General features: G+C 41.3%; 1 protein-coding gene and 1 long non-coding RNA gene across 6 annotated transcripts; one reads left to right on the top strand and one right to left on the bottom strand.

Moving 5' to 3' along the window:
• Nucleotides 1-17,281: 17,281 nt before the first annotated feature.
• VPS13C (vacuolar protein sorting 13 homolog C) lies at nucleotides 17,282-117,811 on the top strand. Of its 5 annotated transcripts, none has more exons than XM_079953084.1 (85): nucleotides 17,282-17,434; nucleotides 22,227-22,270; nucleotides 24,000-24,042; nucleotides 25,889-25,984; nucleotides 27,795-27,896; nucleotides 29,199-29,258; nucleotides 31,173-31,220; nucleotides 34,523-34,632; nucleotides 35,322-35,381; nucleotides 36,381-36,440; nucleotides 37,328-37,408; nucleotides 42,772-42,829; nucleotides 43,009-43,136; nucleotides 44,583-44,689; nucleotides 45,720-45,891; nucleotides 47,555-47,617; nucleotides 48,282-48,417; nucleotides 48,770-48,864; nucleotides 50,252-50,394; nucleotides 51,354-51,546; nucleotides 51,663-51,777; nucleotides 51,948-52,084; nucleotides 52,442-52,565; nucleotides 54,269-54,386; nucleotides 54,632-54,761; nucleotides 54,952-55,030; nucleotides 55,562-55,704; nucleotides 56,963-57,116; nucleotides 58,716-58,792; nucleotides 58,911-58,970; nucleotides 59,761-59,914; nucleotides 60,003-60,119; nucleotides 60,377-60,480; nucleotides 61,287-61,454; nucleotides 62,350-62,654; nucleotides 62,767-62,914; nucleotides 63,887-63,986; nucleotides 64,825-64,961; nucleotides 65,553-65,709; nucleotides 67,031-67,110; nucleotides 67,670-67,729; nucleotides 68,794-68,950; nucleotides 70,402-70,518; nucleotides 71,133-71,236; nucleotides 72,039-72,206; nucleotides 72,639-72,943; nucleotides 74,518-74,662; nucleotides 75,311-75,467; nucleotides 75,658-75,782; nucleotides 77,096-77,265; nucleotides 77,740-77,978; nucleotides 79,319-79,548; nucleotides 80,038-80,130; nucleotides 81,768-82,133; nucleotides 82,365-82,454; nucleotides 83,296-83,451; nucleotides 84,242-84,506; nucleotides 85,118-85,278; nucleotides 85,612-85,733; nucleotides 85,839-86,133; nucleotides 86,903-87,292; nucleotides 88,312-88,416; nucleotides 89,102-89,266; nucleotides 93,061-93,189; nucleotides 94,113-94,246; nucleotides 94,379-94,505; nucleotides 94,889-95,124; nucleotides 95,355-95,505; nucleotides 97,279-97,419; nucleotides 98,610-98,691; nucleotides 98,777-98,846; nucleotides 99,916-100,027; nucleotides 102,696-102,809; nucleotides 105,063-105,202; nucleotides 105,628-105,709; nucleotides 106,090-106,203; nucleotides 106,771-106,846; nucleotides 107,073-107,236; nucleotides 108,931-108,976; nucleotides 109,299-109,422; nucleotides 109,888-110,002; nucleotides 114,573-114,664; nucleotides 115,721-115,844; nucleotides 116,576-116,665; nucleotides 117,688-117,811. In XM_079953084.1, the coding sequence occupies exons 1-85, from the start codon at nucleotides 17,335-17,337 to the stop codon at nucleotides 117,787-117,789; spliced, it is 11,256 nt and encodes a 3,751-aa protein (XP_079809210.1). In that variant the 5' UTR covers nucleotides 17,282-17,334; the 3' UTR covers nucleotides 117,790-117,811. The 5 variants fall into 5 exon arrangements, with proteins under 5 accessions (XP_079809210.1, XP_079809208.1, XP_079809212.1 ...); XM_079953082.1 differs by having other exon boundaries at nucleotides 31,173-31,238; XM_079953083.1 differs by having other exon boundaries at nucleotides 17,283-17,434; nucleotides 31,173-31,238; nucleotides 64,828-64,961.
• LOC307203022 lies at nucleotides 117,745-120,427 on the bottom strand. The gene is made up of 2 exons (XR_013833069.1): nucleotides 119,278-120,427; nucleotides 117,745-119,247 (listed from the first exon to the last, which is right to left on the bottom strand). It is a non-coding gene; the product is annotated as an uncharacterized lncRNA (long non-coding RNA).
• Between the last annotated feature and the right edge of the window lie 6,951 nt (nucleotides 120,428-127,378).

Below are 127,378 nucleotides of genomic sequence, written 5' to 3'. Positions count from 1 at the left end.
GACACCCTTGGTCCATCAAGCTGAGTATTGTCTGCTCTGGCTGGCAGTGGCTTCATGGGTTTGGGGGCAGCTGTCTCTCCCAGCCCTACCCAGAGATGTTGATACTAGTGCTGATATCAGGTGAAGGTCACTGGACATTGTGGTATCCTTCGGATATGTGACTTTATTCACACATATAGACAAGCTGAGCATAGGGCAGAGGGACTCACAAGCATTAATATCCCAAAAGGTTTTGCTTCCCCAGAAGGTTTCCAGGGAAGCCAGGACAGAGTAAGCCAGGTCTGTGGGCTCATCTAGACTTCCTTTGGTGCCATGTTTCCAGTGGCCTAGCGTGGGAGGTGCAGGGGGGGCCAGCCGCACCGGGCGCAACATCTTGGGGGGGGCGCGCTCGCCGCCTCCGGAGTCACCGAAGAGCCTTGGGCGCAGGCTGTAGCAGAGCCCCATGTCTCGCGGAACCGACGAGTTGTGCGCGCGTCCGGGCTGAAGGCGTCCGGCAGGCCGCGGCTCTCAGCGCTCGCCACGGTCCCCGCGCGTCAGGGCCGCAGAGGGCACACCGGGCACACCAGGCAGCCCCTCCTCACAGCCCCCCCCCCCGCCGCCGCCGCCGCCGCCGCTGCAGCTGCTGGGCCATGTTGCATTTTCCTCGCCTCTCTGCCCTCCTCCTCCTCCGGGGAAGCGGCGTCGTTTGGGCGGCAGCGCCAGCGGCAACTCGCCTCAGATCACCTGACACGGACCCGCTGCCGCCGCTGTGGCTACCTTACCATAAATACCCCAGCCCAGGCAGCAGCAAGAAGAAGCTGGCAGCGGCGGCAGGTTAGGGGTTAGGGGCGCAAATTACTTGCCTTGCCCCGGGTTAGGGGGCGCAAAAAACTTGCCTTGCCCCGGGTGCTGACAACCCACGCTACGCCGCTGCATGTTTCTAAGCCCAGGTTTGGGCTTTAAAGCTCCATGTTTGAAATGATTTATTTATTTATTTTGTCCTGGTGCTTTCCCCACAATTCACTGCTGAATCAGAGCAAACAGCAACCCGGTTTTCCATGGACTGCCATCTGCTCTGATTCAGCAATACAACACAGGTTTTCTCAGAGGAAGTGCCAGGACAAAAATTAAACCAACCACCTTAACAAAGTAACTGTCTTGGCTGGTTTCCACTCATAGATTTGAACCTCACATACACAGGATCACAGGTTTGGAAGGGACCCACAGGCACCATCAAGACTGACCCCCTGACTCATATCACTATTTCACAGGGTTGGTGGTGGCTGCTGAAGATCCCTCAATGTGCAGGGGGACTTGGGAGAAGGAGAAGCAGAGCAGACTTCTGTGGGGGGAGGGGAGGAGAAAGGGGTGCATGACGTAGAGCTGCCATTTGAGGGGGGCAACCTTCTGTTGTTTGTAACATGTGGCCCTGCCCTGGAACTTCGTGACAAGGGAAGAAGAAGGGAGGGGAATGTTGAACTGCAGGCATGTTTCAGGCAGTATTCAGCAGTCATATCCTCTACCAGGAGGCTGAGTGAGGCAAGCAACAGCAGCCAGAGGACAGAGCCGTGTGTGCCCATCACCTGGCCTGCCCACTGCACCCACCAAGCAAGCCTGCTGCTCTCAGCAGTTGCAGATGATGCAGTCCAGTTGCATCCAACATTCAGGTTGCCGTTTGCTTGGCTTTTGTGCATTGCCTGGAGCGGGGTGGGCAAGATCTTGCCCTTGGCTTCAGGCAGCAAAATGTTTGGGGGCAGCCCTCCCCAGGTGAGACTAGAGATTGCCCTAAGTCCCCTTTGATGGTGACAGGAGCAGGCTGTCCCGCTTTCCAGAGTTTCCTGGGGAAATCCTCATGTCTGTCACTCACCCTTTCAACCTTGGAGTCCTCATTAGATTTCAGGAAGCAGAGGAGGAAGAGAGGCAGTCTCTCCAGATGTGTACATTTGCATTTCCCAGCAATGGCACACTGTCACAGAACAAATATTTTAAATAAATGGAAAACCCCACAGATAAGATGCATGTGTGTGTGTGGGGGGGGGGGGAAGGCTCGGATGCACGCAAACGGCCCGGCAGATGCCTAATCTAACTTGATTCTTTGTGTTTCCACCTAATGTAATTATAACAGGCAATGTTGCTCTAGTTGGTTGAGAGCCCGGCAGCCTGTACACTGAGATAAGACAGGGTTTTTTTTGCATTCGTGTAAACATTGAAGAAGGTTGCTTTGGCATATGCTAATCCCTCACGTATCCTCTGCCCTAATTTAATTACTATAGCTTGCATGACCTACCAGCGACATAACTGAGTTCAACATGGAGGAGTTACAGTGGTTGGGCTGATTGGCTCAGCAGCAGCAGTGAAGGGCTAAGAGCACCAGCCCTGATATTCTGAAGTTTTCCATTTCCCTACAGTCTAAACTGGCCACACCAGTCTTTCCCAAAGTGGGTGATACCACCCCCAGGGGGGCACTGGAATGATCCAGGGGGCGGTAGTAGCCTCAGGTGCAATTGGGGGGGGCATTGAATAAAAATAAGGGGGCAGTGGAAGCACAAAAAAAGAAGAGAAGAGAAGAAATTTTTGAAAAACGCTTTCTACATGTTTCATCTTTGTGTAATGACACTTACCACCAAGTCGGGTGCTGTTGCGGGATGGTGACAACGCCTCCCCTTGATCCAGCAGTCCTACTGGAGGCGAGGGTTTTCCCAGGCTTGGGTGAAGCAGGTTGCAGCTTGTCTGCCTATTTGGCCAAGGGCAGGCAGGCTGCGCCACCCACACTACCCCCAAGGCGGATCGGACTGAACTGGCAAGCTTCCCTCTGCCTCTTCCCTTGAGTTTCTGATCCCAGGGCCAAGTCCACCTCCTTGTCCACTTTTGAAAAACCATTCGTATATGTTTTATCTGTTGTGTAATGACTATGTTGTAGGACATAGGCAGAAATATAGATACATAAAAGAACTGCATATTTCTGTTTGTTTGCTTAAAGAAGGTAAATTTCCAGGGGCGCACTGAGTAATTTTTTCTGAAGTGGGGGGTAGGCCAAATAATTTTGGGAACCTGTGGGCTACACTATCAAGCTAGGAACATGAGAGTAAGTTTTGCCAAAGGCACTGATTTGATGGGCAGGGTGCCACCCCTCTGAATTTATTTACTCATTAATTCTATTTCTAGCCTACCCTTCAATCCCAGGGTGATTAACAACAAAATAACATCTGTGCCATCAACACAACCCATTAAATTACACGTGTACCAATTAAAACCTGAGTTAAAAATATAGAGTCTGGAAAATACAGCTGACGGACACCCATCACTTTGCAAGCTGGCCACATCAACTCAGCCCCTGACAAAGGCCTGAGAAAGGAGGCATGTCTTCAGCTAGTACTGGAAAGAATCCCCAAGGGAAGGCTGAGGTACCACACAGCAAACTTAATCAATGGCAGGACATTGAGAAGGGCCTCCCTTGCAGAACTCAGTACATGGTCTGGCTGGCAGAGCTGGGAGCTGGAGTCCAGCACCACTGGTTCTCTCTGCCCGCCCAGGCTACTGGATTTTCCAGAGCCCTCCTTGTTGTGTTCCTGCAGCCTTGGTGTTCTTCAGTTCTGGTTTGCTGCGTCCCAGCGGTTCAGCATCCATTCCTGACTTGCTCTTCAGCCCTCCTGACTGCTTTGTTTTGTGCTGAGGCTCCTGGTTCCTAGTTCGTCTTTGCCAGCTGCTGCTGGGGCCGCCACCCAGGCCTAGCAGTCTGAGGGGTGAGTGCTGCTTCCTCTCCTCCTAATCATCCAACCCTCCCTGCAGTCCAGCCTTAGTAATCTGCAGGGAAAAAATGCTCAGGGACAGCCATGGCCAAAGTCGATAAGGGGCAAATCTAATAATGGTGCATTAAGCACACAGAACTCCAGCTAATCTCTCCTATTCATATTTCCACTTAATGTTCATGGCATAAACAAATATTACTTTAAGGTAGACTACCTGACAGCACGTGTTGTAGGTGGCTGAAATATTTATTTTTTTTTGTTATCCCTGGTTCCTGATTGAAAGGTGTTTTGAATGTTCTGGCTATCAACTGTTTGGACTCCAGTCTTCCTAAAAATGGAAAGTCTGCAAGTTGCTATTTGCACTATAGTACTTTATCTTGCCTAATCAGAATTCGCTCTAAGTCTCCAAACACAAGGGAGATTTTGATGGACACACTTTTCTCACATGACGCTGCCCCTGGACAGCAATGTTTTTTAGGAAGTCTTAACACATCCACGATAGTACAACATTATGCACAATGTTGGGAAGCCTCCAAAAATGTTCAGACTGTCTCCTTGGTCCAAGTCAATACCATGTGGCTGGATCAGGTCATAAAAGCCTGAATGGAAAATAGGTCTGATATGAAACTGTGGGCTGATGTGGAATGCAAGCACACTGTTTAGTTGCTGATTGGGAATGGGAGGTCAGGTACTGGTACAACCTTCCTCCTCTTCAAGGTCACAAGAGAGGAAGGTCAGCTTGCTCCCTCCATTGGCACCTAAATCATTGGAAGAGATTTAGGACCTTTAACTAAACTCTCAGCACCTGCAGCTGGGACCTGTCAAGTCTGCCAGAACTTATTGTTTACAGCCAATTCCCATTTCTATATAAATCACAAAACAAAATATATACGAACAAGGAAATACCGTACATCCAGGAGGAAGGTAATCTGCATTTTCAAAAATGCAAATAATCAAAACTTAAAATGGTAATATTCTCCTGATCAATTAAATTAAATTGAAAAACAACAATAGCATTAGAAGGCAGCACCAGTAGCACATACAAAGTTCTGCTATAGGTGGGGCCTAGTATGGCAAGCTACCTGGGACCAGGCCATTTGTTTTCCTCAAAGGGAAGCATTCAAACATGCAACCCCATCTTAGCCACAGTGGCTATGCCACATTCAGGGTCAGTTCATATCAGATCGTAGAAATAGAGAATCACGCAGTGGCAGAGTTTAAAAGAGCCCCAAGCCAAGGTCATTTAGTCCAACCACCTGCAATGCCGGAATCCCAGTCCTAGATACTGGGAGAGGATTATTGCCTTCCTGTCCTGCTTGTGGCATCCTAGATGATCACAGTGGGAAACAGGATGCTGGACTAGGTGGGTGTTGGGTCTGATCCAGCAGCCAGGTTCTGCTTACATTCTTAGTACCTGCCTCTATACTGGTCTTTAGATCCCCTAACTCACTTGCAGAAAAGCTGATGCATGCCCAAAACATGGATCCATTGGATGCAATGAACTGTAGGATATCAGTTGTGTTTATTGGCCATAGTCGTTCGTTCATTCATTCATTACTTCAATGGATCACTGCAATGTGCTTTATGTGAGGCGTCCTTGGGGCTTAACTGAGAAGCTGCAGCTCATGGATAATGAAGCAGCGCAATTGCTGACAGGAATGAGACACTGTCAGCATAAAACACTGCTCAGAGATGTGCACTGGTTGCCAATTTGCTACCAGGTCAAGTTCAAGGTGTTACTATTAGTATGTAAAGCCTGTTGGGACCATTTCACCTGCAAGATCACCTTAATCCATACCTGCCCACTCAATCGCTTTGATCTATTATAGGCGCCCCATAACACCATTTTCACATTTGCAATAAATTGGCTTTTCAGTGTGGCAGCAGCTGCACTTTGCATTAAAATAATGTCTGCAAACATGACATGAAGGCTGGCAACATTAATCCCACTGTGTAGGAATCCCTTGCAGACGACCACAGTGCCTGGAGACAATCAGTCAGGCTGTGTATCCACAGCAGCGACCAGAGGAAAAATGACCACTGGGAAGAGCGTAGAGAGGAGAAATGCCATGGTGCACCTGGTGCAACAGGACACCTTCATGGTGCACCTGCACAACCAGACGCCTTCATCTTCCCCAGCTGCAACAAAACATGCCTCTCCTGTATCAGCCTCCACAGCCACAGCAGGCTCTGTAACGCTCCAATGAATTGACTTCACCTCTGAAGGCACGCTCTTCCATTGTCTCCTGAGACAGACGGGTGCCCACAAAAATAAACATATGTACACTTTGGAACTCTCTGCTTATTGACATCAGGCAGGTGGCTTTCCTGTAATCTTTTCAGTGCCTGCTAAAAAATATTTTTGTTTAGGCAAGCCTACCTGAATACACTGTGCCGCTTGGGCTTGCAGATCGAAAAGGTCAGCGGTTCAAATCCCCGTGACGGGGTGAGCTCCCGTTGCTCGGTCCCAGCTCCTGCCAGCCTAGCAGTTTGAAAGCACGTCAAAGTGCAAGTAGATAAATAGGTACCGCTCTGGTGGGAAGCTAAACAGCATTTCCGTGCGCTGCTCCGGTTTTGCCAGTCATGCTGGTCACATGACCCGGAAAAACTGTCTGTGGACGAAATGCCGGCTCCTTCTGCCTTTAAAGCGAGATGAGCGCTGCAACCCCAGAGTCGTTCGCGACTGGACTTAATTGTCAGGGGTCCCTTTACCTTTACCTGAATATGTAGAATGTTGATATATATTTTAATTGGTTTTTGCATATTGTTGATTTTAATTATTTTTGAATGTTTTAAAAAGCTGCTTTTAACTTTTAACTTACTATTTTAGTGCCTTTATTATGTTTGTAAACCACTTGGACATTTTATTTTGTTTTTTACAGTCAATACACATCTTATGAAACAGAGAAAATGAAACTGATTGATTTTATTTACCTTTGGACGCTGGCCATTATACCACTGCAAGGTACGTCAGTAGCTCTAGAGGGCACATCTCATATAATATGGAAAAGCCCTTAAAAATACCCCTGGGCATGTCCCTCCCCCACCAAAGCAGCAAGTCTCTCCTCACCTGTGCCAAGCCCTGTTCCATGGGGGCATGCGGACCTGGGGAATATTGCTTGATTTGGTTGGCACAAGCAAAGCATTAAAATAAAGGATGTTATCTACCCCTCTGAAAAGGAAATAACCAGGATATGCCCCAGGCCACCCAAATGACCCAATTCTGAGAGAGCTGCTAAAAGCCATACAACAGCCAGCTTGTGAGATGAGCGTTTCCTGCAAAGGATTTGAATTGAAACCAGCCTTTGGGAAACAACAACTGCCTTGTTTCATCTGATAAATCGTCATTGTGAAACAATGTCTAGGCCTCTCTGGCCACTGTTACAGCCCACACGCCTCTGTGAAAGGCACACACCAGCATCAGGTGCAGCTGTAGAATGACAACAACGTGCACCATGAAAGCAACTCACCTGCCGCTATGGATACTGGATATCATATATCAATGTTCTAGTGCCCTTATTCAAATCTATGGCATGACCGCATTTGAAATACTGTGTACCGTTCTGGTTGCCTCACTTCAAAAGAGATAATTCAAAATGGTCAGAAAAGGGCAGCCAATATGATTGACGTGGTGGAGTGTCTCCCACAAATAAAAGTTGCAACATCCGGGGCTTTTTAGTTTAGAGGAAGGGCAAGAAAGAGGAGACATGCCAGAAATGTATGAAATTATACACAGCATGGAGAAAGTGAATAGAGAAATCTCTCTCTCGACTCAGGTGATATAAAATGAATTACTTCTTCACACAGCACATGGTTAAAATAGAATTTCCTTCCACAGGTAGTAGTGATGGCCACTCAAAGACTTTAAAAGAGCATTTGGGCAATGTCACGGAGGATAAGGCTACTAACCCTGATGGCTCGGTTCTGCCTCCATGACTGAAGTCAGTAGTCCTCTGAATGCCAGTTGCTGGCAATCACAAATGGGAGGAGAGAGGTTGCCCTCAGGTCCCGCTGGTGGGATTCCCATAGGCATCTGGTTGGCCTCCATGAGCACAGGAGCTAAACTAGGTGGGCGCTTGGTCTGATCCACCAGGCTTTTCTTATGTTCTTACAGAGGTGGACAACCTTGCCCAGAAGACTGCCACAGGAAGGACCAGTCATTCTTGCCAGCAGCACGCATTAATTGCTTGCAGAAGGCTTTTGAGATTAGGCTGGGAGCTGCATAAAACTAGCCTGTGGGCTTCATACAGCTCTATGGCCACCTGTTTAGTCCAACTATTAAAACAGAAACCATGATGCATGCATTATTAAAAAGTCAGTAAAGTCCCCCACAAGACTGGTGTGCAATATAGATTGGAATGATCATTCTGTGATGAAACAAAAAACATCTGAAAATAATAACTGGCTATGAGGTCTGTTCCATTGGGGGGGGGGCTTGGCTCAGTGGTAGGACCCATGATTTGCTGCAGAAGGTTCCAGGTTCAGTCCTCAACATCTCCAGCCAGAAGAATTACAGGTAGCAGATGAAGACTGGCCAGTCAGAGGAGGCAACACATAACAACTACACCACGGTGGCTCTCACTTGTAAGCTCACACAGATCTCATGTATAGCTCTTTTGCACAAATAGTGAAATGCATTTTGTGTTCAATGGTTCTGATGATCCATTCTGTCATGGTGCATCAACAAGTCTATGGAACCAGATATGCTTTTGCACCTGAACTTTGGATAAGGTGCTGGAAAGGAAGATGAGACATGCCTACTAATCACAAGAGGTGCCAAAGAGGTGCTGACCAAGGTCCTGAGGCTGGATTAGGTTGTCTGAAAGACTAACTGGGCAAGTGAGCACAACCTGAGCTCCACTGCGAGAGAAGGGGACGGCTCATACACACACACATCCCACACTCAGTACAGTTCAAGCGAGTGAGTTAGAGGTGATGAGAGGGATCCTTTTCTGCCCGAGACCCTGAAGAGCCACTGTCAGTCAACAGAGACGATACTGGGCCCTATGGGCAAGAAATCTGGCCTGCAGGAGGTCTGATTCCAAAGTTCCACATTCAGACTTCACACAGACGGCTAGAAAATGAATATAAAAGCAACTTCTTTTAAAAGGAAAAAGAGAAATAAGCACCAAGTGAAGTGAGGCAGATGGCTGCCAAAGGGAGAGCTTTTTTGGGGGTGCTACCTTGGCTATACAACAGCTTCCCTACATACATAAGAAACTACATAACTACAACATAACAAAAGTAGTCACAAAATTACAAAAACATACCCAAACTAAACAATTTCCACATAAATCACCACAAGATCTATAATAGATACTGAAAACCAGTAGCAACCACCACCCATAATCCCCCCCCCAAAAAACCACCCCTGTTCAGCAGCTTTTGTGCTGGAGTTAGACGGGGCCCAGGCCAAGTGGAAAAGGTCTGCATGGCAGGGAGCAGGGCCTCTGCAACTCACAGCCAAGATGGTCTTTGGCCTCCAACGGCCTCAGCTTTTGCAGCTTTTGGAGTGTGTGTGTGTTTGGTCTCTTCTAATGTTTTTAGCTGCTGATTTTCACTGCAATAGTCTGTGTTTTTCACATTGTTTTAGCAGGGAACATTTATTTATGGGTGACCATAAACAAATAAATAAGGTGGTTAAGCAAACTTTCTGTGAGCAGAATTGATGTGCGATTGAAAAAGCCCAGGCCCCGTCCTGGTTTGTAGACAGATCTGATGGTGGCAGTGTATTTGTGCCATTTAGCTTTTGAACATTTGGCCTTTCTTGTATTTGTTTCTTTGCAGACTCCATGGCTACAGGCATATAACTTTATCGGTGCCTGTCCAATCAACCAGAAAAGGTAAACAGAGCTTGCTTCTAGGATGTCCCCAAATCAATAATGGCTAGAAAGAAACATTTGGGTTGGGATCCTCTCTGCATCTTTGCAAACTACCAATGGTGATTCTGTGGGTGGCTTGAGACAACAAATGATCTTTTCTCCTTTCCGAGTCCTGCTATAGCTTCTATTATATATCAATAATCATATTTCATTAAGTCTGTTTCTGGGCTCAGATCAATACTAATGACAAAGCACAAAACTTTAAAATGACCCCCCCCCCAAGCCCTGGTGAACAAAGTCCTGCTCTAGTGAGCAGGCAAAAGTGGAAGAATGAGAATCATGTATTTATCCCAAGACTCAGAGGCTTCTTCAGAGGAAGCTGCCATATACCTACTCAGGCCATTGGTCCCTCAAGTGCAGTATTGCCTACGCTGACTGGTAGTGGCAGGAGGCACATGGAGACACCAGGAATTGAAGCTGGGACCTTTGTATGCAAAGGAGGTGCTCTACCTGCTTGCCAAGCATGGGGGGTTAATGTTACTAGGATTTCCTTCCACTGAGGCCTTTACACACACTCAGCGCCAGGCTCTTTGTCCAGCAGCTGGTGTCTCTGATAAAATCTGAACTGTCAGAGAAAGGCTTCACATAACCTCTTAGAATCATAGAATTGTAGAGTTGGAAGGGACCCTGAGGCTCATCTAGTCCAGCGCCCTGGGATGCAGGAACTTCAACTCTTGATGTATCTGTGCTTATCCCTAATCAGCATATGTTGGTGCTGAGAAAATAGAGGTGCTCTGCTCATGGTCTTTGTAGCCTGCAGCGCTCCTAAGGGAGTTAGAGCTAGAAATATTTCCCCGCTAATCCAGCCTGCTTTGTCAAATATTGATATAATGCACCCTCTCCCCTTAGCAACCTCTGCTGTCTAAACAGAAAGCCATGATCAACATAGGTAGGATATGAAAAATGATGACGTGGGCCTAACGGGAAATACGTGATTTTTAAGAAAACAAGCTCAGCCATACAGCTGGTCTCCCCCCCCCCCCCATCTCCATCCAAAAAAGCTAATAACTTCCAGACTGAACTCTGTGTTCCAAGTCTCTTGTTTACCTCTTCTACACCTCTCACAGAAAGGCAGGAACACTTGTGGTGAATAGTCTTATGATGCAACTAATCTATCTCAGAGAACGGAAAGGGTATTTATCACTTTTTGGGGTTGTCAATAGCTCCTCTTGGGTGTGAAGAGAAATCTTAGCCCAACCTAGGTGTATTCTTAAGGCCAATTTTTGCTTAATAATAATAATGGAACATGAGTATATGGAATCAAAGACTGTGCTTTCATAAGATAAGTAAATAGTGATTGAATACAATAAGTTAGAATTTAATTTTGTGACTTGATAAAGAGTTACTTAATCTGGGATTTCGGTGTTAATGCAATTCTCTTTTTGGTTCAGTTTTACTGAATTAATACTATAAATACTTGGTTATATTTGATTTATATTTGAAAATATTTGAATCAACAATGGTCATCATCACTAGCTGGTGAAGCTGAATTGCAGGAATGCAAGCCTTCCATAGGGAAACCCATTGCTCATGTTGACCACTATTCAAACCCCTAATTTATTTTCCAGGTGGAAGCAGCAGCAAGGGGGTCATCTATCTTGGACCTTGTCCTCAGGGAGGAACTGATTGATGAACTGGAATTACTGGGAACCTCGGGAGGAAGTAATCATGTCTTCTTGGATTTCTTTATACAAAGGCAAAGGGAAGATGAGTGTAGTCGGACATGCACTCTGGACTTTAAGAAGACTGGTTTCAGATAGTTAATGAACTACTGGGTTCAGAAATACAAAAAGAGAAAGGAGTCCAAGATGGATGGGAGTTTCTTAAAAGGGAAATATTGAAGGCCCAAATGCAGACAATTCCAACAAGAAAGAAAAGTGGGAGACATCCAAGGAAACAGCTGTGGCTGCATAAAGAAGGAGCTTACAGAGAAGCTGAGAGCAAGAAGGGCATGTATAAGAAATGGAGGAAAGGAGAAATCACGAAGGAAAAGTATACATGAGTAGCCAACAGTTGCAGGGAGAAGGTCAGGCTGGCTAAAGCTCAGGATGAGCTCAGGCTGGCAAGAGAGGTTAAACATATTTTTAAAAGTTTCTTCAGCTGTGTTCAAAGCAAGAGAAAGAACAAGCAAATAGTAGGTCTTCTGTGTGCAGAAGATGGGGAAATGCTATTGGATGACAGAGAGAAGGTGGAACTGCTCAACACCTACTTTGCCTCTGTTGTTGTTGTTTAGTCGTTTAGTTGTGTCCGACTCTTCGTGACCCCATGGACCAGAGCACGCCAGGCACTCCTGTCTTCCACTGCCTCCCGCAGTTTAGTTAAACTCATGCTGGTAGCTTCGAGAACACTGTCCAACCATCTCGTCCTCTGTCGTCCCCTTCTCCTTGGGCCCTCCATCTTTCCCAACATCAGGGTCTTTTCCAGGGAGTCTTCTCTTCCTATGAGGTGGCCAAAGTATTGGAGCCTCAGCTTCACGATCTGTCCTTCCAATGAGCACTCAGGGCTGATTTCCTTCAGAATGGATCGGTTTGATCTTCTTGCAGTCCATGGGACTCTCAAGAGTCTCCTCCAGCACCATAACTCAAAAGCATCAACTTTGCCTCTGTCTTTACCTAAAAGAAAAGCTGTGCCTAACCTGGTGATAACAGAATAAGCTATGCAAGGAGGGAGCTGCAGCCCAACATAAGAAGTGGTCCCTAGCTACTTTAAATGAATTCATATCTGCTGGGCCTGATGAGCTGCATCCAAGGGTACTAAATGAGCTTGTGGATGTAATCTCAGAGCCTCAGTCTAATATCTGAGAATTATTGGAGAACAGGTGAGGTCCATGCAGACTGGAGGCAGGCAAAAGTTGTACCCATCTTCAAAAGGGGGGGGGGGGAGAAGACCCAGGTAACTATCAACTGGTCAGCTTGACATCAATACCAGGAAAGGTCCTAGAACAGATAATTCAACTGTTGGTCTGTGATTACTAAGACCCAGCAGGATTTTCTCAAAAACAAGTCATGCTAGACAAATAACATTCTTTTCTTTATACAGAATTACCAAACTTTTTGGTAGAGTTTGATAGAGTTATCTGAGCTTGGTGGATCAGGGGAATGCTAGACGCAGTGTATATATATTTCTGTAAGGCTTTTGACAAAGTCTCTCATGATATTCTTGAGAGGAAGCTGACAAAATGTGGGTTGAATGTTGGTGGACTTATAGCTGGTTGACTGACCGAACCCAAAGAGTACTCATTAATGGTTCCCCATCATCCTGGAAATAAGCGACAAGTGGGGTCCCACAGGGTTCTGTCCTGGGCCAATTGTTGTTCAACATCATTATAAATGCCTTGGATAAAGGAATTGGGGGGTTGCTCATCAAAACTGCAGATGACACCAAACTGGGAGGGGGAGCAAGTGCTGCAGAAGAAAGAACTGGGATTCAGTATGATCTTAACATATTGGAGAACAGGGCCAAAGATAACAAAATGAATTTCAAGAGAGACAAGTGTAAGGTTCTGCACTTAGGCAGGAAAAATCAATTGCCCAAATATAAAATGGGGACACCTGGATTATCATCTGTCATGTGTGCTTTAGTTGAGATTCCTGCATTTCAAGACTAGAAGACCCTTCTAACTCTACAGTTCTATGATTCTATGATTTACCTGTTAAAAAGATAGCTGCATTTGCCTTGGGTAAAACCCCCTACACAGAAAGGCTTTTAAGGATTGGCTAGAGGCACTTAGAGGCCACTTTCCTATGATTATCAGCTTCAAATGGATCATCATGGTATTTATTCTCTTCTTGTAAACAAGCACATTCAGCTTTGGTTTGCTTTACGGTTCCCATTCTGCAGTTTTGTAGGGGGAAACCTGAGAGATTTTCACCGCAAACAAGCTTCTCTTGAGGGTTGTTTACCATACAGGGCAGCCCCTTCAAAACATGCATGTTTAAACAGATGGTTCCCATTGACTATTAAAGCAATTCCTGCAAGAGAGTCAAATCTAAAGGAGAACAGATGGAGCAAAATTCTGTTGACATCCAGGGTTGATCTTTTGCATATTCATCACCTGGATGTTCATATTCAGACCTGTGATTCTGACCATATTGAAATGCCACCTAAGATAAATTATGGTGTAACTTAGGTTAGATAAACTAGCGGACATTTAATGAGCTTGTTTTCAACCATTCACTGCAGGCTACCAAGGGATGGGATATTATGATGTCCATGGCAGCCACAAGTCATAGAAGTACCATCATCTTTCCCAGACTTTTAATTGTAAATATCCTTTTAACTGGTGATGCTGGAAACTGAACTTAGGAATGTCGCTGCTGCCTAAATTCTTTCAACATTAGGGGACTGAGCCTGGGGCTTCTGCATGTACACCCTACAGTTGATTGCAGTAGCTCTAAGGAACATGGGAAGCTTCTGTAGACCAGGCATGCTATTCATCTAGCCAAATACTTCCCACTTTGACTGGCAGGGTCTCTTCGCCATCTCATGCAGAGGTTTTTCCACGTCATTTGCTACCCATTCCCTTTTAGCACAGCAGGGAAAGGCTTCAGGGACAAGGGAATGGAAGAGGCATGCTCTCCACTTTTATCCTCCCCCCCCCCTCTGGGAACTCCCCTCACAAGAACATGGGAATGTTCCTGTAGAGACTTACTGGAGCTCCAAACAGGAGCACACCTCTTAGGGATGGGGCTACACTGCAACTTTTTACTGAAGCTTTTACTTGTATATACTATGCTTGGCTGCCTAGTACCATGTACAGGATAATGCACCTTCCATTCATTTCAAATAGATCATGCAATTTTATTCATAATTGTTTGTGACTTGCAATGAAAATAGCTACAAATAGTCTTAGGGGAAGGTGCATTTTAATTACCTGAATTATATCACATTTCAGCCTAGTTCTGCTGTTCAGTGAATCACTGCTTTTTTTCTGGGAAGCTTTGATAAGCTTTCTGAGAACTAAAAACATTTTTGTTTATCCTAGACTAGTGGCAGCCAGGAATGCAGTGCAACTGATACCTCAGTTGGCAGAGCAGGAGGCTCTTAATCTCAGGGTCATGGATTTGAGTCCCAGGTTGGGCAGAAGACTCATGCATTGCAGAGGGTTGGATAGATGACCCTCCTGGTCCCTCTCAACACCATAATTCTATGATTCATGTTAATCACAGATGAATCAGTTGATTGCATGTGCCTTGGATAAAATGACTTAACCCACAATTCAGCTGCCAGTCAGCAACCAAGAAAACTAAACACGCAGAATGCTTTAGACGATGTCAGCAGGAGAAATGTGGAAATGGCCATAACAGCCACGAGTTTGGTTGGCTTTAAAAGAGGATTGGTCAGATTCATGAAGAATAAAGCCGTGATTGCTATGCTCTGCCTTCATGGTCAGAGGCAGAAAAAAATAATAATTTATATGCCGCCCATTTGACTAGGTCGCCCCAGCCACTCTGGGTGGCTTCCATCAAATTAAAACATCAAACACAGTAAAATGTTTCTGAATAGCAGTAGCTGTTAACCACAAGAGCGGAGGTAGCTCTTGCGCTTGAATCCTGGTTGCTGGATTTTTTTTTAAAGCAACTCTATGGCGCTGTGGGTTAAAGCCTCAGCGCCTAGGGCTTGCCGATCGAAAGGTCGGCGGTTCGAATCCCCGCGGCGGGGTGCGCTCCCGCTGCTCGGTCCCAGCGCCTGCCAACCTAGCAGTTCGAAAGCACCTCCGGGTGCAAGTAGATAAATAGGGACCGCTTACCAGCGGGAAGGTAAACGGCGTTTCCGTGTGCGGCTCTGGCTCGCCAGAGCAGCGATGTCACGCTGGCCACGTGACCCGGAAGTGTCTCCGGACAGCGCTGGCCCCTGGCCTCTTGAGTGAGATGGGCGCACAACCCCAGAGTCTGTCAAGACTGGCCCGTACGGGCAGGGGTACCTTTACCTTTACCTATGTACCCTTGATCCTAGCTCAAACATTTTTGAGAGATGGATTTGATAAGTAGCGTGGTAGATGAGGTGCAGAGAAAGAGTCCAATTATTTTAGTGGCTGTGCTAGAAAAGTGATTTCAGCCCATCGTGGACCTTCCATGAGCCTCATGGTTGAAACAGGAGCTCTTCCTCCTTTGGATGTAACTTGATTGCCTCCCGCAGGACAAAGTGTTATAGCTGAAATTAGTGTTCAGGAAGCGCCATCCTTTGCCGGGTGACCCACTTAGCAGGTATCGCTGCTGTGGCTGCATATTGCTGCATTTGTAACTACCGTAGTTCAAAAAGAAGACTGTAGTCTGTATAATCCAGGCATGGGGGCTGTGAACTGAGGGTAAAGGTTGCTCCACATTAACATAAAGGATTGGTTTATCTCAAGCTTATCTGTATTTCTGAACACCCGTTCCATGGGCTGCAATGAATAGTACTGTGAGTTCCTCTTCCTGTGATACTAGGCAGATCATTATCAAATGTCCATTGAATTGCAGGCTTCTGAACTCCAGGGAATATGTGGCGGTAGATGTGGCCTGCATAGGATGTGGTTCTGCATAGGATGTTTCAACCTTCTTCAATAGCAACCATCCTCCCTAGGCATGCCTGATGGCAACAGAAAAGGCTCTCTCCATTGCCCCAGCCTGCTACACCACACTTGATAATTTGTGGACTATGTCTGCTTGCATGTGCCGTTTGTATTTGGTTGCCAAATCCCATCCCTTCCCACCAGCCATCCTGCAGACTGCTGTGGAACGGCAGGATGGGGCTGGCAAAATCCCCTTCAATCCAATCCTTACTGATGGGTTTGGAGAATCCTGAACAGCATAAGTACCTGCCTTGGTACATCACAGGTGCTCCTTTGCAGCTGCGGGGGACTGAGAAGAAAGACATGAAACCGTAAGAAAAATAATGGAATCAAAGAATCTTAAAGAGTTGGAAAGGACCCCAAGGGTCATCTAGTCCATCCCCTGCAAGGCAGGAATCTCAGCTAAAGGACCCATTACCTTTTTGGGAGTGTGTGTGTCATATTTAATATAATGAGCTGGGGTGAGTGATCATGCACAATTTATTATTATTATTTATTAAATTTATTGGTCACTTTCTACAAACGCACACCTACATACTGTTTTAAACCAGCGTTTAAAAAAGCAACAACATCTAAAAGCCGATTGTTTTTTAATAATAAAAAATTGATTTAAACATTCCACCCACCCCAAAAGGCCAGAGATAACCAAATCCCCAAGTCCTGATGAAAAATGAATGTTTTTGGCTTGGTGCCTAAAGACACGTAATGGTACCAGAGAAGCCTCTCTCAGGGAAGAGCCACATTTATTTATTCACTTCAGTTAAAAAGCAACAACTTCAAAATAAATAAAAAATGAGGAAGAGACGAAGAACGAGGACGAGGAGGCCGGGGAAAGGCAAGCGCCCTCCTCCTCCTCCTCCTCCGTTTTATTATTGCCTCAGCCAAGAAGGCGAGTTGGCAGGCGGGCAAGAGCACGCGAGGAAAAGCAGGAGGAGAGGGAGAAGGAAAAAGAAGCGCCCGCCGAGGGGCGTGGCGGGTCACGCGCGCAGCGGCCTATCGGAGGCGGCGGCCAGGGTCACGCGGCGGGCGGCGGCGCCTGCTCCTTCCCCCTCCCCTCCCCTCCCCTCCGCTCGGCGTGAGGCGAGAGCGAAGCTGGGGACTGAGGGAAGGCCGGAGGGAGGGAGAGAGGAGGTCTTCGCTGCTGCCGCCGCCCCCCCTTTCCGCCGCCGCCATGGTGCTGGAGTCGGTGGTGGCCGACCTGCTGAACCGCTTCCTGGGCGGCTACGTGGAGAACCTGGACAAGTCGCAGCTCAAGCTGGGCATCTGGGGGGGTAAGGACGGAGGGGGGGGCCGAGGGGAAGCGAGGCTCCTCCTTACCTGCGGGGGGGGGGGAGGGGACGCACCTGTCTCTGCATCCAAGGGGGGGGGGGGCGAGCAGAGAGAGCGAGGAGGAGAATTGGAGGCGGGTCTCTCACCCCTCCTGGCCTGCTCCACCCCCCTTTGAGGCCCCCCCCCTCTCCCACTGGGCTTCCCACACCCTCAGATATGGGTGCTGCGCCCCTTCCTCCTCCTGCCAGCCCCATGTGCTCCTCTGACAGGTCCTTCCCCCTCCTCTTCAAGCGAGGTGCAGTGGGGGGGAGGGGTCTCATCGCTATCAGAGCAGGCTCCTCTTGCACCCCCTTATTCCCTCCATCAGTTTAGCTTCTTCCGCTTTGTCTCTCATGCCAATTTTATGTCCCTTCTCATCTTTAGATGGGTGGCATCTGGTCTGTAGACTAGGTCCCTCTCCAATTGGGCTTATGCATGCACCCCCTCTCTGATTCAAGGGTTGCACTCCCCAAACCAATTTTGTGCTCTTACTCCTGTTTCTGGCAGAGCATTTGACAAATGGGGAGCCACCACTGAAAAGGCCCATTCTTGTGTTGCCACCCTCTTGGCCTCCTGAGGTAGGGGCACATATAGAAGGGCCTCAGGTGACAATTGGAAAGTCTGGGTCGGTCCTTGATTTATCGGAGTCTTGAGCCACATAAGGCTTTATAGGTCAATACCAGCAAGTCTTCTGTTGCATGATTTTGAGAGTTCATGCTGAGTCCAGGTAGCCCCTTAAGCCCAGGGATGGGGAACAGTGACTCCAGACGATGTTTGACTCCAGCTTCTCTTGGCCTCAGCCAGCATTTCCAGTGCTTAGAGATGATGGGAGTTGTAGTCTTAACAACATAAGGAGGGCCAGAACTTCCCCATCATTGCATTAAGTTGTGTTGTTATATCTAGGAAATATACCAGATTGTGAAATATTCCTGTTTTGTTAAGTAGGCAGTCAAAGGTTATAATGCCTCAAGAACTGGAAACTGTTTGCAATGTTATGCCAAATATGTTCACACCTATTTCGCAAAGAGCCACGTTTCCTTAAAGTATAACTTGGTTTTCTTCTTTAATGATCAAATTGGTGACATCTGAGGTTTTGATATGCTAAGTTGCACCCCACCATGTCAAGTCATAATAATAAATATAGCACATGATCTATTACAGTTTATTTATAATGCTTTCAGGCACCAGGAAGGCATTTTTGTTTGGCTTTATTTATAGTAGAGCAGGCTAACTCAGAGTGTTGGATTAGAGGGTCATGGATTCAGTTTTGAGTTTAAAATTGTGCACTTTAAATTTATGATACTTTTAAAATATGTTACCAAGACCCCCAATGTTTTTAAATAAATTTATTTTTATTCACCAGCTCATAATTCCTTTACAAGGGAATTTTTTGTTTTCATTGTATGGGAAGAAAACTGAGGCTGATGTCTTGGCTAGGTTGCAGGTTGAATTTGGGGGCCTCCATCCATTTCTCCCAGTTAAAATTGGAGTAATGTTGCCACAATATTTAACTATTGTGGTTCCTCATCTTGAGAATATCTGTGTTGGACACATCCAAGCCAGTGTGAATCCCATTTCATGATCCCTTTTCAGCCCAAGGGCAAGCAAGGGGCATTATTGAAGTACAAGGCAGAAGCACCTGAAGAAGACTGTGGAGTGATCTATAGGCTGGATTAGAGAGGACTGGGGGGCCCCATTCACAGTCAGGCCTGAGGTTCCCCATCCATGACATAGCAACAGCGTACATGTTTAAGGTAGAGCTCATAGGAGCCAACTCTTAGGAGTCGAGGTCCCTTCGTCCCACCCAATAAAATATCTGAGGGGGCCAGCCCCCCCGTTAATAGGTATTGCCATTAAAATGCGGTGGGTGGGTACAGCATCATGTGAGTAATTATGTGGGGCAGGGCTTACCTGGAACCCCTACTCCCTAGTAGAGATCCGGGTGTTCCAGAAAGCCTAAAATGAAACCACTAACTTTATTGCTTTTATTTCTACTTCCTTCATCAAATTAAGCTGAAGGACTTTGAAGCTTCCTTGTAAAAAATATCCTTCCTTCTGCAGTGGCTTTAGCTGGGATCATGTTGTTTACTTTGTCGGGCTGGCTTGAAGCAAGAGAACTGGGGTGGGGTGGGGTGTGGAGAAAGCGAGAGATTGGAAGGGTAAGAAAGCATCACATATTGCCTTGAAAATCACCCATCATGTGATGACTAAGAGGAACTATGTGTGTTCTTTTGGAAGAAGAAACAGTTCGTAGATTATGTGAGTTATGGCCTTGAGTGGGGTGTTTGTTGCACACCAAAGGTTTTTTTTTTTTTGCTTTTTGTTTTCTTGGCTAGACTGTTATCAGGGTTGGCTCAAGGCTTTTTGTAGGGTTGCCGTGCTTAGTCAATTGATCAATTTAGATTAAAAAGTTTTTTTCCTTTTAGGAAGCAGTTCTTAAACACTGAGTTGCTTTTATTACAAAATAGTGGTTTTTCAGAAGTGTTGGTTTATTTGAAAATAAATTTATTCCTAGGACAGCGGGTAGGATTCCTTCCAGCTTGCCAGTCTGAATCATACTTTGTTTCCCCACCCCACCCCCTGTGATGCAATTTTGGCGTGTGAGAGATGGAGAGAGGAGAAGGGGAAAGTCCTAGTTTATAAGCAGAAGTCTTTGCACAGGAGGCCAGTTTGGTGAATTCTGTGCAACACTCCTGCCCAATCATATTGGTGAAGTGTTATAGATTTGGTTGCAAAATGACAATGCAAAGCACATTTAGAATGAGCACAAGAAACATTTTTCTTCCTCCTGGGTGCCCAGGAAAGAGCTGCAAAGTGAACAATTGCCTCTGTTGCAGCCCTTTGTAGAAGTAGTTGAAAGTGCAGTGCATTTACATGGAGTAGGAATGTTTAAAAATGTGCCCTCTGTTTTGGCTTTGTATTACTTTCAACCAGTGGTTTTCAACCAGTGTGCCGTGGCACCCTGGGGAGCCTTGAATGCTGGTCCGGGCTGCCGCGGGCAACACTGGCCTCTTTTCCTCTGATGCCCTCTCTTCTCTGCCTCCCAAAGCTTGCACAGCTGTTTGTTGCAGCAGCTCTGGCTACAAGCTCCCCAGGTGAACAATGCCTCTGGGGCTGGCCAGGGGTGCTTCCAGGGCCCCTGTGGGGCAGTGTGAGGAGGCACCTCTCTTTGGGGAAGGGGATGCAGCTCAGAGATTAGGGGCGGCAACTGTGGCTGTCCAGAGAACTCCCAAGGAGAGGGAATAAGAGGAGGCTGAGGGAACCCTCCACAAGAGAGGGGCTGCCAGGTCTACAGGCAAGGGGTGACATAACTGGGCTTCTGAGCCCCACAGAGGTAGCACAGAATGAAAGTAGTTGATCAAGGGAGCCGTGGAACCATAAAAGGTTGAAAACCTCTGCTTTAAACAATTACAAAAGAAAGCAAATGTCCATATTTAAATGATTTTTAATAATTGTTTGTAATGCTGTAACCTACATGGGACGTTAGGGTGAAAGGTGGGTAATAAGTAAATTAATAAAAATAATTTTAGACATGCTGTTGGCATCCTTCTGTCTTGAGAGAAGATGGAGTGTGCCTCTGGGGGTGAAGTCAAACTGCTGTGTTAGCAGTACTGTGGGGTCCCCCCACAGTGTGGGGCAGTGTGTGTGGTTGCCCAGAGGACAAGACCCTCCCTCTCAGCCTTGCTGATGTGGTCCAAAGGAAACCCAAGCAATATGTTTGACACTAGTTTGGCTGCAGACGTTGCTGGAAGGAGGTGTACAAGGGGCTAGCCAACCGTCTGGGCTCCATTCTGGATTTGTTGAGGTTTAACTCCTTAGCCTTTTCTTTAGGATCAGAGTTTTCCTTGTTCTAGATGGGCTACCTTCCTAGGTTGACTAGCTCCACCTGCCCTCTACAGTATGTGTAGCTATTTGATTATCCTTGGTAAATGAAAGTACACTACTTTAAAAGCAATCAAAACATGAACTGTAAGAATCTTGAACTCCATAGTGTGTTTCTGGAGATTGGCACTGTGATGAATATCACAGTAAACGAAAGTGAAAGACTTCAGTAGAGACTTCTTTCTTGACCAGATTCAACCAGCTCTTTATAGTATGAAAACATGTTCTATCCATTATGTAGTTAACTTGTTCTCTACAAAACTGGGTACATTTAAGAGATTCGAATTAAGCTGCTATTGAACTACAAGAATGACTAATTAAAGCTAGCATGGCTTTTCTTATGGATCAGTGAAATGTTTAGCATCTTCTTCCTTATGATATCTTTATAAATCTTTACATACTGTTGCTGTGCAGTACGATTGTACATACATTTTGAAACTGGAAAAGATTTCAAAACCATTAAAACAAGTTTCTCTTTTTGCAATTCTAGAATAGAACAAGTGATACCTAAAACAAAATGTTCTAGCGTGCTGTGTTGATGTGCACTACCCTCACTAAGAATATTCCATTCTTCCCCCCTTTTCCATCCAGTCCCTGGTTAGTTAGCATTCTGAGCCCACTGAGCATGCGTGATCCTCAATGGGCTGGTTTTTTTGGGGTCTCCCTGATGGTTTAATTTTCTTCTTTTGTACTTTCGCAAATCCTGAGGTTGCCCCAAGCCTGTGGATAGCTGCCTCTTTTATGTGAATGGTTCCCTTTTGTTTCCATAAGCGTTGGTTACTGGAAGAATTCAAATCTCTATTAGTATGTGTTTGTATACATAGTTCATAGAAAATAAAGAGATCTTGATATCTGATTTCTTTTACTATATAGGTAATGTGGCACTTGACAACTTGAGGATAAAGGAGAACGCCCTGGTAAGCCATCTGTCATCTAGGAAATTGCTTGGGTTTGCTTTTTTAAACTGTGCAGGTCAAGCTTGAACAGTAGCTGTAGCTGATGCATTTTTTTTAGCGACTTAAGAGAATTTGATTTTTTAAAATTCATTAATTTTTATTGAGGCATTGGAATAATACTGTATATTTCATGTTGAGAAAATATGAGTGATCAGACCAGTGCAGTCTCTCAAGAGAAGGGGTTATGTTGATCCCTATGTAAAAGATCACATATTGAAAAGCAAAGTCTCATTTTTTATCTTCATTTTTATACACTAGTGTAATTTTGTCTTTTTTCCAACAGGTGAATAAGAGGTAGTGGTGAGGAGCAATCAGGAATAGTCTGGTTGAGCTCTCCCTCCCTCCACAATGTTGTCCTGAGCCAGGGTTCGAAACTCCCTTTGTTCTGGGCGCATTTTGCAGCAGGGAATTTCATTAATGTGAGCAGTTTCTGAGCTCTTGGGTGTCATACCGAGCCTAAGATTTCAGATTAAAACTGCCACTGCGGAAAGAAAAGGAGGACCTTTTTCTGCCTCCCCACTTCCAGCCACTGTCTGAAGACTGGAAAAGGGACTCTCATAAGCATATTAAGGGGTGGGCAGGGGCTTTGTTTTTTGCAGTCTTGAGATTAGGACTAGACCATGTGAAAAATGAGCATAAGATTTTAACTGCAGTTCATTCATTTTCAGCTTTGTATTCTTGTTATTAAAAAGGCATGCCTGGACACTCCATTGTGGTGCCCATAACTTAGCTTTAAGGTGCCATTTAGCTCCTAGCTTTCATATCTCAATTTCTGACACTGTCTGGAGCCACTTCTCACCATCCCTACCTTGCCATCTCATGTCTTCTTCTAAGCTTTAAAGAAGATGCTGGGATAGCCAGTCACAGACCCCTGTATCATATATAATTTGGGTCCTGCTCTGATTTGTTTATTAAAGTCAGTGGAACTATTGTTGCTTAAGTACATCAGTAAACAAATTGTGAACCAGAGTGCCTAAATACTCTTAGGTCCAATACTTAATTGAATGCTTATTTCAGTTTTACTTGGGAAGAAGAGGTAGCTTAGCTGGAGGTCTCTCTGCTCCATGTTAGCATGTCATTAGGTGCATGTAGTATACAGTGGTGCCTCGCAAGATGAATGCCTCGCAAGACGAAAAACCCGCTAGACAAAAGGGTTTTCCGTTTTGGAGGCGCTTCGCAAAACAAATTTCCCTATGGGCTTGCTTCGCAAGACAAAATGTCTTGCGAGTTTTTCCGACTTTTTTTCCCTCCCCCCCCTTTTTTCTAAGCCGCTAAGCCGCTTATCCGCTAAGCAGATAAGCCGCTAAAAGCCGCTAAGCCGCTAATAGCGCTAATCCGCTAAGCCGTCTATGGGCTTGCTTCGCAAGACGAAAAACCGCTAGACGAAGAGAATCGCGGAACGGATTCTTTTCGTCTTGCGAGGCACCACTGTACTGTCTTTTCCCCCAGTGATGATTTGCAGCCTTGGCCCAAACTTTAGTAAACATACTAGTGGGGGAAGATAGCATTTGCCATGGGTTTTGGGTGCTTGATGAATCTTTTTGTTACTTTGCTCTAATTCTTAAACTCAACAACTTTAAACAGGTTTTAAAACTATAAAGCAAAGCTAGTGGTAAGAGCCCTCTGATATGTAATGAGTATGTTATTTTCCTCTTCTCTACCGCCTCCCCCCCCCCCCCCCATTTCTCAGAGTGAGCTGGATGTACCTTTTAGAGTAAAGGCTGGACAAATAGGTAAGTAGATGGTTCTCATTTGCATTTTGATTTGGAGACTGAAAAGCTGGAAGTTAGTAGCATCTTGGTAGTTTGTATATTAGTGTACAATAGCTAAGAACCTGCAGCTGGTTTTTTCAAGGAAATTGGGCAAAGTACACAACAATTACTTGGCCAACTTATAAGGCTTAGAACAATGTTTTCTGCATTTTAAATTAGAATACCATTTGTGGGGAAACAGTTGTAATTCAGATATTTTCTACTTTGCAGGATGGGAAACACTTCAGTTTCATTCCCTCTGCTTCCTGGTTATGTTTTCCTTTTATTTTCCACTCTGCTGCTATCCATAACAGATGCCCTGGATCTGAATGTTTGTTGGAGTTTTATGGGCTTTTATTCTAGCTGACTCTGTCCTATGGACTGCTGTTATTAATACTCATTTAAGTTTTAAGAGTAACTTGCAGTTTGGTGATACAAAGAAAACAAACAAGCTTCTGTCAGATGCTTTTCTGTAAATCATATGATGAACCATAACTGCTCATTATTTTTTATCACTTAGCAAATAATTGAAGTAGAATATATGACTTCATACTTAAAATGCATGAATCCAGCAGTGGAAAGCCTAGAACAGCCTTGTATTTCTGTGCCACCTATTATAAAATGTGCAATAAAGTATAATATTTATTTTTCAAATTGGTATATATAAGCGCCCCCTCCCCCAGTTTCCAGTCTTCTAACTGCCACTTTGCATCTAAATGTCCTGCTCTGGACTGACTTCTTGAAGTAGCAGTTGTTAAGCCCCTCACAGGTCAGGGCTTCTGCCCTTAGCTGCTGCTGCTGGCTCTCACAGCTTCTCGCTTAGGTGGCAGCTGTAGGAAGTAATAGAGGAGCAAACCACCCCACCCAAATTGAAAACAGCCACAGATAACAAGGAATTGCGTGCATGCAAGTGAGCAGGCTGTCAAAGAAGAGATGGAGTGCTTGGTGTCTCCTCTGTACCCAGCATAGAAACCTAGCAGGCTGCTTGCGGAGGGAAATCCTCTCCTTCACATTCTACATAGAAATATGGTCAGCTGCTGGAGGAGCTGGAGCTCCTTGCCTATTTTCTATTTGTTCTCAGAAGACTAGTAGCTTTTATGGGCTTATTTATAAAGCTGGGAAATGTTTGTCTTGCTCTCAGGTTCAGTTTTGTTTCCTCTTCAAAGTGTTTCTTATAAAACCACCAAAAGCAAATGCATAATTAAAATGCCAACCTTTTGCTTGGCTGCATTTCTTAATTTTGTGTAATTTGAATGGGAACACAGGAAGAGTAAGCTTACTTTTGAGGAAGGGTAGATTTTCCTGCATTATTTACCTTGGGTGTGTTACGGGTATAATGAAAGAAGTCCAAGATTAAGATTGCAATCCTGTGCCAAGGCATGTGCTTAACTTTCAATGCCCTGTAATATAGTTCTTCTGTAGAGCTACAAGTACTGTGTTTCCCATGTGAAAATGAAACGAATGATACCCCCTTGTTCATGTACAGTTCGTTATTTTTAATCTGAAAATTGTAAATATTTGCGTTTCATCCCAACAGATTTATGATGCAACAAATCCTGGCACCTTTGGGGATCAGAAACTAAACAGTTACTCCTCTTATCTGTTTTTTATTCATTAGCATACACAGTTTTGATAGAACAACAGATCTGATGGCCTTTTTCACCTGTGAAGCATCTGGAGCCTTGGGATCAGCCTAATAGAAATATCACTTGGCAAAAACTCTTACGTTGTAAACAAGGCAAACAATATTTTTTCCAAACAGACTTCACCTGCATGATTCAGTCTTTGCTCATTCACCGAAATATAAAATGTTTTGATTTTTTTTTAGATAAGCTTACTTTGAAGATTCCTTGGAAGAATTTATATGGTGACGCAGTAGTTGCAACTCTAGAAGGCTTATATCTTCTTGTTGTTCCAGGGGCAAGTAAGTGGTTGATGGATAATCTGAAATGCAATATGTAGTTAGAATGTATTGCCAGTGCCTTACACAGAATTTGAAGACAAGAAAGATTCCTTTAGAACAGGCTGTCGTGGGTCATTGGATTAAGCACATAGCTTAATCTGTGTTTACAGAAATTTGTCCCACTATGTTCCATGGTGCTTATTCACAAGAAAGTGTATAAAATACATGTTATTGTTGTTTCCTTTTTTGTAATATGTAAAAATTTCCTTTCTGTGTTATATTAGATATTGCAAACTCATGTTATTTAGGCATTAGTGCAGTGATCCTTACTGAAGAAGGCACTTGCTGTGGAGCCCTTTCTTTCTGCTTATGTGAAAATTTCCTATACCATTTCATAATTTTCTGCATTTATAATTTAGTGTTGCATCTGTATTGAGGATGAGCAAAACCCTGGTTTGTAAATACACTTCAAGCCATTGTTTTGAGGCATTCCATGGTTTAGAGATCAGGAGGATTATACTTGAACTGGACAGTTGTGTAGCTGGTGCCCCAGAATTACTTCCTCCCATCCATCTCTCTTGTTGGCATTATCAGTCCATTTTGCTAAATATGAAAAAGGAGGCTTTTTTGGTTATTTTTTTGAGTTTTGCCTCTTACATTCATCCAAAAGAAAAAATAATCCAACATTCAAACCAAAAACAAAGCTGAACAAAAACATACAAACACGTATTAACTAAGTAAAAATTTTTCCTCCACCATTTACCAATAATTAATATTCTAAATTAATATTCTAAATTAACATTCTAATCTTTTGAGGTGACTTCCAGCCACTTCAATATGAGTCATACTTTTCCTTTATTAGTTGCCTTCTTTTGATGTTTCTCATTTCTTGGTGTTATACGATTTATTTATAGTAACTGTTTTGTATTTTGCAAAATTCGTCAAAGCATAATAAAGGTTTTACTTGAGAACATTTTTTTTAAAAAAATAGATTCTATAACACTCCCATTCCTTGCTGAACTTTTGGTTTGTTTGATTCCTAATTATTTCTGTCATTTTCGTAAGCTCAATATATCAAATAATTTTATCTGCCTCTCTTCTTTTGTTGGGCTCTCCTCTCCCCTCTCCCTCTTTCTTGCTTCTGTTGTGGCGTATAAAAATATCCTCATTTTTCTAGTTCTTCATAGTAATAATAATAATAATAATTTATTTATACCCCGCCCATCTAGCTGGGTTTCCCCATAGATACTATCCCAAATAGTTTATGGTTTTCTTACATTCCCACCACATATGAAACATTGTTCCTTCTGCCTGCTTACACCTCCAGCATTTATTTCAGTTTGTTTTATACAGCTTTGCTAATTTGCTAGGTGTCAGATACCACCTATAAAATATCTTCGTTTTCCAAGGCATCCATTTGTATTTTATGCCCAAAATATTTTGCCCATTTAATCATAACATCTTTCAATTCTTCATCTTTTACTTCCCAATCAAGTAATAGTCTATACATTTTAGATAAAAATTTGCTTCTGTTTTGTATAGATTCTTTTTCCAGCCCTGAAATTTCTGTTGCAAACCCATTTTTCTTTTTTGATTTAAATGTTTCATTTAATTGATAATATTGCAGCCAGTCTGTAACATAATGCCTGATTTCTTCATATATTTTTTAAACTTCAATTGATTTGCCTCCTCTTCCATCAGTTCTTTATAAGTTACCAACGGTGATAGCCACCAGCTTGGTCAGGAGGTGGCACTAAACTAGAGCCATCAGGGATACCTTGCCTCTTTATTGGCTTGCTGTTTTGACTAGATCATGAACTCTTTCTCCTAGGCATTAAATATGATGCAGAAAAAGAAGAAAAATATCTACAGGATAACAAGCAAAAGGAGTTATCAAGAATCGAAGAAGCCCTGCGATTAGCAGCAGAAAAAGGTATTGTATGGTTATTCTTGAGGGTTCTAAGATGATACTTTTGAAGAACTCGGAAGGGGCATGTTAACCAAACACTGTCTTGAAGTAGGTCATGGCTAGAGTTGCCTGGGTGTTTATTAACCTGATACTAGAGTCTAGGAGTTTGAAATCTGTTTTCAGTTTGAAATCTGTTTTAGTTTTCTTCATAAATTTCATTCTCAACACACTGTATTGTAGGGTGGTTCTTGTTTTTGTCCTTCACATTGCCGTCATTTGGAAGCTTTTACTATTACAGTATTTTTAAAAAATTAAAAAGTAGTATATGGAGTTGTAATAATTAGTGTTTGAAGTGTGAAAGCTACATGTGTTATTTCGGGGTGTGTGTGTGTGTGTGTGTATACGCACGCGCGCGCACACACACACACACACACACACACACACACATCTATCTCTGATGGACATTGACTCCTGCATTGCAAAAGACCATTGCATATTCTTCTTCTGACTAATTGGGGAAAGTCAGGAAAGCAGGTCTACCAACTTAACCAGACAATGGATTTTTAACCAGACTCCATACATGTATGTGTTGTAGATTCCCTAAGTTGTTTATATAGAAGAAATTGATAGTTGTCATTGGTAGCTGGACTAGAAGTAATGATGCAACTTATTTATGATACTTATTCCTTAAACCTTCAAAACATTTTGCTTCATGCAAATGGTAATGTCAGTTACTTCTAACTCTGGCTATCTAATCAAGGATAAAGCAAAATATATTTGTTTTCATTAGTTCAGCTCACATGTGCTAAACCATGGTTGATGTGCATAAGCAGGAAGGAGTTGCTGCAAGCCTTGGGTTTGTACAAAGGACTGGGAGGAGGACTTCATTGTTTACTTTCAGCTTTAATTAACCATGGTTTGTTTTGAAAGTAACTAGAGTTAGTTATAAACTAAGATCTCTGGTTCACTTGCAAGAACAAACCCTGGTTAGTTTAAAACTGAAAGTAAACACTGCTGGTTTCATTCTCTTGGGTGTATGAGAGGGGAAGGGGGAACAAGCCAAGGGCTTGTTCCTACTTTTGCACATGGTTTAGCATGATGTGTGAACACAACCAGTGTGTGAAGCTTGTGATGTTGTAGATTGTTGTAATGTACAATGATAAATAAGAGGCTGTTGGTGAAAGTGGAATAGTTTTTCTAAGTATTTTAAAACTAGTTCTCTCTCTTTGAATGTTTAAAAACCCTGTATTAGTGGTTTAGATTGAAAAGTAGATTCTATTGTTTTAAAATATGTGCATTTTGGTTACTGCTGTCATATGGATGAAGGAGCTCATTCAGATTTCATATGTGGACTGGAGGACATTGTGTATAAGGATGTCAAGTCTGGTGGGTATGCATGCTTAATGATTACATTAAAGGGTATTTGAAAAGGGAAACTGAATGCCTGTTGGTCTGCTAGATCAAGCTACTTCTTGTGACAGGAACTAGGTTAATGCTAAACTACTCTCTCAATGGTAACTTTAGGGAAGCTCTGAACACCTATTCAGGTACTTTGAGAAACAATCATGCCTCAGAGACTCTGAAAGCCAATTTATCAAAGGAACACTGATTGAAATATTTTGTAATTATTTCAATCATTGTTTCTTGATAAATTGGCTGTAAAATCATACATATAAAGGCTGTGATTCTTGCATTTTCAACAGGAGTTTATGTTATTGCAAATATAATGGGTTTGATTCAGAGAAGATTCTGTGAAACTCACTTATCCAGCATGGCTTCCCTGGGTCCTATGCCCTCCTACAGCTGCCTGTACCACATAAAGTGCTGCTCCCAAGGGTTGGTGCATCCTCTGGAATGCCATGAGATGAGTATGATGCAGGATGGGGAAATTAGACAAATTTGTTGGGGCTTGCTTTCACAAACAGAAGTGTTTTTCCACTTGTGTAAGACATCTCTGGGTGTAAGCCATTATTCTCATTGCTGAGGTGAAGCATTCTTTTTTCGTAAGAAAAGTATTCCATTGATTAGCATGTCAGTCTTAGTCATGTCTCCTTGGAATGGGTTCTGTGAATGAAACATGTAGATGATGGCATTGTTTGGTTGTAAATTAATCCAGTAGTGGAGTCATATGCTCTTCTAAAGCCATGACTTCAGAGTATCCATTTTTAAAAATGTTTTTTTCTTGCCTTATGTAAAAGCCTCTCACCCAGCTAGTAAGCAAATTTAAAAAGAGAAAGAGGAGAGACTTGGCTATAAATAGACTGTGAATGCTGTTTTCCTGTCTCTTCCCTTCTCTACAAGTATGGCTGCAGGGATTCTGCATATTCATCTTTTTTCAGAGCACATGTGCAGGCAGTCTTAGCCCTGGCAGTTTACCCTTCTCTCTTCAGTTTTGCTCACAAAGAGAGTTAAGTCCAGCAATAGTCTTCTCTGCTTCCAGATCTCAGTATTTTGGGTTGTAGACTTGATGGAACTACCAGCCTCCTACAACCCCAGAGCTAGGCCTAGAAGAGACCCATGTATTTAGAAAACTTTGCTTACTTTCTGAAATTGTCTAGGGAGCCCCATTGTGGTTGTTTTTTTAGCACCCTTGCTCTACTTAGTCTGATTAATTTTTCCTCCTTTCATACACAGACTATTGGGAAGTGGAGCACTGGGGTTGTTGTTGTTTTTTTGCAGGCAGCTAGGGATGATTAGGGAACATGGACTGTTTTAAGGATGGAGTGAGATATCCAACTAAGTTCACTCTGAGTAGACCCATTGAAACCAATGAATTTAATTTACTCAAGTCCACTGATTTCAGTGAGTCTATTTTGAGTATGACTAATGCTGGGTGTCTGCCAGAATCTCGTCCCATAGTGAACTCACTGCTTCTCAGTGGCAGATACAGCAATTGTTATAAAACTTTGTCTTTAAATTATAGAAGTTTTGCTGAAGGAAGGTGTATCTCAAAATGTCTTCCTTGTTTGTAGTAGCTTAGAGTAGACCTATTAACATCATCTATTAGCCATGTAAATTTCAGTAGGTCTACTCTGAGTAGGCCCAGGGCTGTAGTCCCTCTTTAGTTTCATAATTTTGCTGTAAATCCATTTTCTATAGTCTCATTTGGAAAAAAAGAATAGTATTAAATAGTGAAATGGTTTTATACTGGAGCTGCAAACTAACTCTATGCTTCTATACTCCAAATGTCTTGCCTAAATAATCTTATTTTTTGTTTTCCTTTATTTTCATTGCTTCCTTTAATGATGCCTGCCTAACTGTAATTTATCCTCTTTCTGTAAAATTGCTTACATTGAGAAGGACGTAAGTCTAAAAAGACTAAAAAGCGTTTTAAGAAATCATTTAAAGGTAATGGTCACTCAAAAGGTGGGTATAACTAGCACAGTGTGTTGAATATTCCTTTTCCGTTGCTTTTCTTTTTATAAGCTAACAAAAAAAAATGCAGTAATATGTGCAACCTTCTTTTAGGCCAGCAAGTAAGTTAGTGAGACTTTGACTTTACTGGATATAAACAAACTACATTGATTTTAAATTAATTATAATTACAATAATAATGTCTGTTAAAGCAGAAATTGGGTAGTTCCTGCTCAAATTAGTGCTTGAATTGTTTGGCCTTCAAACCTCAGTTGGGCACAATCCAGCAATAGCTGTTCAGATTTGATTTTGCAAGAGGATTAAGGGCTCTTTCCCCTGAATGAATTCCAGTGAACACAGTAGTGAAAGGTTTAACACAGCTAGTTTTATTTTTAAATGATGCATTTGTTACAGAAAGAAGTCTGTAGTAGGTTCATACTTAAGTGTACTCGTTCGCATTATCATTCCAGATGGTTGACACATTTGGACTACCTTCTCAGTTGTAACTCCCTCTTTTATCATCCAAGTATTTCCTTTCCACAGGCCTAAACCATTCTGAAGTCCATGCCCAATAGAACATCACTCAGATTAATCCTCTCCCTAACCTCTGTTTGTCACTTGTTTTAGTTTACCTGATACCCCCTTCAGAAATAAATGTACTTTTTCCTTTCTGTCGAGCTTCTCCATAAGATGTTCCAGTGCTAATGAAAAGGTGTTCAGATGTTTTAAAAAGAACGTCCCCTTCTTTTATTGACATTCTGTTCTCTCATTCCATTCATTTGTGACCTTTTAATCTTACGCTGAGCTGTTTATATTTCTCAGTGATCAAAGCAATACTTTTGATTAATTAAAGAATGTTATGGTTTTGGATATTCGTACACAGTCCTGCTGAGCTTTTGCCTTTCAGCAGTTATGGCAATGCTGAAAGCATTGTTTGATAGTTCTTGGTTAATATTCACTGAAACTGACCAAACAGCCTGTTTTCTGCCCTATTTCTTGCAAAGATCAGCAGTCCTTAGCAAAACAGCTCTTGCTTGGAACTCTCTGGCTGTATACTTCAATAAGAATGTGTGAGACTTACTGCCTTCTGCCTTTTAAGGATCTGATGTTAAGATATTTTACAGTTTTTAGACTGCCTTTCCATCTCACTATTCAAGATGGTAAATAGGCTAAATATTACAAGTTGTTTGTTGGAGTCATTCCTAAAATGGGTATTGGCATAGGCTTCCAGGTTTGTGTGAAATAGTTCTTGAGTGAAATTCATATGCCTTAGTCATGTTCTCCAGGTGTGCTCCCAGTACTTTAGGTGCCTGGAGAAATCAGGTGAAAGCTTGCCCTGTTCATGCAACCTGTAATGCTAGTTAGGTGCTTTTATAATTAATACTTTTATAATTTATAATCTCCCTCTCCCACCTTGTTATTAATTATTCTTGGCTGCATGCAGTGCTTTTTTCAGGCGGTACTCAAGGCTATGCAGTACCGTCACCTCTTTTTTTGTTTGCTTGTTAAAAAGTGTGGCACTTACTGTAACAACTTCATGATGGGTACCAGCACCTCTTTTTTGTTGTTAAAAATGTGACATTCACTGTAACAACTTCATGGTGAGTACCAGCACCTATTTTTCTGGAAAAAAGCACTGGCTTGCATGTATTTTTATTCTTGTTTTTATCAAACACTTTAGTGTTTTTTAAACATTTTAATTGTTTTGTTAATTGCCTTGAGACTTTGGCATTAAGGGTAGGCTCATATTTAGAAAATAAAAATAATCAACATTCAGCACTCATTGACGATTATTCAGGGTCTTGGGCCAGGTAAGGTAAGTCTGAAGCTGCCTTAATACAGTTATAAAACAGTAAGTAGAATTTTAGCATAATAGAAACCAGCAGGTATATTATGGCATAAGCTTTTGTGGACTTCGTTCAAGTACATCAAATGCAGTGGATTCCAGCCTATGGAGACATAAATAAATTTGTTGGTTTCTAAGGTGGAACAAGACTTCATGTTGTTTTTGCTGCAAAACAGTTTAGTTACTGCTGTAGAAGTCAGTACAGATGTGTGGTTTTGATCTGTAAAGTGCTGATAAGGATATGGGGAAACAACATAAAATGTAGGGTGAAGAAATTTCTGAGAAAAAATGTGTAGTTTTGTGCAAGACAGAGTAAGTCTGGGAAATATTTGTTGTGTTTGACTGTTAATTTGGAGGTAAACAATTGTACAGTGCCTTTATGTAGGGGGAAAACCCTATTTTAACTGAATCTGAAATGTGTTGAAAGTAGATCAAAAGAACCTCTGCCTGGTTTAGAGGCTTCTGACAAATTTCTGTTTAACTTGGGGGAATGCTGGATACTGTGAATGAAACGCTCACTGACCTGGTTTGGATGTAATGCTGAGCTATGGTTTAACATTACCTGTCTGAGTCTTAGATGTAGGTACTTCCTTTCCCCCTTTCTAGCACGGCTACAGTGAGCAGATTGGAATTTCTTGCTTCAATTTTTAAGTAACTGGTTTAATGTTATGTGTGAACTTTGAAGCACTGTACTTGGTCTTCACTGTGGTTTATGGAAACAAGGCAACTTTATAGAGCTAATGTTCAGACATGTTAAACAAAAGTGAAAGTTTACAGTCTCCTTGTGGCTGCACTGGAGATGGGGAGAGGAAGCATACCTTCCTGAAACTAGTTCATGTAACATTAAACCTGTGTGTGGAGTGTGTCTTAATGGTGGCCTGTTGCTGAGAACTGGCCTGCCGAACCAATTCCCGTGGCCCGCCAGCCTCCTACAGATGGCAATAAACTTGGGGAGATATAATAGCAACTTGAAATCTGTACTGTGTAGAATGTGATTCAATTTAAGTAAAAACAACAGCACTTTGGGGGCCCTTTCCATGAATGAATTCTTGTCTGTGTTTTACTGAGAGCAGGCATAGGCAAACTTGGCCCTCCAGATGTTTTGGGACTAAAACTCCCATCATCCCTGACCACTGGTCCTGTTAGCTAGTGATGATGGGAGTTGTAGTCCCAAAACATCTGGAGGGCCAAGTTTGCCTATGCCTGACTTGAGAGCATTGACCTTCTATCAAGTTTATTCCCTTCCTTGCCTTCAAATATAAATATAAATTGGCCCATGTAGAGAAGATGGAACTTAAACAGAATCCCCCCCCTTTATCCGGAATCTTAGAAAGCAAAGGTATTCACTCTCACTGTTGCTTTATTAAATGTTGCTTAGTGTCATAGTTTGAATCTTTAATGAAATGAAAGTTTTGCAGTTGGGGCTGACTTGCACTTTTTATGTTTTTAGATAAACCAAAAGAAGAGAAGAAAGATACATTTTTGGAAAAGCTTGCAACACAAGTTATAAAAAATGTACAAGTCAAAATCACAAGCATCCATATAAAGTATGAGGATGATGTAAGTAGTGTGAATTCCTTTTAGTGGTGGCAAACAAAGTTAATTCTACTGTATTCCTTTGCACTGTTCACCCCATAACATTTAATAAAGCATATAATCAAGTTGGTTTACAAAACTCAAGAAATATCAAAATAAAATAGTAAATTACAACATCACTAGAATAATCCAGGTTAACCATAATCTAAAATAGCAGTTGGAAGTTGCAGTGTCCAGCACGAGGCTGCTGAACTAAGAAGGGTTTTGCTCCTTGCAGGAAGATGAGTCTCCCTATGAACCTAATTCTGGGTGCCACCACTGGGCAGGCCCTGTCCCGTGCCCACCTGCCACACATTTGGAGGTGGGGGAGAGGCTCTGAGAAGGGTCTCTGAAGCAGACCATAGTTTATGGCAAGGATTGTATGGCGGTGACGGGGGAAGTGATTCTTAAACACTGGATGCCTCCAGTGCCCATTGATGCCTCCAAATTGTCTTCAAAGGTGGAAAGTACATTATAGTAATCTAGACAAGACCCATGGCAATCAACAGACTTAAGTCCATTAATTTCATTGGTTCTACACGGCGTATTACTTGGCTGGATATCACCCAAATACTTCTTTTTTTACACTTGTAAGTAAGGCTTTCAAAAACAAAAAGTGTTCTAAGATGTTTCATATGGCATATAATAATAATTCCTACTTTTTTGGTTTTTAGATCACAGATCCTAGCCGACCAATTTCCTTAGGAGTGACATTGGGGGAGCTTAGCTTACTGGTAATGCTTACTGTTTTCTGGTAGAATTCAAGTAAATTTGGGAGGGGGGACCAAGAAAGCATATTTCCATGCTTTTGATTAAATAAAGAGGAAATTAGTTTGAGAATTGTAATTTACTTAGGAATGTGTACTTGTATTTAAAGGTAAATGGAAATGTTGATATAATTATTATGAGCTTTTCATATAATACAGCCTGGAAATAAGGTTGCTGTGTGATCAAAGACAAACCATGGATTTCAGCTTTATTGTATGAAAAAATGAAATATTACTAGTTGCTCAGTAGCCTCAGGGAAAAATGGAAGAGGTCAAGGCCACCTAGAAAATATTTTTCTAGATTGTTGGCTGAGAAGGAATCGTCTAGAAAATAACTCTTTCCTCAGTGCTGATGCAAATGAAAACCGCTGTCATCTGTGAAAATCATATGTCATTTGTATTTTTTCTGGAGCAAAGAAGTAGGGTTATATGGGGGGAAATGGAGCCAAGGGAAGGAAATATTCATATGTGAAATCAGCAGAGTTTAAACTCAGAGGAAGGGGACAGTAATTGCTTCCAGTGGAAGCCCCATTCCTCATGTGGTCCTTGCTCTGGAGGGCCTCAAAACTTGTGGGTACGTATAGGACACTGCTGTTGGAAAAGGGAAGATTAGAACAACAACTTGGCAAGCAGATTAGCTACTGCACTCTGGATTCCACCCATAGTGCTTTAGCTTTCTGTTTGCTCTCTATGCCCTGAAATTTTAGAGCTTGTTTATGTGGGAATTATTTTATTGAAAATATTTTTAAATTTTTTATACTACTTACCTGATCTTTAAAAATGGATTCTTACAAAATACTGTTTGGTCAAAACATGGGAAAGAAGTTGGATCATACCAAATAACCTTTTTCGTCCTGAGATTATTTGGGAAATGCCTGGAATCCACTACCTGGGGTGGGTAGTATAGCGTACAAAGCGTTTGAAATAAAACAAACATAAGTTAAATTCAATTATTTCTATTCCCAGACTACTAATGAAAACTGGACTCCTTGCATTTTAAATGAGACTGCAAAAATCATTTACAAGGTACAGTCAGAGCCTCTGATACAAAGTTTAAGAGCAGAAATTTTATTTCTTAGTTAACCAGTTACCAGGATTCAAAGCTATTTTTGTTACACCTGTGGTATTTTTGTCCCTACCCCTACTTGAACAGTAGAGGCTGCTTCTCTCTTGTGAGTACTGCAGTCTAATTGTGAAAATCTGCTTTTCAGCAAAACTTGGCTTTATCTGAACATTACTGAAATATACTCAGAGTCCTGTAGTGATTTCATGCTCTTTATTGCAGCTTGTAAAACAGTGATTGAATTGCCCCCCAAACCTCAGGCTTTTATATACATTATTTACACAATGAGTCCCGTCTGATTGGCTGATTCTCCTTCCCTCTTGGAGCCTGATTGGTCTTTTCCTGCAGGCCAATCAGTTGTTGCATTCTACGATCCTACCAGCCTAACAGGCTGATTAACTTCCTCCTGGAGCCTGATTGGTCTTTTCCTGCAAGCCAATCAGTTGTTGTATTCTAGGATCCTACTTGCCTTTTGTTCTAGGATCCAAGCTTAGTACATAACAATTACAATTCACCATGCTTGCTGGCTTAATTAACAAATACCCTAGCAAATAGGAATTAACAAATACCCTAGCATGGAAACATTTCATACTGCTTCACTGTTTCTCTCTACCTTCTTTATGCTTTAGCTATACAGTATTCTTCAAGTTTAGGATTTAGGATAAAGTGTGCAAAATACCTAGTGAATGGCTACTCCACTGAATTCACTGTAATTTCTAATGTAAAGTTTGCTTTTGGATGCTTGGACTGAATTGCACTCTTACTTTTAAAATAAGTAAGATGTTCCTATTTGGTGAAAGATTTTATATTGTACATTTTAACAGCTGATGAGATGCGTTTGTTCTTTCAGCTTCTGCGTCTTGATTCTCTCAGTGCCTACTGGAATGTGCAAAGTGAAATGTATTATCATGCTTCCAGGGAAGAAATACTGGTAAGTTAAAGCCCCTCTGTGTGTGTGTGTGGGGGGGGGATTGCCACCCTTGTTGTGTTGCTGGCTGACCCCTCCCCTACTTAAAGCCTCTACCCACCCACCCGCTCCCCCTCCTGCCTGTAAACCTCACCCCAAACCTTCCCATCCCTTATAGCAGGGGTGCCTTTAATATTTCATTAAAAGGTTGTGTTTATTTGTGGTTTCTGTCTCTGATGTATATTTAAATCATGTATTTTATTTTGTTAGCCCCCCCTGAAGGTGGTATAGGAACTTCTGTTTAAATAAAGAAGCAAGCTCTTTTGCAGTTGTTAAGAGTTGCCCTGCAAGGGATAAAGTATTGTCTTTTTGATTGAAAATTATTGAATGCTAATTTAATATTAAATGTCTTGCTGTTGAATAGACTCATTTTATTTTTTAAAGAACTATGTTTGCCTGAAACAGTATATGCCCTCCCCATTCCCTTGTTGAGGTGGCTTTGGTTGCCAAAACACTCTTTTAGCTGTTAAGCAGATTAAGTTGTCAGGCTTCTTCAGTAATGTGATTACTTGAAAATGAGCTAACACATTTAATGGCCAACAGATGGTTCTTGCTAATATTTAGTACGTTATTGTTACATATGTTGTGATTTTCATATTTTATGTTGCCATAAATATTAAATAGCAACTAATTATGATGTGGCTGAAGTTTCAAAATTATTTATTATCATTTGAAGCAGCTTTTTATTATTATTTGCATTTTCAAAAACAGGAACTGAGAGCATATTTAACCCCCTCCCCCCTTTCCTCCCTCTGTCCCGCTTACAACTTCATACCAAATACAGCACGTATACATACACCATATGACTTCCCTTCCACCCTTTTCCTAGTTCCTTTGCTTTTCTACTACTCTGCGTAATCCACGTCTTTTTAATCCTCCAATTTGTTATCTATTAAAAACTCGTGTCTATTTCAACTCTGCTGGATTGTTTACACAAGACCTGCTAAGCTATGTATTCGTTTATACAGGTTCTTAAAATATTCAGTAAACATTGTCCATTCCTCCTTGTATTCCTTATCTTCATTTTCTCTTATCCGGTTCGTCATACCAGTCAGTTCAGCATATCTGAACATTTTATACTGCCATTCTTCCTTAGTGGGTACTAGACTTGTTCTCCACCTTTGTGTCAATAAGGTTCTAGCTGTGGCAGTGGCATATAGTAGTAAGCTCTTTTGGTTTTTTGGGGACCGCCGTTGTTACTATCCCCAAGAGTTTTTTTAAGTATCGTTTTTAATTCATCATATATAGTTTCCCAATATGCCTTAATGATTTTACAGGACCACTACATGTGAATAAAAGATCCCTCAATTTCATTACACTTTCAACATGCAGCTTTTTCCTTTTTTAGACATTTTTGTCAATCTGGTGGGTGTTAAATACCATCTGTGGGCCATTTTCATAATATTTTCTTTTATCATGCCATAAAATTCAAATTTATTTTCCACAGCTTTCCCCATAATTCATAATCAATATTGTGACCCACATCTTGTGCCCACTCAGTCATGCTTGATTTCACAAATTCCTCTTTAGTTTCCCCCACATTTGATGCTGCTTTATACTGACTTGGATTACCTGCTACAGTCTACTCTCCAAAACCATAAGCAGAGACCTTTCCTAGCCTTGTAACCCTATGACTGATGCCATGAATTTAACCTGGGATTTTGTGCATGGAAAGCATGTGCTCTACCACTGAACTTCAGCCCTTATTTACTTTTATCCAGATTTATATTCTGCATTCTATAAATTTCCCCCTTACATTTGTATCCTGCCTTTCTTCTGTCATGGAACTGAAGGTGATTTACTTGAAATTCCTAGGCAGACAGCTATCCAGGTATTGCCTAGACGCAGACCTCCTTAGCTTCAGCAGTGTCTACCTCATGTGTCTTTAGACCATATCCCACCCCAAGTCTTGGGCATTTGTGGCTGTGTTGCTTTTCTGGAACTGTCAGGCATACATTTAGCCTTTCTACATGCTTCCCAGAAGAAGAAGAAAACATTTGATTTGCATTCTTTTTCTAGTTAGCATTAATTGATTGTTCCAGGTGTGCATTGCTTATGGTTGCCATCTTTGTGAGACTGCCATTGAAGTGGCATTCTTCGCTCAAAGCACTAGACTGCTCCGGTGTTGTGTGTGTGTGTGTGCGCTTTGTATGCAGCTGTTTCCAGATTCAGTACCTGGATTCTCCAGTTTAGGGATCTAGAATCTACATCTCCTCAAGCATGGTTAGGAAAGATTAATGCCTGAGATCTGAGAGAGCAGTAAGTTGGACCTATGGTGTATAAGTCCACATACTTACTTTTAATATGCTGAGTTGGGATGGATATTCAAACTGCTGGTCTGTAGAAGTTTCATTTTTGTCTAAGACAATAGAAAGGAACTATTTCAATGAAGCGATTCTATCTATAATCTAGATAGGGAGCTTTCTCTTGGTCAGCACAAGATCCAACTGTAGCCTAGGGCATTGTGCCTAATAGCTTAAAATAATGTATTCACTTACATTGGAAGAGGATTTAATTTTCCTGATAACAGATATGCTTTGTGGTATAGACTTAATAGCATGTATGAAGAAATGGCAAGTTTCTTCTTCAGCATGAGTAATGCAGTGGGACAATAGCTATCTGATAGATAATCAGTCCTAGCAAATAGAATTTGAGAAGAATAAAAATCAAGTCAACAGCACAAAATAATGATCATCAATACCTAGTAAGGAAAAGCAGAACTACTCATTTTGATTCTGTGACCAGGAACAGTTAGTGCATTCATAGTTTCCATTAACCAAATGGCATAAAGTCTGGCTCCAAATCCTTAATACAGGTTGTAGAAACAATGCTGTCTAAATCTTTGGAACATAAATATTTGACAAATATATAAAGTAATCAGTTTGCAGAGATGGTGCATATGAACAACAATTGCATACGTACAGCTTCTGCTTCATTTTGAATGTTTCTGCCATATGGCTCTGGTCATGAGATCCTACTATCTAAACAGGAAGTTGGGGATTCAATGATAAGAACACTTTATCTAACAGTGAGCAGAACCTGTTACAGTTTATAATTTAGATTCATGATTGTTTGCAATTCCTTAATTAAAAAACGTCTGTATATAAACTCTAGTGTGTCTCAGTAACAAGAGTATCAGTCTGTTTTGGAAACTGGTTTTTGAATCGCTAATATCCTCATTCCAAAGAGTGTTAACGACACAGTTATGAGACAAGAGCTAAATCACAACACAAATAGCATGATGGAAACAACCTCTTTCCTTTATTGCATTATTTTATTTATTCATTTCTTTTATTGCATTATTTTATAAGTAACAGGGAAGTGAGAACATTCATAAATTTATGGCCACCTTTTCCTGGTTGAAATACTAATATGGCTTAATTTTGTGTTTCTCTTTCACATCTGCAGAATTATTTCTTGGTACTGCAGTAATCTACCAGCTTTGCAATATATTTTCTTATAGAGGAAGGAAAATAGGGAAAATCTCGTGTCATTTAGCTTGAGTTATCATACTTCAGTTCTTAATGTGCTTACTTGCGAGTTAAATCCTCATATTTATTTCTGTTGTGTTGTGTCAAATGAAACATTTGTTTTCCTCTGTTTCCCACACCTTGATTCCCATGCAACTTGTTTCCCACATCCTCCTCCAATGTTTTCCTTTGTGGTTGTCTACTTTAGGTGGTCAGCCTACATGTTTTACATACAGCCTTTCAAAGCAGTAGGTGAAAAATTTAGACCAAATAGGTATGGTTACACGCAAGTTCTGTTCATTGGGATTACTTTGAAAAACACAGGAATACTATTTTAGATAGTCTTCAGCACAAGAGATACAATCTATGAAAGTGTAATACTGTTTTGGAGAAAAAGCTGTGGAACAGTTTCTGTAAATATTTTTATTATATGCAAGCTATACGTATGAATTGGAACTCAGAAGTCGTGAGACAATTATGTCAGAATTGAGCTTCACCAAAGCGATCCCACCCCCCATGTCAGGGAAGAGTTAGAGTTAGAAGTTTCCAGTTTCTTAGGGGGAGAAAGCTTTCCCCAAGGGGGGAAGGAGAGCAGTGAAGCTAACAGAAGAGAGCAACAAGAACAACAGGGAGGGACAGGATGTTCCCAGGAAAGGCAAGGGTTCAGTTCTAGCTCAGATTCGGAGGAGGGGAGATACAAGCCAGCTCTAGCGGGAAAGCAAAAGGAGTGGCGCCTTCGCCATTTTGAGAGTGGCTGATCACGGAGAAGCAGAGCTCAGAAGGTAGCTGAAATAAGTGACTCTGAGGAAGAATAGTTAAGAACCGTTTATAAGATTGTTTTGTTAATACACAATAAAAAGTTATAAAAGAACAAGAAGCGTTTGTGTGGTGATCTGAAGAGGACAATGACCAATCCTGACACCCCAGTTCAGCATTCGAAACTAACCAGGCAGCAGGCGTGTTTTGCAACAAGGGGTGGGCCAGTTGTGAACAATTTCAGAAGTCTAGTTGCTGTCTCTGGTACCTGAGACTCCGGATTAAAATTGCTGCTGTCCTCCCTAAAAAGCTCTGGGAAACGGGTGTGTGTGTGTGCGCGCCGGAGGGAGCTTTGCACCATGCAGCGGATATGCTTAAGACAGCCCTGGTCATCAGCCTTCCTCAAGTGAGCACCAATGGGGCGCCAGGGCGAGTACAACATACAGACCCCCTTGGTCTGCTTGGGTCTCCTTGGCATTCCAAGGTAGGGGACTGAGGAGAAGGGACAGAAGTGGTGGGTGGCATGGCAGGCTTGTTGGATGTCTTGTGCAGAAGGGAGAGTCATTTGGAACTGCACAGGGGAAGGCGATGCCTCCGAGTCCATGCAAGATGCCTTTGCGGAAAGGAACACTGCAGCAGCCTGGCTGAAAGTGACACCAAAGGTGGGGAAATAGTAGTGGGTGGGGACCTTTCACTTCCTTGTGAGGGGCACACTGAAAGAAAGAAGAATATCATCGTGCCCATCATGGGTTTGCAGTTATTTAGCTTAAGGCACATCCTTTCAGAAACTGAGCATCTGGTAGTCCTGGGAAGAGGGCAGGCGTTAGTTCTTGAAGGCTGTGGTGGTGGTGGTGGGGGAGACGTTAAACGAAAAGCCTGAGCGTATCGGCTCCGTAGCCTGTGGCAAGCTTGCAGCCCAAAAATAAATAAAAAGTGTTGCTGATTTTAAAAAAAAATGCAATTAGACATTCTGTGTTGGCGACCACAACCCAAGTTCCAGGAGTCATGTGGTGAATAGCTTTTCCATCCCAGTTTCTAACTGTGCCCCAGTTTGAATATGCATGTTTCAGATGTTTAAAGGTTTATTTTTGTTATTTACAGGAGCAGTTGAAAAGGGGAGTCCCTTCACCTTTCCAAGAGCCTCCAAATGATCAGTATAGTAAGTATGAAGGACAGAATTTGGGTTTGTGGCTACACAATTCTTGCCTCTGCTGGTAGTGAGGGGCAGCAACTCTTTACTTCAGTATATTGTATAGTGCAACACTGCTTTTAACTTATTTTCATAGTATTATGCTAATTCTGATTTAAGGACTTGTTTCTCTCCCCCCCTCATTAAAGTATTTAAACCAGTATCAGCATCTGCAAAGCTGTATATTAACCCTCATGCAGAACTTGAACTACAAACTCCTAAGATTGTTGGGAGCATGGAAGTCCAGAGCATTTCAGTTGAACTGACCAAGCCACAGGTAAGATGGCTTGCAACTTTATGATCTTCTTTTAGTTTTGTGCCATTAACTTCATTCACCTGTGTAGGGCTTGCTCTTAGTTACTTGCTCATGTTGTTACTTCACAAACTATACTGGAAGAATGTGTATGAGGACAAATACCTTATAAATACGTTATAAAACTACATGTTTAACTAGTGAAATGTGATAGAGCCTGTTTTCTTGAGCATTTTTAGAGTAAGGAACATGTATTTCTCCCAGTCTGGTGAAAGACAGGGGTGGAAAACCTGTTTGGTCTGATGGGCCATATCATTTTCTCCCCACACCCTGCAGGCCAACTTTTACAGGTGGGTTGTTACATGTCAATCAGCATCATGACCGACATAACTGACAGTTGATCCATGAAGCGTGTGTGTCTAGTTCCTGCTTCTTCAGCATTTTCCTATGGAGAATGTGTTGGTGAAGCAGCACTCAACAGGTTAGAACTCTTTTCCCAATCTGCTGACACTGCCCAGTAACACCAGCTGTTGGATAGGTGGGTGTGGCATGACGTAAATGACCTCCCAGTCCAAATTTTACCCTCCGGCGAGACAGGATTGGCCCACAGGGCAGAGGTTCACATCCCTGGTGTAAGGAATGTATTTCTCTCAATAGAGGTTTGCTGTACAGTGGTACCTTGTGTTACATACGCTTCAGGTTACAGACTCCGCTAACCCAGAAATAGTACCTCGGGTTAAGAACTTTGCATCAGGATGAGAACAGAAATCGCGCGGTGGCAGTGCGGCAGCAGCGCGGCAGCAGCAGGAGGCCCCATTACCTAAACTGGTGCTTCAGGTTAAGAACAGTTTCAGGTTAAGAACGGACCTCTGAAACTAATTAAGTACGTAACCAGAGGTTCCACTGTATTGTGATCAGCATTAATTTGCCTTAAGTTCTGAAGAAAGTTTCATGTTCTTAGTACAGTGGAACCTCATGTTGTGTACCGTCCTCCTTACGAGCTTCGGGTTACGAGCTCTGCTAACCCGGAAGTAGATGCTTCCGGTTGCGAACTCTGCCCCGGGATGTGAGCGGAAGTCACGCACCGGCAGCGCGGCAGCAGCAGGAGGCGCCATTAGCAAAATAACGGTTTCGGGTTACAAACAGACCTCCGGAGCGAATTAAGTTTGTGACTGGAGGGGTACCATTGTATATGGTTTGAATTGAGTCTGTTAAGAAAGATCTGTTGGCTAAAAATTAGGACTTCTGTATTCTGACACAACATACCTCTGTGCCAGGGACAACTACTGAGTGATGGCTATTCCTTTCTTTCTTTATAAGAAAAGGATACTTGTATGTCCAATACAGTTATTTAAACTAAATAGACCTTTGTCTTGTCTCTAGTATGGCAATCTTTAGTCTCATAGCTGAATGCTTTAAATACTGTGATTTCCTGGTGGTAAGATACCATGTCCCCCTTCATTTGTTTAGTACCTTAGTATGATCGACCTTCTGGAGTCCATAGACTATATGGTTCGAAATTTCCCATACAGAAAGTACAGACCAGAGGTACCACTGCATAAGAATGCCAAACAGTGGTAAGTTGTAGACCTTTCTGTATTTGTTGTTCTTGCTTTTTAATCTTCTTACATGCTTATGGCAAGATAGCTAATTATTCTCATAACTCAGGACAGCTAACAGCATTCCTAAAGTGTTCTTCACATGGATGGTCAAACAGAACTCCTGTATGTGCTGTAAGTGTCCACCACCATGCATACACGGTGATCTGTGAGAAAGTAGGATGTGTTCATAAGAAATATCAGGTCTCTCTTGGTCTTTTCCCATTTTTTCTAAAGCAAGCTTTAAGAAATTGAAATCCTTCTCTACTGCTACTACCCCTTTTGTTATCTTGCCCTGTTTTTGAGGCTGTTGGTTGGCTTATATTATTGAAACAAATTGACACATAGGTAGCAACTGTTTTATAAGAATATTAAACAGTTTTGTGCTTAATTTGGAAACTAGAGTGATTTCCCACCCTCTAGCCCCATGTTCTTCAATCTTGAGTCAATGGATGTTTTTGTACTGCAACTCTCATCATCCCTGACATGACTAAGCTGGTCAACTCTAAATGCTCCCCTACGCGGTATAGCCCATATCCTATACGTGTCAAATGTCAGTTGTAGTCTGTTCTTACGGGGGGAATTCTTATTTTTCCTGTGAGGAGTTGTGGCTTCTTCCCAGTTTGCAAAGCCCATGACTGGACTCTCAGCAGCCAACTCTCAAACATTTTGAGTATGTACAATGGATGTATCTTCTCAGATTTTTGGAAATTAAATGGCAAACAAAAAAGTTTGTATTCCATGGCATCTTTGGAAATAATGCAACCTGAACTGGACTGTCATTTGTTTCACACACCACTCCAGGTTTCCCTCCAAGCTCTCTTTGCTTCAGTAGCCCACTTTAAAGAAAAGTAATTTACTTGCTGCTCCTGTGAAACCTCTGAAACTTGAGATCCCTTGCCCCATCTATTGCATTCTTCTGCCAGTCTCTGTTCTGTAGTATTATTCCAGGTTGCAACAATTTCTCGTCATTCGTATTGAAAATGTAATTGGGTTTTTTTTTTTGCAGGTGGAAATATGCAGGAAATAGCATCCTTGAAGTCCATATCAGACGATACAGCTGCATGTGGTCGTGGAGTAACATAAGGCATCATCGGCAGCTTCTGAAAAGTTACAAAAATGTTTATAAAAGCAAACTGACACAAACCAAAGTATCAGAAGAAACACAGAGACAGTTGCAGGTATTTGATGTGATTCTAGAGTGTGTGGTGTTGTAAATGCAATGCATTGCTATAAACTGGGGAAGGGGTGACACCTCCACAAATACAAAAACTTCTCAATTTCTTTCTACTCTGGCAATTTTTAAATCCATATGTAATATTACCTTGTGAAATCATTTTGTAGATATATTTTCTAATACGGACTTCAGCAATAAGAGCTGACTTATTTTGTTGGAATGAAACTGAGAGTTTACTTATGGTAGGTGCTAAGCAACATTGGATACTATTAGCAGGATATAAATACATAGCATGTTATTATGTTATGGTGGCAATATGATGTCACACCTTGACCACAGCTTTAGCAGAGTAGTAGTCCAGCAGAGCATCAGTGTCTTCTTGCCCTCCACTTGTCAGCCTTTCCAGAGTTGATGGTTAAAAATCTCCTTGACCACACAGTTCAGTGTAAAGTTTTTATTGTCTTAAAACACAAAACACGTCCAACACACTAACTACATAAATGTAAGAGATGCAAGTGCATCATGAAGTGTTCTACTAAGTACAGTTCTCTGTTTTAGATGTAGAGATCCAAATATCCAGAGAGATTCAACTCAGTTCTATCCATAGTTCTACTAGTAATAGTAATGGTATTGCAAGAGGAATAATAAGTTTGGACCTAAAACACTGCTGACCGCAGCACTGACTTTATACCTATCAATGCATGTACACACATTCCTTAGAGAAAGGGAGGATGGATGATCCCCCATCCAGTGGCCCCCAACCTTGAACTGTTTGTAACAACGCACTGCAGCTGGTATGCCAACCCTGAACAGAATTCAGACACTGGGAAAGGGCAGCTTGAGATGCAGACCAAGCAGTTAGTGCAATTTCACCCTTATCCCCAAATTACACCAACATAGCAGAAGAGGCTAAGGCTGTATGCCAGTGGAGGGGATTTTTTTCTGCTTGGCAGAAAATGGGCCAAATTTGACAAGCGGGTGGGGTTGCCAATCATCTGACATCATTATGACACACGGCAACTTTGTGTGTTTAGGGCCCAGTTTCTGGAACTTCAGAATGCTGTTTTTTGAACCTCCAACAAACAAAAGTTCAAGAAGCAGCACAGGACTGTTTTCAAAAGAGAGACCGACCACTCCCCCAATCTAGAGCAAGGCATGCCGTCACCACCCATCAGCACCTTTCTTCAGCAAAGGAACAATTGGGAGCTCACTTTAAGCTCCTGATTGTTCATTTGAAGCCACAGTGGTATCTGCACCACACCTGATGTCCCATGATGTCAGGTGTGTGGCCATGGTTTGTGGGAAATCTCCTCATGGGCCAAATTATGACCCTTGGTGGGCTAGGTTTTGCCCATGGGCTGAAGGTTCCCTGTCCTTGCTCTTCTTCATATTGTTGAGTGCATCGACATAACTAATGAGGATGAGTACCATGCACAGCTTTGTGAAATGACTGCAAAGCAAGTTTGCTGTGAAGTAAAAGAGGGGAAAAAAAGTGGCTTAATTGAATTAATTAAATGAGACTTGTCATCCAGGTAACATCCTTTGAAGGCATCGGATGGCACATGACTGGTTCTAATACACACTGATTGATGAGATTTGCTGAAATAACTGCTAACTGCCCTGTTAAAATGTTACATTAAAGTTGTTTTTATGCATTTGTTCCACAGGATTTAGAAAAAGCTCTAGATGTGTTCAATATTGTTTTAGCAAGACAGCAAGCACAAACTGAGGTAAGCTCTACTTTATCTTTTTTCATTGCATTGTAGTTATTAAGAAATGACTACGATGAATGTAGGCAGCTGTCCACTTGCGTCCGATCTGTCTGCCTGTCAGTTGTTAGGCGGGGAAGCAGAGCAGCCTCAAGAAAGGCCTGCTGCACCTCTGGCTCGTGAGGAGACCCTCCCTGTCCTCTCTGGGGAGGGTCCCCTTGCAAGCTGGGAAGACTCTCCAGGGTGCTCCCCACTTACCCAATTTTTATCTTTACCAGATTTTTTTTTTAAAAATAAACCTGTTCCATTATGCTTTCTGGCTAAAGTGGTGTAACACTTTAGGGAACATCTAGGGAAAGGCTGAAATTGGCTCCCATCAACACAACTAGGATTCTATAGTAAGATGTTCACCTTTGTTCTTCTTGCAGACTCCTATTACATAGTGCCTATTTATTAGTAAAACATCTCCATTCTATCCTTTGCCAAAAATTGTCTTCTGGAAGCGAGAGGAAGGCCACTTAAACATGCAATGCTTAAAAAATAAAAACTAGTCTGCCATTCAACACTCATTTTTCAGTTTTTCCTTAGGAGTGATCTATTGTGCATCCTTTGCTTATTGGCGGTTGCAATGCCACAGTATATCTAATTTTTCTTTCATGCATTTTTTAAACTTTCCGATTTATAGGTTATAAGGTCAGGACAAAGGCTGTTGAGAAAGAAATCAACTGATGGAGAGAAGAAAGGTGGTGGATGGTTTAGTGGATTGTGGGGGAAGAAGGAATCTAAGAAAAAAGATGAAGAAGAACTTTCAGTTCCTGAAAGTAGGTTTGCATCTACAAGTAACTGGGGCACTAGATACTTAGCTTATGTGGATTGCCTGCATTGCACAAATTTTCATATTACTGGCTATAGTGGCTCCTATATTTTCCTTAAATTTGTGGCATCATTTCAGTGATAAAATAATATCAGAGTTCATCAGTAAAAATGGAACAAGAGACACCCACACTTCATGTCTATTTGTAAAGCAATTCAGGGTTTCTATTCAATAAAATCTCACTAGAAGTTTTAGTGGAATCTTTTCTTCAAATACTGTAAGTGATGTGAAAATATTGTAAAAATAAGCAAGCACTTGAAATGAGTAGCTAATGACAATATCTCAAACCTTTTGTTCAGCTATTGATGATCTCATGACACAAGAAGAGAAGGCGAAGCTTTTCACTGCCATCGGCTATAGTGACAGTTCTCACAATTTATCTTTACCCAAGAAGGTATTTGTACCTTTTAATAAATGTAGGAATAGTGTGTGTGTGTGTGTGTGTGTGTGTGTGTCAGTTGTTTTTCTCCAAATTATTATTTTCTTCTAAGGGCTTTTTTATTTTTTACATTGGATGAAAATGGATCCAAGAGAAATTGTTGGGTCAAATTAGTCATATTGATTTGTTTGCTGTTGGTGGGTTCTTGTTGTTTCATTGGGCTGTGTATAAAGGAGAGTCATACTGGTGTGAAGGCGTCCTCTTCTATTTGTCCCCATGTCAGTCTCCCCACCTCTTCTTCCCCAGCCTTATACTGTATACCATACTAATATCTCACATCAAATGTAATTGATCTGTAGAAAAGACTCTGAAACCTGAAAAAGAGACAATGTACTTTTGTAAATCAAGAAAATCTTTAATAACAATTATTTTTTAAAAATGAATGCAAGAGAGGCTGAGCACTCCTAAGGTTACTAGATAAATTTATTGAACCATCATTAACTTTTAAAGTAGTTTGAAGCCTGGGTGCTTTGTCACTGGCAAATGGTGCAGGGCCACTGAATGGAAAGTAGGCTAATAGAGTTGAGAGGGACCTTGGGAACTATCTAGTCCACCCCCTTTCTCAGTGAAACTGCAGCATCCTAGACAGATGGCCTTTCATTTGGCCTTTGTTTAAATACCTCCAGTGAAGGGAGAGCTCATTACTTCCTGAAGTATTCTGTTACACTGTCAAAGAGTTCATACTCTCAGCAAATTTTTCCTAATGCTTTACTCAAATCTGCTTCCCTGCAATCGGTTTTAGTCCTTGCCTCCTGGAGCAACATGTTCTGCCTAACTGCTCTGAAGGCATTTCAAGACCACAATCATGTCTTCTCCTTTCTATGCTGAGTATGCCTACCTCCTTCAGCCTGTTTTCATAAGACTTTCCAGACGCCTCACCATTCTGGTCACAATCCATACATAGTTAGGCAAAGGCTAGGCCAGATGCTAGAGGCCTAGGCTTAAGCTAAATGTTCTGGGAGAATAATGTAATGGATATTGGTTTCTAAAATGGAGTATTCACCAATGATAATTGGTTAGTCCTATGCTGATATTTTGAGACATGTGCTTGGGGAAAGACTGGAGTCTTCCCACCTTGCAATTTGGTTCATCCCTGACCTAAACTACACATGCATTAGAAGAGTTAGCGCAGTTTGCCATCAATAAAGTCTTGCTGCATCTTGGAACTTAGCCATTGGAGAAAACTTTGGAGTAATTAATATTTTTCAAGAATCCTTTAAATACTAGTTTTGTCTTATCATTATACTTTGCTGTATATATGTTTATTAAGTAGACATTGATGAGTACAGTGGACAATGAAATGTATGGCTAACCTTCTTTACTGCTTATATCTTCTGTTTAGTATGTTGCCCATGTGGTATCCCTGAAACTCTTAAGCACTTCCTTTACAATTAAAGAAGACAGAAATGTTCCAGACACTCTTAAAATCCAGATAATTGATTTAAGCACTAAAATATCACAGAGACCAGGAGCACAAGCCCTTAAGTAAGTTTCTGTTGTGGTAGTGGTATGTGGTTGATGGCACATAGTAAAAACTAATTCAGTCCTTTGGTTGTAAATTGTTTTAACTGATTTTAGTATTGCATTTTTACATTGCTGTGTAACCCGACCTTGAACCTTGTGGTGAAGGGTGATTAGAAATTAAATTAAATTATCTGTTTCATGTTCTTTTTTTAAACTAGTGATTTTTTTTGGACAGTTCTTATTAGAGACATGAAACTTTTCAAGTCTAGTATCTGCCATTAAATGAGTGGTGTGAGGGGTGCTGAAACCCATCTATAACTTGTTAGGATATATCAGGATGACACTATGATGAAACCTAAAAATGGATTCTGTCTCAGATTATATCTATTCTTTTCAAAGCAGAGACAGATATATGTGCCATAAATTTTGATTCACAGTTAAGTGCATAGGCGTGCTATCCCTCCTGCTTCAGATGGGCTGTGCATTTTTTCTTTACCTTTTAAAAGGGTTAGATATGTATATGCTCCTCGTTATGTGTATTCTCCTCATTCTATTTTAAAAAAACAAAAGGAAACAGGACAACCTCTTAAGTTATTTGGCGCACAGGTGTGCAGGCTCATTGACATCACAAATTTCAGCCAATTAGTGCTGTGCACAGCTGGCTGTAACTGTTAAGCAAAATTAGCTTCTTTTGAGCTCAGCCCAGAAGAGCAATTCTATGTCTAAATAAGGCATGGTGGACTAACTGAAAGCGAATCATTCATATTCTGTTCATCTATACATACCGTTACCTTATTCCTTAAACTGATGCTACTTACAGACACACACATTCAGAAAAGTGGTGCTCTGCCAAATTCTTTTCCGATTTTGTTCTGCCTTACACCTGATTTGGTATGACCAAGTCTAGTCCCTGTAATATTGATTAATATTTAACTGCATGTGTAAGTTCTGCATTCAGATTGTCAACTTTTAACTTGCAGGGTAGAAGCAAAGCTTGAACACTGGTATGTAACTGGTCTGAGACAGCAGAACATTGTTCCTTCACTCGTGACTTCCATTGGGGACACACGATCATCTCTGCTTAAAATAGAATTTGAGAATAATCCAGAAGACAGTACTGCAGATCAGAGATTCTTTGTTGAATCACAGCCTGTGGAAATTATATATGATGCAGTGAGTATTGTTCAGTAATGATTAACAGTGTTTCTTTCTCTTGAAGTCCTGTATTTTTTATTCATGGATTTGCAATTCCATTACGAAAACTGCATAAACAAAATTTTCTTTTGCAGAAAACAATAAACGCAATGGTGGAATTCTTCCAGACAAGCAAGGGCATGGACCTTGAACGCTTAACAACGGCCACTCTTTCCAAGTTAGAAGAAATTAAAGAGAGGACTGCCACAGGTATCTTTCCAGAAACATGTGTTCGCTTGATTACATAGAGGGATTACAGAAGACTGACCAAATGACCTTTTGAATGCTGTTTAACATCTATTTGTTTTAAAGCCTGCACCATTTTCTACACTGCACGCTCAAGATTTTTAAAAATATCCTCATTTTGTTTTGTGTTTTAGGGCTTGCACATATTATTGAAACTCGCAAAGTCCTTGACTTGAGGATTAATCTGAAACCTTCTTATCTTCTGATACCACAGACAGGTTTCCACCATGAAAAATCCAACCTTCTTATTCTGGACTTTGGTACTTTTCAGGTATATAATCCTTAGGTTTCTAAAGATCAAAGCTTAAAAGGTCTCTTCATTTAAATAGTTTAGAAATGGAGGAGTGGGTGTTGTTAGTGAATGACCTACGTGACCTGAGTCTGGGGGTTTGTGCTCTGTGTCCCTTCCTTTAGAGTTCTATCATTTTTGGTGAACTCTGATAATTGACTAACCCTGAAGACTATTTCACTGGTCATTTGTAGTATTTTAAGTTAATGAACCTATATATTTTTAAAAATCATTCCATAAATCAGTCTGCTGATTAATCTTGCTGCTATGAAAGATGAATATGTGAAAATGAGGTGTCTAATATGTTCTAAACAATAATGAAAAGTGATTATTCAATAGTTGAACAGCATCAATCAAGGCAACCACCATACCTCAAGTACATCACTGGAAGAGATCATGGATAAAGCATATGACAAGTTTGATGTAGAAATCAAGAATGTGCAACTGCTGTTTGGCTTATCAGGTATTCAGTCTGTAAGGAAATAAAAGTTACATGTAAACAGAGTCTTGATTACTGGCTGGTGTTTGGAGCTGAAAGCAATGCTTTGAGAATCAAATCCCAAGACAAAATAATTTGTATACTGGTGTTAGGAGGAAGAGGTGGCAACTGGTGCCTGTTTCTGCAGAACCTTGCAACTGGCCTGGCCAGAAGTAAACACGGCTGGGCTGGATGTCTTGCAGTGGTAGCTCTGCAGCCTCCATTGTGGCTATATAAAGTGTGTCTGACAGAGCAGGTGAACAGAGATTGGCAGAGAAGCAGGAACCACAGAGTCTCATTCACAGACAAGGGAACAACCTGTGCTTTGAGGTACCTGGGTATAAATATGCAGTGGCAAGCCAGAAGGGGAAAGAAAACATTCAGGGAGATCTGGGAAGTAGGTGTGTGTGAGGAAGCCTGTAGAATGGGGAAGAAAGCAGGTGCTTGGAAGTCATTAGCTACCGTATTTGAAACTCCAGGGATGAATAGAGCAACCAAACATGCTTAGGAGTAAAGGACTTGTCATATCCTTTCTGAAGTAAGAAGTAGGTGTGGGGCTCTGGGGATTTTAAACTCGGTAAAGCACAGTTCTGTCCCGATCCCACCATGGGGGATATCTGACAATTTGTATTGTAGTAGGACTTGCCGATCGAAAGGTCGGCGGTTCGAATCCCTGCGGCGGGGTGCGCTCCCGCTGCTCGGTCCCAGCGCCTGCCAACCTAGCAGTTCGAAAGCACCTCCGGGTGCAAGTAGATAAATAGGGACCGCTTACCAGCGGGAAGGTAAACGGCGTTTCCGTGTGCGGCTCTGGCTCGCCAGAGCAGCAATGTCACGCTGGCCACGTGACCCGGAAGTGTCTCCGGACAGCGCTGGCCCCTGGCCTCTTAAGTGAGATGGGCGCACAACCCCAGAGTCTGTCAAGACTGGCCCGTACGGGCAGGGGTACCTTTACCTTTACCTTTTATCCATTTTTTGCCTGTTGCTCTGTACCTCCAGATTCCATTTCGTACTGTGTTGATTTAGTGCTGAGACATTTCAGTTCAGCCAGAATTTGCACAGAAGTCCAAGACTGGGTGAGAGTAACCTGTTCCCATCCCTGTTGTTGCGCATAAGGGAGTCTAGGTGGGGAGGTAGAAGTGCCATGTTAAATAGAGACTTTATTTTAAAAGTGTGTGTGTGTGTATAATGCATGTATAAATAAGAATAGAATAGGTTACAGCATCACTAAAATAACAATACATTTTAAAGTTCTGAGAAAATAAGCATCTTCAGCTGATGGTGAATGATAGTAATCTTGACGTAGGCAGAATGTCATTGGCTTCAGTTATGCATCCCAGATTTAACTTGAGTTTGGTGCTTCTTAATAGCAACTGTGATGTTACAGTTATAGAGAAGTAGCCATGTTAGTCTGTTGCAGTAGAAACAAAGTATTGTGGTCCCTTAAAGATTAGCAAATACTCTGTAAGGGGGTAACAAGATGGTTATGGTAGAATTGTTGAACTTTTCATAGATAGTGCATCTAGTGTATTGGGTTTTCTGCAATTGATCAGTTGCTTAAGACTAGTGCTTCTTTCTACCAGGGTTATCTCTGGAATTACATGTTTAAGAACATAACTTTTGAATTAGAAATGTATATTTTCTCTCATGCTACAGTTACTAAGACATGCAAATTATTAATTGTTCTTCAGGAGAAGATTGGAAAAAGGCTCGATTTGAACATCCCTCACCTCTGCACATATTGCATCCCATGGACATACACATACAGCTTGCCAAATCAATGGTGGAGAAGGATGCCAGAATGGCTAAGTAATGTATCACAATTTAATTGGTTGTAATTATGGATTTCATGTGTTTCTTGGAAAAATGAACTGTAGAAAGCATTTTTTTCTGAAATTCACTTGTTTGGTATTTCAGTACTTTCTTTTTCCTCTGTAGATTTCACTTTTGTATCAGTTGGTTAATAAAATTGATTGTTGGTAGTCTGGTTTTGTTACATGCCTTGTATGTAACATCAAACACTTTTAATGCCATCCTTTTAAAAATATCCTTAGGTTCAAAGTATCAGGAGAGCTTCCCCTGCTTCACTTGAGGATTTCTGATCAGAAGATCAAACGTGTCTTTGAACTCATTGATAGCATTACGCTCCCACAGAAGCCAGCTGCTTCAGCTTCGAGTGCAAAAGTAAATACACAATATTCATCATATGGGGAGAGATCAAAAACACATGCTACAGATTGAAAATGTGATTGATATGAAGACAAGTAAAAACTCTTATTCGGAATAGAGTTTTCTAAAATGAGGGCATTTTAGAAAAATGCAAACAACAAAATTAGAAGCACAGCTCATTCTCTGTATCTTGCAATCTTCTTAGGTATCCACCATTCCTGCTATTGCTGATAGACAAAAAGATTTTCTTGGCACATCCCTATTGCTGGAAGGAGTAGGATCAGGTAAAAAATGAAATATGATGCTGATTGTAACTGAATAGATCACCAACATGTAGTGATCTTATTGCCTCTTAATTTGGCTCTCTCATGCTGTTACTGACGGGATGATCCATGATGATTTAAATCATAATGAGATGCTAACAGTTTAACAGGTTAAGGGAATAATGGCAGTTTTTCCATGAATGCCGTAACTTGTGGAGTCAGGTTTACAATACGTAAATGAAAGATACATTTATCAATGTAGTAGAATGATAGGGAAGCCTAGGTGAGCCATGCTTTGAATTTGAGCATACTCAGAATAATTAAAAGGTGATTCCTTTGACTTGGATAATGTATTAGGACTTTTAGTTAACATCCTTAAAAATATGAAACAGGTTAGAAGCAGAGAGCTCTTGGTAACAAAAATAAAAGTGATCAGGTTGTTTCTGTTTACTGATATATTTGAGGCTGATCAGTCCACCATTGGGGCAATGTTTTTATGTAGTCTATTTCTACTCAGATAACTTTTTTTAAAAAATCTCATTTGTTCCTTAGAATCTGATGATGAGTATTTTGATGCTGATGACTCTATTATATCTGGAGAAAGAACTTTCCCCAAGAGAAAGGAACTAAAGACTGAGCTTGTGACTGTTCAGGAAGAGCTCACAAATCTTCAACTGAAGTTTGAAATTAGGGAGGCAAGTGTCCCCCCCCCAAAGAATATTCAAATGATAAAAGTTGAATAATATATTTCCAAAACAAACGGGCTGCTGCAGTTGGCATTGACATCTCTTGTTGAAATGGAGCATGGGCATTGTGCTGTAACCAACCTGACTTCATCTAATATTGGTGGGGAGTTGGCAGTGGTACACAGCCTGATCAATTAAAGCAGAATTGCTGCATCAGCTGCAGGCTTCCCTTCAGGGCGTAACTCTCCTTAGTGTTCCTTTTCAACTGAAAAAGTTAAACTGGGAAGCAGGTAGAAAGTTGTTTCCTCCCCACTCCTGTTTTGATGTATCATTTAAACCTGATTGGCACATACACAGTCGGCTCTGCTCATATACCCAGTCAATAGCTATCAGCTACACTTTATCAAGTGTTTGATCATAGGTTCTGAATGCATATGAACAATTTAAGGTTAGCATCAAAAGTATAGTGAGTGTGCTGGGTGGGTCTAAAAGCAGCACAATTCCACTAGGTATCTTAGTTTTGTTGTGGTGGTGGTGGTGTTTTTCTATTTTTTATTTTAAACTGCCCTGGAATATGTAGCATGATGAACAATTGGTAAATTTCCTAAATAAATAAAATAGTTTGTTCAGTTCATTGAATGTATGAATAGTCTCTTACAGTGCTGTAATAACCTAATCTGTTGGGCTAGTATCAAAGATGCTTTTCAACACTGTAATTGCCACTCAGTTAAAGATGAAGGGCCATAGCTCTGTCTTGCATGTGGAAGGTCCTAAATCCAATCCCCAGCATCTCCAGGTAGGGCTGAGAGAAACCCTTGCCTGAAGCCTTGGAGAGCTGCTGCCAGTCCGTGTAGACAATACTGAGCAAGATCGACAAGTGATCTGAATTGGTATAAGGCAGCTTCCTATGTTCCTATGACTCAGCATAATATTGAGCATGCCTCCTCAAAGTCCTATTGAATTCAGTGGGACCTGCTCACAGGTAAAGTAGGGTTAGGATTCTAGCCTTGGTGAATTTATTATATCAACTTGGCAGATGAATAAAAACATCCCCCCAATTACTTTTTAAAAAATGAGGTGTTTACACGCACCATGTTAGAAGAGGCATTCTTCCTAGTTTCATGTACATCCTCTTCTAGGATGGCACCAGTCACTTGTCATTGTAAGTAGTTGTTTTCTCCCCTTGTATGGTATTGAAGAAATGTAGGTAGGGACAACACTGGGTTTGAAAGAAGTTATATAATACTTATCCTGATGCTTTACTTAGGTGGTTTTGGAGCTCACTAAGCAACTACAGAGAGAAGAAACAATTCTTGTATTTAATGTGAAGCAGCTTGGAATGGAAGCAACTGACAAAACTTATCACTTGAGAGCTGTATCTTATTTGAGGAAAATTAGCCTGGATTATCATGAAATTCAAGGTAGTTTAATAGATAAAATAAGGATGCGTGTATTTGTGTGATAGAACGTACTGATTTATTGCTATTATTGTCCTAATTGCTTATAATGTTTTTAATTGTTTTTAGCTGCTCTTTAACTTGTGGTTTTTTAAAACTTGTGGTTTTCGTTATTTTTTAATTCAAGGGATGTAAGATGTGCCTGGGATGAGAGGAGTTGGGGAGAAAAGGGGTGGCTCCAATTGCACCCCTTCTAAGACAAGGTTCTTGAGCAGGTAGTTGCAGACCAGATCCAGGCACTTTTTAGAATAAATTGATTTTCCAGATCCATTTCAGTCAGGGCTTAAGCAGTGGTGTTGGCACAGAAACTGCTTTGGCCACCCTGTCAGGAGAGAGACAAGGGAAATATGCCCCTTTTAATTCTCCTCAGCCTCTCAGTAGCTTTTGATACCATGAACCATAGTGTCCTTCTGGAGCAGCTGTCTGAGTTGGCGATGGGTGGCACTGCTTTTACAGGGGTTCTGGCCCTACTTGGATGGACGTTTCTAGAGGGTGTTACTTGAGGAGCATCCTTCAGCCCAGTAGAACCTTCAGTGTGCGGTTCCCTACCTAACATATACATGAAACCACTGAGTGAGATTATTCAGAGCATGTTGTCAGCAGTATGCCAATGACAGCTCTACTTCTGCTTTACATCTGCAAGTTTGGCAGCGGATGTGCTGGACCGTTGTCTTGCCTCGGTAATGGACTGAAAGAGATACAACAAAAGTAGCTCAGTCCAGCATGTACATAAACTGGGGGTACTTCTGGATCCTTTGCTGTTGCTTGAGGCTCTGGTGGCCTTGGTGGTTCAGAGTGCCTTCCATCAACTTTGGCTGGTGGCCCAGCTGCTCCCTTATCTGGACAGGGATAGCCTAAGGTCTGTTGTCTACTACAACACGTTATACATAGGGCTGCCTCTGAAGATGGTTCGGAAACTTTGGTGGCTAGGTAGCTCTCTGGGGCAAGCCAGTTTGAGCATACTACACCAATCCTGGCCCAACCTCAGTGGCTACTAATTAGTTTCCAGGCCCAATTCAAAGTGACCTATAAAGCCTTAAATGGCTCAGGACCGCGATACCTCAAGGACCATAGCCTCCCCCCCCCATATGGACCGACCTGGACCTGGACCCTGTAATCACCATCTGGGGCTCTTTGCGTGTCTCATGCACAAGATGTATGGAAGGTGGCAGCATGAGAATGAGCCTTTTTTGTGGCTCCCTGCTTGTGGAATGCTCTCCCCAGGGAGGCTTGCCTAGCACCTTATCTTACATATCTTTAGGTGCCAGGCGAAAACTTTTCTCCATAACCAGTCCTTTGGCTGATTAGCAATTTATTCCTGGTGTCATGCAGGCACTGGGGTGGCTTATTCCTGCATGATACCCTCATAAATCTACACTCCAAGTAAGTACCAATCGTACTTTCTACTTGCAATTTGAATTTCTTTGTCTTTTGTGACTCCTATTTAAAGGTGTTTGGACCATAGTTCTAGAAAATGCTGTGTCCGATACCTGGTGTAGATTTTAAAGCTGATGCCAATTTTTGTGAATAACTCTTAAATGAAGTTCTATGTTGTATTTGCAGGTAAAAAACAGCAACTTCATTTAATTAGCTCTTCAGATAAACCCGGGTTAGATCTCCTGAAAGTAGAATACATCAAGGTAAGGGTTTTTTAATAACTATTTTTTTAAAGCTGAGTAAATATAAAATTGGAACTTGCGTGTATGTGGATGGCATTTAGTTTAGTCTCTTAACTTTCACATTTGGTATTTCCTTTAGGCCAATCAAAATGGTCCAGGATTTCAGACAGTTTTTGATAACACTGAACAAACAGTTCGGGTAAGCAACATCTAGGACAAAATCTAGTACTGGCCTGAATCATGATTCTTTTGGTTGCTCTGTAGCATATCACTTTGCAGGTAGCAGGGGCAGGTGTGAGGGAAATGGTATGGATAGGAGTTTGATTGTTGCATTTCTTAAATTTGTAATATTGTCACTTTTGTCTCATTCTCCCTCTGGGTTGCTTCCTCCTAGCTTTATGATATATATTTTTTAATATAAATCCTGTTACAGTTTCATTAGCTTGCTAGGATGAGCTGTCTGCCTAGAGCTAACTTTGAAATTAGGATGGGACCCATGGTTGTTCATGCCCCACATATGTCTGCATCTGAAGATGAGGCTGCCCTATCTCATGTGGCAATGCATGGTGTGTCTTTCCAAAACAGTGTGCCCAAATAAGAAATTAAAGTAATGAGACTGAAGGCCAAAGGGCTTTCTTTCTTTTTCTAGACATTTTTCCACATATAAAGGCTTCTAATTTTTAGAGGTCCACGGTTTACCCTTCTGGCCAATCAGGGTTCTGGACTGGAGATTAGCACAGGTAATTCATATGCCCATCACTAACCAAGATGTACTTCATGGTACTGCTGTTACTGTTTGGCTTGCATTTCCCCCAAATATTTCCAACTAGTTAACTGGAAAGAACACCCTAAACATATTAATGACTTCTTTATTCATATAAGGTTTCCGTATTTTCTCCCAAGTGACAGAATGCAATCTATTATAGTAAACACATACTATGTGAATAAGAAACTCCCACTGTCTGTGACTCTTCTCCCTCCCCAACTAGGTGTCCTTCTCTTCATTAAACTTGCTGCTGCACACGCAGGCCCTTCTCTCGTCTCTCAATTACCTCATGGCTGTTGTCCCGTCAAGGGGTCAGAGTACAGGGTCATTGCAGATACAGGAAGGCAGACAGAACAAAGAGGCTAATTTGAAGAAAGGTATGGTGAATTTCTCATTTCAGCGTAGCTTATCTGAAAATATTCAGTGAATTGGCTCACATCTCAGCAAAAAATATCTTCCTTACAGTGACAAAACCACACAAAGAAAAGGATGTGTTTGATTTCAAAGTGTTTGCCAAATTGGATGCCTTCTGTTTAAACATTTGTGATGCAAAGAACAGTATTGCTGAAATCAAAATTCAAGGTAAGGGGTGTGTGTGTGGGGGGGGGGGACCTTTTAAGAACTTGTTTCCAAAACTTGTATCAAAACTTGTAATATAGCTGAAGACCTTGATTTAATTTCTTTGAGGATTCATGGCTGATTTCTTGTGTTCATATTTTTGGTTCACTGTGTCGTCAAGGTTCACAATGTGTAATAAATAAATGCACAACTTTAAGAAGTTGGAAAGAAAGATAATTTTGAAAGGTTTGAAATTGCATGTACCAATTCTTCTCTCCCAGGTCTTGATTCATCTTTGTTTCTTCAGTCCAGTCAAACCATTCTCTTTGCACGGCTGAAAGATATAATTGTTACTGATGTTGATTCAAGGACAATTCATAAAAAGGTATAATATACTAAAATTGAATGTTGTTATAGAATTCATATAATGGTGTTTCACTAGGACTATTTTTTTTAAAAAAAAAGATTCAGTGAGCTGAATTACAAGCTGTAAAACTGGATAGAAAAAAATTCTTAGGTTCCAGTGGACAGGTTTGCAGAATAAATGGCTACTTGGTTAGGAATCAGTGTCCACCCATGGGAGCTGTTAGGAAGGAACTGAGCACTTCTTTTGACTTCTTAGTGGCTCACATGATGAATGCAAATGTGGTTTGTGAGGCTGGCTGCAGAGGAGGAAGCATTCCATGCCCTGCATTGTGACTGAAAGCTGTTGGGCAGGGGGAGACTAAAGCAAGATTTTCTTCTTCCTATGGAAGCCAGTTTTACAAATTGTCTTTGTAGGATTGATAAGGCAAGAGGCACCATGGATGTTTTCTATGTCCTGAAGCATCTCAAATGTTTGGGAAGACAGGAATAACCATTGTCTAGTGCAAAGGATGGGGAATGAATAAATAACCACCTAACAATAAATAATAACAGCGGCTGGTGGGATATGACATCTTCATTGGGTTAGCTAAAAAGCTTCCTTGCTTTGAAAATATTTTATGAGACAATCACATACAGGGAATTCTGTCTCTGAAATGGGCTGAATAGACTGACCTGTAAATCCATTCTGAGCTGATAAATCTACTCATTGGAGATAAAACTCACATGCACCTAAGATAATTTGAACTGCTCAAATACCTGTGTGTGTTTACACTGATCTAGAAACTGAAAACTATATGTACTTTCTGCTCCCCCTTCCCATTTTAGGCTGTTTCTATTGTTGGTGATGAAGTCTTCAGTTTCAATTTGGCATTGTATCCAGAAGCTACTGAGGGAGAAGCCTACAGAGATATGTCCAAAGTGGATGGGATAATGTCTCTCAAAGTGGGCTGCATTCAGATTATATACCTACATAAATTCCTCATGTCTCTCCTGGTAAGACCCAACAATCAAGTGAATCTGCATTATAATGCCATGTATAGAATTAATAGGAAACCTTTACATTACCATGCCAGATGATACAGTTTGGTAATTGTATGAGAGTTTTGGAAATATACTTTTGGGAATTTATTTAGGTTTTCTTTCCTCTTCCAAATAAAATAGGCTCTCATATTCATTGGATTCGGCCTGATTCAGTCCCCTAGAGAAGCAAAAGTTCCATATGAAATTATATAAACTTCTTACAGATTTGAAGCTCTTAGTTCCATTTTACCAGACTAGTTGCCTCTTGCTGGGCAAGGAAATCAGACTTTGATTTGGATTAATTTGTTGCTTGGCCATCAGCTACTGCTCCTGCTTTGTCATGATCTTGTCTTGCTAAAGTCATCGCTGTGCCATCTTTCATGATGAAGGATGGACCTACATTTTAAGTAAAGAACTGGGTCTGAGAATCTGAAATCTTTCCTGAACAGCTGCAACTGTTACAGTGGTACCTCGCAAGACGAATTCCTCGCAAGACGAAAAACGCGCAAGACGAAAGAGTTTTCCGTTTTTTGAGTCGTTCCGCAAGACGAATTTCCCTATGGGCTTGCTTCGCAAGACGAAACCTCTTGCGAGTTCTTGCGAGTTTGTTTCCTTTTTCTTAAAGCCACTAAGCTGTTAATAGCTGCTAAGCTGCTAAGCCGTTAATAGCCGCTAAGCTGCTAAGCCGCTAATAGCCGTGCTTCGCAAGACGAAAAAACCGCAAGACGAAGAGACTCGCGGAACGGATTAATTTCGTCTTGCGAGGCACCACTGTATAGGGGAAAGTTTATGATGTATTAATACAAGGGATATTAAATAAAATGAAAGTGCCACTGAAGAAATCATCACTGCTTTTTTCCTCTTGCAGAATTTTCTGAACAACTTCCAAATTGCCAAAGAAGCCTTGAGTGCTGCTACGGTGCAGGCTGCAGAGAAGGCTGCCACAAGTGTGAGGGGTTTGGCTCAGAGGAGCTTTCGTCTTTCCATGGATATTAATCTAAAGGCTCCAGTTATACTCATCCCTCAGTCTTCAGTTTCATCTAATGCTATAGTGATAGACCTGGGATTGATCAAGATACAAAACAAATTCAATTTGGTGCTGGCTGAGGACTGTTCACTCCCCCCGGTCATGGATAAAATGAATGTATTATTGACACAACTTAAGTTGTCAAGGTGAATTAAACTTTTCTTATCCATGTGCTGTTGAATCAGGATAGTCAGAATGCTGTTTGGGGCTGGTCCTTCATGTTATTCCAAAACAGTCATGTTGTTTGTTGTTACTTAGGACAATCCTGCAACCAGGTTTCTCTCAAACTGACATCCAAATTCTACATCCTATTAATCTGAACCTTTCTGTGAATCGCAACCTGGCTGGAGAATGGTATCACAAAATACCAATGGTGGAAATCAAAGGGCATCTAGATGCAATGAATGTAAGTTAATTTTTGTTTTCAAAGGCATGCTTGCATAGTTCTTTTTATTATGACAGATATCTTCAGAGAATGTTAAGACTAACGCAATGATGCAGAGAAACATGCAAAAACATTTAAAATGTGGCAGGACTTCAACTATGTGATCTTTCTCCTGCTTTTCTTAGCCAAGTACTACCACCACATTTTTAAAAAATCAGTTTTTGTTATAGGTGTCTCCCCAGTTACATGTGATCAACTCGCACGTAGCTGTGTATATGCTCACTGCTAGGGAATGAATGAATGAATGGATGGATAAATAAATAAATAAATAGAGTCAAACCAGGGAATGGCAGGAGAGAGTTGCTCAGCCTCCCTGCTTAGCAGCTGACATGCATGGTAGTACAGCAGCAGCAGCAGCAGCAGCCGCCACTACAGTGGTGCCCCGCAAGACGAATGCCTCGCAAGATGAAAAACTCGCTAGATGAAAGGGTTTTCCGTCTTTTGAGGTGCTTCACAAGACGAATTTCCCTATGGGCTTGCTTCGCAAGACGAAACGTCTTGCGAGTTCTTGCGAGTTTTTTTCCTTTCCCCCCCTTTTTCTAAGCCGCTAATAGCCGCTAAGCCGCTAATAGCGCTAATCCGCTAAGCCGCTAATAGCCGTGCTTTGCAAGACGAAAAAACCGCAAGAAAGAAAGCATTATAGCTGTGGTGACTTTAGCTTTGAAGCATTGCTGGAAGGCAGGTTGTGCTGAGGAATTGGAACCACATGATTAAACTGCAGTGGATGCAAGAATGAATCCAATACTGCAGGTCTCTTTGGCTTGTCAGATACTTGCTGCCTATTACCCACAATATGATGGGCAATAGGCAGCAAGTATCTGCCTGTAATTGGTCAATATAAGAAAGATCCCTGGCATTTACCAGCAGTTGAACATTTGATAGAAGCTCTCAAATTCAGAGACAGATAATTTGACTTTATATGCCACTGTTTAGATCATTCTAAGTCAAGAGGATTTGAATGTTCTGCTTAAAGTAGTGACAGAGAACCTTGCTGAAGCAGATCAAACCACAAAGCCACTAGCAAAAACTGAAGGTAAGTCAGTCTTCATTGTAAAATGTGTATGTGTTTTCCCATTCCTTTGTAGATTTTCATTTGGGATGCTTCATATTGCTGAGGCTTGGATAAGTTTTAAAAGTTAGGATCATAGGAGAAGAAGCATTTCTCAGGTTCACCAAACATACTCTTGTCTCTTGAATAAAATATCACAAAAAGAGGACTGGAAGTAATTTTCTTCTTAGGTGTGGGCTTGAGCCTGATTTATTTATGCAGTGCCAAAAAAAAAAAAAATGAGAAACAAGGACTGCTTAAGCTATTGAGCAGGAATTTTTGGTTTTTCCTTTCCCTTGGTAACTATAGCAGATGGTGAAAACTGCTTCCTGCTTAGTTATTATTTTTGGGAGCTGTGTAATCAAAGCATACGTGAAAATTAATGCAGAAAGTAGTTGAAGTCCCTTAAGAAAACTATATTCAAATGGATTATATTGAACAGTGAGTGGCCTTTTCCTATCTTAACTGTTTATTTTTAAAAACCTTGTAAATAGTTTGGTCTTTGAGGTTGCTTCTTTTGGTCTCCCATCCCCCTTTGTTCTCTTTTTCTGAATTTTGTCTGGATCAATCCATGCCAGCCAGTGCGGCTTTTGGAATTAGTATAGGGTTCTGTTTCTTAAGAGGTGATGAACGTATGGCATAGCGGGCAAAGACCTTTCCTGGTTTCCCGTCTTGAAGCATAAGAGGGCAGCAAAACTCACAATGCCACATGTTCAATATCTCTGAGAAACAGTCTCCAGGTGAGAACCATTGTTCCTTTTTGGGGAGGAATAACCATAAAAATGCTGTTTTACAAGTGGAACTAACCTGTCTTTCGTATCAGCAGGAAATGGAAAACAAAAGACAAAAACACTGGTAGCTGAGAAAGAAATTATGTTAGAAGATAACTTACTGGGCACATCAAAAGAAGTCCTGCAGGAGGATATTACCAATATGCTGCTAAACTTTGAAATCAAAGAGGTATGACAGCTTGTTTGTCTCTTTAAGCCTAAATGTTGAAGTTTGTTTTATTTATCTGTGCTAGAGACAATTAATTGACACATGAAAGCCTCTAAGATAGGCCCACAAATCTGTGTTGTTAGCAGTGTAAAATATGCCACTTCTCTCATTTTCTGGTACAGACTAAGGCCTAGCTTCCCATTGCATGAATGAGTTGTGATGAGTCTTGGCTTCTCATGCTAATATCATGTCCCCTCTCCAAGGAAAAGTTTTTGCTTTTAAACAAACCACAGTTCCTTGTTTGTCTGAACTCAGGGAAACTTGGTTTGATTAACCTATGGTTACTGAGAACAAAAGAAGTTTTGATCAAGGCTGCTTCTCAAATCATAGTTTCAATAGCCCACTGAGTTCAAAAGTCGTGGGTAACTAGCAGGTATCTATAGTAAATGCTGAACAGTATTCATGATGATCTGCTCTTTTCACTTGGGAGTTGGAAACTAGTGTTGGCAGAAACCATGTAAGTGGTGTTGATTTCAACTATATATGGTTGACTTTTGAGTCTTCAAATGCATTCTGTTGCAATTTTTGAAATGTCCTGTATTTTTCTTTTAGGTTGTAGTAACATTAATGAAACAGATAGACAAGAAAAGCTGCCCTTTGCACATATTAACAGTGTTGCAGCTTGGAACTGAAAGCAGAATTAAAACACATTCCATGACTGCTACAGCATATCTTAAAAAAATCCACATGAAGTGCCTTGAATTCACTGGTAAGTCAAGGTTAACTTAGAATTTGACAAAATAATGTAATTCAGGTGGTGCAAACAGTTCTTCATGTGGCAATATTAAATTTACAGATTGTTTTCCTACATGTTCAATTTGTGTTCTTTAATGTCTGATTCTGTGTCCATCAATGATTTACATAGAATCATAGAGCTGCAGAGTTGGAACCCCCTGCTTTTGAATGTTAAAGGTAGTTTCTCAAGACCTTCGTTGGCTGCCTCTGTGCCATAAGTTTTACTCAACTTTTTGTTTATTGTAATTGAGTGTTTATGTGTGTTTATAGGTTTTTGAGAAAACCTGTGATGAAAAATAGAAATGTATAAATAGTGTAGTTCTTACACTTGTAAGATTGTAGTTGGTGAGCGGAGGTTTCTCACAGAACTTTAACATTTTAAAATATTTTTTTTCAGATTTTCCTAACGTGGCCAGTCTTCCCTCTCATTTGCAGTGTATCCTGTTAAATGTCACATATTTAATTTAAGGGCTGAACCTGGTACTTGCTACAAATAATTTAAGGAGGAGTCTCTCACACACAATCACACACACACACACACACACACACACACACACACACACTTTTCCAAAGCAGCTTTCTGGTTATAAGGAGGAGGAAAAGGAATGAGTTGCTATGATGAAAATTCAATAGTTGCTGAAATAATTTCTTCCAAGAAGCGAATCTAATGCTGGAAACAAGCACTTTTACATTTGTTTGTAGAAGAGTAACTAATGTCACTTAATAAACCTCTTTACTCATCCTTTGTCTTGTTCTGAGTTGCTTAAATTCCAGCTGGCAGACCAGATCCCTATCTCACCCACCCCCTGTGAGCCAAGTTTGACAGGTGGGCAGGGCCACTCACAGGTCCACCCACTTGCCTATCACCTACATTCATGACCAGCTGATTGTCAGGGCATGCAAACTGCAAGCCCCAATGTTCAGATAGTCGAGGCATCAGAGGGGCTTGCAAAGAGCCATTCATGATGCTATGCAAGCCCTGACATTCAGCTGATTGTTGGGGTTTTGTAGGCACAACCCCCTTTTTGGCCCAGCCTAATATTTGCTTGCCTTACCACTGTTGTCAGAAATGATGTCCATTGTAGGGCGGGTGGGCTTGGCTTCGCCAGAACTGCCTGGTGGACCTAATTAGGCCCACAGGCCAGGGGTTCCCCTCTGCTGCTCTACACCATTTCTTCAAAAAAACAATGTATCATTGAAACATTAACACATTTATTGCATTGATTACTTTACTGTGCAAAATGAATGCTAAATGAATCAGAGCTCTCTAAACATGCTTCTTACTTTACCCACAGATTCCAAAGGAGATCCTCTGAACATCATTAGTTCTTCAGATGAATCTGGCGAGCATCTTTTAAAAATGAAATATATAAAGGTTTGTTTGTTTTTAATTAAAGATCATTGTGGGATCTTATGAGTCAGTGTTGAAGAAACGAAATTAGGACTTTTTATGCTCAGTGATGTGGAACAGCAAAGTGAAATAACTGGGAATTAAATGTTATGGTTACCTTAATTGAACATTGTATTAAGGCTAAGTCCCTTAGCTGATCATCTGGTTGGTCAGTGCTATTCTGGTCTCAATCAGCAAGGTGTAATTTTTGTATGAGTGACAGGTGAGGGGTAGGGGAGATTGAGAGATGGCAGAGACTGGGAAAAATGACTTTAGGTGATGAAGATTGAATAAATATGCAAGGATCTGATTTTCCCTGAAGGCAATTAATTGCCCTCATCTGAGATGAAAGAAACTCTTTCTTCCTTAACCCTTCTTGCCCTGTGGTCTAGGAAGTTGTGAAACACAGCTTAGTCATCTGAGTGACACTTTGGGACAGGGTGGGGCTGCTTTAGGGCAGGCACATGTAGATGTTAGGTCAGAGGAGCCCTCTGGCTGTTGCTTCTATTTATATAATGATCTGAAGCTTCAATTCTTTTCTTAGGCTGATGCAGATGGAGCACATTTTGAAACAATTTACAAAAGTACAAAGCAAGCACTAAATGTAAGTACTGAAATGTGTTGGCAAGTGAGCTGCTGTATAGTATGGTGTATTTTTTTGTAACAATTGTTAACTTAGTCAAAGGGTTTTGGGATCAAGTTTATTGGATCAACATGCTCTTCACAAGCTTGTGTGATAAAAGGTAAAGGTAAAGGTACCCCTGCCCGTATGGGCCAGTCTTGACAGACTCTGGGGTTGTGCGCCCATCTCACTTAAGAGGCCAGGGGCCAGCGCTGTCCGGAGACACTTCCGGGTCACGTGGCCAGCGTGACATCGCTGCTCTGGCGAGCCAGAGCCGCACACGGAAACGCCGTTTACCTTCCCGCTGGTAAGCGGTCCCTATTTATCTACTTGCACCCGGAGGTGCTTTCGAACTGCTAGGTTGGCAGGCGCTGGGACCGAGCAGCGGGAGCGCACCCCGCCGCAGGGATTCGAACCGCCGACCTTTCGATCGGCAAGTCCTAGGCGCTGAGGCTTTAACCCACAGCGCCACCTGCGTCCCTGCTTGTGTGATAAATGAATGCAAACAAGGTTAAATTTTATTTATGATATCCATATACCACGGTTTATAATGTTTATCTCAGGGCAATATACAATGTGACTTAAACAATATGATTTTGCTACCATATAATGTAGTGATGGCTGCCAACTTGGACAGCCTTAAAAGGGGAATGGACAGATTCACAGGGGATAAGGCTATCAAGACACGGAGAGTCTGTTACCTCCAGCATTGGAGGCCCTATGTCTCTGAATACCACTTGCTTGAGAGTGCTCCTTGGCTCATCTCTCACTTGTGGGCTTCCCGTGGCCATCTGTTTGGCCACTAAGAAAACAGGATGCTGGGCTAGGGAGGCTTTTGGTCTGCTCTGGCAAGGCTGTTCTTAAGTTCTTAGCAAAGTAATAAAACAAATGACAACATAATCACAATATACAAATTAAAATGGCATGAGTTCAACTGTTTATACATAAGCTAAAGGGCAGTTTTTTAATAAAATAACCAGACATCCAAGGCCTTGCTCTAAGGCAAGATGCCAGTGATCCTCTGTGACATACCTTCTCTTTCTTAGGTCTCCTTTTCTTCATTGGACATGTTGCTACACACCGAAGCCTTGCTGTCAATCATGAATTTTTTCACATATGCCACAAGTGAGCTTACACCTGCTGATAAGAGAACTGATCGAAAGCTGCTTTCAGAGGAGCCCAAAACTGTTCTTGCAAAACCAGGTATTGTGATGTAGGATATCGCTATATCTCCTTGATAACCAAGGATGGTAGTGGTGTGTTAATTTATATACTACTTTACATTTTGTCAAGTGCTTTATTTGATTAGCATAAGACATGATATGAGGAGGGGACAAAAGAAGAGTAAAAATGGGCATTAATGCTATGAAGGAGACGAAAAGAACAAGCCACAGCATTGCATGAGGAAGAAAGCTAAGTGTGTGAGAGATTGTAGGGAGAGGGAAACAGCAGACAGAACTCTTCCTCTGCAGCAGCTGTTCCCCTTGGCTACTTTTATGCCAGGGAGGCTCACATGGCACCTTCATTACATATCTTTCAGTGCCAGGCACAAACATTCCTCTTTTTCCGGACCTTTGGTTAATTAAACAATCTATGGCATTTTAAACTGTGTATGGAGGAGTTCATTGTTTTTGTTTGTTACTATGTTACATGTTTTTGTGTTTTTATATTGTAAACAGCCCTCTGATCCTCAGATGAAGGGCGGTATAGACATTTAATAAATAAGTACTTTTCACTTCGCTGGGGCTCCTGAGACTTCATTGATAAGGATGTGTAGGTGGAGAATGGTTCAAAATTGGGGTTGTAGGAGGGAAGCAGCGATGAAAAGGGTTAAAGCACAGGGTCATTTTTACCCGGGGATGCAAGGGGTGCTGGGCACTCCGGCGCCGAATTCTGGTAGGCACCAGATGGTTGGTGGGCACGCAGCTCCCCCCCCCCCAAGCCTCTGCAGGGATTGCTCTCCCGCAGCAGCATGGGGGAGAGTTGTGTGCCCCCCAGCCAGATGGCTGGCAGTGCACAGCCCCCCCCCCACTACCTGTGTATAGGACGACCTCATCTATTACACGGAGAAAAATGGTAATTTGGGAGCGCTGGGCAGATCTTTGCACCCTGGCGCCGCATATGCTAAAGACGACCATGATTAAGCATGCCAAATACTGCCTGTCACTTCTCCCATGAAAATGGCTTGCCAGCCCCAGATTGCCCCTTGGCGCATCCTTTGGGGCTGGACTATATTTTGGGGAGGAAAAAAAAAGAATGAATTCCTATGCCCCACAAATAACCCAGAGATGCATTTTAAATAAAAGGACACATTCTACTCATGTAAAAACACGCTGATTCCCGGACCATCCGTGGGCCGGATTTAGAAGGCAATTGGGCCGGATCCGGCCCCTGGGCCTTAGTTGCCTACCCATGCTCCATAGGGAGAGCATTTCACAAATGAGGAGCCACTGCAGAAAAGGCCCCTTCTTGTATCCCCACCCTCCAGACCCCTCATGTAGGGGATCCATGAAGAAGGGCCTCAGATGATTATTGCACAGTCCAGGTCAGTTCATATGCAGGGAGGCATTCCTTAAAACTAGTTTCCCATTAACATCTGAACTGGAAAACTATTGTTTAATAGTTGTTGTTTAATATGTCTTTCTGTGGTGCAGTTTCTGCTCTTGTGACCCACGATGGTGGGTTTGACCTGAAGCTCACTGCCAAATTGAGTGCCTTCAACATTTTAGTCTGTGATCAGAAAGGTGACATTGCTGATATCCGAATACAAGGTAAATGAATTTCTGTAATTTGAAATTGCATAGACATTTTATTATTTTTTTGTAAAATATTATCCATTTTGAGCATATGAAGATGTGTGTGAATCATAGAAATATATCCTTAATTAAATGTAGGGCAACTAACAGTTTGCTTAATAGGGTTTTTTTTACCTGTTGAGTTCAATATATATACATATATATATATATGCTTCTGAATACCAGTTGCTGGAAGCCAAGGGGAGGGGGCAGGAGTGCTGTTGTGCTCAGGTCCTATTGGAAGGTTTCCCACAGGCATCTGATTGGCCACTGTGAGAACAAGATGGGCCACTGGCCAGGTCCATCAGAGCTCCTACTATGTTCTTGTGCCCATAGCATGGAAGCAAGCTCTGGACTCTCTTTCTTTGATGTATTTAGATCGTGGTCTTCTGTAGCAAGTGCAGAGTGGCCTCCATCATCTTCCTATCCAGCCTCAGAGCAGATCCACACCGCTATATCACTGCCATAGGATTTAGTTATTCCATAATACTGATATGAATAACTAACCACTCTTTAAGAAATCCTCTTTTATCCCACTACTGTTTTGAATTGAAAGCTGAACATTTTCCTTTGTTTGTTTTTTCTGCCAGGTATGGAAGCCTCCGTTTTTACAATGACGAAACAGACAGAAATGTTTGCCAGGCTTCGTGACTTCATAATAACAAACGTTGATCCTAACACAGTTCATAAAAAGGTGAATATGAGAAGTGAAGTTGTTAAGCTGGGGGCCATGTGTGCTTCACAGGAAGGTTCAAGAAAATTGATAGGAACAGATTTTCAGACTTGGTCTTGCCTTACGCCTGCCAGTTTTAGAAACTGTGCTGGTAAATGGAATGAGGGCCGAAAAAGTCAAAAGGGTATGCATTTTGAGGCAGTATGGAATGCTTCTTTTGCTGGGTGGTGAGGAAGCAAAGCATTGAGCATGGAAGAAACAGAAGATGATGGGAGTTTTCTCCAATCTCTGACAAATTGAAGAGCAGCACAGTTTGCTTTAAAATGTGAACTTTAGTGACAAAACTGTGCTTTTAGCATGACATACCTTGCTTAAACTAGGAATATGTCCTCTACTGTATGCTAATTTTAAAAACTGGTGCTTGATTCTTTCTCTGGTTAAACAAATAGTTGTAATATGCCTATGATTGCTTTCATTCAATGATCCATGTGTGGTGTACATTATGAATAATGTAGTGAACATTATCATATCTGTTGTGAACACAGTTTGAATGCAGCAAGTGCAGAGAAAAGAGGTACATTAATAAATTTGGCTTAATCAGACAGAGTCCTTATTATACCCATGGATTTAGGGACTTGCTATTTTTCTTTCATAATGTTGTTTGAAACTCCATCGGGGATAAATGCATGTTTTTAAAAAATGTAGCTGTTGTGCTAATTGGATGGAAAAAAATTATTGAAAAATAAACACTGAGAAAGGTGTAAAATGTTCTTATAGAAATCTACAAGAACATGATTGTGCTGAATGAATATTATCTTTGCAGACTGTCTCAATAGTGGGAGATGAAGTCTTTCGGTTTGCAATGTCACTTTATCCAGATGCTACAGAAGAAGAAGCCTATACAGATATGTCCAAGGTAGATGGTAAAATGTCACTGAAAGTGGGCTGCATTCAAATCGTTTATCTGCATAAATTCTTCATGTCACTACTGGTAAGAGATGAACTTATTTTTCATTATTGCATTTTAATTTTAAAGTATTTTTTAAAGATACTTCCGAAACGAACTCCCAGGTGTGCAGAATTTGCACCATTCTGTTGTATCCCAACATGATGGTTGTTCCTAGTCCTGCTTTTTCCATTGGATCATAGTGATGATGATGATGTCATGACTGTGACAAAATCTGGAGTCTGAATTCAGACTTGCTGTTTTGATTCAAGTCACATTAATCCTTGGCCATAAAAAAAACGGAAATAGGGAACAGATTATTACTTTCAACAATTTTCACCATAGTTCTGTTTGCAACACCCTATTGGTTGTGCTGTCCACATCCTGAGTTGATGTGTCTATTCTTATCTTTGTTTATTCGGTTGCTGTTAGCATTATCAACTAGCTATTGTGCTGCATAATTATACCTTTTCACAGAACTTCCTAAATCACTTCCAAACTGCAAAAGATGCCCTGAGTGCTGCCACAGTTCAAGCTGCTGAAATGGCTGCTTTGAGTGTGAAGGATTTTGCTAAAAAGAGCTTCCGACTTTCGATGGACATCAATCTCAAAGCTCCAGTTATAGTAATTCCTCAGTCATCCATCTCTCACAATGTATTGGTAGCAGATCTTGGCTTAATCAGAGTTGAGAATGAATTTAGCCTGGTTCCTGGAGAAGAGTCTTCTAATCCTCCAGTGATTGACAAAATGGATATACAACTAACACATTTAAAGATATCAAGGTATGAATATTCTGCCCCTGCCCCCTATTTAACTCAAGATTAACTCTTGATCATAGGATATCAATTGTGTAAATGCCAACAATAGTTTCTCCTGGTGGGCTGTGAGTTGACAATACATCTAATGAGAAAATATTTCCATATGATAATGTTTTCAAGGATAAAGTCAGTAGGGATCTTGGGCAGTGAGTCAGCTGTTGTGGATGTGTAGAACTGGGGAATGTCACTACTGTGCTGTAAGAGGTAGAGCTTCCTTCATCCCCTTAGCTAAAGAAGGTTGCAGCTCAAGGTGACTGAAGAGCAGTGTTTGCTCACTCTGACAAGGGGATGGGTCAGAAGCGAAGATTGCTACATTTAGGGTTTTAAAGATAACAAGTAACCCTTTAAATTGGGCCTGAAAATAGATTGGAAGCCATCGAAGATGACAAATCACTCGCATAATGTGATTATATTTATCTTCCTTAATAATCTGACCATCGTTCTGGACCAATTGTAGTATCCACAGAGTTTTCAAGCACAGCCCCAAGTGTAATGCATTGCAATAATCTAATAATACAATTACCGGTACTAGAGCATGGATAACATGCCACAAGGCTGTCTTTGTCCAGATAGGGTCATAGTTGATAGATCAGTCAAACTGATAAAAGGCATTCTTTACCACCAAGGCCATCTGAGCCATAGTGCTAGATCTAAGAGCACCTCCACACTGCAAGCCTGTCCCTACAGGAGGAGGGCAACCCAACCCAAAGCAGGTTCAGCATCACCCAACTGGTCAGACAAACCACCCTCCAACTTGGAAGTAATTAACTGTGGTGGTTAATTGGACTGTGGTTTTGCTGAAATCTTCCTGGTGTGACTTTAACATTAGAGATAGAGAGAGAGAAATTTGATTTAAGTGTGCGGGATATTTGATGCAAGTGATACGACTTGTTTCATATACCTGTAGATGCATGGTTTCTCCGCAACGTAAAGCTGGCACAGTTGCACATTAACAGACCTTGAAGAGGAAACAGATGCTTCACTTTGGAGATATATTCCCATCAAGAGTTGGGAACATGTGGCCTTCCAGATACTATTAGACTCCAACTTCCATTAGTCTCTTCTAATGGTCAGGGATGAAGGAGTGTTTTATTCCAGCAGACTCTGGAGCACTGCAGGTTCCCCACCCATTCTGGCTTCTGCATTTGAAGTGTTGTTTCAGGGCTGGGGAAATACTGCCTGAGTTAAACTTGGATAATTGCTGCTAGTCAAGAGTATATGGTACTACACTTGATGGGGCGAAGGCTTCATTCAGTATAATGGAATCTTCATTTCTAATAATTGTAAAATTGGAAGGGAATCCAACTGTCATCTAGTCCAAACCCCTGCAATGCAGGAATCACAACTAAAGAAACCCTGACAGATGGCCAGGTGGTTCTTGTTCTTGACTAGAAACAGTCACAGGACAAGGGCTGCTTTTAGCACACAAGGTGATAGTTCATAGAGCTGACCAAATAATCCATGTGTTCTGTTTCAGCAATGGATGGAGAGACTGCAGATACCTTGTGTGCCCTAACGTTTCAACCTTTGTTTTGTAGGACCACAATAGGCAGTGGTTCTCAGCCAGATATTGAAATTTTGCAGCCAGTAAATCTGTTGTTGTCAGTCCAGAGGAATTTAGCAGCAGCTTGGTACCTACAGATCCCAGGGATTACAGTTAAAGGAGACTTGAAGCCCATGCAGGTAAGGCCATGGGAAGTCTTGATAATTCCATGTTCTAGATGGAGATAAACCTATTGCAAATATTTTGAGATAATAATTATAACTCAGGACTTAATAGTTATTGACCTAATCACTTGCTGCTTTTGCCATGGCAAAAGTTTACTGAGCCCAATAATTTGTTCTGGTAGCTAGGTTTATCTCTACTTAACAGTGAAGGCTGTTTGACATAATACTGTTTGCTAAACATAGAAGTATTCCTGACTTTTCTTTGACATGTTTTTGCATGGGCAAATATTTACAATATGAAGTAGGTGATAACTGATTCAACCAAACAGAATTTTCATGGTTGCTGGGATTCCAGGATTTTCTACTGGATATTATATTGGTTTTTACTTTCATAACATTGTTCATGTGACTAACATTACGGAGAGCAAGTACTGCTTGCATTTTTTATTATAATAGGCTGTGGGGCCACTATGCATGAGTAAAGTCCCCCAATTCTGTTACCTGACAGTTGGCGAGTGTAATGCTCAACTTCAAGAAACTACAGTGCAATCTTGAGTCCAAGACAGGTGTTGATTGAAAATGGGAGTTGCAAGGTATTTTTTAAATACAAAGCTTTTTAAAAGTGGCTTTATTGAGGGGAAAAATGGTTTGATTTATTTACAGATCTCTCTCAGCCAAGATGATTTGACCCTTCTCATGAAAATTTTGCTGGAAAATCTTGGTGAAGCTGCTGCACCTAGCAGGGTTATACAGTCAACATTACCAGAAGCTCAGATGCTCAAACAAAGCAAAAGCCCAACTGATGCTGATCTCCATGAAGGTGATAAGTTGAGCTAAGTTGATTATAGTAATTACGGTAAGATACTGTATTTGGTCTTAAGCAAGGTATTTTGTTTATGGGATCAAAGAAGAGTTGGCAGCTAATTTTTAAATCTTAGCACAGTTGATGTGCATTGATCTCCAAAATGCTGCAGATTCAAGTGTTACTTTTCATCTCTAAAATGTTTCAGGTAGTCTCATCACTTCGGGAGAAGGAGATCTTCATGAAACACAGCCTAAGGAGAGTGTGACCCTTAAGTTTGAATTCAATTTTGAATCGCTTTCCATTGTTCTCTACAATTCTGATGTTGAGCAGGTTTGTTTCACCTCAACATGAAAAATATTTTCCTTTGGAGTAAATATGAATTAAGATAATGTTGGATAAAATCATACCGTTTAAAGAAAAAGAACATTATAAGTTAACATATTGTCTACCATAATTAATGAGCTCAGTGTTAAATACAATCCCATGTTTTGATGCCTCTTACTTCCCTTCCCACAGTGTCCTCCTCCTTCCTCTCTGCCCACTTTCCCTTCCATTTGTCTCCTCTTTGCTGTCAGTTCTGCTCCTCTCCAGCTCCATTCCCTGCCCAGCTTCACAGATTGTTCTCCTCTCTTCCTCATTGTCTTTTAATTTCACTCATTTGTCCGCCCCTTTCCTCTGCTGCATTTCTGCTTTCAATGACACTTCTTGCTCCAGTCTCCTCCATCCTCAGCCTCTGTAGGCTCATCCATACTTCCTTTTGTGCTGTGTTTCTAGGCACAGGTTCAGACTTTAAATCTCTGTGTCCAAGTGGTTCTTTTTTGGCCCTGCTGCTTTTCCTGGGAATATCCACATTTTGCTGCTAAATTGGAGCAAATGGCAATTGAGGTTTCTGCGGATTGCAGTTTGCCCCAATTCAGCTGTAAAACATGAGTTTTCCCGGGGAAAGCACCACAACAAAGAACAAAACTGCTCGAACACTGAGCTTTAAAATGAAGATCTATGCCTGGAAAGTGCAGCGCAAAAGGAAGTCTAGACGAGCCCTTGGACTGTTTCTTTACCTCCCCATAACATCATTCTTCACTTTGAGTCCTTCTCCCAGCACTCTCAGCTAAGATCTTGCATAATGGGTTTACAAAGTCTGCCACAGAAACCCTGGTTCTGACCCCTCTTTTTCATCACATCATACCTGGGTGAAGCAGGCATATGTTGTAAGCATGCACAATTTGTTAGCCTTTGGGGGTAGGGGGGAAGTTGGCCTTCTTTTGTGTTCCCCCCACCATTTTTGTACTTCTGCAAGCCTCTGGGCTCCACCAAGCCTGATGATACTTCTCTTGTGAGCAGGTGGTGGTGTTTTGGCTACACTACTCATCCTGAATATCAGCAGTAGAGGGAATGATATACCCAGCACACTGAATCTAGTTTGCCTATCTCATTTTAGTGTCCTCCATTTGTGGCAAGCTTTGAAATATTAAAATCTTCATATAGATTTTTTTCTCCTTTGCGAACATTTAAATTATTAAAGCATTAATAACAATTGTGTCCTCATGTGCTTCTGTCCTCAAGTAGATTGTAAAAGTATGCACTTTCAGTCTTCTAGGTTCTGCATATAATTCTTTTACCTTGGTTATTTATATGTATTGTAGAAATCTCAGCTTTCACTTCATGATAAGAGCTTGTGTCTTGGAGAACTCAGACTGCATCTTATGACATCATCAGGACAGATATTTTCAAATGGTTCTATGGATATTAATACTAAGTTGAAAACATGTACATTGGATGATCTCAGAGAAGGGATTCAGAAAGCAACCTCAAGGTTAGACTCTGATGTCATTATTAATATTTCTAGAGCTCCTGTAGTAAGTAACTTGGTGTTGCACATGAAATAAAGTGCAAACTCTGCTTTAGGCTTTATAGCTTATTTAAGAGCCACGATGCAAGGGAAGGGAAGTGGTAGCTGAGTTCTCTCTGGGACTGTTGGTGGGTGGGTGGAGAAAGAAAACTCCTTTAGTGTAGTGTTCCTTTTGGCTAATGACTGGGCTAGGTGGCCCTGGGTGAACAAAGAAAGCTGTATTCAAACTAGGAAAATGCTGAAAACTGACAATTGGCTTCAGTTACAATGCAGTCATGTTATAAGTAGCATCTTCTGTTGCAATTGGATGAAAAATACTATTATTGGTTGAATTCATACCCTGCCCTTCCTCCCAAGGAAGCCTACTAAACTATAAATCCTTTCAGGAAAGCAGTTCTTCAGCTTGTTTTCTGGCTTTATTATTTGTTTATTTTTCAGAATGATAGATAAGAAAGATGGCACAGATGATAGTGTCATGATTGACCTCAACTACAAGCAAGATAAAAATGGGAGCGAAATCATATCTGTCTTGGACAAACTGTATTTGTGTGCCAGTGTGGAGTTTCTATTGACGGTAGCAGATTTCTTTGTTAAATCAATGCCAACAGCGTCGATGGAAGGATCTACCCAGATTCAGTTAAAATATACCACTCATGGCAAACCTAAACCAGATAAAGGTCAGCAAAAGAACTCTCTCAGTTGACATAGTTCCACATCTGAAACAATAAAACCAAAACAATGAATACTCATGCAGAGTTGAGCATGCTTAAGCCCACTGATGTCAGTTAAAATTTTAAACAGGGTGTGAATGTGTATTAAGGTAGTAAAAGCTAATCTGAAATATTGGCACTTTTCAACAATGTTTCTGGGCAACTAAACAGTTTGTGTGACAGGGTTATTTTCAGTGGGCTATAGTGGAGAGGAGTAGCTTTGTCCGGGCAGTCTTCTGCTCCCACAGCTTTTGTATCCTACCCAATATGGAGCGGGTGGCGCTGTGGTCTAAACCGCTGAGACTCTTGGACTTGCTGACTGGAAGGTCGGTGGTTTGCATCCATGCAGCGGGGTGAGCTTCCGTTGCTTTGTCCCGGCTCCTGCCAACCTAGCAGCTTGAAAGCATACCAATGTGAGTAGCTAAATAGATACCACTGCGGCGGGAAGGGAAATGGTGTTTCCATGTGTTCTTGTTTACATCATGGTGTCCTGTTGCCCCAGAAGTGGTTTAGTCCTACTGGCCACATGACCTGGAAAGCTGTCTGTGGACAAACGCCAGCTCCCTTGGCCTGAAGTGAGATGAGCACCACACCCCATAGTCAAGTTTGACTGGACTTAACTGTCCAGGGGTCCTTTGCCTTTTATCCACCCATTATATTTAGTTTAAATTTAGAGAAGTATATTCCTATCTTTCTGAAGCAAGCAAGCAAAAAAGAGTTCCTTGTCAACTGTGTCCCTGTTCACCACCAAATGTCATTTGGTCTTAGGTATCTTTTATGAGCACTGCAGTGAACAAACCATTTATTTTGTTTTCCATTGTTTGGAGATAACATTGCTGGCATTTTTTTTCTTTGGGTAGTGAATCAGTGCTTGGTTTAGTTCAACCTAACCAAAATAATCAGACGACGTTTTGAAAAGTAGATGGGTGAATCATGCAAGTATTTCTATTATGCTTTCCTGCATAACTTATATACCTATATAAGTGGATCCCCTATCAACAGAAAATGCATATGTCACATACAGCAGAAACACTAGATTTTTCTATTATGAAATCAGAGAAAAATGACTTGTCCGGATGTTTAAATTGTGAAGTAAAATTTGAAACAGTTATTAGTAGCAAGGAGCACAATATTGCCAACAGTACAGTCACATTTATGCATCCTGGATGCAACTACTAGGGCAAATTTTCTGAAGTACGCTATTGTAAAAATTGTATTTTATGGTGGTGCCGTGGAGGTATATTTTTCATTCTGTTGTGGTGACTGGCTGCTAAATCAAGACTGAACTAAATTTTAAATTTTTCTAGATGGATCACCGCAGCCCAACATGACAGTATTGACACGGATCATAGAACCAGAAATTGTGTTTGTTGCCAACTTAACAAAGGCTGATGCTCCTGCCTTAGTAGCTTCATTCCAATGTGATTTCAGTTTGTCAACTAGCCCTCTTGATCAATGTATGAATGCTCAAGTGCATGACTTGAAAGTGCTGGCCTGCCCTTTCCTCCGAAAGAAAGAAGAGAAGAATATTACAACAGTAAGTTCTGCGCTGTAGTTTATCTTTTATAGCTGGAGAGAATAACTCCTTTCACTCACAAGCTGTGTAGCACTTCTGAGGCATTGCATTTCTGCAACTGGCTGGTTCTGAAATGAAAAAGGTGGTTCTACACAATTGAATATAGTGTTATATTATCTGGGAATAACCTTCTGGATGGCTAAGACCTTTACATATGGTTTTCCTGGCATTTAATTCCATTCAGTAAACATGCTTGCTCCTTATTGCTCCCTGTTCATCACAGTTGTGCTTATACTAATGCATTGTTGCTTTATTACCCAGTTCCTATTCTCCTTGTGGGAGAGTATACTTTTTAGTTACTGGTTTCCTCTCAGTACTCTCTCCCTCTTATTGCAAAATAGGATACTTCAGCAAAGCATTAATGTTTATCTTAATTAGAATGAAATTAAATAACTTTCATGCTGTTTTAAGTTTGAGGGCATTTCTAACAGTATGCTTGTATTCTCTAAGATTGTACAACCTTGCTGTCTGACTATGGAAGCTGTGATGCGTACTTCAGAAATGCAGAGTGTGACAGTGATAGTAGAAGAATTTATTGTAAAGGTTAGTAAATGGTATTGTAATGACAATTTCCCCCTGTATTTCCAGAAAGGCCTAGCACTGGTTTAAAATACATGTCACCTTTTAGAGTGCTGTTTTGTGGTGACTCTGTAGTGTGCCTTTTTCTGATGCCACCCTTGCACTTTACAACACCCTTCCCTCAGTAATATGGGATGGTCCCTTTATTATTTGTTTTAGATGCCAGCCTTTCCACTGAACTTGGTTACTGAACTTAGACCATATATTTTTCTATTCTGATCCTCTATTTTATCTGTTACTGTAATTATTATTATTATTATTATTATTGTATGCTGAGTTCTGGCAGTTCCCTTGCTGCAAGAAGCCAAGTTACAGGGAATCAGGCAGAGGGCCTTCTTGGTAGTGGCACCCGTCCTGTGGAACGCCCTCCCACCAGATGTCAAAGAGAAAAACAACAACCAGACTTTTAGAAGGCATCTGAAGGCAGCCCTGTTTAGGGAAGCTTTTAATGTTTAATTGACTATTGTATTTTCATATTCTGTTAGAAGCCGCCGCCCAGAGCGGCTGGGGAAACCCAGCCAGATGGGCGGGGTATAAATAATAAATTATTATTATTATTATTATTATTATTATTATTATTAATTGCACCATTTAGATTGTTTTTTTATAAAAATTTAAATGGGTAAAATAAATACATTCACCAAGTGGTTCATCCTCAGGGGGCCCAAATGAAAGAGGGACACCTCACCCAGAGTTGTTCTCTCTCCCCTGACTCTACTCCTGTGTTTGGCGGAAAGATCTTTCTCATTGTGGGACATGGGCAACAATGCTGAGACCAGCTGTCAGGGGCCCTCGCAGGACAGCATGAGTGTGCATCTTTATAGTCCATTCCTAAATATGTGCTTCTACCTAGACCAGCAGCTTGCCCCACAATTTTCCACAGGAACAACTGGAAAAATGCATTATTACTAGAATACAATAAGCCTTAATGGACTATTTAGCCAAGGCATCAGGATGGAAGTACAAAGCACAAAAGTAAAAGAATGCAACAGGGCTTATTCCACCACCTCCTTGGAGTCCCCTCCCACAAGAAAACCAAAAAGACAAAAAGAAGAAAAGCAAAAATGCCAAATGTAGACCAGAACAGCAACACTTTTAAAATTTCAGACTCCTCATCTGGTTAATGCTGCTAAGAGAGCATTGTACAGTGTACACCAAGAGACTCTTTCTCTTGTCAGTCATTTTCACCACCACCAGAGACTGTGCCTGTGGTGCCTGTTCTTGTTCAGGAAACTAACCCTGGGATAGAGCAGGATAGGGAAGAAGGGCAGCAGAGTTCAGTGGCTATAAAAGCGAGGACCCCCTTTGGACTTCTTAAGGAGCTGGGTCCTCTGCCATGAATGAAGACTAAAGACTGGCAAGAGAGGAGGTGCCTGCAAAGTAAATTGTAAGTTTCCTGCATGGACTAAACTTGAGAAGTGACAAACCCACTGTGTGCCTCACATATTTTGCCAGAGAAGGCCCCTTTAGGGGAAATGGCCAGTGTTCCATTTAAAAGTCCTTTCCTTGCACAAGGTAGATGTTTTACTGAACACCACTGTGGTGCCATAAAACACACATTGTTACATGTTGTTAATTCAGCTTTTTTTCTCCTTTTAAAGATTTCACCAATAATTCTCAATACTGTAATTACAATCATGGCTGCCATGAAATCAAACCTGAAGGATGAAGGATCTGGTGAGACTGCTTGCAATATGGTGGACCTCTGGGGTATCAAGTCTGTTGACCAGTGTCACTATTGGTTTCTTGGTGTTGACATGGCCACAGAAGCAACCGAAACATTCAGTGCTAACGAGCAGTGTGTGAAGAAGGAGAACCTGGTTGTTGAGGTGAAAGCTGTTCAGATCACTCTGGAGTGTGGTTTGGGGCATTCCACTGTTCCCTTACTGTTAGCAGAATCAACATTTTCAGGATCAGTGAAAAACTGGTCTTCTCTCATGGCGGCCACAGCTGACATGACACTGGAGGTATGTAAATATAAGAAGTGATTGATGCTTTATATTTGAGGCATGGTCTGCCGTTGCTGGGTCTAATGATAATTTGAGTTACATCTGTAAATTATTTTTAGGTACTTGTTCCATGTGCATGTAGAATTTTGTTTCTTAAGTTTTTATTATGCTCAACTTAGGTGTGGTAGATTGAAATGAAGCCTAATGTTAAATAATTTTAGCTCTTATGTTCTCAATATTGTATCCCAGGTTCACTATTACAATGAAACAAATGCAGTTTGGGAACCGCTTATTGAGCGAGTTGATAATGAAAGACGTCAATGGGACTTAAAGTTAGAAGTAAGCAACCTTTTATAAATATAGATATATAAATATAAACACCATTAATTAATGAAAATTCAATCTGTTATTCCTGTCTGGATATTACAGTTTTTTTGCCAGCTGAAAAGCGAAGTGTATTTTGCCATGAATTTTCGGTAACCTTCCTCCAATTAGGGGCCCTCCAGATGTTTTGGACTACAACTCCTATCAGTCCCTGGTAGGTTGGTGGAAGGCTTCATTTAGGGATGCTAGCAGTTGCTTTTCCATAGTCTCATTCTGTCTTTGCTTCAAATTCTAATCAGCCACACAACCCAACAGGCTTTCAGGGCTTCTTACAGCGTAAATGGCAGTAGCACACAACCAAAAGATAATTAAAATCTTACATTGCACAAATTATTAAACTATCATATTTCAAGTTAAAAAAATATTTAGTTCAACTTTCTCTGATTATTCAAATGCTCTGTTGAATATATACCCTTCTGTACTCCATGTTTAGATTCTGAAACATGGACTGTTTATAAGCAGCTTGAATGAGAAGTTTCTAAAAATTAATTTGAAATATAATTCCATGTTTGCCAAGTCTTCCTGTTCCTTACATGTATGAAGTTAATGTTAATCTTCATTTGCATTCATTAAATTCACCATTTAATCTTCTAAGTTATACATACTTAAAAGCTGTCAATATCTTTGTGGAATACTTGTATTATTGTATATTTCCATTGACCAAACAGAAAGATAATTCTTGGTCTAAAGCAAAATTGCAAACCTAAATGTTAGCATAATTTAAAATTGTGCCTCCGCAGTTCAATTTCCAAAGTTTCAAATGGGCAATAATTTAATAATGCTGCATTTATTTTAGATGAAGACTAACCCCTTACAAGATAAAAGTTTGTTGCCGGGAGATGACTTCATAGTTCTACCAGAACCTCAAAGTGTCATCAATATATCTTCAAAGGATACCATGAATGTAACAATATCCAAATGCTGTCTTACTGTCTTTAGCAATCTAGCTAAGGTAATTTCATATGCATTGTGGTGAGGTTATTTGTAATCAAGCCCTTTCAAATGGTAATTTGATTAACTTAAGGGAGAAGATAATTATTGATTACATATTATGGGGTGGCATTTTTCTCTTTCTGTTTCAGTTTAGCTGCTGACTGTTTAAGGGAGCAATGTTTTCTTTTATACTGAACAGGCTGCAAATTGATGTCATGGGGGGGGGAAGGTGGAAGAGAAAGGTGTTGATTCAGATCCTTGGTTAATCGGGAAAACATTATTTTTTTAAGGAGCTCCTGAAAAACGTATTTTTTGCCCAGGCCTTTCCTGGGTTTCTTTTGCTCTATTTTACTGCTTATAACTTCTTTTGCTATATTTTGCTGTTCATATTTTTAATGATGTGTATAATTATTTAGACTATGCTGCTTTTATGTTTTGTTGTATTTTAAAGTTAAAAGGTCTAGAAAATATTTAAATAAATGAAATAATATAGAATAGTTGGGGAAGAAAAGCATTAAAGGTTACAGGCAGGAACAAATGCTTTGATATTAGGATGCTGCTTCCTTGATGCTCTGGGTCGCTTCCTGCCTTCATCAAATTCAGTCTACGAGCGCTTGAGCTCCCTTAAAACTTCTCAATCTAGTTCTGTGTTACCATTCCCCCATCTTTTTCACCTTATTTCTTTCTTATACTTCATTTTCATTCTTCTGCTGTTAATGGTCAACTTTAATCTCTGATAGCTTTGAATATTGAGTAGCCCAAGAACATTTATAGTCCATGTATACTTTAAAATGTTTGCTTCATCTTAGGGATTTTCAGAAGGAACTGCCTCTACGTATGACTATTCATTAAAAGACAAGGCTCCCTTTACTGTGAGAAATGCTCTGGGTCTTCCCCTCAAAGTTCATACATGCAGAAATCTCCAGGTTGTTGGATTAGCTACAAAAGAAGATATTCATGATATAGCAGTTGATCAGAACTTGGAATTTGAATACTCTACAGTGGAGACCCCACACAGAGGAAAGTTATCTGCAATGTATCGCCAGGAAAGTTCTCTATTCACTTTGAGCCTTGGTAAGATGTAAAGAATGCTGTGTGTGTTTAGGAGGGTTAATCTGGGGAGGGAGGGGGACAAGGCAAACAACTCTGGTAGGGAATAAGTTACTCAAGACTAAGTACATGAACTGTTCACTATTCTAGAAATGCCTGTGCTTAAGTTAGAATCAGTTCTGAGTAAGAATAGTTGTAATGAGCAATGTTAGATTGATTTTCAAGTTAAGTGTTTCACATGCATTCAGAAAAAGCACAAGATGCACCCCTCCTTTTACTGAACTACTTCAGAAGTATAAGCAATTAGATGTTTCTGCACATAACAGCCATAAAACAAAACAAATTCCCTCTGCTGCTAGAAAAGAAGCAACTCAGGTTCCCCCTCTGTCTTCTGCATTCCTCCTGGAAAACTTTGCTTTCCAAAGGAAGGAGATATTTGACTGTGTTTTCTGATATCATCGTTGTATGAAGAGATACAATCACAGGAAGAGTAGATTGACACTTGCTGATCCTTTTTAAACTGAATATGTCATGTAACTTGTAAGTCTTCGGGACTGAGATATTACTTCTTGTATATATTTAAATAAAAAGGGTAGGTTTTTTATTTAGTGGTTGTTTTGCTGTTGTAAAAACAGGACCTGAAGGATACACAGAGGTGGCAAATATTCCCATAGCAAAACCAGGAAGAAGACTTCACAATGTAAGAAATCCTCAGAGTGATCACTCGGATTCTGTTGTAGTGCAGATAGATGCAGCAGAAGGAAATAAAGTTATTACCATACGCTCTCCGCTTCAGGTAAATGACCATGTTGTATGTTAAAAGCATGATTATTGTGTTCTAAAATGCTTGTGTTAAATTACTGTGGTTGATTTGAAGGCTGCTTTAGATTTGGGTGGGCGGGCGGAAAAGATGTCCCAAAGAAATATAAATGGCAGATCGCTGCATTTAATTGCAAGGCTAAACTTCGGTCAAAGTTTGGGTAGAGTATTGTCAAATAGTATCTTAGCTTCTAGGAGGGGTACATCAACATTGTTTGCTGGCTCCTTTATTGTTTACAATGCTATCAAATACTGCTTACCACTTTTTTTACACATACTGGTAAAATATGCTGCTGTGTTTTAATTTCAGATTAAGAACCACTTCTCTGTCCCATTTACAATTTACAAATTTGTTAAGAATGTTAAACTGTTGGAGCCTATAGGTGTGTCTAAGCCTGAAGAGGAATTCCATGTTCCATTAGATTCATATAGGTATTTTTTTCATTTGCTTCAGATTTCTTAAGCAGTTTTACTTTTTTAATAAAGAACCCCAAAATTTAACAAGCACCCTCCTTCCCTTCTTGTGCTTGAGCTTAGGTGTCAGCTATTTGTTCAGCCAGCTGGGATCTTAGATGGTCAGTATAATCCTTCCACAACCTACATATCCTGGAGAGAAGAGCTTCATAGGAGCAACGAAGTCAAGTGTATGCTACAGTGTCCATCAACTGAAGTCAATTTTCTGCCTCTAATAGTGAATACTGCTGCTGTGCCTGATGAGTTAAACTTCATTGCATCCCATGGGGAGAACTGGGATCCAGCGTACATTATTCATCTCTATCCAACACTCACTTTGCGGAATCTTCTGCCCTACTCTTTACGATATCTGCTTGAGGTATAGCATCTCAGGACTGGATATAACATAACTTGAAAATGCCAGGGGTGATTTGATCCTTCATAGAGTTGCTTCCTTCTTCTGTAACATATTTTAAGTTTGGTATGCCTTGAAAATCCTTGCTCATAAATCTTAATTCCAATTGCCTGTTGTAATTTTAAAACCACTTTTCATTAAGTGTCTTTTTCTGTGAGATGAACAGCCTTATGATTTTTGCATATGGTTGGATTATTGCATTTCTGAAGACTTGGAGGTATAACTGGCTCATTTTTTTAAAAAAAAACCCCAATTTTGCTACTGCTGCTTCTTGCAGGACCTGGGTGGGTGAACAGAAGGAGGAAGAAGGTTACTGCATGACTTGCAACTATGTCATAGACCAGTGTTTGCCCACATGCTGCCCTCCAGATGTATTGGACTACAACTTCTGCTAGTGCCAGCCATCACAGCTGTGCCAGTAGAAGCAGATGAGAATTGTCCAAAACAGCTGGAGGGTACCAGATTGGGGAAGGTTGTCATAGACTCCTGGGGTCTTACGCTGAGATGATTAGAATACTGTGTGTTTATTGCAATATTCCTAAAGCTGTTTCTTTTCTACATCATTTTCAGTTGTGTTAAAAATGGGTTGTGGCTTATGATGTCCTTGTGCCAGTTTTCTGATCGACATTGCTTATATTTCTTTCTTTATAATAAGAAAGATGTGCCTATGTCCTTGAGTGTAGATACTCTATTTTCCAAAAAATATTCTATAATTTTTGCTGGTTACTTTTAGGGAACAGCAGAGGCCCATGAACTGCCAGAAGGGAGCACTGCTGATGTTCTTCATTCGAGAATCAGTGGTGAAATCATGGAACTAGTCCTGATAAAATATCAAGGTAAAAACTGGAACGGACACTTTCGACTCAGTGACTCGCTGCCAGAGTTCTTTCCTGTGTGCTTCACATCAAATTCTGCAGACACGACAACAGTTGATATATACATTCACATTAGAAAAGTTGGCAGCCGGATGGTTCTGTCTGTGTACAGTCCTTACTGGATCATCAATAAAACCTCCCGTGTTCTACAGTACCGTGCTGAAGATGTGCATGTAAAACACCCAGCGGATTTTAGGGACATTATCTTGTTCTCCTTCAAGAAAAGGAACATTTTCAGTAAAAATAAGGTATGATGCCAAGTTCACATATACTGACCTTTAAGGGGTAGGCTTCTTAACTAGGGTGCTGGCTTTCCTGGCTATTACAAGAGTTGCTGCTACAAGAGGAAATGGAGCCAAGGGGGTGAAGAGGGGTGCTTAGCAAGAGCTGGTAAATTCTATTACCCGCAGCAGCTGGTTGCAGGTTGCTATCATGGCGGGAGCCGGGGTGAGCAGCACACCCTGAAAGTGGCCCTCAGTATCAGCAGTGCCAAGGAAAGTGAGACTGTTGAGGAGCTGCATATGCTACTGGAGTAGATGCAGAGCCCAGCATTAGATGGCAGCAGTGAGGAGGCGGCATCTGAGGTCCTGCCATGGGGCCATTGCCTACTGTTGGGTGATGACCCCTGGGACAACTTCACCCAGGTGGTGAGGGCCTGCAACCCAGACACGCTCTGCGGCCTGATTTGGAGGAATTATGGGCTGGGCACGTGAAAGTGACTGGGCTTAAAGGGGGCGTTTGGAGGAATGAGGGGAGGGAGGAAGGTTAATCTAGGACAGGCAAGAGTGATGATCTGTGTGGTACCCAATCTGGGACTGCTGGAAGGGAGTGGGAATGAGGGGACTTCTTCAAGGGGTGGAGTGGGGGCAAGAGAATTGGTAAAGGGACACATACATGAAGGAAGTGGGTAGCCCCCTATGCATTAGAGGGAGAGAGAGAGTGCTGCTTGAATTGGAAGGGTAGCGAGGATTAAAAGGGGTTCCTTTGAAGGGAGAAGGTGAAAGTTGTCTCTGTGTGAGGCAAGGTCCTGAGTACAAGGGGAAGGGATATATACGTGTTGCAGCTGAGAGGGAGGACTGGGGCAAGTGGGGACAAGGAAGCCAGAAATGAAAGGCTTCCCAAGTGAGTTGTCTCTGCACATGAAGCATGTTTGTTTTCCTGTGATCCCTGGAATAGCCATTAAATCATCACAAAGCCTGTGAAGCAGATGAGTGTCCTCTGATTTTGGCATCTAATAATATGTTTTTTTCCTCTCCTCCTGATGTAGATCCAGTTAAGCATCTCCACTAGCACGTGGTCTAATAGTTTCTCTCTGGATACAGTAGGAAGTTACGGATGTGTAAAGTGCCCAGCTAACCTTATGGATTTTCTGGTAATATCTGGGTTCTGTACTTATACTAATTACTGTTCATGCCAGATGCATAGAACAAAATCCATCTTGAATTTCAATAATAATTTAGGGTGCACGAGGCCATCTTTCTGATACTTCTCTTGCTCTCCTTGGTGTCCTCTGTGCAGTTTGATATATGGAACATAGCACAGACTATGATGCCTGTCTAAAAGCAGAGAGTGATGTTACATCTTTGAAAGGAAGTTGACAGGGATTAAAAGACCACCCAAACTAAGCCTTTATAGACCATGTGGCAGTAGAAGGCCACAGCAATAGTGAACTTTCCTATTCTAGGCTGGTTTATATTACTTATGTGCTAGGAAATGCAGGCAAAAGCCATCACATTCTGATCTTTATAATTTCAGTTTACACATCCACAGTGTGCTTGTGAGGAACAAAGGAGTGTTTCTATGTGTGTGTGCTGTAAGTGAGCTAGAGAGATATTCCTTGCAGTTAAACTCTTGAGTCCTTGAGAACCATCATCAGATTGTTCTCAAACCCAAATGAGCAACTCGATGGCTTCTTCACTTTTTAGATAAGTAATCTACACTTGTTCCTTCAGGTTTCTCATTTAAACCTGAAGAGCTGAGCAGTCAGGGAAGGGAAAAAGTTTTTTAAACACTGTATGGTGCTTATATTAGTATTTTTAATAATATCATTTTTGCAGGTTGGCGTTAGCATTAAAATGAGCAGTTTCAATCTCACTCGGATAGTTACTTTGACTCCATTCTACACCATAGCGAATAAAACATCTTTCGAGTTGGAAGTGGGAGAAGTGGGAGCTGATGGTTCACTTCCTACTAATAAATGGAGTTATTTCTCATCTTCAGAGGTAATTTTTAAAACAATGTTTCTCACTTTCACATCACTGAAAATTTCCGAAGCACATTTTGTTTTTATTTGATATGAATGCTCGAGCCTCTAGACCTAAAAGGAGTCTTGCTGGGACCATAAGAAAATGGCAACAGATAAATGAGCAATAGATCCTACCTACCAGGATTTCACTCTTCTGTTCAGGAATAATAATTTTAACTCTTTGATATAATAAGGTGAACAATTCCTGTCAGTGACAATCTTAATACTGTGCTGTAACATGGAACTATCGTGATCTATTTATGTTGCAAACAGTGTTCAAAACTCCTGTTGCATTTTGTGACATGGAATTTCATTAGCACGGGCTGTTTCTGATCTCTGGGTGCAGTACTGTGTCTAAGATATCAGATTAAAACTGCAGAGTAGAAGGAAAGGAGGACCTTTTTCTCCTTCCACAATTACAGCTACTCTGAAGACCGGAGAAGAGACTTAAGAATATTAGGGGGGTAATAGAGGCACATTTGAAAAACATTGGAGAAACAACGGTTGCGAATTAATTGGTCTAAATAAGAGATTGTGATATTTAACTATGGAAGATGAAAAAGGGAAATTTTTGAAGGAAAAAAGATATAAAATTAAGAAATGTAATAAAGTATTTGGGAATAAATGCAACAAGAACTTTAGAAAATTTAGAACAAGAGAATCTTAACAAATTAAAGAGGGAAATTAAGGAAAAGCTGGAGGAATATAAGAAAATTAAGCTTTCATGATTTGGAAGAATAGCAATAATTAAAATGAAGTTTTTGTTTAGAATTTATTTTTATTTAGAATCTTACCAGTTAAGATATCAGAGACAGATAAAGGGTTGGTAAAGTATGATTAATAAATTTTGTAATGGAGATAAGAAACCTAGAATTAAGAAAAGATGGTGTAAACCCCAGAAAACAGGTGGATTGGGCCTCTCCAACATATATAGCAAATCAGTTAAGATGTATCGTAGACGGGATAACAGAACAAGGAGAGTTAGAATGGTTAGAGAGTGGTACACAGGAAATGAGGGAGAGTTCGTGAATATATTTTTTAGTAAACCAAATAGGCAATGGTGGCAGAATATTGAAAATCCTTTATTAAGAATCATCATTGAGATAATAATAATAATAATAATAATAATAATAATAATAATAATAATAATAATAATTTATTATTTGTACCCCGCCCATCTGGCTGGGTTTCCCCAGCCACTCTGGGCGGCTTCCAACAGAGATGACAAATACACTAAAATGTCACATATTAAAAACTTCCCTGAACAGGGCTGCCTTCAGATGTTTTCTGAATGTCAGGTAGTTGTCCATCGCCTTGACATCCGATGGGAGGGCATTCCACAGGGCGGGCGCCACCACCGAGAAGGCCCTCTGCCTGGTTCCCTGCAACTTGGCCTCTCGCAGTGAGGGAACCACCAGAAGGCCCTCGGAGCTGGACCTCAGTGTCCGGGCAGACCGATGGGGGAGGAGACGCTCCTTCAGATATACTGGACCGAGGCCATTTAGGGCTTTAAAGGTCAGCACCAACACTTTGAATTGTGCTCGGAAACGTACTGGGAGCCAATGTAGGTCTTTCAAGACCGGTGTTATATGGTCTCGGCGGCCGCTCCCAGTCACCAGTCTAGCTGCCGCATTCTGGATTAGTTGTAGTTTCCGGGTCACCTTCAAAGGTAGCCCCACGTAGAGCGCATTGCAGTAGTCCAAGCGGGAGATAACCAGAGCATGTACCACTCTGGCGAGACAGTCTGCAGGCAGATAGGGTCTCAGCCTACGTACCAGATGGAGCTGGTAAACAGCTGCCCTGGATACAGATTTGACCTGTGCCTCCATGGACAGCTGTGAGTCCAAAATGACTCCCAGGCTGCGCACCTGATCCTTCAGGGGCACAGTTACCCCATTCAGGACCAGGGAATCCTCCACACCTGCCCGCCTCCTGTCCCCCAAAAACAGTACTTCTGTCTTGTCAGGATTCAACCTCAATCTGTTAGCCGCCATCCATCCTCCAACCGCTTCCAGACACTCCAACCGCTTCCAGATACTTCCAGACACATAAGGGCAAAATATAAAGAAAATTGATAACCAGTAAATTCTCCACTAACTCCAGTGGTGATGATAGAAGACTTCTCAGTAAATTTCAAAAAGGAAAATTTAAAAAGAAAAAAAAAGGAAAGAGAAGACAATATTTAAAATAAAGGATTGTGTGGAGAAAATGAGAAGCAAATAACAAATAAGAGAAGCTCTAACAGGAAGCAAAATAACTTGGTTTAACCGTATACAACTGGCGCAATGGACAAAGAAGTGGTTTTTTTATAATAGTTTTTATTAGTAAGAAGTGGTTAAGGGAAAAAAAGAAATGCAAAGAATATACAAAATTCAAAAAAATGATTATAAAAAGAGAGATAAAGAAGAAAATATAGTTATAAAAGGGGAAACCAGTGAAATTTATAAAATATTAGTAGAAATGGAGGATCAACAAGATCAATTAAAAGAGGTGCGGGGAAAAAGAGACAACAGGGCAGATAAACAGTCAAAGCTGGGGAGAAATACGGGAGAAACACACTTTGAAAATCTTGTTTATAAGGATAAAATATATTATACGTTAGTATGGTATTTAACACCAGTTAGATTAAATCAAATAAGGAATATTCAGTGTTATGTTGGAGGGGATGCCAGGAACCTGGGACTTATGTTCACATGTGGTGGGGGTGTAAATATGTACAATTTTTTGGCAAACGGTGTTTAAGGAGATAACAGAAATCACTGGGTTAAAGGTGACCGAAAGGTTGCATTCTTCTCAATTTATGATGGGGTGGAAGGTTTGCAGGCTATGAAGAACTTGCTCACAAATTTATTGATAACTACACAAATTATTATAGTTAGGAAGTGGAAGGGGCAAGGTGAATATAAAATGGAAGAATGATATAAAGAGGTGTGGGATTTTGAGCAGATATGGAAGGTATTTGTGGAATTTCTACTGTTAGAATGGAAAGGATAAAATAAATAAATAAATAAATAAATAAATAAATAAATAAATAAATAAATAAATAAATGTACCCCTCCCATTTGGCTGGGTTTCCCCAGCCACTCTGGGCGGCTTCCAACAAAGATTAAAAATACATTAAAATGTCACACATTAAAAGCTTCCCTAAACAGGGCTGCCTTCAGATGTCTTCTAAATGTCAAGTAGTTGTTTATCTCTGACATCTGATGGGAGAGCATTCCACAGGGCGGGCGCCACTACCTGTAACTTGGCTTCTCGCCTTGAGGGAACCACCAGAAGGCCTTCGACGCTGGACCTCAGTGTCTGGGCAGAACAATGGGGGTGGACATGCTCCTTCAGGTATATTGGGCCGAGGCCGTTAAAATGGATAGTTACAATGGAAGGGTCTTGGGGGTGGGGTGCACATTTATTTATTTATTTATTTATTTATTTATTTATTTATTCTACTTTGTTAAAATAAAAGGAAGAATATTAGGGGGTGGGCAGGGGAAGGAGTAGACCATGTGAAAAATAAACATAATATTTTAGCTGCAGTTCATTCATTTTCAGCTTTGTATTTTTGTTATTTAAAAAGTGTGCCTAGACATTCCATTGTTGTGCCCATAACCTGGGTATAAGGTGCCGTTTAGCTTTCATATCTCAGTTTCTAACACTGGTTGCAAATCTCAACACTAATGGTTCCTTTAAAATGGTTGGTGTACTTCTGTTTTAGATGTCTTTTGCTGGACATATTGCCAATTTTAAGCAGAAACTCTTTATTTTGCCCACTAGTGTCTTCCATTCTGGCCAGAGAATTTGTCTGGAAAACTGTGCATCAGAGTGATTGGCTGTGACCGTGTGACCAAACCATTCTTTTTCAGCAGACAGGACAATGGGACTCTGTTGAGTCTAGAAGAACTGGTGAGAATATGGCATTTTTTATTCCCTGTTGTGCTTACTTTAAAACATGGTCATGAACAATATTTGTTTTTAAAAAACCAGACTTGCATATAAATGCACAAAAGCTACTAGCTTGAAACTATTTTTACTAGTCTGCTGGGGATCAGGGTTGGAGTGACAGGAGGCACAGCAGCCCACTGCATTTCTATGCCTGGCCACTCGCCTGCATAAAATTCCTTATCACATGGCTACCACGTGAAGGTTTTAAAATGCAAGGCTGATCTAAATGCTTAAAGATTGCAAAAGTAGTAGATCCTCCCACCTGGTGCTATCTAAACGTTTACAAGAACAGAAATGTTTTCACAAGCGACTTAAAATTGGTACCTTGGTGGGCTTTCCTGCATAACTTGTTTGAAGCTATAATGCTATTACTGAGAAGACCTCACTCTTCATAGCCACACAGTTTAATTTCCTGAAGCTACAAGATCCATGTTCAGGGCCTGTTCTGTAAATCTCAGGTTCCTTTGGATAAAGCAGTCATGATGTTACGGTTAGCTAGTAAAAAGGGAGGTTAAAGTTTATAGCCATTGGTGCTGCCTGGTTTCTGGTTATTCCCAGGAGCAGGAATAATATTGGTTGCTGGATCAAATGTGGTAAATTGGATGCATTTGAAGTGTAGCACCGGCAAGAAGCTGCTAGCAGCTTTGAGAAAGGAAGAGACAGAACTCTCAGACTCCATTCATTTTGGGTTACCATATCTGGACTCTCGTGTGAGCCCCATTGTAAGAGCCAGAGTTGTCTGGTTGACCAGCAGCTGTTTGTTGCTACTGTGAACTGCTTGCTAGAAGTATAAACTCTAAAAGGTATGGTGAAGCTTGAATTAGGCTATGTGGATATCAAGCCGTAGCTTTTAGTACCGTATCCATATATTTTATTTTCAACAGAGCTCAGGGATCCTGGTAGACGTGAACGTGTCTGATCATTCTACAGTTATTAACTTCTCAGATTATCACGAGGGAGCGGCACCTGCTTTGATCATAAATCATACTCCATGGGCTTCTCTTAAATACAAACAGAGGTATGTGAAAGAGCTTTCTTCCATCTTTTGAGAGAGGTGCTTTGCTATAGGATGTATAATATTTTTAATCTGAATTCAGTTGCACTTTTGTTCATCCATAACTAACTTTGTGTTTCTATTTTTTCCATGCAGTGGTTTACAGGAAGAGATGGAACTGAAGCCAAGGGGAATGAGGCTGTTTGCCTGGGCAGATCCCACTGGAATAAGAAAATTAACTTGGGTGTATGCACAAAACTCCGGAGAACATGATCTTCTTAAGGTATTTGGTGTCGAAAGAAAAATCGGTCAAGCCTGAACTCTGTGGGAAACCATTTCTATAACAATCTATAATGCCCCTCAACTCAAATCTGTTTCTGCCCTTCTATGCATCGTTGGTACCTTTCAATATATTACGACAATTCTGTTTCTTCTTTAACTTTGACATTTTAAAGTCAATGTAATTATGTAGACAACCCCAGCTTGTATAAGGCTTGCATTTCACATACCATTCATAACAGTGTTCATTTTGTTTGCATTGCTTGCACTTGCTACAAGCTAATACAAATTAATTTTGCTTTAAAAATGACAAAAGTGTTCCCAGTGTTACATGAGTAGGTTCATTTTGTGTTACACAGCCTCTTCTTTTCCTTCCTGCCAACCCAGGATGAGTGTGGTCAGTTTCCTTACAACTCCAATACCCAGATCCATTGGGTCTCCTTCTTGGATGGACGCCAAAGGGTGCTGCTTTTCACAGATGATGTTGCATTGGTTTCTAAAGCCCGGCAAGCAGAGGAGATGGAGCAGCCGGATCAAGAAATAAATGTTGCTCTTCACAGTGTTGGGCTTTCACTAGTCAACAACGAAAACAAACAGGAAATTTCTTACATAGGAATCACCAGGTACTGTTCATAAATAATATCTGGCTGCCTGTTAATTCACAGAAGTCCTGTTTTGAAAATCAGAGCAAAATCGGTTCTCATTTTCCTAAAACAAATATTTGTCTAAGCACTGCTCCTTCAACCATGTAAAGCTTAAGAAATATGGATTAGTTAAAATACAGTGCTGTGGATTGTTTCTACTTTTTTAAAAATAAAGGTTTAACTTAATCACCAATGTATTTATTTTTCAGTTCAGGCATTGTCTGGGAATTAAAACCAAAGCAGAGGTGGAAGCCATTTAACCAAAAGCAAATACGCCTCTTGGAACAGGCATATCAGAAACATATTTCTGTGCGAGGTGTGGAAGCTTCTGATTGGATTAAAATAGACAACAATTTTGAGGTATGCTGCGGTATCACGTACATGTTGCATTTATGCTACTGAGCACAATAAGACATTTTGCAAAAGTCTTCTGTTCGTAAATGTTAGTTGCCTTATATGGGTGGAGAATATCAAGGCTCTGAACAACTCAACAGAAAGCTGATCTCTGAATCCCTGTCAGATAATTTTGAGAATGCAGACTGGCATCATTGTGCCTTACTTTCTTGTAGATAGACCTAGGAAGCCATAATGCTTAAGAACTATCCTGCATGTGTATGCAGAGAAACACAAGGTATCTGAGCATGGCAAAATAGAGGAGATACAGTCAGGGGAGTAGGAAGGGGGGTGCGGGGGGAGCAGTACGCCCCGGGTGCCATCCCAGGGGGGGAGACAAAATCCTCCCTGGGTGGATTGGCCGCCGCGCCGCAATCCACCCCCACCTGGAAGATCACGCCACCATCACGCTGCGATCGGCCCCTGCCAGGAGGATCGCGCTGCCATGCTGTGATTGGCCCTGCCGGGAGGATTGCACCACTGCGCTGTGATCGGCCCCCGCTGGGAGGATCGCACCGCTGCACCGCGATTAGGAACCCCCCCCCCCCAAGGATTGCGTCGATCACCCTGCCACTCTGGCTGCTGTAACGGCTTCCTCCACCACTGGATACAGTATGGACAAGCAAGCAAAGGCAGATGTAACACTGTTCAGCATAGCGTAGCCAAGTGACTCTAGTTATGGGAAAAGCATGAGACAAACAGACTTAATGGGCAAAACAAGGGGCGTCTCCTTGAGAGCCTCCTGTTGAGGTAGAAAGGCAGCTGCCACTGTCCTGTCAGTGTTACCCAGCTCCTTGGTAGCTGAACCAACGTCTTGCTCCATCCACTGTCACTTTCCCATTTGGTGAGTCAAGTGTGTAACAAAAGTTTCTTGCCATATCTTTTTTTAATCACCCAGAAGGCATTCCAGAAACTTCTAATGGAATATCTGCAGTGTCCTCTGGGAGCTGCTGCCCTCCATGCTCCTCTGCCACCCAGGTCTTCCCTCATGTCGGCTTGGGTTAAGTAGATCATGAAGCTGGGAAAGATTGCAGGGGAGATCCAGAGATATTTCCTCTGTCACCTCAGTGGTCTGCACTCCTCAGGGCAGCCCCTAATGGCTGCTGCCCACCCTTGCTGTTCTTGCCTGAATAGGTTTGCCAGGAGCAACTTAGAGGAGTTGGAGTTTGGTGCTCAGCCAAGTCTGGAAGTCTTCCATGCTTCCACTTGACTAGCCTCCCTAGGCAAAAATGGCAGCAACTGACAACAGTTTTTAGTGGTCCAACTACATGATATTTCTTTGCTTGAGCTGGGTTTACTGCCAAAGAGAGGAGATAGAGAGGGGTGAGATTAATAGCAGCTGCTGCCAAGGCAGGCTATTAAGTTTGAACGTGTAAGCCCCAGGCCTGGGTGAAAGCTGCACAGTTGGGCTTGGGGAGGGGAATGAGAAACAACTTAGGAACTAGCATGTTTGCTACTAACCTGCTGATGACAGTTTTGAAAGCTGCCAAGCACCTTGAACGTGACAACAGTCCTTGCCTACCCCAAACAATTTGGTGGTCTGTAAGGTCACTGAAATAATGTTCTGCTCTTCCCTGCTTAAGGGTATGGAAGCACTCTGCTGTTCAAAGGGGCTCTTACTGGGCCAAACCCATCCCAAAAAGGCGTCTAGGATCCTAGACGAAATACCTCTCCATCCCAACAGCGTGAAATTGAGGGGTTGTAAAGAACAGAGGTTAAATATATATGCGTGTTTTTCAGGTTAACTTCAACAAGATGCCGATGGAAATGCGCCTTCCAATCAAATGTAGCATAAAGCGAGATTTCTTATCTGGCATACAGATTGAATTCAAACAGTCACCCCACCAACAAAGCTTACGGGCCCAGTTATACTGGCTTCAGGTACATATCTCTGATTATTTTTATTTTTTTTAGAAAACCTTGGTGTTATGAGGGATAGCAGTAACTCTGGACAAGGAAACTGGAATCTTAAAGATGGTAGTCATGGACTGTATAACGGTTCTCTGGAACCACATTTGTTCTTGGAAAGACTGTGGGTCACTAAATGATTTGTCATTTAGTTAGTTATTCACGAGAATTTAAAACTATACTTCGTTTAAGCACAAAACATTCTGTACATTTTGTAAAAATTAAGAGCCAAAACCCTGCAAAAATAATCTTATTTCTTAATTTTTTTTTATTTAGCAAAGATAAGATTTTGTAGATGCTGACTTTGCTTTATTTTGTGTAGCTAAGCTAAAGGAGCTTGAAAGTGAAATCCTGTTGCCCACTTACCTGGGAGTAAGCCCCATTGAACTTAATGGGGCACATTTCTGAGTAGACTTTGTATGATTACAGATAGATTGCATTTTATGTTGATTTGACTTACACGATTGCAGCGTCATGTGGATCGTCAGAAAATAAATAAATGCAGAGTGGGGAGAAAAAATGGTGTGGGAGAGCAGGAAAGAATGACAGACAATCACACCAGCCATTGGAAGAGTATTAGAGTGTGTTTGGAGAGGTGGAGAGAGTGGAGAGAGTGGAGGAGGTTGCAGAGAGGTTTTTTTTTTTTAAAAAGCTATGTTTCTAAAAGCTTGAAAAAATAAGAAAAAACAATATACCTAAGTCAGCTTCAAATATCAAGCATTTTTAATATAAAAACTAAAAGTAAATTAAGAAAAAGAAAAGACTTCCTATTTTCTATTAGTTTTAAAAATTTATGCCAAATTTTATTCCGCAAAAACACACAACTTTTTTACTTTCTACAAACCAAACTTTTTTCTGTCTACAAACTCAGATATCACAACCTTTTCCTTCTTGTGCAAAAATCCATAAGGGATTTCCAAGAGGTTGGAAAGAGATCAGAGGAGGCCGGAGAGAGTTGTGGAGGAAGTTGGAAGGATTTGCTGATTTTTGTGTGTTTCTTTACAGTTTTCTAGGGGGTGCTCTGGCTTTACATGATTTTACTTAGATGTGCAGTAGCCAGGAATATAACCCCCACATCTGTCTGTACTCTGCTAAAATAATAGTCTTGATTAATGCTTATCATATATTGGCTTCTTATATATTGGTTTGTTACTCCCTTGAAGGTCGATAACCAGTTGCCTGGTTCAATGTTCCCTGTTGTATTTCATCCTGTAGCTCCTCCAAAATCCATCGCATTGGATTCAGGTAATAATATTTTTAACATTCTAGATACAGCAAGAATCAGCCACTTACTAAACAGGTATTCATTTCACCTCTCATTTTTCCTTAGAACCACGGCCATTCATTGATGTTAGTATCATCATTAGATTTAATGAGTACAGTAAAGTGTTGCAGTTCAAGTAAGTAAAATATACTTAAAGGTTTTTGAAACACAAGCCATGTGAATCTTACTCCTAAAGAAATTCTTAATTCTTAAGGATCGGAAAAAGGACCAAATGAAACTAGAGCAGGGGTTGGAAACCTCTGGCCCACGGTCTTAATTAGGTCCGGCTTGGCCTGCAAGACCTTTTCCCCCAAACCATGCCCACCTGCTTCACACCTGATGTCACATCTGAAGGTCAGGTCTGGGGCAGGAAGAGATGCAACTGCCCATGCAAAACTGGGAGCCTGAAAGCATGCTTCCTATTGTTCATTGGCAGTGGAGGTTTGCTGTCACTACTGGTTAGCTGATTGGCAGCGAGAGCAAGCCTGTTGGGATCCTCTGTGCTACAAAATTATCAATGGGGAACTCAAAGCTGGGTTCCAAGTCCCTGCCTATCAGCTGATGAGCAGTAAATTCAAGTCTCACATGGCTTGGATTGGCTGTGCTATAAAGGAAAAATGGATCACCTGTTGTCATAGTGATGCCAGGTGACTGACAGGCCCACGAGGATAGGAGGAGCCCAGGATTAGGCCAGCTGGCCACAGCTAGTTCCCCACCTCTGAACTAGAGTGATTTCATGTTTCAAAAAATATATTTCCCACATGCAAAATTTCCTCTAGAGGACTAGAGCGGCCCAAAACATTTAGCTTTAAATGAGGGTAGAAGCTTTCTGCATATACAGTCAAACCCACAGATCATTTAAACTGGAATTGCTTAATAAAATATTTTAGTTTGTCCATCTTCATTGGGACTGTGAAATGGTTTCAATAAAAGTACTTTGAATGAAATGCATGGACCATCTGTGGGTTTGGGCCAAATCTGTTGAGAGGAGCTAATCACAAGCCTCTGGAATTACCCACAAGTTTTCCACCACTTTATTGTTTAGTCTTCAAGGAACTCTGGCATTGCAGGTGCATCACAGGTAGCTGCATAAGCAGAAAAGGTCCAATATTTCACTTGCTTTAAAATTAAATATTAACCACAAAATGGGCAGTTGGCCTCACGGAAGCTGTGTTGTCAGTTACTTGTATTTTCCTTTTCCTCAGGTATTTCATGGTTCTAATCCAGGAAATGGCTTTGAAAATAGATCAGGGATTCTTAGGAGCTGTTATTGGACTCTTCACTCCATCTACAGACCCAGAAGCTGAAAAACAAAGGGTACGGTCTGCTTGGGACATCTCATATGTTGAGCTGAAATTCTGTTTTTTAAAACATGCCAGTCTATGAAAGCACAGAAGAATACTAATGCTAGATCTGACCATAGAAATGACTAGAGAAAATTATTTATTTTGAAGACAATAATTAGCAACATGGGGGGAATATAACTAAACAAGATGTGGACAACTGTGTAATATTTCTAACAATTTCTGGAAACTCTGTTTTGTGTATAGTGTTAGTACACAAAACAAGTTTGGGATGAGTTTACTAGCCATCAGATTTCCAAAAGTTGCCTGTGGCTTTTAAGTGCTGTCCCAGAAAAATGTTCTTACAAGCCGATCTTGGTGTGTCATGGATTTGGCATATGGGTGGACTGTTGCTGTGATAATGTGACAAACAGTCCTGAAAGTTCTGGTCACAGTAAACGGTTAACTGTTGTTTATCATGATGCCATCCTGGGCTCCTTAGGGCAGTGTTCCCCAACCTTGGGCCTCCAGCTGTTTTTGGACTACAATTCCCATCATCCTTGACCACTGGTCTTGCTAGCGAGGGATGATGGGAGTTGTAGTCCAAAAACAGCTGGAGGCCCAAGGCTGGGGAACACTGCCTTAGGGTATAGAGAATGCTTCCATAGAATCATAGAGTTGGAAGGGATTCTGAGGATCATCTAGTCCAGCCCCCGGCAATGCAGGACTATGCAGCTGTCCCTTACGGAGATTGAACCTGCAACCCTGGCATTATCAGCACCAGGCTCTAACCAACTGAGCTGTCCAGCAGATGGGCAGGCCATCAACTTAATAAATATTAATAGTAATAATGATGTTTGAACAGGGCTGCAATTTTTAAATTATTGCGGAGAGTTGAGCTTCCACTTGCTGAATTTTCATTGAAATAATATTTTCAAACCAGTGTATTGAAAAATGCCTAGAAGGCAGTTTTTAAAGGAGGTAATTGGAACAAATACTGTAATTTCCTGTGATAGGTAATGTTACTTGAAATGAGATCAAATTGTATCAAGGCAAGCATAATATAATATAATATAATATAATATAATATAATATAATATAATATAATATAATATAATGGGACGCAGGTGGTGCTGTGGGTTAAAGCCTCAGCGCCTAGGACTTGCCGATCGAAAGGTTGGCGGTTCGAATCCCTGCGGCGGGGTGCGCTCCCACTGCTCGGTCCCAGCGCCTGCCAACCTAGCGGTTCGAAAGCACCTCCGGGTGCAAGTAGATAAATAGGGACCACTTACCAGCGGGAAGGTGAACGGCGTTTCCGTGTGCGGCTCTGGCTCGCCAGAGCAGCGATGTCACGCTGGCCACGTGACCCGGAAGTGTCTCCGGACAGCGCTGGCCCCTGGCCTCTTAAGTGAGATGGGCGCACAACCCCAGAGTCTGTCAAGACTGGCCCGTACGGGCAGGGGTACCTTTACCTTTTAATATAATATAATATAATATAATATAATATAATATAATATAATATAATATAATATAATATAATATAATATAATATAATATAATATAATATAATATAATATAATATAATATAATATAATATAATATAATATAATATAATATAATATAACATGCTGCGCATCTGACTGGGTTACCCCAGCCACTCTGGCCAGCTTCCAGCAAATTAAAACACAATACAGCAACAAACATTAAAAACTTCCCTGAACAGGACTGCCTTCAGATGCCTTGTAAAAGTAAGATAGTTGATTATTTCCTTGACATCTGATGGGCGGGAACAACAACTGCAAAGGGCCTCTCCTTGCTTTCCTTGTAATGACACTTCTTTCAGTGAGGGAACCACCAGAAGGCCCTTGGAGCTAGATCTCAGTGTCTGGGCTGAATGATGGGGATGGAGACGCTCCTTCAGTATACAGGGCCAAGGCCATTTAGGGCTTTAAAGGTCAGCACCAGCACTTTGAATTGTGCTTGGAAACGTACTGAGAGCCAATGTAGGTCTTTCAGGACTGGTGTTACATAGTCTGGCAGCTGCGTTCTGGGTTAGTTGTAGTTTCCAAGTCAACTTCAAAGGTAGCCCCACGTAGAGCGCATTGCAGTAGTCCAAGCAGGAGATAACTAGAGCATACACCACTCTGGTGAGACAGTCCGCAGGCAGGTAGGGTCTCAGCTTACGTACCAGATGAAGCTGGTAGGCAGCTGCCCTGGACACAGAAGTGACCTGTGCCTCCATGGACTGTTGTGAGTCCAAAATGACTCCCAGGCTGTGCACCTGGTCCTTTAGGGGCACAGTTACCCCATTCAGGACCAGGGAATTCCCTCACCCCTGCCCACCCCCTGTTCCCCTAAAACAGTACTTCTCTCTTGTTGGATTCAATCTCAGTCCATTAGCCACCATCCACCCCCAACCACCTCCAGACAGAACCACTCACACGGGACATTCTCTACCTTCACTGGTTCCGATTTAAACACGAGGTAGAGCTGGGCATCAGCCACATATTGGTGAACACCCAGCTCAAACCCCCTGATTCATACCTCCCAGTAGTTTCATACAGATGTTGAAAAGCATGGGGGACAGGACAGAATCTCGAGGCACCCCAAACATAGAAATGTTTCATCAGTTTATGTAGCACCTACTGTTCAAGTCTGAACCTAATTGAGGATTTCAATTAAAATTATTGCTCTTTTAACAGACAAAGTTGATACAAAAGGATATTGATGCTCTTAACACACAGTTGATGGAGTCATCCTTGACTGATATATCCACCCTCAGCTTCTTTGAGCACTTCCATATTTCTCCTCTGAAGGTATGTTTGAAAGGACTGGTTATATTTAATTATGTAATATTAGAGTAACGTTAAGAATAAAATGGTATTGGATAAAATGATACTGCAATATGTACTCAAGTCACATGACCACGATATTGTTACATTTGCTGACTAACTGTAGTGTAAATATTCTGTTCAATGGGCACTGCCTGACAGAACAGTCCTCACTGAAGCTTGTGCTTATTATCGCCATTCTCATTTCACAGATTTGCAGCCTCACAGCTTGCTCAGTAGGGAGAGGACGGCACAGCATCTTGGGTGCAGTCTTGCTGTGTTTCCATCTGTGACAAATTTTAATTTCTCTCTTCATTAACTAGCTAAGTAGATGGAAAAAAATTCTCTTGGGTTCCTTCAAAGTAATATGTGGAACCTGCCTTAAGTGATAGTGATGTTTTTGGATTTATTTATTTATTTAAATCAGCGAAGAGAAAAGGCTGGCTTAAATCATGTTTCTCACTGATGCTACTTCCTAAGTTTCTTAACCTATGGTGCAAACTTGTCCACTAAACCACATTAATTTAGGACTACGATATTATTTATACTTTTGACTCATTCTTGTAACAAAGCCATGCGTCTCTTTAGTCACCCTGCAAATACCTTGCATGCTTTACCTGTAGAGGGAATATCTTTAAAATGTTCCTGCTTAGGGTCTTTCTTATGACCAGCAGCCATGACACTAAGCAGAATCCTATTTACTCAAAAGTCAATGGGGCTTTCTTGTCAGGAAGTTGATACAGTACTGTAGCTTAAGTATGTGACTATAGGCACTGGTGCATAGCACAATCTTGTCTTCCATTCGTCTTTCCAGTGTGCATTGCTCCTTTCTGCTCCACTTGGCTCAGCCCCCCCAAACAAAAATGAAGTGCCTACAACTGATAGGTCAAAGCAGGGTTGATAGTTCCCAGTCAGACTAGAGCAGTTTATTTTTATCAGGTGAAAATGAAATGCCTGCTCATCCTCTCTGGTGGGTGCCATTGTGGGCTGGCATTCCCCCTCGCGCCAGGATCCGATGTGGGAAGTCCTAGGGACTGTTTCCCAGGCAGCAAAGGGAGTCTCTGGGCTGAGCTTGCTGCCTGGGTAATTGGTCCCACCTATTTGCCTACTCAGCAAATCACAACCGAACATGGGACCCACCAGGGGGCAGGCTCCAGTATATTACATAGGCATGTGGTTTGTTCTCCAGACATATTTTTGGGATCTCCCACCCCCCACTATGGCATAGCTGGTTGCCATATTTGGGGCCAGGTTGGAATTTTTTCAGTTGGCAAATGGGCTCCAGCCCTCTGGTTTTTGCCATTTTCGTAGCAATTGTCACACCTTTGGTGCTTTAAGCATTAGATAGGTCTAGTTTTGGTTGGAGGAGAGGTTGTAGCCTCTGCCTGACCCCCTCCCCTGAAATGGGCTTTCCCATTAAAGGGATCCAGGGGAGATGCTTCTTTTCGGATGCCCAGGTGGGAGCGAGGGGCCACAGCAGCCCCCAGGTGCAATTCAGTGGGGGAGTTGCCCTTTGATGTAGGTCAGGGACTCCCTCCTTTCCAGTTGATTCCAAAATGCAAGATCTTCCAGCAGGTGGACCGGAAGGGATGGGATCTACCCAATGCCAATCCTCTTGTATCTGCTGGAATTAAAGTTGCGGCCTGATTTCACCCAAAAATGTAGTGCGTCTTATTCTTGGTATTGGGAGGAACCGAAGAGGAGGGGGATGCCTTGCCACACAAATCTATGAGCCATCCATCACCTTCTTGTATCCTCATTAACCCAGAATAGAGGACAGAAGCTAGAAATCATAAAAAAGAAAGAGAGAGATAAGCAAAAGAAATAAAGAGGATTTCCAATTTTCCGTCTGTCAATTATGTGTATAAAGACTATTTAGAGACTATTTCAAAATGTTCTAAATTTACATAGAAAAGCCTCCTTTTTATCTCACCATATCTAGAAGGCGGTTCAAGCTGAAAATTAACTGTGGGTCTAATTTAATATAAAACATTTCTTGTATACTGTGTAACTATGAACACTCTTTTCTGAAAAGAAAGCATGATTGACAGAATGATTAGCAATATAACTGAGCACTTAAAAATGTTGTCACAAACATCGTCACAGATCTAGTATCTTTTTTTCTGAAGCATTTTTCAAACTTCTACATGTTTGCCGCTTCCATATGTCTATATATTTAGTAAATCTTGACAAGCAGGTACCGAAAATGTTAATTCATATCCACTTCTATCTTGTTAGTTGCATTTGAGCCTTTCTTTGGGCTCTGGTGGGGAAGCATCTGATAAGGGCAGAGGAGAAATGATAGCGATCCATTCTGTGAATCTACTACTGAAGAGCATTGGGGCTACTCTTACAGATGTAGATGATCTAATATTCAAGTAAGTGGATGAAGCAAGTGTTTATCTCTCTTGTTAGGCATTTGCAGTACTAATTATTTTTAACCACTCTGTCACTACTGTGTTCATGCTTCTGGAAACTTATTAGAACAGTATTGGGTAACCACAGAAAGAGGGCTGTATGAATGGAGAATGGATACTCATAAAAGTGGCTAAGAGAACCTGCTGTGATGTTACCTGCTCAATCACATCTCAGCCTTGAATTTGCTGCCATAGGCAGCTTGCATTCTCTTAACTTCAGCTCTGCATTTTTTACATGGGGATAATGCCAATCAGCTTTACAGGGTTATTCTATAGATGAAATGATGTATGAGAAGAAAATACACTGTAAGTATTTAGAAGTTTTAGACATTCTCAGCAATGGGAAAACATCATTCTCCAGATGCTGATTTGATGCTTCTTTTCAGGCTTGCTTTCTTTGAAATCAAGTATCAGTTTTACAAAAGAGATGAATTAATGTGGAAAGTCATCAGGCATTACAGAGATCAGGTAAGTTGTTTGCCCTCTGCATGATTTTCTCCGCTGTATTTCCAACTGAACTTTGGATTTAGCACATCATTTCCGCATGCATTCATAAGGCCTGGAGCTCAACTCTCTTTGCCCAGGAGGCATTAATATTGCAGTGTGAAATGACATACTCTTTGCATTGTGTGTGTGTTTGTACACACACAAGCGCGCACGTGCACACATCCTCCTATCCACCCCACCCCACCCCACACACTCACACTCACACTATAGTACTGCTGTTAAGCTACCATTAAATATTGTTTGTTTTTGACGTGCATATATTCTCATCCATTTTTTTAAAAAAAGCTGAATACTAATTATTTCTATTTTGTGTTTCTGTGTTTGTTTATTTTTTACCTTAGTTCTTGAAGCAGGTGTATGTTCTTGTGCTGGGTTTAGATGTCCTGGGCAATCCCTTTGGCTTAATCAGAGGTCTGTCGGAAGGTGTGGAAGCCTTCTTCTATGAGCCTTTCCAGGTATGATGTCATTGTGCCACTGGAGTTGCAGGTTGCTGGTTTCACTAGATTTCTGAAACATTCTGATCTTTTATTTTGATCAGTAGCAAAGGATTTGTAAACTGATGACTTCCGAAACCTGTGTGTTGAATATAACTATGTTAGGAAAAAAGAACAATATGTATACTGGCTCCAGTAACTATATTTTGTGTCTCTCTCTGTGTGTGTAGCCTGGTAAAACTGAATCCAGTCCTTTGCTGCTGCCCCTGACCAGCAGATGAGGGCCACTGTCAGTTTTTTGGAAGGGTTGTGTCAGTAGAGCTTGACAAGGCAGAAATCATGAACACAGCATCCATCTGTATGCATGTTTCCTCATCCAGCTTCTGTACACATATTCCAGCTAGGAGGCATGCAGCTAATTTAAGTGATCATGGTTTTTGTCAGAAGTGACTTCTTTCAAAAGTTCAGTATTTGTCATAAAGATCTTTTTGGAGCTGCATAAAGCCACAAATGATGAGGGAGTGGAAGTGGTGTGGGTGTGTAAAACAAAACAAAAACCCCTCAAATGTCCTTTTCATCCTTCATTAGGGAGCTGTTCAAGGACCTGAAGAGTTTGCGGAAGGTTTTGTGATTGGTGTAAGAAGTCTGCTTGGCCACACCGTGGGTATGTTGAACACTTCACAATTTTCAGTATATTATACATGCACAACCTAAATGTTCATGCAAGAGCTGACTATGTAAAAAAAATAGTGGCCCGTTCAAGATTTGGTCTCAACACTCAGCCAGTATTTAAATTGCAATGGATCACCATAACAGTGCACCTTTCTTGTTCTCAACCTTTTTCTGGAATGGTCTTGGAACCCCATAACTTTCTTCTACTTGTCTGATAGGCGGAGCCGCAGGCATGGTCTCTCGAATAACTGGTTCTGTTGGGAAGGGTCTGGCTGCTATCACTATGGATAAAGAGTACCAGCAGAAGAGAAGAGAGGAAATGGGTCGTCAGCCTAAAGATTTTGGAGACAGTCTTGCCAAAGGAGGGAAAGGCTTTCTACGAGTATGATGCTTAGATACTTTCTGGACTTCTGTGTGAGAGTAAAAATGGATAGATAAATCTGAAATACATTTTTTTCTGTCTATTAAATTGAGCCTAATCCATGTGAAATATGCACATTGGGCTCCCCTCCCCAAAGTTGTTTGTGTTTCTAACACTAGTTTTTTTGGCAGCCAACCTTAGCAGCAAAAACTGAAGTATTAATTTTATGCAGTTGCATTTGGCTTTGAACTCTCAAGGGTACTGATCTATTGGCCAGGCTTCATAATGTGGGACAAAAAGTTCCTAAACATCCCAGCGCTTGGGTATGTGTGAAGCCATACTAGGGACTTAGGCTCCAAGTGGAAGTTTGAGAGGCAGAGCTGTTGCTGATCCATGTTCCCACGACCTGCTTTTTTGTGGCATCTTGTTGAAGATTGCACGGGACATGAAGTAATTTTGCTTCCCTGCTTCCATCAGTCAGTGAGGTGAGAGCTGGGCATCATAAGGATAGCATCATGTGACACATTTTGTTCAACGATATGTGTCAAGGAAAAGAGAGAGAGCAGCAGTAGTTCCATCTTCCTCATAATATTTGGTTAGACTTTCCAAGGAGGCCTACTGTAGGCATTAGTGCAATTTCCTCTCCACTTCTCCGACTGGGGTAAATACAACTGCCTTATTGATCAGAGTTTTTTGATAATATTCTGTGTGAAAGAATTGGAAGCTTTGGGTTATTTTTCACCAAGGAATCAGACATGATGGAAGTCAATGCTCTTGAAAACTTAGCCAGACCTCCAATTTAGCCTGTGTGTAGATGCTATTCGATGGCACAAATTACTGCCCTTGGACCCAGCAGCAGCAGTAAAGGTTTGGTAAATGTACAGTGGTGCATCGCAAGACGAAATTAATTCGTTCCGCGAGTTGCTTCGTCTTGCGATTTTTTCGTCTTGCGGAGCGCGGATTCCCCGGGTATTAACGGCTTTAAGAAAAAGGAAGCAAACCCGCAAGACGTTTTCGTCTTGCAAAGCAAGCCCATAGGGAAATTCGTCTTGCGAAGCAACTCAAGAAACAAAAAACCCTTTCGTCTTGCGTGTTTTTTGTCTAGCGAGGCATTCGTCTTGCGGGGCACCACTGTATGAGCAAGCACCTGTGTAGCTGCTCTTGCTGACCCTAGACAGCTGCTTACAACAAAGACTAGAAAACTAGACTACTGTAGGTGGTCTGACATGGAGTACTCTCCTGCTGCATAGTTGCTTGATCATCATCTGCCATTTAGTGCTGTGTTTGGCTTCTTGTTTTAGTGCATCTGTTATCTGTGGTGCCTAAGTTGGTCTGGGGTGAGCTAACTTTTGAGTACCCTCCTTGCAGCAAGGTTAGGGCATCATAAGTGGCCTTCTGAGCCCTTTTGTGACTTGCACTTATGCCTTAATAGGTCTTTGTCAACTATATCAACTGACCTTTGAAAATATTGTTTCAGTGTTTATTAATTTCTGTGTGAATCATGGACAGTGTCACTAAATTGTGAATGTTGGGCTGCGTGTGCCCATTTCATCACTGTGATACCCCTGGTTGGGCAAGTTTGTGAACTTGCCTCAAGACAGACTGTTTTGAATATTGAGGTCCAAAGACTGAAAGTAGAAAACTTAGAGGACGGTGGATGAAATTAATTTGTAGCTTTTTGATTTTGACTTGCTGTTCTCTCTATTTCCTTTAAGGGGGTTTTCGATGGAGTGACTGGGGTAGTCACGAAACCTGTAGAAGGTGAGCTCTGATATCCTGAATTGGGATGTTGAGGAATTTCATAGTTTCAGAATTGCTAAGTAAAAATTTTTAATGCCATTTTATTCAAATAAAACCTACTATAGTTCTAACAATATTAAACAGTTGGACTAATAACCCTCAGGGTCCCTTCCAACTCTGTAATTCTATTACTCTATAAAAAGTGGTATTTTAAGTAGAGAACCAACACTCCTTATGGAGGAATTATGTAACTAGCAGAATTAGCAGAACTGTATACTTTGAGTCTTGAAACCTAGCCTTTTGCAAGAAGACTCAGTTCTGTTTTATATTCTTATGCTGGAAGGTGCCAAGAAGGAAGGGGCCGCTGGCTTCTTCAAAGGGATCGGGAAGGGTCTTGTTGGTGTTGTGGCCCGTCCAACAGGAGGTGTCATAGACATGGCAAGCAGCACATTCCAGGGGATCCAGAGGTAAGAGGGACAGGGGGTTGGACTGGGAGCAACCATTGAGAAGCCATCTTTCCAGTTTCCACCAAATGTGGTTCAGGTGTTGGTGGGACGGAAAGAAGAGCATCTGCTGAAGATTTTTAAACCAGGACTGACTTGTATAAGAGAATGTGATATTTAAGATAATCTGGTTGCAAGTCATTTCAGGGCTTAACTAGCACTTTGAATTGCATTATTATTAGGGCACTATGTGCCGCAACTTTTTAAATTTTTTTTTTTTAACTCAGTTGCTTACGATAATTCAGTTTCGGAATAACAACTTCTTGTTTAGTATTTTCATTGTCTTGAAAGCTTGAACTGATTCTTGTAATAGTCAACTTGCATGGGAAACAGTATGCAAAGACTCTGATTAATCCTGATATGATAAAAAAATAAAATGAATTTACGACATAGAAAATGGAAATCTGCATTATAAATGATACTTGACAGGGTAGCGGAATCAACTGAAGAAGTATCAAATCTCCGTCCTCCACGTCTCATTCGTGAAGATGGCATCATTCGGCCCTATGACAGGGGTGAAGCTGAGGGGTATGACTTATTTGAGGTATGCTTTGTCATATATCCCAGCTTTAACAGTAAAAAAATATATATAATAAATGTATTTAAAGTGTCCAAATATTAGTGGAGGAAATTTCACCCACAAAGTTTTTATGTGAAAAATACTCCACATTTGAATTGTTGCTTCTGCCTGTGGATTTTGTCTCTAATGTTCCCAGGTGTGATTCATTTCTGATGGTTCTTTACTTTAGAGTTTGACTATTCCTGAAGGGGTCTATATGTGTGGTAGAATACATTTCCAAATTCTGCACCATTGTCTTGAGAGTTAAAACCTTGCATCCCACATAGAATTCAGAATGCAGCTATATTTAGGCTAGACGTTTTCTTGCTTAGTTTACTGTTGGGAGCTGACTTGCTATCTGCATCATGACACCTAAGAATATGATAACTGTCATATATTTGTGACTGGGAAACAAATCTATGCGAACTGCAGCCCAGCCTAACCTGATACTTCATTTTTCACACACTGTTGGTGTTTAGTCACCAAGGAGATTGCTTTTTACAACACAAGACCAATGTGGCATAGTCACAGAATAGACGTGTTGGATTTGGAGTGGGGAGACTTAGGCTCAAGTTCTTGCTCAGCCACAAAAAAATTGGGGTGGCTTTGGGTAAGCCCTTCTTTCTCATCCTAGTCTGATTATGAGATTCATGGGATAACTTCAGTGCTTTTTTTCTTTAAACAAATGTTTGGGGGTACTCTCATTTTGACTCAAGATACGGTAATCACCATTTTACATTTCAAATCAGGGAAAATAAATACAGTAAATGGACAAAAGTACAAAGATTCACAAAATGTTTAGGGGTCTGCGTCCCCACAGGAAAAAAGCACTGGATAACTTTACATGTGCCCTTCTGGGCTTGGAGAAAGAACATTGGAATTCAGAAATGATGTAGAAGCATGTTTCATTTTATTAATTTGCCTGTTGTTTTTGCTAGGCTCTTCAACAGTATTAAATAGTATTATAGGGTGATGTTTTTATTTCCTTTAAGTACATGCAATTTGATTTATGCATTGACAGGAAGCATATCTCTTGCTGATATTTGGGGAGGTGAGGTATACATTGAGAACAATAACACAGAAACCTATTACTTAAGGGGCATTTATCTTGAATTATTTATCCACAATCTCTTCTAAGCCAAAAGTGAAATTCCATTCAAAATAGGTACCCATAAACTGAAAGTTCTGTTCTTTTCCTTTTTGTCTGTTGCCTTCCTGTTCATTACTTCCAGCATCTGATCAGTTTCTAATGTATTTCTTCTTTCTTCCTCTCTCCCACTATGCTTACGCAGCAACAACTGGAATAATGGAGTCTACGGTTTCCATTATCTTTTTCTATATTTAATCATATTTGTCTGCTTTGCTCTATCTTAAAATTTAGGGCATGATTCAACAAGAATCCATTGCATTCTGTATCTTCCCACAGAGCCTCTTTCACTGGTACTGCCTACTTCAAATGATAGGAATGTATTTATTTTTATCCTTGAGGTTAGCTGCACACCATGAAAATTGCCCTTCGGTTGGTGGTGATGGTTAACAGAAGTGGAAAAGAGTTTACATCTATATTTTTTAATCTGCCAATTATTGATTGATGCTTTTCTATAATTAAAAGCAAAGAGAGATCAGTGACAGTGTAGCATTGGCTAGTTGAAGTGTCAGCGTTGTATATTGGCATATATGTAAATAGTAAAATAATTTTGTTCATGTGTAGCTAGCCGTTGCAAATTCATGAATATGGGCTAGTCTTTCATGTTTCCTTATTCATACAAAAGAGGCTGGATGTAGGATGTTAAGCGACTGTCTGCTTTTCTACTCAGCACACATAGACCTCAGTGAGAGGGAAGCTGGTAGTCCCATTGGTCTGAAGGCAGCCATCACTCCTCTCCTACAACCAGCCTGAAAAAAGCACACCTTTCTCTTCCAGCATCAGCAACTCTGACAGGAGGAGAGGAGTGAGGGTCGAGCTAAGAGTGACATATTCCACCAGTCTCTAAATCAGAACCCTGTGTGAAAGTTGTATAGAAACATCAGTTTTAAAAAATTCTACTCAGATTGTTGAAAATTGATGTTGATGCCTTGATGCTCAAAAGCAGCCATTTGTTTTTGTTTATCTGTATTTTCTTTTAGGATTTTTTGGGTGATGCTGTTCAATATAAATATTTCCATAAATATATTGATTAGAGGTAATAAGATATGTTTGGAGACAGTGTAACTTTAGTGTATTGAAACATGCTGTGGGAAAAAATTATTATAGGCATGCATTTTCTTCTTGAACAGTAGGCGCCTGCTAGATTTTGTTAAATTAGATTAAGAAATGTCCCATATGCTTTAGCAACAAATATAAAAATAATTGTGCTCCTTAAAAAAAAAAAATTTTTTTTTTGCCTGTTTATGTACTTCTGAGTTGCTCTCGTGTGGCAACTCATGAGAGAGCCTTCTCTTTTCTGAGAAATATTTTCAATAAAAAATAAAAAGCAGTATTAAACGTGAGATTTCATATTGGTGCTCAAATGTTTTGAGTAATTTATTTTCTCAAATGTATTTTGTAATTATCACCGAATCTTTGTGCAAATATAATGCCATGCACACTTTTTTTGGCAAGGATTTTGGGCTTAACTTCAGAGAACATTTCTTTAAGTGTATTCGCCTCTGTGTGTATGTGTGTGTGTGCTGTTGCTTTAGAGCAGCCTTACCCCTCCCCTTCTGTGCTGGGTTGGACTGATGGGAGTTGTAGTCCAAACCGTCTGGAGGACACCTGGTTGGGCTGCTTCCTTGCTTGAGAGGGAAGGAGTCCCAAAACAACCATTCTCTGCTGTTAGCATTCTGAGCTTCATTATGGTCTCCCCCTTTTTCTCTTGCCAGCCCTGCATTGGTAGGTAGCTGTTTCTTACCCCATCCCTGAGTTAGTGGATACCTGTTTTTGATCTAGCTAAAATTTCCATAGCGCATAAGCTACTCACTGCCTCTTTTTAAAGGGTGGGGGAAGAGATCAGTTTAGTCCTGAAGTCCCTTGCAATCCTGAATTGGGTTGACAAATGACTTGAGGTCTAAGGTGGAAAGGATGTCTTCATGCAGGACATAGAAAACCCTGGCACTCGCTCCCAGGGGAGGCAGTGATGGCCACCAACATAGATGGCTTTAAAAGAATATTGGACAGATTCATGGAGGAGACGGCTCTTGATGGTTACTAGCCATGATGCCTCAGCTCTGCCTCCACAATCGGAGGCAGGAATGGTTCTGAATTCCAGTTTCTACAAGCCACAGGAGGGGAGAGTGCTCCTGTGTTCTGGTCCTGCTTACGGTTTCTTAGTGAGGCATCTGATAGCCAGAGTGAGAACAGGATGCTGGACTGATAGGCCATTGGCCTGATCCTTCTTATGGAAGGAGGGGGGAGAATGGAGCTGAGTGGTGGAAGGCAAGAGTTTTATGCAACTCATAGGGCTGCATGTTGCAAGATGAATATTAGATTACAAAAGGAAGAAAAAGAATTGCTTTAAGGAAAATCAGTGGTTTCTTTGATGTTTGACTAATAGCAGATTCTGTTACAGAATCAGGCATTTATTCATAAATGTGTACTTTGCCTTTATATTATCTTAATGTGCGTTCTTATTATCTTGTATTTTTGCCTTCTTTTGTTTTTAAGAATTGTAAAATGTAGTTTCAGTTGATTCAAGGATTGCTGACCTTTTTTTGGTCCCAGGGCTTCTTCCAAGGCTCGTTTCATTCAGAGAAGGGGACCCTGCCAGTGCCAGGGGAGGCCTCTGTGGGCACAACTATGCCTCTGCATGCCACGCTGGCATCTGGAGTTCATAAAAAACAACTCTGAGTAGCATGTTCAGTCAGCTGGGACTTCTGGTTTTGATCAAACAAGTGCTGCTATTTCCTATTTTAGATTTGCACTTGAATGTGTGACCCCCCCCCCATTTTCCTTGTTGCAACTTTTCAGAGATTTTATAACATGTATGTTATAATGTTATAATCTTTTTTCTATGATTGAAAGAAGTACTTCTAGACTGGTGGAAATAAAATTATGACATGGAGAAAACGAAAGCTGAAGCCTGTCTGAATTGATGTTGCAAAATACAGAATTACTACATTCTTCCTCTTAAAGCAACCCCCCCCCCCTTCTACTTTGGGGTAGCAGGCTGTGCCCTGTGGACTTCTCTTTAAAAACAACAACAACAACATAGTTTAATGTATTTTTCTTTTTGTCACTTTGGATATTTTATGCACTCAAGTCTTGCACAGGAAAGAATGCCAGCAGTCTGGCAAATGGATTATTACACAGATTGCTAAATTTAAGGGGGGAAGTCTTCATTGTTAACGAATATGGGATTCAGTTCTGGACTCTAAAGCACTATGCAAATTGACTATCTCCCCCCAACACTAAATATGCTTTCTTGGGGAGTGGGGGGAAGGGTGGGCATGATCCACTGGGAGAACTCCCTTTTCTAGAATTCAGTCCAAGCCTTGTAATTGTTACCTCGTGTGGGTTTGAAATTCTAACTGAGACTAGAAACGTGTCTTTTGTTTTTTCACCCTCATCCTGCTGCAGAATTCTCATATCAAGAAGCTGGCTGGAGAAAGCTTCCAGTACCACTGTGCTGTTCCAGGGGGCAGAAAGACGCACATTGTAGTAACCAACAGGTATTATTGTGCTGACTAAACCAGAGGAATTCAGCCAGTGTTCTGGGGGTATTTCATTTGGTCAAACCGATCCTCACCTAGTCAAAAGGCAAACATTGCCACTCTGTGGAGAGTTAATATTGAGCCAGGAATATATTGAAGGCCTCTGTGGGAATTTCCTCTTTCCTCTTTGCTTGCAAATTAAATTGAATTATATGTAGGAGGAAGCACATCTCAGTGGTAGAATGTTCAGGATTCTGGTTTTTCTGTTGAGGGCATGGATAGTGATTGGCTAGGCTGCTTCTTTTCTAAACATGGTCTTGCTTTAGCCACACACCCCCCCTTGCCTACGAGCGCCTAGAGATCAGATGGTGGTACTCAGGAACTGCATTAGGTTCTGGGGCCTCCGGTTGCTGATTTCTACTTTGAGATCCAGATTCTGCTGTACTTAGGCCAAGTCTAATATGACAAATATGAATTTTATTCATCTCATGATGAATAAAATCTCCCTTTCTGTTCATATATGGTCCAGGAAGACTAGTACTGTTCTCTGGTTTGTGTCCAGGGTCCTTCCAGGGATCTTTCACGTTACCAGCAACCTGTGCCTTTAAATAGAGATGTTATCCGGGATTGAATCTGGAACCTGCTGCATAAAAAGCTGCTTTCCCACAGAGCTCTTCTCCAACTTGGATATTAATGTGCATTCCTCCTTGGTCACATGCCTTCATTATCTTTTGTTGAAAGCCCACTCAGGGAACCCATCACTTTGCTTTTGGGCAAAGGTTTTCTCAATGAAATATCTGCTGATATTGATTACACTTCTCTCCACACTGTTTTGTAACACTGGTGCAAAAGGGCTATTTCATCTGGCAATTTAAGTCCAGCCATAATTTGAACAATTTTGTGGCCAAAGATATTTAACTTCTAATATGCTGAAGTGAAAATGTATCTTGTGTCATGTGCATGGTCCATAAAAGTAGATATTTCTGTACTTAGTGGTCTTGGGTTTTGTGAGTGTGCCGAACACTCAAGTGTTTACTAAAGAGAAAATATTGACATGTTTCTGTCTTCATCTAGGAGAGTTATGTTCATAAAGGAGGTAGAGATTTTAGGGCACATAACAACAGATTGGGATTATTCATATGAAGACTTCACACGACCACCGGTTGTGGATGAAAACACACTGCAGATCTTCGTTAAGGTAAGAGGAACAGATTCACACTTGTTCTAGAAACCATAAGCGAATACTTTGGTGTTGGGTATAATCTCACAAACACAAAATAGAACAGGGAATAACTTTATTTATTTTTTTTATAATGATTTTTATTAGTTTTCCAACACAAATAAAAACAAACAACACACTCACATGCACAAACAAAAACATATAAACATGTATAATTTCATAATCCTGTTTTCATGCCCCTTGTTTCACCGACTTCCCCATACCTCCCTTTTGCTGCATCCTTATTTTTAACATTTTTTTATAGCAATTCTCCAATAATTAATTATTTAATTCACTTTCATTACATTCCTTTTTCTTTAACTTATTAGTTACAACTGCAATTCTCTATTTCTTATTCCCTGACATCAAACAGGGAATAACTTTATGTCTAATTTTCTTTTATAATAAAATTGTGACCATGGCTGATCTGATTATGCTCTTTTTAATAGTGGAATGTAATAACATTTTTGCAGTTACAGATAGGTAGCCGTGTTGGTCTGCCATAGTCAAAACAAAATAAAAAAAATTCCTTCCAGTAGCACCTTAAAGACCAACTAAGTTAGTTCTTGGTATGAGCTTTCGTGTGCATGCACACGAAAGCTCATACCAAGAACTAACTTAGTTGGTCTTTAAGGTGCTACTGGAAGGAATTTTTTATTTTGTTTTAACATTTTTGCAGTTATTTTAAATTGTTCTGGTTTTTCTAACAGGACCAAGGGCTGTTAACATTTCACAAAAGAGAGAACTCGGGACAAGAATCAGTAAAGAAAATCCAGCTCAAGAATTCAGCTTCAGCAAGGGTAATTATGATATTGGAACTAGTACTACATTTCCAGTGTAAACATACGGCAGAACGCTGGTCTTCACCACTCAGGTGCTCTTGATTTGAACTTCAGTGCATTTCCACCAGTGCCCTGGGGCAGGTTTGTCCGAGTGCAGTGCTTTTCACCGCAAGGCACGATAACTGCAATTGGCACCTAGATTAATAAATCTCCGCCTTCTTCAATGGTCTTCAGGTTAGCGTTCCTTCACCCTTGAAGTTCTTTCCTCAAGAAATAGGAAGAAGGAAAGAGCTCCTTTTCAGTCTCATGCTTGAATACTGGTCTTGGAGAATGGAGTGCTTGTCTCCTTCTGTCAGTATTTTTTTAAAAATCCCATATTCCCCTACCCACTTTCAATATTAATTGAAAAAGAACAAGGTACAATGTGAGTGTTAAAGGCAAATGGGAGAATAAATTACAAGAAACGGGTAAAAATCGGTTTTCAGGGTAGGGAGGAACAAATGTAAAAGAAGAAGCCTTCTGCACTTTGCACCTCTGGATCAGCAAATTCTGCCTAAAACAGGGAGAGTGAATCACAATACCACCAGTGCAAACATCTGTGCTTAAGCTTGAAGAAATCTGACTATGGAATGCCTTTCCACAAGGAAAACATTGTGGCAAAGAAAGTAGCAATTTCCAAAAATGGGTTATCTTTGGAAAGTAATGTCAGCAATTGCCAGGTGATTGTTCCCAATTCTATCTCCATCTGCCACTATTTTGTGACTGGGTTTGCCATTTCACTACTAATTTTGTGACTGGTGGGATTTGGTAATTTTCAGCTGTTTCAAGTGGGCTCTGGAGGTTGAGAATCCCTGCACTAGGGCATCTTAATGAGTCTGTAAGACTCTTGTTTCCATGCTTCTCTCAGGCTCTTTTAATTTTTATTTCTGGTTGCTATTAGCTTAGCAAGTTTTTGCATCTCTCCAAGAAATATTCATTCAGTTTTTCCGTGAAGTCTTTTGTGAGGTTTGGTGGCTAATAATAATCTGTTTGCTTCCCAGAGGATCTGTCATGCTATTGATGAAGCTCAAGCAACAAGACATCAGCAGACGTTGGTGAAACAAGCATCTTTAAAATTAAGCAGACCACAGGAACCATCTTAATAACAGTAACATCTTTCATTCATGTGGCCTTTCAGAGAATGAATTTTATGGAAACTGTGTGGATACATTCATGCCTGGTGATGCTCAGTTTGTGGTGGGAGATGGAGGTTGAGCTGCCTAGACTGGCCACTCAAAAAAATATTATTTTGACATATTTGAATGTAGCCATAATTGCAATATTTAAATGTCGTAATTTCTTTTCCAAGGATAAATAGAATTATATTGAATCATTCCTTTCACTTTAGTTGACCAGAATTATTAAGGTCTGCTTAATATGAATTTTAAATGAACATTTGTTTGAGCAAATTAACTACTCCGTCCTCTTCTCATATTTACTTGGTGTATTGAGATAAATTTTTGATGTTGGGAAATGCTTGTGATAGTAATACAGATTCTCTCTTTTAACAGAAGGCAATGTGTTTTCTATTCAGAGTATATTTTCTATGTTTATTCAAAAATTATTCATGTTGTTTGTAATGAAAACATCCAGAAATGACTCAGGAACATTTTGTTTGGCGTTCAGCTGGTTTTGTAGGCAGTATAATACAGGAGTTCTTTTGATTCAGAATTTCAAACCTGTTTCTGACTGGCCATTAAGTGAGTTGCACTGTAGGGATCATACCTGTATTAGTAATGACACCTTTATTTATGCCAGCTAATGAACAGCCTCTCATTGCCTTTAACATATATTTAGGTTTTAAAATAGATCACTGTTTGGGCTGAGATGATTGGCACAAGTTAATGTATGTTCGGACTATCACACATTCAGCAAAATGATTATGTGTAAATGAACAAATGGGTTTAGGAACATGGTGAGCTTCATACAGCAAACTATATAATTGTTGGAAACATCCTGTGCTGAATTCTGGGCTGCTCTTCAACAAGGCACATGTGCTAACGCATTAAGAGTTCTCTGTTTACAGGAGCTTGTGTGCACTTTTGCAGCTGGGGTACTGTTCTTGTTAAGCAAGTCTTGTTTGCAGACTACATAGTAAATCAAGTACTTCTACTGCCATTTTTTAATTTTATTTACAAATGAAGGATTTTGCCATCTAAAATTCAGTTCTTTTTCAGTCTGTCAATTTGTTTTTCTGTAATATTAAATCACATATTTTGCCTTTGGGAGCATTTTGGTTTACATTCCCCTCTTAATGCTCATTTGCTTCACTTTTGGTTAGTTGTTCATGTACTTGGCCATTTTTGGTCGCACTAATGCTAACGTTTGTAGTATGTGGAATTATGATTTATTGTTCTTGAATTATAGGTCAGCAATTAATGATTAAGGATTTTAAGCAAAACAATTCAGATTTAACGTGTATCTGCCTTGATCATAAATCAGGTGCTTTATGTGAGTCCATATCATGGGGGAAAGGAGTACACTGCCAAATACTGCATTTTGTGGAAAACACTTTTGTAGGGGGTAATTGTCTTCCTTGGGCAAATTCTTACATAGCATTGCTCAGTTACCTAGAACAGTGGAAGAGACACAAACCTTTATGACTGGCTCATTTGCTAGCAGATAAAAGCCTTACCTGGCTCAGTAAGTGTGTCTTGGCTCAAGGGTCATCTAAATGGTACTGTTTGTCTGCTCTTTATTTCTGTCGTTATGTGTATATAATATTGCCAAATAAAAATATTTTATATGCAGCTCATTGTGGCTTTCATGACAAGCGGTTGATGATATTAAATAACCAAATCAATAGGCAGCCAAATAATATTGAAATAAATTGCACTGTGAAAACTTTAAAAAACACACTTTTTTCATCACTCCTTCCTGTTGAAGGTGGCCCAAGAAGAGAGAGGAAAATACTTGATGTAAACTACTGGCTGTGCAGGTGTCGTTGTCAGGAAGGATTTGGCTTCCTGGAACATGGCCTCTTGTTTCCTTGAGGAAGGACTTCTGGTGAGAGATGGGCTGCACCTCACAGCAGTTGGCAAGAATGTGTTTGCCAAGAGTCTTGAGAATCTGAGAGCTTTACACTAGATCTTGAGGGGGAGGGAGAAAACAATACGAATGACAAAAGAGCACCTGGAAATGGGGATAATAGCTTCATTGTATATAAAGGATGTGTACACTTGTGAAGAAATCCATGACCTGAAGCATGAAAAGCAGATAGAGAGTATATGGGTAAAAATTGTAGGAGAGAGAAACAACCATAACCTTACTGTGGGTGTCTGCTGTAGACCGCCAAGCCAGACTGAAGACTCAGATGATGCCTTAGTAGAGCAGATTACCAAACATTCAAAAAGGAGAGAAATAGTAATCATGGGGAACTTCAACTTCCATGATAACTGTTGGGACTCAAACTCTGCCAAGAATGTAAGGTCTGACAAATTCCTCTACTGCATCACTGACAGTTTCATTTCCCAGAAGGTGGAAGAACCAACAAGGGGATCATCTATCTTGGACCTGGTCCTCACCAATAGGGAGGAACTGATCGATGAAGTGGAAGTGCTTGGAAACTTGGGAGGAAGTGATTATGTTCTCCTGGGTTTCAGGATACAGAGGCAAGGGGAAACCGAGTGTAGTTGAACACACACTCTGGACTTTAAAAAGGCCAATTTCAAAAAGCTTGAGGAGCTACTGGGTGTGATCCTGTGGTCAGAAATATTCAATGAGAAGGGAGTCCAAGAAGGATGGGAGTTCCTAAAAGGAGAAATATTGAAGGCCCAGACAAGAAAGAAAAGTGGGAGACATCTAAGGAAACTGGTATGGCTGCATAAGGAACTTACAGTTGAGCTGAGATTAAGAAGGGCATGTATAAGAAATGGAGGAAAGGAAAAATCACAAAGGAGGAGTATATATAAGTAGCCAACAGTTGGAGGGGGGAGGTCAGGCTGCTTGTGGGTGTAATTTCAAACCCTTTGTCTATTATCTTTGAGAATTCTTGGAGAACAGGTGGGGTCCCTACAGACTGGAGGTGGGCAAATATTGTCCCCCATCTTCAAAAAGGGGGAAAGGAAGACCCAGTTAACTACCAACCAGTGAGCTTGGCATCGATACCAGGGAAGGTCCTAGAACAGATAATTCAACAGTTGCTCTGTGAGCATTGTGAAAAGGATGCTGTGATTACTAAGACCCAGGATAAAGGTAAAGGGGCCCCTGACCGTTAGGCCCAAACCAGTAGAGACCCAGGATAGGTTTCTCAAAAATAAGTCATGCCAGATGAACCTCATTTTTAAAAAAAATGGAATTACAAACTTGGTGGATTAGGGAAATGCTGTGGATATAGTGTATCTTGATTTCAGTAAAGCTTTTGACAAAGTTCCACATGATATTCTCGTGAGGAAGCTGATAAAACATGGGTTGAACGAGGTGACTGTTAGGTGGGTTTGTAGCTGGTTGACTGACCAAACCCAAAGAGGAGTCATCATCCTGGGGAAAAGTGACAAGTGGGGTGCTGCAAGGTTCTTTCCTAGGCCTGTTGTTGTTTAACATCTTTATAAGTTACTTGGATGAAGGAATTGAGGGGATGCTCATCCAATTTGCAAATGACACCAAACTGGGAGGGGTAGCTAATGCCACAGAAGACAGAATCAGAATTCAAAATGACTTTAACAGATTGGAGAACTGGGCACAAGTTAACAAGATGAATTTCAATAGGGACAAATGTGAAGGTTCTGCACTTAGGCAGGAAGAACCAGATGCACAAATATGGGATGGGGGACACGTGGCTTACTAGTAGTACATGTGAAATGTATCTAGGGGTCTAGGAGTCAATAGTGTGATGCAGCAGCAAAAAAAGCTAATGCTATTCTAGGCTGCATCAACAGCAGTCTAGTGTCCAGATCAAGGGAAGTAATAGTCCCACTCTCTTCAGCCTTGGTCAGACCACACCTGGAATACTGTGTCCTCTTCTGGGCACCACAATTTAAGAAGAATGTTGACAAGCTGGAATGTGTGCAGAGGAGGGCAACCAAGATGATCAAGGGCCTGGAAACTAAGCCGTATGAGGAGCGCTTGAAGGAGCTGGGTTTAGCCTGGAAAAGAGGAGACTGAAAAGAGATAGGATAGCCACCTTCAAATATCTTAAGGGCTGTCACATGGAGGAGGAAGCATGCTTGTTTTCTCTTGCTCTGGAGGGTAGGACTCAAACCAATGGCTTCAAGTTGCAAGAAAGGAGATTCTGACTAAACATTTAGAAAAACTTTATTGCAGTAACAGCTGTTCAACAGTGGAACAGACTCCCCCGAGAGGTGGTGGACTCCTTCCTTGGAGGTTTTTAAACAGAGGTTGGATGGCCATCTGTCATGGATGTTTTAGCTGAGATTTCTGCATTGCAGGGGGTTGGACTAGAATACCCGTGGGGTCCCTTCTAACTATAAGGTTCTATGATCTGTCCCACAAAGAGCCTTGGTTAGGGCTTACTTCTGACTTTCCCCATTTCCTCACAAACTTTCCTGTTGCTTTCCACAAGGTGGTAGTCTTTCCACACTATTGTAGCAGGGTTTTTCTGTAGGATTGTTAGAACAAGGTCTGAGAGTTTGAACGGACGGCACAGCACATTATCTCTGCATCTTCAGGAAGCCAAACATTGTAATTACTAGTAAAAGTTAATCTGTGTAGGGAAACAGTGAAGAAAAGGGCAACATGGCCACTCAAACCTCACTTTAACTTCAAATCTGGTTAGGCCTTTGCTATCTGCATAAATATTTTCTAAACAGAACAAAATGCTCCGCCATGTGTGTTATTTATGTACTGTGCATGTGTGTTTGTACATGTATACATACTGTTAAATGTCACCCCAAACTTTGAGTGACGAGAAACTGCATAGCTGCCTCTGCTTCCCCAGGGCTCAGTTTCCCTGGAATGAAGGTCAGCAGAGACTGTATGTGGCTTCATTTGCACATATTGATTGATTGATCTTTATTACGGCCATTGGCCCATCACACGACAGTTTCATACCAACATAATATACTTAAACCTCCAAATTAAAATCGCTAAAACTTACAAAAGACATTTGCACATATATACAACTGGAACATAGGACAGAGGACATCACAGCCTAAGCACCCCTATAGATTTTGCTTTCCCATTCGGTTTCCAGGGGAGCCCCACCATCCAGCACAGAGAAAGACATGCCTCTGTGCCTGCCAGCTTCCACACACAACAACTCTGGCTCTTGTTCTTCTTGCTAGGACCACATGGCCTCCATCCAGGTGAATGCCCACCTCTCTCTCCCTGGACACTTTGCTGTAGCTGTTGCAACCAAGCTCATTCTTGGAGATGCTGCTTAGGGCGCTTTGCTGGCCAGCCAAAACCATTGCCTCAACAAAGGAATGCCCACAAACGTGGTCATAGGTTGGGAAAGGAACCCGTGTGTATTATCAAGACTGACCCCCCCCCAATAACTCATAACAGTATGTAACTCGGAGTGCAGTGAGAAGAATTTGCAAACTTTTCTTTTTAAACAACTGGTTGTCTAAAGAGCGTGGTTTGTGGATTATGTTACTAGACCCAAAGAAGAAAAAGTGAAAGCAATAGGGCATAATTAGCAATAATATTGTATCATTATCCACTTTCACCCCAGGTAGCCTGTTATTTCAAAAGCTCAAAGGCAGTTTTTCATAGGCTGCAGAATAGTGTATATAACATGACTGGACCAACCTGAGTTTTTGCAACAAAAAGGCATGCTTTTTGAGTAATAATTCCTTGTAAAGTAGAACAAAGAGCTCTGTGTAACAAACTAGAGAAAGACTTCTTTTTCACAAGCTGGGAGCAGCCTGATGAAAATGTCAGGCTGGATTAACAAGTGTTTTTATAAAAGTGATAGCTTTAAAAAGATAGGAGGAAAAAATCATAAAACTAATTTGGATATCATATTTATACAAAATAGGGCTATCCTCCATGAATGCATCCATCAATAAGCTAAAGCAAATATACCTGTCAGCTGGATGCTGACAACAAAAGTATATGGGATAGCCATCTCCATCCCATGCTTGTGAGTTCCCAAAGGTATTCAGCTGACTCATCAGCCAGGGAAGGTAGTCCATCTAGGAGAGTGAAAACTCTTAGCCTAAACCTTACCTGTTTTCAGGATATCGGCAGGCGAAGAAAAGACTAAAGAGTAAACTACACAAATCCGAAGTGGAATCCCTAAGATGGTTGGATGGTGCCTTGTAGGCGTCCTTCTGGCAACTCCCGCAACCAAGCTGGTGCCAAACATATTGCTCTGTTTTCTTTTGGACCCCATCAGCCAGGGTTTTGAAGTGAAGCTTCCAGAGGGGCGCCATTGAGGTTCCCAGCCTCTGTGTGTGTGTCTGTGTGTGTGTGTGTGTGCGCGCGCCAAACTGAGTCTTTGACACAGGTGAAATAAAGCCTAGTTTTGCCCTGGCTTAAGTTCATTGATATGCAAAGGAGGTGGCATGAGAGACCGGGTCTCTCAAAAAGGAGGTGTCTGAACTGTGCAGCAGCCGTGAGACTTTTACTTGCATTTCCATAGGACCAAGAAACAGATTTCTACTTAACACAAGCATGCAAGTGGATTTGGGAGGGTGGTGGTGGTGATTGTCTGAAGTTCTGACATATTTCTATAGGCATATAACAGCAGAGGAAAAGGCGCAAAGAAACAAAACACACAACTTTCTAGGGTGCAAAAGGGCAGAAATTAGTCTACACTTGCATCTGCTAATTTAGATGTACACATGCAAATTTAGATCTAACCAATTTAAATAGAACTAGAATACATCTGTCCACAGTTGGGATGATCAGTGACTGTCCAGCTGCTGTCCAGGAACTGTGGATGGGCAGCTTCACAACCTCTGGCTTTGCCTCCCCCTTTACCTGGACTTGATCCAGGTCGCCCTTGAAACTGAGTGCTGTCCGCTTGACAGCCCTTAAAGTGCAAGGTCTGTTTTCTGTATTGCACACAGACACCCTACATTTTCCAGAGGGGAAGCTGCCTTAGAACAAGGAGTCTTGTGGCACATGAAAGACTAACAAATTTATTAAAACAAAAAAAATTCCAAAAGACAGTCTGTGGAAGATTATGCTATAATAAATTTGTTGAGCGTTCAGGTGCCGCAACACTTTTTGTTACATTAAAACACACACAAGCAGCCCAAGCAGCTGTTCTTCATGCCTCTTCCACTTACAGTGTGTGTGTGCCATCCATAAATATCCAGGTGGAGATCAAAGGATAAGTGGTGGCGTAATTCATTATGTATGATTTTTATTGCATATAAAATTGAGGTGTTGTCTTCCAGGTCAGTGCTCCCCCTCTCCGTCCAAATGGAGGGGGTATGTTTGCAGGTAGGGGGGACTTTTATAATTCAAGCTGTGTCAGATTTTCATTGCAAGTCCATGTTTTCATGTGAACTCTGCAACGAAATTTATTTTAAAAAATTGTGCCTTGCCTTTCTATTTCAAAAACATTCAAGGCACCAGGCAGAACATAATAGTGGAATCAGTACCAGATTATAAAAGTGTGTTTTTTTAAATTAAAAAATCCATCTAGTAAGAAACAAGCACATATAAAGCAGAGGAAAGGAAATAGGGTGATATCAAAAGCTCTGGGCAACAGGATGGACTTTACCTAGTGTCTAGAGGTAAGAGATGGTGACAGGCACATGCGCACAAATGGCTGCCATGGGACACCACCACTAAAAAGGCCTCTCTTCTTTGGCTGTCATATAAAGGTAAAGGTAAAGGTACCCCTGCCCATACGGGCCAGTCTTGACAGACTCTGGGGTTGTGCGCCCATCTCACTTAAGAGGCCAGGGGCCAGCGCTGTCCGGAGACACTTCCGGGTCACGTGGCCAGCGTGACATCGCTGCTCATATACCTGATCACAAAGGAAGGGGGCATGTGGCAAAAGGTCCATGTCCTGATTTCACTGTTGAGCTACCAATTTTCAACTTCCCATCAGTTCAGAAGTACCTGGAAAATGCTGATACCTCTGTCAGGGTCTCTCTGTGTGGCCTGAGGCTCCCTACATTAAATATATCAGTACATCACAACATGGGCAGGGGGCAGATGAGTCCCCCTAAATCAAGCAACTCAATGAAAATATTTAACTAAATGATGTTCTTTCCCCAAAAAACATACCCCCCCCCCCAACATAAAGCCTGTCTGTGTCCATGTATCACAATTGTGATTTGAAATCAGTTTCAGGGCCTTCCCGACTGCTGGAAGAAAGTGCATAAAATAGTTTTTCTTTTTAAAAGTGGGCCAGCCTTTGGTCTGCTGGAGTCCCAAAATTTTTAATGAAGGTGTTGCAATTGTCTCTCCAACTGTGACACCTTCGTATCCATCTCGATTTTTGTATTCTTCCCAGGGAGACAGTGATTAAAGATCTATTCTCACCCAGCAGCAGATGATCAATGGCAGATGGCACTTGCTATTGTTTGTTCTACCAATCAGTGTGTGTGGAGATCAGCAAAGCCAGAACCAGCGAAGGGGAGGCAGCAAGGCAGAGCCAGGGGCTCAGCTCAGCTTTAATCCATGACTTAGAGGACAATGTGTTTTTATTAGTCATATTGAAGACTTCATGGGGATAAATTGCATCCCCAGATTTTTAAGAGTCTGCAGAACACGTCTCATTATCTGTATTCTGGAGGAGCATATCATGTGGGTGGGGGGGAGTGCTTTAAATTGCTACAGGTTTATTCTTTTCTTCCTTTACTCATTCTTTCCAGCCTTTTGGCCCCTCCCTCAGAAAAAGATTTTATGCTCCTTGTCAGGTCTGGGTGTGAGGAACTAGTGTGTATTCCTGGTGGAAATAGTGACCTCCCTAATGATAGCGATTATATGGTGTTTTCTGTGGGCCAGATCTTCACTCTGCCATAAAATGCAAACTCAGTGGGTGGCCTTGGGCCAGTTACTGTCTCTCAGTCCTGAACATAAAATGGGAAGAGGGAGAATTGTGTGCGCCACCTTGAGCTCCTTGGAGGAAAGGTAAATACAGTCATACCTCGGGTTACAGACACTTCAGGTTGCGGTTTTTCGGGTTGCGGACCGCCGAAACCTGGAAGTACCAGAATGGGTTACTCCCGGGTTTCGGCACTCGCGCATGTGCAGAAACGCTAAATCGTGCTTTGCACATGCGCAGAAGTGCTGAATTGCAACCCACGCGTGCACAGACGCGCCGCTGCGGGTTGTGAACATGCATCCCGCATGGATCACGTTCTCAATCCAAGCGTCCACTGTATATGTGTAATAACAATAGTAATAATAACAGCAGCATGACTTGGTGAGTCAGCTTCCGAAGCTCCACCCATAAGAGCTGCGAATGGTGAGGGTCCTTTTTGGGGGGAGTGGTAAAAAGTGCACTTCTGCTTCCAGAATGGGACTTTTGCAGCTTTGCAGGCCAGTGGCCAAGTCACCACCAGAGCAACTCATGCGCATATGTGTTTCCTTTTGGAAACTTGGGAAATGGGCAAAGAGCAGGGGGTCCCTGAGTCTCCCTTTTAAAAATTATGTGTTTATGGTGTTTAGTTTTCACTTTGATCCCATGGAAGCTGGGAACATTGCACAGTTCACTCCTCACATGCCCACCATCTTAATTTGTTTGGGGTGGGGGAAGAGCAAGTAGGGGCCTGATCCGTCCTGGGCTCAGAGGAGCCTCTTGGCTCCCCATAGCTCAGAGGA

The sequence above is a fragment of the Podarcis cretensis genome, assembly GCF_951804945.1.
Source record: "Podarcis cretensis genome assembly, chromosome: 14".
In the NCBI taxonomy this organism is placed as follows: domain Eukaryota; kingdom Metazoa; phylum Chordata; class Lepidosauria; order Squamata; family Lacertidae; genus Podarcis; species Podarcis cretensis.
Note: the sequence above shows the minus strand (reverse complement) of the source record. Positions and strands in the feature narration are given on the sequence as shown.

What these genes read in the sequence shown, in the direction of transcription:
- VPS13C (XM_079953082.1), top strand. Translation starts at nt 17,335, where the DNA reads ATGGTGCTGGAGTCGGTGGTGGCCGACCTGCTGAACCGCTTCCTGGGC. An exon ending in ACATTTTCAGTAAAAATAAG is followed by an intron (nt 87,293 to 88,311) that starts GTATGATGCCAA and finishes CTCCTGATGTAG; the next exon opens with ATCCAGTTAAGCATCTCCAC. An exon ending in AGGGGTATGACTTATTTGAG is followed by an intron (nt 110,003 to 114,572) that starts GTATGCTTTGTC and finishes ATCCTGCTGCAG; the next exon opens with AATTCTCATATCAAGAAGCT.